Here is a 123222-nt window from a genome sequence, read left to right on the forward strand (position 1 = left end):
CCTAGATAAACCAGCTCCTAACAAAACATCAGTATTAAGGTCAGTTGCAAAATATAGAAAGACTGGTTCTGTTAACAACAAGGAACACAAAAAGATCTATGTCAGTGTTGAATACAGATACAGTCACTGAAATCAAAGACCGGTTACTCGCCTCGCCAAATAAATCGATCAGACGTTTGTCCGCTGAAATTAATTTGTCTAAATCAACTGTTCATCGGGCGACCAAACAATTACAATTACGACCTTATCGCATTCAAACTGTTTAGCAATTTCTTGATCCCGACAAAGAAAAACGGCTACAATATTGTCAACGGTTCCGTCGATTTCTGCGTGACTGAATTAATGTTATGGATTCGTTATTTTTCACAGATAAAGCACGGTTTCATTTAGATGGCTACGTAAACAGCCAAAACAGTAGAATTTGGAGTGCTGAAAATCCCCACGTTTATCACGAAAAACAATTACACCCGCAGAAGTTAGGCGTGTGGTGCGCGATATCACGGAAGAAAATAATCTGTCCTATTTTTTTCGAGTACACCATTAATGCAGAACGATATCAAGATATTTTATTTCAGATCATTGCACTCTTGTAAGAGGAAGACAGACACTTCTGGTTACAACATGACGGTGCGACATCGCACTATGCAGGTTCAACTTCTGATTCCGTTGAGGAATTCTTTGGTTATCGTGTTATCGGTCGAGGCTTGTGGCCACCAAGATCTCCAGATTTGACTGTGGCGGATTTTTTTCTACGGGGTTACCTCAAAGAAAAAGCCTACAGCAACAAACCACGAACACTTGAAAGCCAATATAGAACAAGCTGTATTAAAATATCCAGCCACAAGCTTTGAAAAAAGTTGCAAGAAACGCTGTAAAAAGAATTGAAGCTTGTATTCAAGAAGATGGCGGCCACTTCCAACATTTACTCTATGTAAGGTAATGAATGTTAATAATAAAAATTACATTTACATTTACACATGCCTTTTTATTATTTCAATACCTACCAATATAAAGTTGGTTGCGTTTTATATAGGACAACCTGTAGAAGAAAAAACTATTAAGAAATGTATTACATAAACTCGAACGAACAACATTACAATTTTACAAATTATTTTTCATATAAACTATCTAATTCTTGTTTTAAATTATCAATATCGATCGCTGTATCAAAATGATTGCCTTTCCTTTTAAATTTAAGGATGCGGCGTGTATAATTGAACAATTTTACACTGTTTGGCTCTTTTAATTTTCGATATACGATTTCATAATGGGGATATAGTTTTTTTAATTTAGTATATGTAGATTCTAAAGAATCATATTTAACGCGGATAGCATAATATTTGTATGGATCATTCGGCTTTTTTGATCTATAATTACAAGACAATTAATTATCTTCATTATCATGTGTAAATTAAAACAGCCATAGTTTTAAGTCTCTTTACTATGTTGTTTAATTGACAGTTTTCAAATATATGATTTGAATTTTCATGTACAAGTTGATCGTTTTCTATTCATAATCTTTCCGCGCTATTTTCAATGTTGTTTGTATCTGAGCATTACAATCTTTATATCTGTTAAAATCTTTGATGAAATAATCTTCTATTATAATAACATTTATCGTAAAACTGTTTTTATAATCACGAAGTGGTTATCAAGTAATAATTTCTTATAAACGTACGTTCCGGTAATAATTTCAGTTGTTTCGTCTTTATTGTCATTTTTAACCTCATAAAAAGCCGAGGTGCAAATTCTCCTCTCGGCTTTTTTATTATAAAATTCAATTAATTCTTTTGATTCTTTATTACGATACCATGTTTTAAACTCTTTCCCACCATCTCGACTTAACTTTGTCACGTTTAAAAAAAACAAAAAAAAACAGTATTTATATCGATTAGCTTGAAATCACCGAAAATACCATATGAATTAGCTTTAATCTGTTTATACCAATCGATTAAACTCATTTATAAAACGATAATTTTAAACAACAATAAAACGTTGATTTTACATGTTATCGTTTTATATAGATAATGAGTGATATTTTCGAGAAATTGAATAGTTTAAATTATAGCAATAACATTAAAAAATATTAATGAAATGAAGCACAATTGGAAATATCCAATTGAAAAAACGGAGTTTACAAACACAAAAAATGGTGAATCAATTCAAGGTTTCGGGAAAACATTTTTACCTCAGCGATTTAGTAGTCTTTCACAGTCAGATTTGAATGAAATTAATTAATCTACTGAATTTTATATCATGTATAAAAATGAAAAAAATGTCTAATGGTCATAGTTATCATGATATAAAGTTTGCACGCGGTGTTGATGTTCCTCATCAAAATGAATATTTAGTATGTTATCGCGTTGTTGTTGAAAAATAAAATAAATACTATTTAGTTGTAACGAAACAAAATTAAGAATTCGATCGCGATGTAGAATTTTTTTCTTTTTTTCACCATATATCATCGACTTTTTCATGACCGTACGGGAGTGTATCAATATTGTTCTCAAACACGAGTCTTTATCATCAAATTATCACACGGGGAGAGAGGTTTTTTACATTGATCAATCTAGTAAATTTGATGATTGAAAGACTACGTAATGATTTTGATGTGGAGTATGAAAAATTTCTATTAAACAATCTTTACATAGTTTGTGATCTAACGTAATCAAATTATGATCTTTATCAAATATACGAGAACAGTTTTTAATTCCCTTGGCTGTCTTTTTTTGTTATAAACCATATTCATTTCTTCCCCACAGTAAGGAATGCGTTTTAGCTCTTAACTCGACAAATTCATAGATTAGTTACCCCTTCATTTCATCTTTAAACGACCTGTATTGTATTTTCTCGATGCGTAAACATTTGGATCTTTTTCAATCAAAACTTTCATTCCCAGCATTATTCAAAATGTTCATCTTTGGGTATAATTGAGAATAACGAATCTGTATTTGTCACAGAGTTTTATGTTTTTTGTCCGCACCTAGGTAAAAAATGTTATTAATTTTGCTAAATCTGTTAGTGTTAAACCACATAATATTATGAGGTAAATCTTTTACTTTTGGATTCTTTTTAAATTCACCTTTTTTAAATTCTGATTTGCCATTGATCAAACGCGATTCGTTTACTTACATTTTCAATAGTATTTTCATTAGTTTATAAACTGTTTTTCTATCTCATCTTTTGTACAACACGACGCATGAAAAATTTTCTCACAATCTTTCAACCATGGATATCGATTAAAACAAAATATTTTCAACACCAAACCCTGTTGAAGATACAATTTTAACGTTCTGTAATGTTGAACGTATTTGTATTTATCTTCCAAGTACACGCTACACGTTTTTCATCGTTATGGAAATGAGAAATCATACTACTGAGAATGGATTTTTTATCTGGCACGAGTGGATAATCTCTATGCGTTACGTGCAAGTTTTTAAGATATGCTAAATCAACTTCTAAAATATAACCCATTTAAACATCTTTCGCTTCGTTTAGACGGTTTACGAACAAATATTCAATTTCGTTTTCGTCACACCTCCGTCTACAGATACAGTTCCATCATATATCGCTCGTAAAGAGATCCAAAATCATAATATTTAATTATTTCCGTTAGTTTATTATCATAAATCCGATCGTTTGCCACAGCATAACGATTAAGAATCATCGATACGCCGCCGAGAATACCTTTTTCAAAAAACAAATATATATCAGGATATGTAACGAGTTCTAATTGCACTTTCGAAGCCTTGAGGGCTGCAAACCACGATAAATGTGACGCAGGGAACTTAGTTCCCTGCGTCACATTCATTACGAAAACCAGCTAACAGTATGAAGTCCAAATCGTGGTACTCACAGAGCATGTTAATTTTAAAACGATTCCAAACGTTTTACGCGTGTTGATAATCCGATATAGAGATGCTTTCTCTTTTTAAATAGTTATAAATGGGCGGCAGGCAGTTTGTTTCATCGAAAACACAAGCCGATTTAATAACACATTGGCTGCCGTGAGGATCCCCGGGGATCTCACGTTATTTATAACTGACAAGCCGTGAGATCTACGATGGTTCCTCAGTCCAGATTTTTTTTATACTTGTAATAGCTGAACAAAGTGGATAAAACGTTTCTAAGGTTATATCAGTTTGCTTACAGTGTGTTGAATCGTTATAGTGCTTGCAATTTCGTATGTGTGTTTTATTTTGAACTATAAGTAAGTACTATATAGTACTACTTTTAGAAAATATATAGTATATAGTACATAGACAATCAGCCGGGATCTAGTAGCACTCTGCCTGAAAGAAAACCATCATCAACAAAATGGTTGTTGGCGGTTCTACAAAACAATTCGGATTCACAGAGTGATGTGGAAGATGAAGTTTCTCTATTTTCAGACTCGACAGAATCTTCAGAAGAAACTGACGTTAATTATTCCTCAGTCAGCGATCGTACCACAAATGAGAATGTAAATAATGTTTACATTATTTGAAACACGGCATGAAGTTGATGAAACAAAATCACCATCATGTTTAGTAAAGAAGAATGTTAAATGAATTAAAACTACCCAGACGACAAAAATCAAATTACTGTTTCCGATGTGTACAAGAGATTTTGGACGATGTTTTGAAACAGATTGTTACAGAATTCATGCTAATTTTCAATTGAGAACCAAAACGAGACATTCATATAGTTTCTAAGTGGAATGATACAAATGAAACATTTGTATTTGATTGATTTACATGGGTATAGTAAAGTTAATGATTACTGGAGTACCACATTTTGTTCAGAAATTCCATTGCCTCTATGAGCTGCAACAGGTTTCAGATATCGAGATTCATACATTTTGCAGATCAAGAACTTGCAAATAAAGATGACAGGTTATATAAAATTATAGATATAATTGATTTGATACAAAGTTTTACGCACAATATTGTCCCAGTGAGATGTTAGCTGTTGATGAAACAATGATCCCTTTCTGAAGACGATTATTTTTTCACCAGTATATTCCTAATAAAGTCATAAATATGGAGTCAAATTATTCAAATTGTATAATCCTCTGGTCGGTCTGATGACAAAACGGAGTATTGCTGAAAACATTGTAATGCAGCTGGCAGAAAAGTACCTTCAAGAAAAAATATTTAGTTACCTCTAGACATAATGCTGCAGAAAATAAAAAGGGGCGATATCACATGAAGGAAAACAGCAAAGGTGTCGTTGGGAAATGTAAGGACAAACACGAAGTTCATTTTCTTTCAACGAAACAGAAGTGAGTGAAACTGGACGTTGTAACCGAAAAGGTGAAGTTATAATGAAGCCGTTGGCTATTCAGAGACTATACAACAAAGGGAAACAAGGTGTTGACCTGTCTGACCAAATGTCCAGCTACTGTACTCCTCTATGGAAGACAATCCAGTGGTACCAAACACTTCCACTCGAAACAAATTGAAATCAACAAATTCAGAGAACAATTGGTCCTTGAAATGTTGGCCATCAATAAAGATGGAAATCCTGTGCAACAGCAAGTAAAAATACAACCATTACCTGATCAACATAAATTACTTACCACTACAGTTACAGACAACAATAACAGGAAGATTAGACGACGTAAAATGTGTTACGCAGAAGCATCTGAGAAAGCACAGGCTGTTGCTCAAAAAACTGTTAAACTTATTTTGACAAAGTGCATTGTATGTGACATATATGTATAAATTGTTTTATGTACAAACATAAGAAACAATCATTAAGTTCACCATTGTAATCAAAAGTAAAATATTTGTGAATAGCACCGGTGATCTCACAGGTTTATTAATTATTTAGTATTGTCTAAGGGCCGTGAGGTTCACCAGTCACATTTTTTCAAAAATTCAGGGTTTTTCATTGTATTTACTATTAGCAATGCCAATAGTATATATCTTTCACAGCCCCTGGGGAATGTTTTTTGTTACACAAAGATAATGTTTAATAATGATAATATGTTAGATAATGTTTAATATAATAAAAAATCATGAAATTACTTTGAAACTGTGAATAAGTTGTTAAAGAATATATATGCTATGTGACCGCCTACAGCTCCTATAAATTTACCACAAGTATGAGAATGGTGGTCTCACAGGTTTCTCATTGACAAACACCACATAAAAACATATTTAATCTCTTTTCCTCATCTTCTGGCATCACAGTTAAACAATATGTTTTTGTTGTATAACTAGTGGCCGGTTAGGATTCAGAAAATCATTTGGAATGATAAATGATACCATATTATCACATTACATTACCAAAAATTTACAATCTTAAATTTACAACTCCCCCATTTACAAATTTTTGCTATTAAAATTTTTGATCACTTATTCATATACAGTATTATCACTGTTTTTGATTATTACTCACATTTTGAATGATTCGTAATAATAGTGTTCAGATATCATAGCATAACATATTTATATAATTTTTAATTTTCATATATAAAACAATTTTTTGTAAAATAACGATTTCTACTTTCATCAAATAGATGGGCTAGAATATATTGTAGCATTTTTCTTAATTAAAATCTTACAGTAATTAAAACTTTTGTTTCCACCAATAAATAAGCGGATCAAAATTCTGATACTGAAAGATAAAATCTTAATATTTTATTCATAACTCTACCCGTTTGATCAACCTTTTATTATGCGCTTCTAAATATTGTTCATTCAAGTCTGATTTTTGCATATGTTAGAGCATATAATGATGCTGTGTAAATTAACTTCACAAAAATTACATTTATCTTCTACACATCTCTGTAGCTCATAGACATTATTATTAATATTAAGGCATTATACCTTAACTTTCATAAACATTAAAAATTCATAAATATCTTAAATTGTTACTGCTGACATTCCAAGATTGTTTAAGAATAGATCCACCGAAAGCATATTTTCTACCTGGAATTGCAAAACAAATTAAGAGAGATACTATTTAGTTATACTTTGAAAGGGACTGTCAATAGACAACTACAATTAGAAAAAATATATGTTTATTTTATTTACATATATTTTTTACATAAACATTAAAAATTCATAAATATCTTAAATTGTTACTGCTGACATTCCAAGATTATATATCTTTTCAATATCATCTTGTATGTTATCCAAGAATGTAATTTATATATATATGTATATATAATAATTTTCAATACTATATATAAAGCTAATAATTAACAGCTGATATGTTACAATAAACTGGATTTAATGTATACTGCAAAACATTTAAATACCAAAATCATTGTTTTTAATGTAACTTTCTAGAACTTTTCCCATTTACCTAAAACCCCCTTTTTACTATGCATTTTTCAATAAATATGCTCTTTCACCTTGAAAATTTAACTGAAAACCCACCCTATTCAAGTGAAAACATTCCTCAGGTTCAAAAGCAAAAAAAAGACAAATAACCAACAATCATAATAGCTATTGAACCTGAGGTTTCTGTACTGCTGCCATGATCTAAACATCCAACAAGTGGGATTGGAAGGGCATTATGAGCTGCTACAACCAGAGAAATACATCCACCTGTTACCAGGTCCAGGCTATATGGTAGATAAATTTGAAACGATTTCAACACCTTTTACAACAGGTTTCAGTATGTTAAAATTCTTCATAGTGGACATGGTTTTGCAATGTGAACTGTCTTCACAAGACATTCACTGTATTGGGCATATACAGAGTTTTTAAGATGGTGGGCTGGCTATACTTTCAGATTCTACTTAGTTTTGAAATTAGAAAAAAAATCAGGAATTTAAATACCTTCACAAATACCAATTGACAGTAAAATATTAGGGGCCTTTTAATCAAAAGGTTAATTCTAAATAAAACAATTTTTTCACTTTAATTTTACACAGCAACTATTTACTGTTGATCATGTTAATGTAAAAATGAAGCTTTTACAACCAGCATATCTGGAGCAACAAGAATCCACATGGTATCTTGAAGGTAATCCACTTAAAATATTTTCTGAGTCCTGTCATTCTACCAGAACTTTCCATGAAAAATGAATAGGCTGCTGAGGGCCAGGGGACAGACATGAAAACAAAGTGGACAAAAGTGAAGGACATGAAAAAAGACAAACTTACAACATCAAAACAGATTGAAATATGGCCACCATTTTGTAATTTGCTTAGGTTTTATTCAATTCTAGAACTTTTTCTAAGGTTTATTCTAATTTAAAAACTGTGATTCGTCTATCTAAAATGGTGGGCTGGTTATAAGACTATAAACTAAAAAATTAAAATAAAAATAAATCAATGTCAATGTACAGTTCATACATGTATAAAACCTCTAATTTGCCACTTTCTCTAGCTTAGCAGCTAATGTTTGGGTATAACCCACCAGGGGATGTTTGATTAGAAACTTTATAAAATAAATAAACCAACAATTTTTCTAAAAGTATATTTTAAAAATGTAAATGCAGATTAGAGATGTATAGAGTTTAGACTAAGTATAAGTTTTGTATTGTGCAAGGTAAGTTGAAAGTGTTTAATATTTCCAATTTTTATTATCTTCATTTCGATGATCCAGCACAAGAAAAAATGGGCATTTTTTTCGATTTTATATCCATAACAAGAGCCTCAATAACCTGCTGTTTGTGTCTAGACTCTCCACGCAATCTACTTATTTCAGTCAACAGCTTTTCACATTGCCCTTCTAAAGCTCTTAATTCTTTTCTCTGTATTGTTGCACGATCATGTATAACTTTGTGCATATCTTGCTTTTGCGCCTCTAACTCTTGGTTTGCTTGGTATGACAACTGTAAAAAAAGAAAAAATATATATATCTAAAAATATTAAAATGCCAATGGGTATTAAGCTTATACACACACTAACATTCCACTACAAAAGGTATTAAACTGTTAGTACAATTTATTTTTTTGAAATTCCATTTTTACTTTTAATTTTCTATACATAGTCTTCTAAATGTAAGACAAAACCACTGTCTCAAAACAAATCAAACAAAACACTGTCAAAGGAAAGGATCCAATCCTGCATAAACTTTTATTTGAATCATACAAAAGTCATTTAAGTATTCCTTCATTCCCAACACAAATTCATAACTTCTAAAATTTATTTTCAAAGGTTTTAACTAGCCTGGAGTAAAAATATTCTTGACTCTCAGAAATCCGAACATATACAACATTTTATTGTTAACTTATATACAGTTAAGATTTCTACTCAACTAGAAAAGTTGAATAGAAGTTGATCAACTAGAAGTTGGATCCTATTCAACTTCCAGACTTTAGACTCTCAACTAGAAGTTTGAATATGTGAAAACAGGATTAACAAATTCATTATTTAAAATAAAAAGAATTTTGAATTTATTAAAAATTCAAATTGTCAGAACAAGTGATAAAAAATTGCATAGTGATAATGCTCAATTACAATTTTTTTCCTGCTATTAAATCTTGCAATAAATTAACAAAATTCAAGACTATGAGCATCTGATAATAAAGAAGCATCTCTTAATAAAGAAAAGTGGCAGTTGTGCTCAAGAACAATTGCTTCGTGCGTCATATATCCTAAAATTGTTCCTGATTAACAATTCAAGCGAAAATGAAGCGTATTTTCCACTGCTTGTTTCTTTCAACCAAATGCACTACAAGGAGCCCACTGATATGCAGTGACCTCCCTTATTTCATTGAAATCTCACTGCACCTATAAAATGATATGACAGCTAGCTAGGAACTGTATGAAATTTCAACTCAGTACAAACTACAGTACTCCTCAGTTCCAAGAACATTGATAAATTATAATTCGGGTATGGCAGGAGAAGTGTTTATGCAAATGTCTTTTGATGGTTGTTTTTGGTTTTCTTTAAAAATCAAAAAGGGATTTTTAAATATGGGAGCTTTTTTGGATAGTTAACAAGTTTTGGGCAAGTAACAAATTATGCAATAACCAATTGTGTCTACAAAGTAACGCTATCTTACTGGCATTTGTATACATCAATATAAATAATGCCTTAACATAAATTGTTAAAATGTTAAATAATTTTTTTGGAGTTTTCATCATTCTCATGGGACACATTTTTCATGGGAATGAAGAAAATAACTTTTCTGGCGGTTAGTTTCTTAAAACAATATAATTATTTTCTACTTTCTCAGCTGTAAAATTTTTTTCACTTGCACTAACTTCACTTATCCAAAGATTGCAAACAACTTACAAATAATTATAAACATTTAGTTATTTGGATGAATTTTAAATTCTTTATTTGGAATTTTTACAGTAATCTGCATGCAACTAAAACAGTTCATGATACAACAAAACCTTATGATACAACAAAACAAATTTAATACACCTTATACTATTGCTAATTATATGCCTGTAAGACATTCTGTAAATTGTAACTTAAATATAATTATGTATAGTTATTTCTAATGTAGTGATTTGCATATTTTTACCTTCTTAATAGAAAGTACATATACTGCCTTCTTTTATATTACGGTAGTGATAAATAAATTGAATTTTAGGTAAAAGAAACAGTTGGTTTTTCTGCAAGTATCAATGTTCATTACATTCTGTCTGAAGATTTTTTTGATCATCTTGTATTTGATGATGAGTTATAACAGTTTTGGGGCAGCTTCATCCTGTAGCCAGGCAAGGATGTGTTAAGAACCAAATAAAATGTTATTTTGTTATAAATTCACTTTTCAAGTGAATTTCAAACTTGAATTTAATGGGCTTGATACGCTTATGTACCAAAAGTACATTGGCGCAGTGGAAAAACATTTTTTTCACTTATTTTCTCAGTACACCTATTTATAGAAGATTGGGATTTAGTTATGAAAATTGGAACAGCTATTCCAAAGTTTCAGGGGCACTAATTACAAACAATCAACTAAAAAAACATAGAAAAATACGCTATTTCATTCAAAAATTATTTTTCATTTTTAATTAAAAAGAGAATTATAATTCTATTACCAAAGTTATTTTTCATTTTCCTTATTTCATTCTTTTTCATATTAATGATCAATATACAAAATTTAAAAAACAAGCATTAATAGGGAAGAAATTAAGAAATTTTTATTTTACATCTGATTCAAGACAAGAGAAAATATTTTAAGTGTAAGATAACCTACCTTCTTTCTGCTTACAGCATCATTAAAAGTATCGCTCAACATTTTCATTTGATCACTTGATGATCCAGCCATTTCAGAATCACGATTTGCAACTTCTTTTTGAATGTCCTTTAAAGCTTGTATAATTGTCATCACCCTGTTCCATTCTATTCTTGCCAACTAAAAATGTTATTGTAAGAAATAAGCATTGTAAAGTTGTACATAAATTTAGTGTAGTATGTGTGTGAATAACTATTTATTTTATAGTAACTTTGCAAAAACAACCATAGCAACCGTACAATATAAAAAATATTACTTTATATTACTTAAAAATAGTTTAATACTTTAATGTATAAACTACTACTACTACTACTACTACTACTACTACTACTAAAACTACTGTATACCTTTATATTACTTAAACATGTAGCTCATAGTATCCATTATGTAATTTTGGAAGAAAAAATTACAGAATCAATTATCAATTGATTATTATCAATTATTATTAATGATGGGTTATTTATAACCCTACTATAAAAAGCTATAAATACTGAGGGTATAAATACAAGTAGAAGTTTAATTACAGAGGGAGGACGATACAGGGGATGATAACTAGATGAAATTCCTAAACTAAGAAACTTAATTTTAGTGACTAATAAAACTAATTTAGTGATGGGTTGATGCTTCTTGTTAAAGTTAACTAACTCTTAACTGCAGGATACAGGAGTAACCAAAACCACAAAAACCTCTGGAGGATAATTTTAGCTAAATTAATTTTTTGATTAGCACATTCTTATTTTTGGTTTTTGAAAAATTCTTTTAGGAATGTTTTTATATTTATGATTTTAACTTTAGCTTTACCCAGTGTACTGATATTAGAGCCTTTTACCAGCACTTTGGCAAAGTACTATGTTACTCTATAGGCATAATATAAATTTCTACATAATGACTTGTTTTACTCCAAGTCCTCGTTTGGAAAGAATAAAAAGAATGAAATGTAGGTAGTGATGAGATAGAATTCTCAAGACATTATGGAGAGCCATAATTGGTAAACACACTGGTTTCTTTTACTATAGTTTTCATGCACAAATTGTGGTAAATTTATATTCTACCAGTATTTAACAAATGTGCTGATTTATAAATCAGCTTTTGAAAGCTTCGATTTGAGCTTTTGAAAGCAACAACAGTACGCCTACTCTTTTTTATTGAAAAAAGAAGTCTGTATGTTTTCCTTTTTTTTTTATTAAGTTACTCATACCTTATAATCATGAAGACCACGTTCCACTTCTGCCTGATAACCTTTATAAAGTTGTTCAACCACCTTTGTATGACGAGCACGTAATCTTTTCTCCGTTCCAGTTTTGGCTTTTGCAACTAGTTCTGCAAGCCTGTAAAATTAAATTGAACAGAAGTATATATATAAAGCAGATTACTTTAATTAGGAATTTTTATTATTAAAAAATTCAACCAGATTATTTCAATATTTTGAGAAAAATTTTTTCCCATAACAGCCCTGTTTACAACAGTGAGTTGTGTGCCCATGTGTTTTGGTAAGTAGTATTTTCATAAATATACTTATAAGAATTTTGAGATTGTGTGTGTGTGTGTGTGTGTGTGTGTGTGTGTGTGTGTGTGTGTGTGTATGATTAAGTGTGATCTGGGAAAGGAAAGATCATCTTTCTATGTTTGACCGATTCAAAAGTGTAATACAAAGTAAAATAAATATTACTAATGTTTGTAAATAATAAGAATGTTTTTACTGTTTTTGCCCTGATATTGATAGCAAATATAGAAATAATGGCATAAAAATTCATTGGAGATTAAATGTTTTGCAGATTTATTTTACTTTCTTAATACTTCATTTTCCAAACAATTTTTAAAACATTTAGAAAATCAATTATTTAAATCAACTTAAAAGCCAATGGCTTTTAAAAACTAAAATCACTAAAAAACATCACTGGTGAAGATTTACAAAGGTTTTTTACACAGAAGTAAGAAAGGTTCATTTTTTGAGATAAAAAAAATCAATTTATATAGTAATTATACAGAAATTTCATTTTATGATAAAAAAATTAAAATTATGCTTACATTTTCACCAGATCAACAGGATACATTTCAGATAATATTCTACAATTCAATGGACTTATATTAAGAGATTTAACTTCCACAAGATTAGAATCAGAACGTGACTCTGGCAGCTTATGTATATAATCAAACGGAACTCCTCCTTCTCCATCATCAACATCAGCTTTTGTCCAGTGGTAGCTCTCAACCTAGACATAAAATTTATTATTTATTTCAGTGCCTCATATTCTTCCATCAGAATAAACATCACACAACTAAATCTAACTTAAGTTTAAAAACAAATCCAGTATACATTGATAAAAGGAAAGTTGATAGTTATACTTAATTCAGATAGTATAATAATAATAGAATAATAATAATAATAGTATAATTATCATTTTTATTATTAAAATACTATTGTTGCTGCTATGAGATTCATATACTACTATTAATATCCTTTGTTCCCACAACTTGTAGCTTAACCAACCAAAAATAAATGAGCAATTGTGTTGATATCTTGAATGATTTAATTTATAGCTATTATTTTCATCGCAAAATAAAACAACTGCACAAAATCAACTTTAACAAAACAGTTCAGTCAAGCATACGAGGTCTGTAAAGTAATGAGACTGGTTCAGTAAAACTTTATTTACAATCCAATTATACATGGACTATCACCTTCAAAATAGTTCCCTTGGAAAGCCACACAACGCTTCAAATAGTCTTCCCACTCTTCATAGCAGTGTTGGAACTCAGAAACCGAAATATCTGTCAGATGGTAAGTTTTTTTTTTGTTTTCTACTGTCCCAAAATGGTGTCCTTGAGGTGTAAAGTCAGGAATATGAAAAAGTAACAGAGACTCTAAATCAGGTGAATAAGGTGGTCGAAGAACTACAGGAATGGTTTTTTTTTACCAAAAACTCAGAGCAGTGTGAGAAGGTGCAGTGCCGTGATGCAGCATCCAGTTGTTTTTGATGGACTGTGATATGTGGTTCAAATTCAATCATTCTGACAGTTAATTGCCAATCTTACTGTATATCAAGTCTCTGATTCACTCCGCATTGTCACTTTTTTAATGTAAACAATCTTCCACAGCGTGGATCATCGCAACTGATTCCCGGCCATGAGAAAATGCTTCAAACCATCTAAAAACTTGGGCTCATCTCCATATGCACTTTTCAATTTTGAAAAATTTTCAATATTATTCTCAAGAGTTTAACACAAAACTTGATTGTGCAATGTTGCTCATAATAAGAACCATTAATTTTTTAACAAACAACTAGTTTCTTGAAAAGTTTGGTTACAAAGTTGTAAAGTTTTTTTATGGAAAAAACTACACTTTTCTTGGGCATCAATAATTTTATTTGATTTTTATGTCTGCATTTACCTATTTATTTTACCTCTGCATTTGTTATGGAGTAGGTAAATTTGTAAAAATTAAATATGAAAATTTGCATATAATCCATTGATTCCCATAAAATGTGCGTTGACATGATTTTTACTATTTATTCAAGTTGTATATACAAGGTCTGTAAATAAAATTAATGAGACTAAATTTTTGACAGCCAAAGCGGCAACACTTATTAGAAAACATATGGTTATATGAACAGCTGATTATATTAGGTATTAATCTTTTTAGTCCATTGTTGCCATGTTAGACGTAAAACTTTTCGTGTAACTAGTTTTTGTTGTGCGTTACTATTCTGAGTTACTATGTTGAGCGATTCTAATTATGAGCAATATTGAGCAATCACGTTTTGTGCTAAACTTTGAGAATGCTACTGAAACTTTTTCAATTAACTTAATTTATATCCTCAATTTTTGAGTTTTTCTTTCAAACTATTTTGAAAGTTAATAAAAATTTCAGGAATTTAATGAAGAAAAAGCAAACCAAGTTGATTTTGATGAACAGGAAACTACTAAAAATCTTTTTTTAAATGATAAAATGAAAAACAATTAAATTAAGCAAAGTCATAATTCATTATATTAGTTTGTAAAATTAAATTAAAAACAAAATCTCACCATTTTAACCTGCTCTTCAAGTGGAGTTTTAGCAGTGACTGCAGGAATAGTGTCACTACACAAAACATCTGTGAGTGAACTGTAAATAAAAATAAACATACTGAAAATCTAATACATAAAAAAATGACAAATTTTAAATTCTTAAAGCAATTGCTTTTAATGATATTTATGTAAATGATTACTGACAAAATACTCCACCACATGCCAGTTCCAAGCATGACCTCTTTTCAAGAAGAGGGGATGAGGAGTTGATCAACCTTATAAAAAAATTTACATCCATCTGGCTCCAGATGATAGCATCAAGTTAGGGATCCTACCTAGGGATACAAGTGAAAATCAGTCTGTTTTATGGCAGAAGAAACTCACAATTACATCAGGAAGAACCTAAAGGAGTAAACCTCAAAAGGAAAATCCTTACAGGTTTGGAGGCAGAGAGGTGCCAGCCCTAACACCAAACTTATCCACCTTAGTGTTCATAACAAGGCCAGGAGATGATACAGACAGAAACCATGTCACCTTGAAAATACAACAGGTTTAAATAGTAAATGAATGGATTTTAAACAAAAAAGGAATTTAATGCAAAAAATTAAGTTATTTAAAGGACATTCAAGGACAATGAATTAGAACAAATGTACTACAAATGCAGATGTTGCTTTTCATCTCCGAAAAGCAACAAGACATTTAAGGTTGTAGTGATTTTCATTTCAAGAATTTGGAGTGTACAATTAAAAATTATGAATATATTTCAGATATAATATTGTTCTGTTAAATGAATAAATATTTGTTCCTATTTTCTAGGAGTTTTTGTCCAATACAGACACAGAATAATAAATATGCATCTTATTTAAAATATTTATCTGTATCTTGACTACAAAAAATTATACATACACTCTTTCACCCTCCTTATTTATCCATAATCCTTCTCCTCCACCAGTTGAAATTCCAATGTAACCCATAACACCACTGGCATCTGGCAAACGTTTAACTGCTACATATGTGCGTCCATCTTTTAATGTACACTTGTAGTCAGAGACAAGCATTTCTCTATCTGGCCAATCAAATGCCATATCTACTTCTTCCATCTAAGTAAAGGTTTTTAAATATAAAAGATAATTAAACACATTTGCACTAACTATATATTTAAATTCTAATCCAAAAAGCTACAAGATTGTTAAAACTAAATGTAAAAAATGATTACATCACCTAGCATAATATAAATTGTGCAATATCTTATTTAGTAATATACACAATCTGCATAATCTCATTTAGTTTGTGTTTGAGTGCAACATGTTTGTAGCACGATTTGGTTATTTAAGTTGATTTTTGTAATGTGAGATTTTCAGGAGCAACAATGTAAAATTTTGTGTGAAAATGGGGAAAATGTTCACAGAAACATTCAACTTTTGAAACAAGCTTAAAGTTGGTTTTCAGTCAATTGAAGATTACCCTTGACCAGGAAGGCCAGAAAATCAACTATCTGATGCGTGGAAATTGCAAATTGTTAGAAGTTTCAGAAGAGGTTAACAGCATCTCAACTGGATCATGCCATGACATTTTGACTAAAAAATTGAACATGCATAGAGTTGCAGCAGTTTGTTCTTTGTTTGATGACAGAACAGCAGAAAGAACAGAGTGGTTGTTTGTCAGCCAGTTCTTGAACAAGCCAGTTTTGATCAAACATTCATGCAAAGGACCATAACAGGAGACAAAAGCTGGATTTATGGCTATGACATTGAGGCAAAAGTTTAATCACAATGGATTGGCAAATGATCAACCATGGTCCAAGAATTTAATGTCTATCCAATGTCAAAAGTCTCAATTCTCTTCAGTTTCACCTTGTACAGTGCATACTATCAAGGGTTTTTACAATGGTTATGTGAAAAAATCTACAAAGAGTTGTGGCGAGACAACTCACGGTTCTTTCACCATGACTGCCTGCACACTCAGTTTTGTCAGTTCATCTCTTGTGCAGAAAATCAGGTGACTGTCCTCCCTACTCACCCATACCTGGCCCATGCGATTCTTTCTTATTTTTATAATTAAAATCGGTGATGAAAGGATGCCATTTTTAGACTACTGATGGTTTTGAAGAGAATAATTCATCATGGACCCTAAAGACCACTTCAAATGAAGCTATCCAGAACTGCAAAGCAGTTCTGGTAACTGCCGCTGGAAAAAGTGTGTGAATAGGGGAGGGAAGAACTTTGAAGAGGATACAGACAAATCTATAAAATTAATAATAAAGATTAAATTAAATTACATTTGGTTGTTTTCTGAGGAGGTCAAATGATATTTACTCTTGACTAATTATTGATTAGAGAATCATACATAATTATCTTTTCCTAAAAAAAATTAGGCTTTATATCCAGGCAGGAAAAAAATTTAAGATATGCTTTATCAGCAAAAGTGGTCTAAAATATTTGGTTGTTACAAATAAGCTTATGAAAATCACATTTATCATATGATTAGTAGGTCAAACTTTACATAACAGGTACCTCAACCAATAGCTGATCACGTTGTGTAAGGTTGCATTAAGATAAGATTCTCAGATTAATGCAAAAGCAGGCATTGCTTTCTAACAAGTTGTTAAAAAGGACTTCCAATGGTCCTACCTCACTAGCTACTAAGATAGTGGCAGATAGGCCAGTTCCAACAGCTGAAAAATTTCCTATGTGATTTCAAAAAAAGGAGATTTAGATGGAATGATAATATCTTTCTTTTCTGAGTAGTTGAATTAAAATTATCTACATAATATAAATCATAATTTATAAAAACCAGAGAAGTTCTGGTTAACTTCTTTAGCTCTCATGGTAATAGTGATTACATTTACAATTGTATTTTGTCAACTGTAAATAACCTGTATACTCAGTATACACATTAGTGTACTAATTTTCAATATTTTACACTGAAAAAAAAATTTTCAGCACATCTTAAAAATATGTTTAAATCAGTAAATTACCCTCTCCTCTTCACTAATAAGTCCAAATGCTCTAGCTGCATTAGGTAATGGTCCTGATGGAGGAAATGATAAAAATGGACCTTTCACTTGATTGTCCATCATCGCCACCAGCAGCTTGGCCAGAAACATGTTTCGGTTTCTTTTTGCCTCTACGCCAAACATAGGCTCTCCTGCCAATCTTTCCAGCCATCTCTAAAAAATAAAAATAAATTCAATATTACATAAAATTTATATTTTAAATATGTGTCTATTTATGCCAGTAAATAGATTGTACACATGGCCAGTTTGTTATGTATTAACACACACACACACACACACACACACACACACACACAAAAATAAAAATAAATGCCCACTGGGTCTTTTTGGCCCCAGTGGGCATGAATGCCACAAAATAAATTAAATTCTAGGCAGGATTTTTTCTAAATTTGTCTTAAATTTATGGAATAGGTAATAAATTCGGTAAAGCCAAATTATTTGTAACAATTTCAAATTTTCAAACAAGAGTACATTTACAATATGTACTCTACAAAGTATGAATCTACAATTTGTGTTAATTGTAGATTCATACTTTTTAATTACAATATTATTATAATAACATAATATATATAATATAATATATGTAATTATTATAATTATGATATATTATAATATTATATTATAATTATTATTATAACAATATCTTTGTTTTTTTTATTATCCTATTTTCCATGCAGTGCACATCTTTTCCACTTTTCCAAGTACCTTTTCCATTTTTCCAAAATGTGTTATAAAATATTTTAATACAAAATCCATTTGTAATTATGATAAACATTTATTTAGTCATTTCTGAGCCAAAAGGTGTAATCAATAGCTTTTTATCCTACATTAGTTTTCACACCAAATGGGCAGGCAATGCATAAATCCAATCTTCTGGTCTAACATAACATTTTTTATATACAACCATATATATAAGATACATTCAACCACATAGGATATGTACATTTGCCCTTCTTTTTGTTTCAACAAAATATTAAAAGCATCAAAATGGATATTCTCTTTATTAACATATTTTTTATTAAACATTTTGGTTGACAATAACATCCTTCTCGCATGAGGCTCTTGAATGAATGAGTTTTCTTCACATGTAAATTAAATTAGTAAGATTTTCATTTTCTAATATTTACTTATTACTGTATACACATTTCTTTTCTTAGTTTATATTTTGTAATTATTGAAATCACTTTTGTGTAGCTTATTTTTAAATATTAAAATCCACAAACACAAATTCTTTTATAAGAATTATTTTAATTATCTATAGGAAGAAACAAAATGTATTTTGGCGCATACGAATTTTAGGAGTGCAATCAAAGTTTAAATTATAATTATAAATTATATCATAGCAAATATCAGCTTTAATTCTTTTAATTTTGGCCCAGCAATTCTCTGGACCTTCTGTCTTAATCCTTTTTATTATTACAGTGACATTTAAAAAGAATCTTAGTTCCAATAAACATTTTTATTTTCTATAACAAAAAAAAGTTAGATTCCATTTACAATAATATATAAATATCAAAAAAGAGGTTCCAAATGTACACTAGAAGTTAGAAAAAGCAGATTCAAACTGAAAATAAAATAATTATGCACATAAAATAAATAAAAAGTAAAATCCTCACATTTCTTTAAAAAAAAATCCAATACATTACATACCGTACAGTGGTCAAAATCTCTCGGTCTTGTTACGTTACTAATAAAATTATTAGTGAACTGCAAGAAGAATACATGATCCTCATCTAACTTGGACTCTTCTGAGAACTCATACTTTGTTGGCTGATTTCCTTCATCATCATCGTCGTCAGACATCTTGTTACTTTTTGTTTTCTTTTGTTTTTTTTACCTTTTATATATTTTAGAAAGTGTTGTTTATTATGTGTGCACACATGTATATATGTATATGTATGTATGTATGTGGTGTGTAAACGTGGGTGTATGGATGTGTGCACACAAACTATGTTGATGATTGTATGTACTTACTACTAATAATTAAAACATTATTTATTTTATAGCATAGCAACTGTATCCCATAGCAACAAAATATTCATTAATAACAAAAAATGCATATCTAAAAAAAATAAAAATCACACATATTAAATATTTTGGCTTATATTATGTGATGTTAGAATATTTTTTTAATTATTAAATACATTTTTTAAATTAATTATATTGGAAATTATTCACTGTAATTTAAATATAATTTTCAGGAAATACAATAAATATAACAGATTTTAAAAAATAATCAATTTTTAGAACTTTTATAGTTATCCGACTCCTAAAACTACTTTTAGGAAGGAAAAATAATTTTCTGAAGTAAATGTATCAATTTTTGTGTAATAAATACTAATTTCATACGTGTAATATCTTCAAAAATAACTAAACTAAGTAAAACGACCCATTTTAAAAAATTTTATGGATTTTTTAATCTGCTAATTTTTAATCTATATCCTAATTTCTTTTAAATCTGCTTGGTTGCAATTAATTATGCTCTACAAATGAAGCGAGTAACATTTCAATAAAATAGATCTTTTAAAAGATTTATAATATCCAATGTTTAAAAAAAAAATCAATTTTTATCTTATTAAAACAGGAGGCTGGAATAAGCAAGGATAAGTTTAAAACAGAAAAGAAGTCATCTAGTTTTTATAATAGATCTAACAAAAAGAAAGATTTCTTAAAAATATTTGTGTGGAGATTAAAAGGTTATGAATGTAGTGCATGAAATTTAGAAAGGGAAATAGAGATATTTCCCTTTTATTTCACTTCCACTTCTATCTTATCCACAAATTATTAAACTTAGGCTAAACTTACTGAACTTTGCTGAATTAAACTTAGCCTAGATAGCTTAAATTATATTCTTATTTCATAACCTTCAGTTTTAAGGTTACCACTTTCTTAAATGTTCTGTTTTTTTTCTGGAAATAACAGGTTTTAAGGACAAGTTAAGTATTTTATCAAGGTTTTGCTTTCTTATATCTTAAATCTGAACAAAATACGTTCAGATTTAACGTATTCATCAATAATTTGATTCATCAAATTATGAATTAAAATCTTAATTTATTCAATAGAGAATAAATATATATTTTAAAGGAATATATATATATATATATTTTAAAGGATGTTGTTCTATTTTTTTTTATAGTTATTAAAAGAAATAATTCATAATACACTGCAAAATTCTAACAGATCACAATGGATTTGTGCTTGAATTTGAATGAATTTGGAAGTATTTTTTATATCAGTACAAAAGATAACTTTTATTAATGTAAAATAATTATTAATCTGCATTATATTGCTGAAGGTTTTTTCATAATTTGCTTAATTAATTTTAGCAAACATTTCAAGTAAAAAATTACAGGAAATCTGAAAAACATTTTTTTTGGCAGTCATTTTTATAACTAATGAATTCTAATTTATTTTTTTATTGACTAGAAAATGTAGTGAATCATTTTTAGAAAATATTTTTTTATTTTCTCCCAAGCATCATGAGAAATGAACATGAAAAGATACAAAATTCACAAGCACTGGCCAGTATCCATTTAAAGCATAGTATCCATATTTTAATTTCCATATTTTTTAAAGCATAGCAGTATCCATATTTTAATTTCATAATTAAAATATTACTAAAAATGTAAAAGTAATATTTTTTTATAATTCTACTTTTTCAAATTTACAAAAGGTTCCTGCAATATATACTTTCATAACTTTGGCAAATTTATAGGTTTACATATGAGACAGCTATTGTTTATTTATTTTAATAAAAAGAAAAGGGTTTGTAATTTTTACAATGAACCAAGTTGATGATAGAAATTCAAAGCTACAACTTTGCTAATGAAAAGTAGAGATGCTGCAATTTTGTCATGAAGTGGCTGATTCTCAATGTTGAATTTGAGATTCAATCACTCAAATATATAACTAATTTTTGCCTATGACATATAATAGATAATTTTTTATACAGATATGAGAATGACTCACAAAGAATGTACGTAAACATAATAATGACACAGAGAACAAAAATTTATTTATTTTACTAACAATTATATTTTTATTTAATTTTTATAAGCACATTTTTGAAGAGTTTTGAAGTATGGTGTTGTAGAAGAATATTGAAATTTTAATACAGTATGAAATAAGTTGATAGATTAGCTGCTATTAAGATTCGAAGAGAATCGGTACTAATAATATAATCTACAGGTAAAAAAAAACAAAAACATAAAGATTAGTTACACATAAAATGAATAATGGAAAATTTAAAATATAGAAAATGTGGAAAAACTAAACAGTTCTATGAAAAGTGGAATAAAATTGTATGAAAAACCATATAATACTGATCAACTAAATGAAAAATTATCATTCTTTAAAAAATTCTATTGTATTTTTTTATTTAATATATATTTTTTCTTTTATATTATTTTTTTTCTGGCTGAAAATATTATAAATTGTTCAAAAAACATTTTACAATAATGAAGGCATAAATTTTATTTTTAAAACGGTCTACAGAATCTTATCTTTCTCTTTATAAGAAATTATTGGTATGACATTTTTAATATTTTCAAACTTAAAAGACTAGTTAAAAAAGTAACAGAAAAATTATTTCATTTCTAAACATTATTTTCAAAGGAACAATTAATATTTTGTTAATAATAATTAAAAATTAAAAACCTTTGTGAATTAATAAAAATTTATTTAGTTTGCAACAACTAATTCAATAAAAAAACAGAAAATAATATTATATAATAATAAGTTGTTTATTTTGTTAGTAGCAAATAACAAAAAGCACATTCTATTTCTTCATATAATTATTACAATGGTCATCATAATCTCCACTACCACCACCACGTTTTCTTTTCACACCGTTACTTACTCCATTACCGATTTCATTATTTTTTTTTACAATAACATTTCTATTTTCACAAGTATCTTCAATTACATCACTTAGATTGGTGACATAAGTTTTTTCATTTTTGACAGTTTTTGAACATTTGGCAGAGTTATTATCATCGATATCACAACCCTTATTGGTTAATTTGCTTTTCCTTATATATGGATGAATTGGAAGATTCTGACTGCATTCAAATTGTGAAACGCAACAAGATTTACTTGATTTTTCAAATTTCTGTAAAATAAAAATAAAAACTATGAATTTATTAAAATATGTAAGGTTCAATTGGAAATTCATACATTATATTTAAACATTAAAATACATTAAATTAAATTATTAATTATTATTAAATTATTTATACACTAAATTTATACATTATAGTTCTTTGGGCAAATATTTTTCACATGAAAATCAGTCACATAAAGCACAATAATAAAATACTTATAAAAAAGAAATAAAACAATTAAAACTCATTTTTTACAGAAAATCAGTTTTATATTAAAAAACATCAACAAACAAATAACTTTGTTAGTTGATGCTTTATATCATTCAACACCAACAAACAAACCAAGTGCAACAATAAACAAAGACACAAATAACTAATTGAAATTGTTTATCTGTTAAAAATATTGGAAGCTCTAGAAATAAAAGTAAAAGAATTAAATCTTTCAGAAGAAATTTTAAGGTCTCAATAATGTAGGCAAAATATCAACAGTGAAAGTTTTACCTTTGCAACCAAAACAAATAGGCCAATATTTTTTTATAAAAAATTATATAATTGCTACAAACCTCTCTTACAATGTAAACATTTATATAATATTTTTAAAAGTTTTATTTGTTGGCCTAAGAATAAATGTAATATTTCAGTGATAACCTGTGCAGGTATTTTTTTTTGTCTTCGGTCATTTGATGGTTTGATGCAGCTCTCCAAGATTCCCTATCTAGTGCTAGTCATTTCATTTCGGTATACCCCCACATCCTACATCCCTAAAAATTTGTTTTACATACTCCAAACGTTGCCTGCCTGTACAGTTTTTTCCTTCTATCTGTCCCTCCAATATTAAAGCGACTATTCCAGGATGCCTTAATATGTGGCCTATAAATCTGTCTCTTCTTTTAATTATATTTTTCCAAATGCTTCTTTCTTTATCTATTTGCTGCAACACCTCTTCATTTGTCACTTCCACCCATCTGATTTTTAACATTCTCCTATAGCACCACATTTCAAAAGCTTCTAATATTTTCTTCTCAGGTAGTCTGATCGTCCAAGTTTCACTTCCATATAAAGATATGCTCTAAACATATACTTTTATTGCAGGTATTGTATTTCTTAATTATATATTGTAACTGCCTTTTTTATGTCATACTTTGTACAAGGGGAATGAAGTTTATTCATTCATTCAATGTTTTGTGTACGTAAAGTAAAATTTTGAGAAATATTTACCAAGTTATAAGAAACTGAATTTGATAAAAAAAAAATATAATACATAGTTGAATTTTTATTAAGACAGCATTACAGCAAATGAGATTAGATTTCAATTTATTACATTATACTTTTCAGAAAATAAAAAAATCTGGTAAAGTATTGTATGAATTTCCTGGTTATGCCTGACCGGTAGTGAAATCGTGAAAAAGTGAAATCGAAGCATCAAAATTCCCAAATTTCAAATAAGATTTTTTTTTATTTTAGAGCATCCTTACTCTGTGAGGAAAAGTTAGGAAATATACATTTATAAAGAAGTGATCCCTAACACAAAAACTAATTTAAGAGAGAACTGTTTAAAAAGATTGAAAAAACCAATTCCTCATTTTTTGATTAATATTTCTTCTTGCAGTGTAGCACTAGAGCTATGATGTCAGGAAAGTAATAAAGTCTAACTTTTATGAAAATAATGAAAAAAATAGCTTCTCACTTTGGGTCTGGAATATAATATAGGTGCCAAAGCTACTTTAATATATTTTTTTTAAATATTTTTATTTATAGTCGCAACAACAATTAAAATCATTAGCAACTTATCAACATAATGTAACTGTACTGGTAAAAAAGTAGCCTTGAACAAACTTAGGACGACCATTCCTGAAACATGTGATTAATTGAAACCCAATAACCAAATAACACTAGTATCTGCAATCTAGTATTCAAATCTGAATAAAAGCAACTACCTTTATTAGGATTTGAAACTGAGAACTTCAACTTCAAAATCAGCTGATTTATGATAAGTTCACTACTACACCAACCCAGTGGGTTAATTTAATTTCATTAGCCCTTTAAAAATACAATTTTCTTTTAATAGTAGAAATTCAAAGAGTTGAGCCAAAAAACAAAATATATATTCTTTTAGAGGTGGGGAATAAATTTTAAGAAAAGGTTTCTAAACATATTTATATATAGGTTAGGCTAACAAATTTGCTTAAGTAAAATTTTCTCTAAATCTATCAACCTTTTCAACAGAGGCTAAAAAAAGAAAAAAGAAAATTTTCATAAAACGTTTCTGTTATTTAGGTCCAGGATCTATAATTAAAAAAAATTGTAAACATTTCTGTATAGTTCATAATTTAAAAAAATTGTACAAATTTCATGATAGCTCGATATATGAAGTATAAAAATATTTATACTGAAGAGATCAAGCATATGACCAATGCCCGATATATGAGCCAAATTTAAAGTAAATTGGTTCAGTGAATAGAGATATAAGATATAAGGGGAAAAACAGTGCGACACACATACGTACATATGTATGCACATATGTACAAATGTTTTTTTCTAGATGAACTAGTTGGAACTTAAAACATAAAGATCTGCAAAAAATCCCTACACCCTGCTTTAGACATGCCCACCATACTTTCTCCTTTAATATAACTATTTTAGTTATATTCGTCGGGAAAGTTAAAAGGAGAAACATATAAACGCATTTTTCCATGTAAATTAAAAAAAATTAATTAAGTAATATACCATTAAATAATTTAACTTTTTAATAATTTATAAACAAGCCTTTTTTAAAACATAAAATCATGGCAATAAAAATTTATTTATAGCTAAAAATTTACCATGATTATAATTTATTTACAATAATACAGCTGTCGATTGCCAATAAGCATAACATAAAAATAAAGTCCTTTTTTACTTCCTTGTACGAAGTAAAGGAAGTATTGTGATCACATAAAATTTCAGTTTTCAGATTTTAATGGAAATATCCATTTTGATCCCTGCATCCATTTTGACTAGTTTTGCGTGATGTTTGTACGTACGTATGTGTCTCCTTGCATAACTCAAAAACGATTAGCCGTAGAATATTGAAATTTTGGATTTAGAACAGTTATAACATCTAGTTTTGCACTTCCCCTTTTGATTACAATCAACTGGATCAAAAGAATCCAAAAGAAGCTCAAAATCCAAAAAAATTGAATTTTAGACTTTTTCTTAACCGCAGTAATAAGTCCTCATTGAGAGTTTCAATGATATTTCATAACTTGTACTTATTTTCATTGATTCCAGAGTTATAGCCAAATGAAATTTTAATTAATGAAATATTTGGATCTTACATGGGGAAGGCACATTGGTTCCAATCCGACTTCACATACATATATTTTTTATAACCTTTTTTTTAAATTTAAATATATTGATTTATTAATAATTATTAACCTCTGATTATTAAAAAAATTACAATAAACAATAATTAAGTAACAAAAAAAAGAAACAAAAAATCAGAAGTTGTTAGTGAAATTATGTATGTACTTTGCATTTTAATTCAAACATTTTTACAGAGGTAAATCAATATATTTAAATTAAAAAAAAAAAAAAAATGTATATGACATCGGATTCGAACCGATGTGTCCATGGTTACAGATCCGACACATTCTCACTTACACCATAAATAATTACTTGAGTGATGTGAAACAAAATTAATATATTAACTAATATAAAATGCTGATACGGGCACCACAAAAAAATGTGATGCAATGTGATATTCACATCAGATTTTTTTAATAAGTAATTAAAGTGCTGACATTGTCACTGGAATAAAAATGTTTTAAAAGAACATATTTTTGCCTTTAAAAAAATATATGCAGTTAATACTGTAAGCTACATCCTTTAAAAAATAAATTTCCAAAAATGGTTAAAGGATTAATATTTTGAACAAAGAAACACCAATTCAAAATAAATTTAAACTATTAAAAAAAAAAAAATTATAGTGGTATAAATTGCAAATGAATAAATAATAATTTTCTAACTAAAAATGAATGATCAGTCTTATTAAAATTAAAATCAGTTAAACTGAGATGTTAGAAAGAAAAAAAGTACAATAGTACATTTAATTCATTTACAAGTACTTTACCACTAAAACAAAAATATTTATTAAAATTAAAATGATTATAGGTTGGATTATAGGTTGACTCACCTAGGTTAAACTGGGCAGGAACCTTCAAAAATAAAATTCTCAATTGCACAACACAAATATGGTTTGCTGTAACGACTTACACGAGGTAGATTTAATTTGAAAATAAACAATAGTAAATAGATGTAATGTAATATGACAGAAATAAGGATAATAAGGAATTAATATTAAGATAGAGGATCATACTATACAGAAGTTGCATAGCTTATGTTAACAAGGTAGTAAAATTACAAGTGGATGAAGACAGACTGGTACATACAACTTCTCATTTATAGCAGTCTCTTAAACTTTTATGAAAAAAAAATACAATATTATTATTAAACAGAGATCCAAGAACTAACAGATCATCTTTAAAATAGTTCTATAAAATGCAAATTTGATGGTAATGAAACATAGCTATAGGAAAACCAGAAAGGAATAGATAGAGGTTTTAGAAATATTACAGTCATGATATTGAAAATTAAATGATTAATGAAAAATGTAATGAAGAGGTCTTAAAATAAATAAATGAAGAGAGAAATTTATCAGAGTGTTGTTATTTGTCATATAAAAGCCATCTAAGTTTAGTTAAACTAATCATAGAGTGTTATAAAAGTTAAAACCTATAAAGGAAGAAAGATATTAATATACAAAACTAACAATAAATTGAAAAAAATGGGAAAAAATTATTCAATCAATCAGGAGCAGAAACAGGTGTAAAAGAAATAATAAACAAGTCTACTTACATCAGAATGATTATCTGTTTCAGATAATATGGTTTTGGAAGCAACTTCTTCTCTTACATCATCTTGCTTTAAAGCATTCTGATTAACACCACGTCGATCTAATGATTTCAAATAGGCCTTTTCAGTTTGCTCTCTCCAAATCTTATTGAAACCCTAAAAAGAATGAACGAAATAATATTAAAATAAATAAAAAATAAACAAAACAACCCCATTTTAAAATAACAACTGTTTTTGAGCAGTACACACTATACTTGATCAGAAAACTATTTTAATTTTTATAAATTTTACCTTATGATATAAACTTTTTCTTTTAGATGTACAGTTAAAAGATGATATTAACACATCTGCTATGATAGCATGCAACCTATTTAACCCACTGATCGAAATAAGTACATCACTAGTTTGAAAAATGAGGGACTATAATGAATAAAAACCTTTTTTAATTGATTGAAAAAGTGACCATATTGCATTGTTAATGAACATCATGTATTTTCATTAATATGCATAGAAAAGTTAGCGTTCTATTTTACTGTTTTCTTACTAATAATAACTGATTATTAAAGTAATCTAAAACGAATGATAAAATTGAATAGATTAATGAAATAATGGTATTTTAAGACAATCAAATTCTTCTTGAAAAAACTGCTTCTAATTTATACATCAGATGATGGTAAAAAAATATAATCAAAACACAAAATTTAACACACCTATCAAAAAAAAAAAAAATAAAAAAAATGCAATTGTTGACTGAACAAAAGAAATCTTTAAACATAAAACAATACCAAATTATGGTAATGATTCTAAAGTAAGTTATATTATTGACAAATAAGTACAGAAAATAATTATAGAAATAAATAATTGAAAAAAAAAACAGGTGAGAGAGAACAGACTGAGAGAGAGTAATTTATATAAAAGATAAAAATATCATTAAACATTTTAGAAGAACTGAAAAATAAATTCTACCTTTTAATATAAATGTAAAACAGTAAAACAAAATAAAAACTCATTACTTTTTATTTCACAAAACAAAATTAAATATTCTACACAATCCCCATCATTTGAACATATTCATACCTATGGATTTATGAGATCTGGCAAAAATGTGTTAACTCAATAAATAATCTATAAATTCAGACTCGATGTAAGGAAGATACTATATCCTTATCATTTTCATTACTGAGAGAGTAAACAAAAAAACTTATTTAATCCTCCGAGACATACTTTTTACCATTCTGAAAATCCAAATTACATATTCCAATTTTCTAAATATCGTTGATTCTTCTTCTTTGGTTAGCAACCCACAAATTGGTTTGCAGTAGTTCTCTAGTTCTCAATCTAGTAGTAGTCGTCCTTTATGAGTTGTTAACTGCAATAAAAATCTTCAATCATTTGACCAGTATACTCCAGCCAAGGTCTTTCTCTACAATTTGTACCCTAAACACAATCTTCAACAGTATTTAATAACAAGCAATTGTGCCTTAACACATATCCAATCAAGTTATTTCTTCTCATCCTCACTCATTTGATCCATCAAACATTGGGTTCTCAGATTTTTCTCATAACCTCTTTGTTTTTACTTTTCCCGTCCATGATATCCTCAACATTCTTCAGCAGCACTGTAATTCAAAAGCTTCAAAGCCTCCTTCTTTCTGTCTTACAAAGTGTCCAAGACAATTTCCATACAATTTGATATTTATAAATTGTATACTTCATAAATTATATTTATAAATATTTATACTTTGATATTTCATGTGACATTGTTTTATATGATAAATACATTACACTCATTATAGTGCATGTTTTATTTGAAACAAAGGAAAATATCTGTTTTATTTTAAACGATCCAATATGCTACATGAAAGGAATTGATGTAACCTCTATTGTGCAATAGAGCATTGAAGATTGAACAACATACTGCACATCAACGTAATCACAACTGCAAATGCATAACGAGTAATTTAAATTAAATTTACCTATCACTTACTACTTCTAAATATAAAAATATTTCTTATAAATAAAAATGAGAATGATAATAATTTTAACAATTTATAATTGGTCAGATAATTTAAAATACACCTTATTTTAAGAAGGTAATAGTTTAAAAACAACAGTTTACTCGAGATTTATACAATAAATCTAAAAATATAATATAAATCAATAATTGAAAATGAATACAAAACCTTTTGTGCTTCCCTCCATTCTTGTTCTTTTGATTTTAGTCTTTTTAGAATAACAGGCACAGCTACCACTGGATTCCTCTTTAGTCCCTCGATAATATCTGGTGCCATGTCGCCATAAATTCTATAAAAAACAAAAGATTAATGTAAAGATACAAAATCAAAAATAACTCTTTTTTTATAATAAATTACAACCAATACATGTCCTTTTCCCTCTAAATATTTTTTGAAAAACTACAAAATTATTAATGATTTCTTATTTACAATAAAATCTACAGACTGAAGCTTAATTTTTTCTTGATGAGAATCATTTAATAACATTCTTCTTCACAATATACTATTACTATAATAATAATGTATAAGTTACAATATTGTAAAGGGAGTTGTTCACTCGGTGAGTTAGCTTGATTATTCTATTCAGTAGTTCTTTTAGTAATGATACACACCACAGCTTTTTTTACTAATAGGGAATTACGAATACAAGAAACATCCACTTTAGAAAGAAAATATCATTTTCCTTACGTTTGTAATGTAAAATAAACACCTACAACAAAAACAACTACAATGATTTCTGATTTACTTATACGTTATATTAAGTAAGCTTTTATAAAAGCTGAATCTTACGTGTCCAGTAAGATTTAGTTACTTTGGATGTGCAGTACATAATTCACAGTTTTGGCCTATTTTCATTCCTCTTTTTTATTGGGTAAAGGAAAGGTAAACAATTTTTTAAAAAATACCAACCTTTTATTAAAATCATTAAACCTATTAAAAAATCATTAATGCAAGCAACTGTGACAGTCTTTTCAATGTGTGTAGTAAATTTAATAAGCATTTCTCATTGATGATGATAAACTGGTGAAAAATCAGCCAGAGAATAAAGGGTCAATTGACAACAGGAATTTCTCTCATATAATATTTTCCAACTTACAAAACACAGTGATTAAAAGTATGTGAATGAAATTTGTTATTATTAATGTTTGATGTTGATTGCTTAAGTTTACTATTGATAAAAAATAATATCTTAACTTTAATTAAGCAATTACACACACATATTTAAGCTTTATCTTAAGAGTGGTTTAATTACAGGAAGTTCAAAACAACCATGGTATTTCCTCTTTATAAAATAGTAAAAAATATGAACAAATTATAAATTGACCAATTGGCATGTTAGCATTTTAAATAAAATTCTTGAAAAATGTTTGAAATAAAAATGAGTTAATAATACTTAATGGATAATAATACTTTTCTAATAATTAATCTGAGTTGATAAAGGATAAGACTTAATGATATTCTCTTATTAATCTGTACAGAAATCAATGACTTAATTAACAGTAGTGTTTGTATTCTATTGGGTTGCTTGGGTTTACTTCAATATTATGTAGAAAATAAACTAATTGTTTATGTTAAAATACAGAGTATATAAGGTAATTCTGGCTTTTGAGAAACATTTTTGTCAAAGGAAACAGTTTTAATCAAACAGCTGTTAAGTGACCAGCTTGAGATCAATCATGGTATTATACAAGGAAGTATGAGTACATAAGAACCAGTTTTATTTTTCACTAATATTAATAACTTCAGTAGAATTAAACCAAATAATGGGGTTTTTGTTCTTATATGCTTATAATACTGCTTGATTGATTAACAGTAATACATGTAATGAGGTACTATGCTATGGCTGCACAGGAATTATTCTTGTAAATAGTTGGTTGGTCAAAAATAATGGCACTACACCTGATGAATAAAATATGTGACAATCTCACCAAGATCAACCAATTACTAAAAATTTTGAATTCTATGAATCTTGATATGTATTTGGATTAAATTATGAAATGAACCACTAATATGAAACAGATCTTATATAAAAAATTTTACATTTTTAGTTATTCTAAACTGACATCAATAAACCTTTTTTTTTTTAGGTTTATCAATTTTATAATATAAATAATTATCTTGGGGTATATTAAGATTAAACTGAAGCTTTTATTCTCAGTTATTGCATAAAAGTATGCTAAATAAAAACAGACTGTCCCTAGTTCACAAAATGTTCAAATTATTTCATGTTTTTGAACTTTTAACATGTTTCATGTTTTTAAAATTTCCATTTAATGGCTGCTACTCCTGCATTACTGGTTTGTCATTCATATTCACCCCTTTGCATCAGGTTATCATCTTTAAATTTCGGCAGAATTTTCCTATTTCAATTGACTGTGCCGCATGTGAGGATACCTCTTTGTTTCAACTGAACTTGTAAGTCACAGCTGTTAAAAAACTGTCAAAATATAATTTACGATATTTATTTTCAAGTACATTTGAAAGTCTTAAAATTACTGATGGTGCTAGGTTAAGTGTTCTTCCCTTCTCTGATTTACCAGTGTAGATTTCACTCTTCCAAAACTATCCAGATTTATTTGCTAAGACCAGACCTTGTAACCATGTTTTATTGACTTCTTGGGAAGGTATTGTTTCAGCAAACTATGACCTTTAAATTTTATCACCGATAGCTACAATTTCTGAAAGGTGGAAGGAAGACTTCTTGAAATTAGTAGATACTTCGGTCAGGAATGGCCTCAACTTATATATTTTATCATATGAACTATCTGATCTTATGGAATTTGACTGTTGTCATCAAGATGAATATTGCCAAATAACCAACCAAAGCTATTAACAGGCATCAGCTGACTTGTGTATGATTCTTCATGCATCTCTAAATCCGATGACCAATAATCTCTATAACTCAGGAGAGGTTTGATACCCATAAGAATATTCATACCTATAAAAATTGTAATCTAGCTTTTGAAGTCTATTTTAAATTACTGAATTTCCTTTATGCAGAGATTTTTGAAATGCATATAAGTAATTTGATACAATATGTTTGTAATCACTTTTTCAGTAATAAACAAGGAAAATAATTCTATTGGTTCGGGTGTTTCATTTACAGCAGCAATGCTTGGATCTGGTTCAATAAAACTATCAAAAGAAGGCACAGGGTCTGACATCCATGTATTTCCCACCTGGTTAACAATTTGCTTACTTACGGTTTTTTTTACAAAAAGAATCCTGGATGTCAATATTTGCTTGTATAATTGCTATATTCAGTAGGTTGTTGATATCCAGTAAGAGATGGCCCATGTAAAACTGAACTGCATATAGTCAATATAATAGAAGATGTATACTACTGATCATTTGTGGAAGTGTTCACAGTTTACACTTGGAGCAGATATCGGTAAAATATTGTGTAATTCATCCACATCTTCATCTGCAGTTTTTTCCCCCGACTTAAAATCTGATTTGTTGTCGTAATCATCTTTAATGTTACTTATGGAGTTTGTATCTGAAAGTATATCATTGTTCAAATCTTCGTAGATTTGTTCTACAGTTAGTTTTACAACGTAGATAGTAAACTATCTACGTTGTTTACTCATTGCGAAACACCTAACTAAACTTTCACAGCACTATGGTCCAAAATTTGAACTCTCACTTATACAGTTAGAACAAAAAAAGGCAAGTACTTTTCAAGTATCTGATGTACACCAGTAAAATGATAAAAAACTGAACTTTAATATTAATATAATTTCAACTGTAACAGACTAAATAAATTTTACTAAACTATACCAACACATGCAACATTGTTGTAACACAACACAACTGATATACATACATTCTATCAGGTTGTTTACATCGAGCAGACAAGGCAAACAGAGGTGCCAGGCACGGCATGTACATTGGTTTAAAAATATCATATAATGTGCAGTACAAAGTGGTTCATAAACTAAATCAACGTGTCAAAACAGTATTTATGAATAAAAAAGTGGTTTATATTTTAACCACTATGCAAGTTACAGCTGAAAAATGGCGGTCTATTATTTGAACCGCACGCTAGAAAGAGTTAAATGAGTAATAAACAAACGAGTTTTAAACAAAACTTATACAGAATTTGATTCTGAGTATAAGTGTGTGTGTGTAATAAAGTTCACAGAAACTAAATAAAATTCATGAGATGATTTATTGACAGTCAGTTTAATTGAAGGCATGCCAACACTCATTTGAGCAGTCCTATCTTACACAAGAGCAAATCCAATAATCACTAATCGGCATGATATAACATGACTAATATAATTATTATATGTTTTTAAACCAATTTTTACGCTGATTTCAGAAATGTTATCAGTTTTTGTCTACCACGTATAGTTTTTTTCACAATTTGATTATATTTATTTCTAAGGCAACGGCAGTTAAGGGAAATTGTTAGAGGGATATTTTTCTGTAAACAGGTATGTTGGCACCACTTCTGCTCTACTTGTCGTTTGTATACCTCTTAAGGGATTGATGTGATAGCAAAGTGTGGATATTTTTGGAGTTATTGTTCAATTAGCCTATTTTGAGTGGAATTACAGACAGACTGTTCTTCCATTTTTACTGGTGTCTTTTATATTTTAAATAATGTCTACACATAAGTGCAATAACAACTCCTCTTTGCTATTTTTTGTTGCATTTGTGAAAATTAAAAATGTGGTGCTTAAACAAACGACATAATAGACTTTGTGAAAAAAGCTTATTGTGCTTACTTCAAAGTGAAACTTGGGAGACCATGGCAAACCACGGGCACCAAAAAAGGTTTGCCGGTATTGTGTAGAAAGATTGAGGTTATGGACTAAAGGTAAGAAGAAATCATATACGCCATTTGCCATTCCTAAGGTGTGGAGAAAGCCTAAAGACCACCTTCACAACTGTTACTTTTTTTTGTTTAGTTGATGTTATGGGCTGCAATTCACAAAATAAAAAACAAATTGTGTATCCAAACATTCCTTCACCTATTAGGCCGATTGCACATGGAGAAGACCCTTACTCTTTTCCTCCAGCTGATTTAGAGAACAAAGCTGAAGATTATGTTGATAGTAAAATATCCCAGTCGAATCTGATGAATACAAACCTGATGAAGACATTACCCCCAAAAACTATTTTCTCCAGTTGAACTTAACAATCTGATATGAGATTTGAATTTACCTAAGACACTCACAGACTTACTAGGGTCCCAACTTAAAAAATAAGAATCTTTTAGTACCAGGTACACATCTTTCATGGTACAGACACAGAGAAAAAGAACTAATTCCTTTTTTCTTATATAACGGTTTCTTGTTTACTGCAGTGACATTAACAAGTTAATGCTGTTCTATGAAACTGAACATGATCCTGCTCAATGGAGGCCCTTTTTGTTAACTCATTGAAAAGAAGTCTTAAAAGCTTATTACTTCATAATGGAAACACCTATGTATCAGTCCCTGTGACTTACTCAGTTAAAATGAAAGGAACATTTCAAAATATGAAGATACTGCTAGAAAATATTCAATATGAAAAACACAATCGTTTAATCTACGGTGACTTCAAAGTAATAAGAATACTATTAGGTGAACAAGGTGGATACACAAAGATGCCTTGATTTTTAAGCAAATGGGATAGTTGGGCAAAGCAAAGACATTGTAACGTGAGAGATTGGCCAGAGAGAAAGCAATTAGTACCTGGTATCAAGAATATTTTGTATAAACCATTTGTAGATCGCAACAAAGTGTTACTTCCACCATTACACATAAAACTGGGCTTAATGAAGTAGTTTGTAATAGCTCTATAACAAGATGGGACCTGCTTTCAATACCTATCAATGAAATTTCCTTTCATCACACAAGAGAAATTGAAAGTTGGAATTTCTGTTAGACCTCAAATCCGCAAATTGATGAAGGATAAAGATTTTCAGAATATGATGAATGGGAGAGAAAAAGATGCTTAAGATTTCCTTTAGATCTGTTGCTGCGAATTTTCTGAGGAATAAAAAAGAAAGATCCCAATTATAAGGAAATTGTTGATGCTGGAAAACTTCAAGAAACTTGGTTGTAGAATAAGTGTTAAAATTCACTTTATGCACTCACACATTAACTACTTTCCAGAAAATCTTAGGCATTTTAGTGAAGATCAAGGTGAATAGTTTCACCAAGATATAAGGGAGATGGAAAAGCAATATCAATGAAAATGGAATGAAACAATGATGACCACCTATTGCTGGATGTTACATAGGGCCAGTACAGAGAAAGCAGAAGGAAGGAAATCACTTAATAGAAAACTGTAAATTAATGAACCTTTTTTTTGTTTTACTGTTCTCAAAATAATAAGACTTTTTTAATAACATTTATCAATAAACTTTAGTAACAATAGTTGTAAGGAAAATATCTCTATGTATAATAATGTTTAAATGTACTACTTATTTTACCAATTAAAATGATCACAAAAATAATCCTCTAGTTAAATAAAATCCTGACATGATAGGTAAAAATGAATATTATTTTTGAAATTAGCATTAAAAATAGATGTAAGAACACATGTTTTTAAAAAATCATTTCACAAAAAATTTCAAAATGCAGACTGTTGATAATTTAATCTCATTCTTGAACGAAAGTAATTTGATATAAAAATTTATGGCCTACTGAAAAAAATTGCTTTCTGTAAAACTGAACTTTCATTATACTTCAATAGATTAGAAAATATCACAAATAAAAAAAAAAAATACACAATAAAAAATTTTTTATAAATATTAAAAATTTGTGGCGAAGAGTTTGTTGACACTGATTATAAGACAGTAGTGAAAATAATACATCTAGATGTTAGGGAAAGTGTAAAATAATGGCTAAGATAGTTTTTTGTTGTTTAAGTTTTTGGCTCTTTATTTGCACACTTCAAACTAATAATATTTTTCTGATAACAATGTTATTTTTCTTCATTTTCATGAAAAATGTTAAATAGTTTTACTTCACTTATCTCTTTTCTTCTTTTTAATTACTACTACTCTGCTGAACTCCATTGTCAATCTTTCATCTCCAGGTCCTGGGTTCAAATCCCAGACAGGAATAGTATTTTTCATACAAAATTTAAAAAAAGTTTGCACAAAAAAAGAACTATTTTTTATAAATTAAATGAATAAACACAACTACTTTTATAGCTATCTTGAATTACCAGCAATTATACATTCCTAAAATTATAATTATTACAATCACACTAAAAGGAAACCAATTAATAATAAACACTAACCTCCATAAAGCCCTTTGATGAATAGTTGGAGACTGCCCGCCTAGGCAGTTATCCAATCTGTAAGTTGCAGCTTCATTAGGTCGAAGTCTACGTAATCTTTTCTGAATTCCTTCCAAAACTCTAATTGTAGCAGCATTTGCTTCAATTACGATATCCAACTGGAAAACAAAAAAAAAAAATAAAATTATTGACAATTACATTTTTTTATTAATTTAATGCTTTTCTACCAAACAAAACATTTAACAAAATAAACTTAAGTTATTTGAACTTTTTTTTACTGTTTAAAGATTTATCTGTATAAATTTTTCAGATGGAGAAAGGTTTGAAATAGGAAGATAAAAACTAAAATCAATGAAATACACTGAAAAAATTAATGGAACGGAACTGGTATTAATAGTTTTCTGTAAAATTAAAAAATACAAGTTATAATAATATTTGCTATAAAAATGAAGAAAAAACATGGAATTTAAGATAAAACTTAGATCCACCTTTTTTTAGAGAAGGTTTAATCAAATAGGAAGAAAGTTTTGTTAATATATGGCTGGAGGGAAAAACTATGGAGTACATACAAGTAATTCAACTATTATGAAAGTTTGGTGAGTAGGAATGTAAGCTGCATGAAAAATGAGTAGACTATTAGAAACAGAACAGTAAAGGGAGGTTTTGGAAGTGTTAATCTAGAACTAATTGATAGAATTAAATATTTCATTTTTGTGATGTACTGAATTTGTAAAATATGAGTATAAATTTGAAAAAGTAAAAGTCTTAAAAAACAAAACAGAAAAGAAAATGTGAAAAACTGACAGAAACAATGAGAAGATTAAGGTGTTAAGGAAGAAGAGAAAGAGGCGGAACAAAAGAAAAATTAAGGAAGATATTCAAACCAAGAAATACAAATAAGTCATAAACAAACATTTAAAAAGGGGAATAGCTTACTTTGATTGTAATGTACATTCTATAAAAAATGCTAACAAAAAAAAATGCAAATACAATAAATGATATTACTATTGTCAAAGTGAGTATATTTACAATAACGATACTTTATTGTAACATAGTCGTCATACTATTATATTGAAATTATAAGTTAAGTACCTCAAACCGTTCATCTTCAACACGATACATGAATTGTTCATATTGTGCTTTCTTGGCTGTATTAAAAGTTGTATCCTCTGATTTATTAGGGCACAAAACAAACTTATCATTTAAGACTTCTTGGCATAGCGGAGTTCTTCCAAAGCAATGAAGTCGGTAACAATTTTCTGGAAGCTCACAATAACTTACACCAACACGTTTACAAGTAGAATAATCTACATAGAAAGAAAGAAATTAAAAAATTATCAGATTAAAAATATTATTAAAAAACCAAGATAATGTATTTGTGAAATAATATGATATAATGTTCATTTATGAAATAAAATAATTCATTAAACTCACTATTTTTTTTTTAGAAGGAAAACTAAATTATTATATTACAAAAAAAAACAAAAACAAAACAATTTTGAGTGTATTCCATATTCCTCTAAGATAACTAGGTACAGAACATCAGCCGTGCATTACATTTTTCTAAAGGATTGAAAATGACAGCTTACTCATAATAGATGACATAGCAAACTAGAAATCAGGGATATCCCATTTTCTTCTTCTGGCTCTTTTAACGAAATTCAATGGTAGGGCAGTAGTTTAATGTCTTCCATTTTATCCTAACCTTCTTCAAAAACCTATTTATTAATATCACTTAGCCTATTAGATCTTTAATCATTATATTAAACTCCTGCATTCTTGCCCTACTCAAAATCTCTCCTCTCATGCATAAAGGAAATATAACAAGATCTTAACCTTACCCTTAAGGCAATAATAAACATTACCTAAGACAATAATTCCATGTTTTATTGTCTATTTTTTATCTTACTGTTCCTTCTTCACGTGGTTATTCACATTTAAATCCTAAGTGAAGATCGGTATTATGATCGGTACCTTCTTATACTTTTTCAGCCATATTAACATCCAATAATATTCAACTTACACTTTGGTAAACGCCATCTGCACTTTTAATTATCCTTTGTATTTCCTGCTACTACCCCAGATCCAAATACTTTGTGTTTTCATATCATTAACTTACAATTTTACCTTTCTATTACCATCCTTTTCCTCCTTAGTGCTTTAATTTACTCAAAACTTATTACCTGTGCCTCAATTCTTTCATTACACAATCCCTACTCTGTTACATTCTTTCCTCATTCTAAGATCGTATAAACACATCATCAGCAAATATGCCTGCATTAATCTACCTTTACTTCACTTCAGTCCACTTCATCCAGAATCGATGAAGTGGACTGGAAGTGAAGTATGCCTGCACTTTTAAAACTGCACTGCAGTTTTTACCTCATCCCATTCCATTGACCTAACATCCATCCAGTTTCAAGCAGTTTTCACAGTTTCTAAAGAATACATCTATTCTAAAGAAAAGAATCTAACCTTCTAACTTACTTTTTCATTCTGCCAGTCTCCTTCGAAATCTATAGCAGGCTTTTGTTATGTTAATCAATGTTATTACAAAGTCTTTACTGAATTTCCATCTCTTTTCCATTAACTATCTAATGATAAAAAAAAAAACAGTAGATTTTTTTCCCATAAAAACCTTGTTTTCATATCATGCTTGATATCTTTTCCAATTTTGTCTCTAATTCATCCTTCCAATATAATCTCAAAAATTGTTGAAAATGAGCAATGTTCTCTTCAACTCTCACATCTCTATTTTATTCTACTTTTTAAAAAAAATATTGAGATAATTATTTCCTTTCATTTTATTTCCTTTTCCACAATCTTCTGGCATTTTCCTTTCTCTATATAATGTACTTACCATTTTGATGTTAACTTCATTGTTTACAAGTACAGTTAACTACCTAGTAATTGGATGACAGCATGTTATTATATGAAAAAGTAAATTATAATATGTTCTGTGATATTGTGATATTAAGTTCTGTTCTGTGATATAAGAGTATATTATTTTGCACAATTTCATTAATTAAATTTATTTTTTGTTAAGGATTTATGTCTATAATATTATTACTCCTAATAATGAAAATAATTTTGCAATCTGTTTTAATACAATAATGTTGCTCAGTATAAAAATAAATGTTCTGGACAAAAAATGTTTAAATGAAATGCTATAATCAAAATGAGATTTGGATTTTTGAAATCCCATAACAGAAAAATTTTACTGATCTGTTAGTTATCATACTCACATTATTGTAGCTGATTTTGCACGATTACAAATGCAAAATGGCATAGCCATTTTGAAGAATTAGCATTTTATATCATATATATATATATATATATACTAGGAAACAAAAAATTAGCTTCCTAGTCTTTTTTTATAATCAAATCCACAATTACACATCAACAAGCAAACATACCGAAGTATGGCATCTCTAGAAATTAGCAAAAATTATTAATATGTTCACCAGAGATTCAATATACCTAACATAATGACTGGCTGTGTAATGAACATCTTTATTTTCAGTGGAAAAAAATCATAATCCTCTTGTATTTCATATACATTATGTACATCACAGCTAATATGAGAGAAGTTATAAAAAAAATTAATGTACAACTCTGTAATCAAACATGGAGACGTTCACTTAACAATGTTCAGTATATATTATATAAAAGTAATTTTTCATCATCTAAGTTGTAGCAACTTAAAGTAAGATTGATTTTTACCATTAACACAATAAATAAACGATAGTTGTCATTGGATGTAAGCATATAGTTAATCGAGTAAAATAAATAACTTCAAGAAGAAAACTGACCAATATCATGAAATATACAGTCACCAATAGGAAGCTGGAGTCTGGAATTAATATTTTCATTTGTAATGCCACATTTACATTTTTCATTTGATTTTGGTGCTGCTACTCCGACTGCTTCAGAATTACAAGTATGATCACTGATACCTAACATTTTTTTAAAAAATGCAAACAATTCAGGAAATGGTGTCAAAAATGGAGCGATTAATAAAACAAGTTCTTCTTTAGTAACAATCTCCTCATTAAACAGTACAATGCATCTTAAAAAATTTTCATACACCTCTTCATTACCCAGCGCTCTGTAAACCTAGAGAATTATTTTTTTATTAGATACAATTTAAAGATAAATATTTAAAAAATAGACAATACTTGTGAAAAACTGAGTTTAAAACAGAAACCTTCAACAGATCCTAATCAGTAGGGTCAATCAATGGTTCATGTCATCAATGGTTAAAAAAGAACACCCACAGGAAATTATCACATTATGATTTCGGTCAAAACATTAAACATAGCATCAAAAGTCTGATTCTTCTTTCTAACAGCACAATAAGACAATTTTATAGTCCATGTCTCGGAACCTCTTTTCTTTATATCACCAGAAACTTACTTCCATAAAAATCGCAAACTTCTTATTAGTAAAAATCCTGAAATTATAAGAGATTTACTTACATTTATCATTTTAAATTTCCTTTATAATTAAAATAAAATTATCAAAATGAAAAGTTTTTTTTTATAAATATGGTATAAACAGCATTAATGTTGAAAGAACATGTGTTTAAAAAGTTATGATCTCTATTTGCAGATAATTTAGGGGCAGCTAAGTTAATTACAGACATATAATGTCTGTATGTACATTTAGGAATGTAAAAAGTTCCATGATCAATGTAAGTACAGTATGATTTCATATAACAATATAGACACCAGTTGGATTGAGCCATAATAATTATGTTAACAATACAAGTTAAGAAATAAATTGTTATAACTGTTAAAAACCTAATACAATGTAAATAATTTAAATATATAATTTTAATAAATTCCTGGTTGAGTTGTTTTGAAATCAATCAATAACTAACTGGTAATTTTCATTACAAGAGCTTAAACTGAATCGACTATTAATAAATAAATACTACTAAAAATAACTGAAATGGTAATAAATACAATTTAGAGGAAATGGAACTGTGATAGTAAATTTAAAAACAAAATGGTTGAGTTATACTGACATCAGATGTTTAGTGCTGCTATCTAAAGGGTAAAAATAGAGATTAAATATTATTAAAATAGTTATCTGTCATTTGAAAATAAGATTAAGTTCATATTTATTAAAATTTATAAAATCTTTATTGTAAAATTAAAAAAAAAAAATATTTAGAATTAATATACTCATCGAAATCATCATTATTTTTAACTCAACATAAAGTAAATGATTATGGTCCTTGGATGAAGCTGTACATGCAAAGCTATGATTTTTTAATGGTTGAAGTCTATATACAACAAAATATGAGGATCATTTGAGAAGTTCTCAGATTGACACAGAAATGATGCACGAGTATGATCAAATGACTATGATATCTGTCAAATACGATCTCCTAGATGCCTCGCTGTGATGTTTTAAAAAGGTGCGTTTAGTTACTTGTTTGTGGCAATCAAGTAAAACAAACAAGAGTTGGCATTTTCTGAAAATGGATAAAATTAAAGTTCAAGCTGATGTAAAAGTACTTTTTTAAAAAAAAGATTTACCCAGACCAGACATATGAAAAGAGTTATATTCCACTTTAACAAATTCTTACTTTTTGTTTTTGACAGTAAAAATTGGGCTGCTGAATTCAAACTTGGTTGTATATCCATTCAAGATGAAGCTCATAATTCTCAAAACCATTACAATTGCTGAAATCGTCAAAAGATTTCTCATGCATATTAAATGATCGCCAACTGAAAGTACTTGAGCTTGCTGACACTGCAAACATCTCAATAGACAGTGTCCACTACATTTGTTAACAATCAACCAAAAATGGATTTGAAATGTGGCAGTGAGAGAATTTTTATAGAAGGGCAGAGCAAGGCTTGGATTCAAGATCAATGTTATTTGTGATTGACACTTACAAACTTTACAAGCACTTTTCTGTAAACCACTTTTTCTGAACTGGTGGAAGTTCTCAACACCTACCAAATTATCTGACTGGCATGGTTCTGGCTTAAAATGTTCAGAAACATTGTTTACATATTATAGAATACAAAAAAAAACAACAATATTTTTAAGAAAAAAAAGAAAACAAAATTTTAAGTACCCATAATTCAGTCAAACATTAATTTTTTAATTTCATTTTAGTTTAACATGCTGATGTTTATTGATTATAAAACTCAATTTTTTAAATTTCATATAATTCCTTTTGTAATTACCCATTCTACCTTTTACCACTATGTTTAGTGATATTCTAGACTTTGGCCAGCTCTCCTTACCTTTGAATCAATTAAAAAACTTGGTAATCTGTTTTTTACTTAATAAATAAATATGTAATTATTAAGTGATATTTGTGATATACATAAGGATTTTTATTAATCTATTTCTATTTATGATTTTTTTTATTATATTTGTTTTTAACATCACCAATTTTTTAGGCCTACAAGGTGCAAACCCCCTCTTGTAAACCCCCTTAAAAATACCTACATGAAATTCCTAAAACTTTATTGCATACTTGTTTTACAAAATCAATGACAGTATAAGTATATTCATTAAAATAAAATCAATCTGCTAAAAAAAAAAAAAAGGATAATATATTCTATTTTAATTTAATTATTCTGATTATAAAGTATTTAAAAACTGAAATTCATTACCAACCTTATCAAAGAAAGCATATTCTTTAAGAGTACCAAAATCTGCAATAAAAGAATTACTTTTTAAGCTCATTTTATCTTTTCTACCCTTTTTGGTTGCAGCACATGGTAAATGATTCCTGCAAGATGAATATTTAAAATTTCTTTCAACTGATCCATGAGCCCTTTTTAAATCACCATTGACTAAACAAAACAGAAATGTAAAAAAATATCAATCCTGCATAATTTTCAATTTTTTTTAAATATATTATAATATTCTTTTCTAGATTACAGAATTTATTTAACATATCTTAATAAAAATAAAGATATAAATCACACAAGTAAATTATTATTTTTAAAACTATTTTCATGATAAAAAAAAATGTGTAGATTGCTGCTGTATCAGATGAGACTTGTGAAATCCTAAGTCTTGAGGAATAATATGTTGAGTTGTATCTCTAGTTTACAGTTTTTACTGATTCTAGACAACACTGAAATTCTGAATTTAATGTTTTTTTTTTTTTTTTTTTATGGATGTAATATAATCTCAATTTAATGCACGCAGAAAGAGAAAGATAATGAGAAATCACTACAAGAAAACCTATGGTAACTGGTGACCATAAAAACAGAATGATCTGCAAAACAAACTGATAAAGACCGTATGTATTACATTAACTTATAAGTTCTCATATAGTCAGGTTTACATCACAACACCTCTTGCTTTACATGATATGCAAATGATAATTATTTAAAAACTACTTTTTTACTACTTTTTACTGCATAATAATTATTAATATTACCATAATTATGACTTGAATGACAGCAATGATGTGACTGTTGACAAGTTTCCTTTGAATCTGGATCATCAGTAATATTACTGGTGCAATTATCATCTGATTTTAATTCTGCAAGTGATCTACTAGATGTTACAGGATTAGAGATCTAAAAATACAATAAACAAAAAACAACATTAAACAATTGTAGAAATTATTTGGTAAATAATTTTAAAGTATTAACTTTTCAGCCTAGTAACTTTTTCAAACAATTCATTTTCCTGAAGGTACAATACATGAGCAGGATGTTTGTCCCTTGCCAACAGCTGTGTACTAGTCATGGAAATACATGTGTTGTCTGCTCATATTCATTTCTTTTTACTTTCAATGTTTTATATGTCATTAAAAAATGATATAAATTTATTAACGCCACATATTAATTTATATGTATTCTACTTTTTGTCCTTGTTTTTATTTCATTTATTTTACTTTAACTACAAATAAATACTAATAGCATAAAAATATTTATTGTAACTTACTATAATGGAGAGAATGTTTCTATAAAGGTGTTGCTAAATCTTTGTCGCTGAAATCGTCTTTACTTGTATAAAAAACTGTCTTTATTGTAAATTTCTTGTAAATTGATAACAAATACATCGTCAACTACAAAAATGTTCTTTCTCAAAATATTCACCTTCTAGTTTTTTCACATTCTCACATATTGGTGCCATTATCACAAACTCTGTTATATTAGAAATTCTTTCTTTACATAGCAAAATTGCAGCATTTAACTTGAACGTGATGTTTCTCTGGATCACATATCCTTTTACGTTCACCCGTATCATTTCAATGGGATTTAGATGTGGATGGTATGGGGGCAGGCAAATGGCTGTGTGACCATCATCTACCAGAAGGCGATCTAAAATATACGTCTTATGGCTTCATTTCTGGAGCTTAACTAGTTTTTTGTAAAGTCCCAGTCTAAGCATTTTGCTTTTCCTTACCACGGTACCACTTGCGATTTCTTAGATTTTGTGGTAGATGCCTTACTGTATTGATTATTATGGTACGCAGCATTATCTAGCACAAATATCCCTAATATCTAAATCTATTCCCATGATCATGGGGGTAGATTTAAGTAGAGTTTGTTTTCCACCCATTTCATGAAATTTTTGGAGTTCATGTTGTCATGATAATCCCCAAATGCTACGTTTCTACATCAGCAGATCATTACTTATGAATTTCACTGGCACCATCCAGAATTATTGCTCCGTCTCCTTTTGATATAGGACAAAGTATGCCCTGATCAGAACTGTCTGACCATGTTTTGTGTGAGATATGAGAAGATAAAATGTTCGTTTCATCTATATAAACAATGGGACGCTTTTCTTCTCTGTAATATTTAATACATCTGAAAAACATACTCTTTATTCTTGTATTTCATCATTTTCAATTATTTCTATTTTTTTTTGTCCATTGAAATTCTAAGCATTTCAAAATTTTCCTGACACACCATTTCTTTTTTTGGTTTTTTCTGAGCAAAAAAGGCTTTGGTGTTATCATCGCCCAGACATGACATTTGTTGCAATAAACAAACACATATCACATTTTACACCTTAATTAGAACAATAAAACTTAACTGCTGCAGGGCAACTAGCATGAAGAGCCGATACACACCACAATAAAATTAAATATGTGAGTATAAATGAACGACCTTAAGAAATAACAACACCTGGTTTAAAATTTCCTTATTGCTGCCTAGGATTCATCGAATGTTTCTAGGCAATTTATATTAAGTTACAAGGCCGTGCAACTTCTGCAATGTACAAGGATGTGGCCCACAGTCAAGTGGCTGTTGCATCGTATGCATAATGGAGCATTTTCTCATGATATCAACAACTCATAACTCTTGTATGTTCCAACTGCAATTGGCAGAGGACCACTTCCTCTTGGCGAACCTTTCTTCATGAGGAGTCCCATGGCAACACAGTATCTTTGATAAATTGAAGTTTGTTATCAACTGTAGCAGTGCAGTCACCTTGACACTTTGCATGAATAGTGTGTTTTACACAATTAATAAAGTCAGATATATGAGCATTGAAGGACGGTTGACTACATGCGTCTTTAGCAATGGAATCTGCACATTCAATACCCAGAATTCCCACGTGGCTAAAGATCCAGAAGAAACTTACTTGTGACGCATTTTCCACCACTCTGAAAACTAATAACCTCTTTCAGTTTATTACAAATATGTTTAGCTGTAGGAAGCACTTTTTCTTGCAAAGAGAAATTGTAAACAATTCGCCTCACTAAACATTTATTAAAACTGTGTAAATTAATAATTTTTTTCCTGTTTGTGTTATTTTATATTTGAATCAAGCGGTCACATTCTAACATCTCATTCTCTTCTTTTCTAATAGTTTTAACAGTCCTAACCAAAACCCCATATGCAGCAGCAGTTCTACTCTAAACACTTTTTCACAGAAATAATAAATGGTACACTTGGAACCGTCTATTCTTGTAATTGTTTGGCTTCTCTTTCCACAAACTGATTAACATTCCATATAATTTCCTGAGCTAGACTAAGGAGAGTTTTCCCTCTCTTAAGTTTTGACATAAAACCTTCCATAATTGTTCGGAGAACACTAAAAATATGAAAGATAATAAATATTCAATAATATTATACACCGGATAACATACTCAACATATGAAAAGCCAAAACAGAGATCAGTATAAAGAAATTAACTTTATGTGGCATGAACTACTTTGCAACTAAATTGCAACAAGATTCTTAATGTGTTTGTGTTTTATATACATATGTGTTGTGTTACTAATAATCAGATGTTATATGGTTAGATAGTGATTACAAACTCTGCTTGCCCATCCCGTTGACAGTTCAGTTCAGTTCACAAAGACAAGGACAAACCTTCAGCTCACACATTTATGCTAAAAATGTGTTTTTCTACTGACGTGTATTTATTTAATAAATATCTTTAGCAGTTGGCTTAGCTGATGCTACAGTTTAAATAATTATTAACTAACTACTAATATTCTATTACCATTTAAGAAATATTAAACTTGCACAAATAAATTTCAATGGAACAAATAACAAACAATCGTACCTAACCTGAACTAGTGAAGTTATTATAACAAAATATTTATATCACCTAAAATAAAAATCAAAAGTTAAATTTTAATGGTTAAATTAATTATTTACAAAAAAACTTAAAAATACTATTTAATAAGTAAACAAATCAAATCAGCAGAAAGAAAAAAGCAAAGGACATGGTTACTTGAAATAAAATTATAAAAAATTATCTTTTTTTGCAATAACATAATTTTATAAAAGTTGAAAAAATGATGGCATTTACAAAGAGAAATGGCCAGCCAGCACTGAAAAGGAGCACCAAACTATTATAAACTAATAAAAAAGGCTTGAAAATAATCAATAAATTCTGCAAATCAGCGATTTGGAAAAGAGAATGGAAGATGGTATAATGAATTACAATTTCTAATCTAAGATCTCAAAAGAAAAACTATACTTCTGAAGCTTACCAAAATTTATGAGTTATAAACTACTGACAGTTAAATTCATATAAATCAATCCCCAAACTAAAAATAAAAAAAAATTATTTTTCACTTAAAAATTGCATTTGAAAATAAAATAAAGTAATTTCATACTTACAATATTATTAGTTTTATTACAATTAAAGGCAGCAGGTAAAACTTTTATGAATTCATTAATGAGATCATCTTGGTTTTCAAACAATTTTATTATTTCCAAGTACAGATCTGATTCAGCAAGATGTTTAGCTTCAGATTTCTTGAAATGTTTTTGTTGATGTTGAAATTTTTGTAGTAAATCTAAAAATTTTTCATATTTATCTGGCTGACTTTGAAAGCGAACCTGTATTAAAAAAATATATAAGCTATAGAAAGTTATACAAAAAATATATTATGGAATTACGCTTCTTCTTTTGCATGAAGGTTTAAAGTTCAAAATGTAATACTACATAAATAAAATCTGATGTTTTATTTATATAGTCCATCACATATCCTTCTTGTTAAAAAAAAAAAAAATTGGAAACATTTAAACATTATTGTAACTACTAAAAAATGTCTTTTGTGTTAGAGAGTTCCTAAAAAAATAATGTTACTTGCATAATATTTTTCAGAAAAATTATAAAACTAATAAAAGACCCCATCAGTTAAACCTTAAAATATTAGAAAATTCATTAACAAGTGCTCCACCCCCCTGCTGCAACTTACAGTAATAAATACAATAAAAGAAACAGTAAACACTATCATAACATACTTAAACAATAATAGAATAACACCATGTTCACTAATTTATTTACAGAGGACATGAAATTCTTCATCACTAATTTTCACTATTTGCAATACGTTCAAGATGAGCTCCTTGACCATCTATGTACCTTTGTCCAAAATTAATCATGTTCAGATATAACTGACATACTTTCAAAAGTTCTAAGGGCTGAATAAGACGTTGTGATGTTTTTTAAAGACTGTCTAAAAATCTTCATTCTTTAGACAGTTCTTTAGGTGTGTTGTAAATTACGTTTCTTAAATACTGAGAGACAAAAATCACAAAAAATAAAATAGCTTGACAACAGTGGTCACAAATCCTTACAAAGTAGACAAAAATTTTGCTAATATAGATTACTTATTTAATGTAGAGGGTAACAGAGATATCATCAACATCATTCTAACCTTAAGCTTTGTAAAGCACTCCTGGGAGCTTAACTTAAGTTTCATCAGCTCTGTATATCTGATGAGTGATAAAAAACTATCCTGACCAAATAGAAACATCCATACTTCCTGAAACAATGGCTCCGAAGATGCCTTTCAAGGATCTCATACTCAAGAGCGATACGTTTTGCAGTCTTATAGGATCAATTACAAACCTACTTAAGAATATATCCATTGTAGAAAGATGCCTCTAGAATAACCCATATTCAGCAATAAAAAATAGGCTTTTACTTAAGAAGTCACTATTCAATTAGATAAAGGAGTTAAAGAGGAGCCGTATTAAGTATATAGATTTGCACCTTCCCAGACTTGGTCCAGAATATTTATACAGTTATTATTAGTATGTTCATTAACAGCACTTACAGTTCTCTTAACCCAATTGAATTCAACTGCTGTTTGGTTAAATAAAAAGGAACAAGTTAACCAAATTAATATTAGAACTTAGATATTTTTTTAATTAATTATTAAAATTTTTTAATTTTTCTTTTGAATTATACTTTTTTATTTTTTAGTCAATACATTTTCTCATCAAATGTTTGTTTTGTGAAAATATTGAAGAAAGTGTCAAAAATTAATAGAATATTACCATTGAATTTATTTAGGACCTATTAAAATTTAGAATATTATATTTAATTTGATGTGATGCCTTCATCACATCAAATATATCCATCCTCATATATTAAGGAAAAATTTATTTTTTTTGATTAAAAAAAAATAACCTTAAAAAAAATAATTGCCATGATTTTTTTAAAAAAATCATTGTCAATAACAGTTAATGTCTGGAATGGATGAATGTATAATCATGAATGTAGTATGATTCCTCTTATATAAGGCAGTGATATTACACACTGAAATGAACACAAATTGAAATTTTACACATGAAAATTGGAGAAGGGACTTTCTTTAATAGATGTTACGATTAAATACAGCATTGAAAACTTTGTAACCATGCTGCCAGTTTATTTTTAAATAATAACAAAAATATTCTCCTCCAAAAAACAATTTAAACCAAAGAATATAAATACAAATATTAATCAATTTTAATTAAGGAAACTATATATACTTCAGGGTGGACAGGAAGTCCCTTTACTCAAGTTATGACATTTTTAGGATAAGTGCAGCTTCCCTTCTATGGTTTTAAAATGTTTACGTGGATTCCACCATATTCAAAGCACAGCTGTATGTGCCTCAAATGCTGACCAACCAGTGTCTTGGGGCTGCTCATTGTTCACATATCTGCATTTTTGAATTTCTTCTTTTACAAAAACCCAGAGTGTATTGTCATGCTTTGATGAGGCCAGGGCTTCTTGCTGGCCAAGGTAATGGTGCTTATAATTCTTCTGACCCTTGTTTGACCCAGAGATTTGGAAAAATTTCATTGGGGCTTCTGTGGACATTCAAAGAAAAATGCACTGGAGCACCATCTTGCTGAAATGTAATATCAGCGATCCCTTTTGCCGTTATTTCTATAAGCTACCACTCGTCAATTATTCTCGGATAACAGTGCCACCAAAAACATAAGGATCAAGGAGATGTTCAGCTGTCATCCCAGCCCAAATCATAACATGAGGCAAATGGTGTTTTAGTTTTTCAAAATGTGAGGTTGTCTTTTTTCCAGAAAAAAATATTTCAGTTGCAGTTTTGATAAATCGCACATTCATCTGAGAACATGATGCTCTTTTTATCGTTTGCTCTTGGAAAGCGTTCAAGTAATAACTAATATGCATAACATGTTGCCCAAAGTCACTGTCACTCAATTCATTAATTGTAGCTGAACAAAAACATTTAACTTTCAAATCCTTCCGCGTATCATCTCGCATTGTTGATCTTGAAATGCCTAACTCTGCAGAATGTTTGAAAGTTGATTTCACTGGTGATCATTGAATCAATGCTTCCACAGCAGCATCTATCTCTGTGTGGTGCATCAAGAACACTTCCCGTTGCAAAAACCTTCCTCCCCCATTGCAGTAACGTTTGCAGTGATGGTGACAATTTCCCAAAACACATAAAGAAGTCATTCTTAATGCTCTTCAATGTTTTACCAGTGTGTGGATGTTCACACACAAGCTAACAAATGCTCTTCAACAGTGAACGCACTAATATCCACCATTGTTCCATATTTGACTATGACTAAAGTCATCCACCCACAAATGAACACACTGGACGATTCCCACCACGGCTTATCCTCCCCACCTTTTCCAGCAGCAATGAGCAATATCAACAGTGAGAATTGGCAGCAGTAGAGCCCAATTAAGCTACATTTATTACAGTGTAAAGGGACTTCCTGCCCACCCTGTATTACAGTTACTTTTTACTCTATTTCAGTTATTTTATTTATTAATTAAAATTCTTTCTGAATAAATATCCAGAAAGAATTTATTTTCATTTAAATATATTAAATGAAAATAAATGAATTAATACACATACCTTTATTTTATTTACATAATTAACAGCATCACTAAAATCAAAACCATGATTCTGATTAACCACATGTGATTTGGTTGTCGACTTCAAATGAGTTTTTGGATGCATACAAGCTTTAGAATTTGATGAATCTGTCCAACTTTTAGATGGTGAACCATCCAGTTCAGAACTGTTGATTTCTCTTTTACTTTTGTCACAATCGTCAATACTACTACAACACAAATAATATTTATTGCTAGAGAATAGTTTTATAAAAACATATTAAATTAATTATTAAAAGCTTCATAAGAATTAGAATTCCTAGCGCGTAAAATTACTAACAGCTAAGAGAAAATAACTTAGGAAGCAAAATTATTGGCTGTGATAGTATATATTTACACTGACCATAAATTTCAATTTGCTTTTATTAGCAGCTGTTTATTATCAACTCCATTTTAAAATGTATCTTAGCTCTAAAATATCACCTCAAAAAACCCCTATATTACCAACCACACATAAGATTTACAATCATAAATTTGAGCAGAAAAAAAAATTATTTATTTTCACTTAACTGAATATCAAGGTCTTAATATTACATGAACTAGAAGTATTTTTACTTCTACACTTATCTACAAGAACTGTTACATTGATAATTTTTGCTTATTATTATTGTTGTCTTATACTAATGAATAAAAACATGATCTCATAATTTGTCCTAAAGGCTTCATTTTTTTGTAATTGTCATTTGCAAAAAATGAAAATTGTTAAAATGGTTTATTTTCTTTATTAGGACTAAACACTTGCAAAGACATTTTAAGTCTGTTTACAAAATAAAAAAAATAAGATTATTAATAATGAACTTAATGATTGGATTTGTGATCTTCATTAGTTTAAAATGCAGTCAGAGTTATTTGTTTCAAGGTTAAACGGTTGGAACCTCTCCAAAAGTAGCACTAAAACATATTTTTTCTGTGTTAGGCAGCAATAATTTCAGCACCTGTACTCCTTACAAGATAATATAGTTTACTGCAATAATGTAAATTCTTTATTGAATTTATGAGACAGCATCACAATTCTATGAAATAGATTGTTTATAGATTCTTCTAAAATGTGTTTGAAAGTTGCCCTCCGTCACAATGGACACAAGAAACCATCAATTCCTCTTGTTTATGGAACACAATTTGTGCTGCAAGAAGAAGGCTGAGGAATATAAAGAATTGGTGAATGAACTACTTGAAAACTTTAAAATAAACTGAAATGCAATAAAAATATACATGTTACATTTACAGTTTAACTTTTTCCCACTTAATCTTGCCGATGTAAGTAGTGGGCAAAATGAATGCTTTCATCAGGATATATCGGTGATGGAAACATACTAGGGAAAATGGAGCCGGAATGTGCTTGCAGATTACTGCCAGAAAAGAGACTCCAGAGACTGAATTTAGAGAAAAGTAAAAAAAGGCAGATGTTAGTTAAGATAATATAATGCTGCAGGCTATACTACCATTTAAAGAATTATGTTCTCTTTAAATCCATGTAATTAAACAAATTATGCTCTTCATTCAACTTTGGCTTGTTGATTTGAAATCAGTACAAAAGATACTATAAGACACTATACATCATGAAGACAAAAAATATTTTCTGTAGACCAGTGATGTGGGCAATATCTCGTTATACTTAACATAGAATATTTATATGTGCTAATAATGAGTGGAAAAATGTTTATTACAGGTTTATACATTAAATTTTGATGTACTTGGTATTATTGCAACAATGAAATCTTTGTTAAAATTTCAAAAGTTGCTCTTTAAGTTTGTTAACTACATTGAAGTCATGCTGAAGGTTACCTTTACCCTCTTTGTTCAATTTAATGGTTGAAATAGATGTTTGCTTAAAAGAACTTTCCTTTACTTTTAATAAATAATATTAAAACAGTGTAAATGCAAAATAATATAAAACAGTTCAAAATAAAATAATAAAAGTAAAAGTATTTCTAGTATATTTACTTTATAATAAATAAGCCTCCTACTGTTTGTTGTTAATTTAATTTTGATCTACTGTTCTTTCAATAATTTATTAGTTACATTCTAAAAAACACTGTATTAATAATTCAAGAATTAAAAAACAAAAAGTGCAAAAAGTCTTTAAAAAATCAAATAATATAAGAATTAAAGATAGACAGTAAAAATTCATTAACACTTTAATAATATTCTAACATTACTTAGCTTTTTAAAATTTTTACAGTGAAATATATGTATGGTATGAATTAAAACACTCCAGACAATAACCTGGCTTGCTATCGCACTCTTGGCAGAAAGATGTCACCTTACGCACTGTTCTGTTTGCGTCTTTGCTACTCATTGATTGCCAAAGATTCTGATAGCAACCACAACATGTTTTTTTTTTCATCTCAGACCTTCGGGTTTTATAAATGTGTGATGAATTCTCTTGCCTACTCCTTTTTCTATATCAATTGTTTTTGGTTTACTTACCACACTATTTGATAACACCCTCCTAAATTCTGTTATTGTCATTTTTTTTACCTGGTATCATTTTATAAATGATCCAGGCATTAACAATGGCAACTCAAAAAATTAATTCAAATGTAACCTTGCGGTATCATTTTATACTGTTACGCAAAACAGAATGGTAGGACATCTGGTCACTAATGTCTACTCCTTTTTTTGCTTTATTATAATGAATAACATACCTTGGTTTCTTCACTAGTTCACATTTTCTGTTTGTCTTTCCTATGTCAACTAATTTTGCATCATGGGAATACACTGTTGTCAACATTAATACAAGCCATTTGTCGTGCCATTTTATAACTTCAATTTTTTTCTTTTTTGGACTGAAGATTTCCCCACGTTTTATTTTCAATTATTTCTTTGAGAGACTCTTTTTTAATTACTTTGCAAGATACCACAATAAGTAATTTTCATTTTTAATAATTTCTCTCAGAGACATACCAGAGTAAAAATTATTTATTATTTCTATTATTATTGTTGAAGTTGTGATTACTACAATTATTATTTGTTTATTAGTGACATTTATTATTATTATTATTATTAGTGTTTGCTATTGTTATTATACTGATTATTATCGTGAATTGTTTTTTAATTGTCAGTATTATTATTGATTTGTCTTATTTTATTCATGTTCTTAAACTAATAAATTGTAATTATATAAACATTTTCAATTGTCAATATATCGCTATCCTGACTGAGCCATGAACACGCAACAATATTAAACATGTAAAATATTATAAAAATTTATAAAGAAAAAAATAAAACATACACTTCTTTCACACATGCACGCTGATGATCCGACTTATTTTCTGACACAGCAGTAGTAGAAGTTTGTGGATTTAATGGTACCACTTCAACATCATAACCCTAGACCATTTCAGTACAAAAAAAAAATTTCATTATAACAGACCACAATTACATTAGTAACATACATTGTTTACAAATACTTCTAAACGTATATGATAAATTTGTAGTAATTTAAATGGTTTTATTAATTCAGAGATCATGTTCAATTTTTGTTTGTTCATTACTAAGATTTTCATTTCTAAGTGAATTTTTTTGAGAATGAGGAAATTAAATGTCATTATTGATTTCTTAATTAACAAGTTTTCTAGGCGAGAAAATATGAGTTTACTTTTCAAAATATTATCACCATAATTAAATTTTTGTTTACTACATTTATATGTTGTAATTCTTTGCAGTATTCAATGGAGATGTAGTAAAGATAAAGCAGTAAGTGAAACAATTTTTTATAGATTTCAGTAAATTAATGCATTCTGCTGCTAGGATGTAATCTGTGAACTGTTTATTAATTTTTTATATAATTTCTAAATGATAATATAGGATGTATAAATTTCCCAGAAAACAAATGAAAAACTGAGTGCTTATTATATAATATTTTGTTATTCCTGTAATTTTTTTTATATTTCTTTTTATTGTGGTATTATATTTTTTTATTCTTTAAATAAATTGCAACTCAAAACTAATGAAGAATTTAACAAGTTTTAATAAGTTACATACATCTATTTTTTCACAAAGTGGTAACATAAGAGTATCTTAAAAGGCAAGCTTTTCTTTCATTTAGTATAATATAATCTAAAAAAAGACATTACACTTGTTTCTTAAAATTTTATAAGTTAACCATAAGCCCCGTAGTACAGTTAATATTTAAAAAATATTATCTGTAGTAAATAAATTATTTTTATATTTTATCATTTCTGGTGGAGGAATTTTCTAACCTAAAAATGGTTTGAAGCTTCATAAAACTAAATTTTGAAATTAAACTTTTTTTTAACGGAATATATCTAAATCCAGTTATAAAATATAAATGAATTTAATATCTTATTAATGAAAATTAAAATTTGTAAATGTGCAAGGTCTAATCAAAAACTTCCCATATATTTAACTGCGCCAAGTTGAATTCTTATCATTGACTGGTAAATTATATATACCAAAGTAGCATCCCTCAAGACTAATCTACATCAATTGCACCAACCTAGTAAAGTTATTTAAAACATTTTCATGTTTCATGCATTTTCATGTTTCACAGTCTGCTTCGCAATATTCAACATGTCTGATATCCATGAGCAAAAATCAATATTAAATTTTGTTTAAAAAACAGAAAAATATTTATGGAAAATTATGAAGTTTAAAGTGGTCATTCTATAGATTACACCCATTAATTATAAATGGCTTAAACAATTTAAAGATAATCAGTCAATAGATGACTTGCATTTGAGATGTTCTTCAACATTACATGACATCACTCACATTGGATATCTAAGTTAAATTGTATGTTCTGACTGTCTTAAAAAGTTGAGAAATAACAGGGTAGGGAAGCAAGCACCTGCTCAACTATTATTCTTGTTTAAGACATTTGGTTGAAATTAAGATAACTGTGTTTCCTTATCTATCCTAAACTAAAATCAATTTGCAAAATGATAACACTGATAAACATAATTTTTGTTTCCTAACATGCAATACATGATTTTAATCTACTTTTTGATCCTGAAAACAAATATGACCTGAGAATCTTTATATCACTCACCATTTTTGAAAAATGTTTAAATTTTAATTAAAGGATTTTTTTTTTTTTCAACGTATAGTTTAAAATTTTAAGCTCCTATATTGTATTTTGTTAGCTCATTTTTAATTTTTTAACTTTGTTAAGATAATATGTAAGCTACAAATAAACAATACTAGACAAAGAATTACATCAAACCATAGTCGCATATTATGACATCATATTTAATACTGAAGAGTGAGCCTTCATGGACAAGATTAATCATGTCTGTGCAGGTCAAAACATGTAGATAAAAACACAGCTGTGTTGTTTGTATTAAACACTATATTTAGGAATGAATGCAATCTTCATTGCAATATGCAGTCAGGCCTGTACCTCACAGTGAAATTATTCCAGTTCCTAAGCCAACTGTTAATGTATGTTTCGAAAGCAGCAATGAAGAAGATAACAATGATTTTGATTTTGAATTATTTTCCAATACGCCACATCTTATATCACAAGGTGAATTAAATAACTTGGTTACGGATTTAAATTTATCAAAAAATCAAGCTAAACTGTTAGGATCAAGACTGCAAGGTTGGAATTTACTTCAAAAAAATTTTTAATTTTGGGCTTTCAAAGAGACAAAAAGAACTTTCTCAGTAGTATATTGGTAAGACTAATTTGGTTTATTGTACAAATATTGATGAGCTTATGTTGCACTTAGAACAAGTTCATAAACCTGAGGACTGGCGCCTTTTCATAGATTCGTCCAAGTATAGTTTAAAAGTGGATCTACTACACAACAGTAAAAACATCCTTCAATACCAATCGCTCATGGTATTAATTTGAAAGAGACATATGATGTGAAGAGACATTCTTGAAAAAATAAATTATAAAAACATAGCTGGAACATATGTGGTGATTTGAAAGTTATATTTTGTGTTATACACAAAATATAACTTTGTGTGTAACAAATGCTGTAAATTAACAAATATACAGCATCTTACCATAAGCTATTTTATTTAATTCAAATCATCATATACCAGATCTCATTATAGATAGATTAATATCAATTATTTATTATTACTACAAATTATTTGATACTCATTTCGTAAAAATTAGTTCATTTCTGAAGTTATATAGACAATAAACATAGATATTACAATTACACTGCCCTCTGGCAGAGCAAGGTAAAAATAAAATATAATGTTTAAACAGTAGATTAGTGATGTTGATAGTAGAGTAAATGCATAAAAAAACCTCTGATGAGTTTAAATATCTTTCAGGTTACAGAAAAAGTTATCAGTTTTAAAATCATTACCACTGGTATCATAAACATTATTATTGTTGTATTATTATTATGAAACTTACCACATAAACTTATATTTCTGTTTATATCAATACATACCTCAACATTTCGTAAAATTTTAATTCTGCACCACGGATGTAAAAATGTATTAAAACCAAAAATCAGATCAGGGTGCTCTTTGAACAAATCAGCAACTCGTTTAACAACACCAGTTGTATCAATACTGCAAAAAGAAAAACAGAAACTAATAAAAATTGAATTACTTAAAAAGTACAGTATGAGCTATAAAATATTTTTTAAAACAATTAAAACTATGTTAAATAGAACATCTCAATTCTTAAACTTCAATTTTTGAAATCTGCACCAAATTAGATCAACTAACAACTCAATATTGGTATTACTTTCAAATAATTAACATTAATATAAATTTGAAATCGTATTATTTTTTCAAGTTTTATTTGAAATGGTTTTATGTGCTATTATTTTATTGTATATTTTTATTTTTAAAAATGTGGATGGGCCTACAAAAATCAATGTTGCTTCTATAAAAAAAAGATCCTTGAAACAAATTAAAAAACAAGAAACCTTCGTCTTAAAGAAAAAAAAAGTAAAATAAATATAAAGAGAAAAAACATTAACAGACTACTACTGAGGTTGAGTTAAGGCTCTCTTAAATTACCAAGTATGAATAATTTTCTTGATTTTTACTTTCCTGTCTAGCACTATAGCTTTAGAAGGAAAAGTATTGTAATCATTTCATTTTGAGCATATGTGGTATTCAGTGGATCTTTACATTTTGACACCTAAGGAAGCCAAAAAACTGGATGGAAATTTTTCAGATGTTCTTATGTATGCATGTGTGTTGCACCCTAAATCACCTTGTATTTCCAAAACTACTTGACCGATTTCAACCAGACTTTGTAAGATTACTTTTATGTATGGGGCATTGTTACCATTAAATTTTCAACTTAAAAGATCATGGAGGTGAGGCTGTAGAGCAAGGTCACCCTTAGTATCTCAAGATTTCGCCCAATTAAGTAAGGTCTTTTTATTTAAGCACATTTTTCAACAATTAAAAAAAATAATATTTCCAAAAAAACATTTGCAAAATCGCACCCCAGCCCAAAAAAAATGCTCTAAATAAACTAGCGGCTAAGTGGGTACATTCTCATTAGTATCCCCTCTCACCACAAGAAATGCTAGTGTAGCACCAATATACAGCTGCTGTAGTATGTTGTTACGTCAAAGGTGACTGGTAGACATCCCACATGAACGAAATTAGCACACGCTTTAGTTAGAATCATTGAATTAGATAAACAAAAAATATTATATTTAAAAAAAATGATAAATATTTTAAATTAAGTTGCATGTTTGTTTAAGTCATGGCATCAGAAAAAACCACATGAAGGGAAAGTCCTATAACTGTGTTGTCAGCATTTGTTTTTACATGAATATAAAAATAACATCAGGCTTTGTATTATTATGCTACAACAACAATCTAATCTTGTTGACTAAGCAATAACAATATAATAAGCTCCTCTTATTATTCAAGTCAATTAAAAACTAAAAATTATCACATACACAAAAAAATAGAGTAGTAAAATTATATATATACAAGAAATTTGCCCCAGATTTTTCCCACACATTTGATCAGCAAATTCAATACTAAATTAAATTTCTTTAATATTATATTATTAGTCTTATCAGTATTGCATTAGCAGTAATTGTACTAATAATTATAGCATATGTTTACAATTTAAAATTTAATGAACACATAAAAAAAGGATCCAATTCAGCACTATTACAGGCTATCTCCCATAACACTGAATTTTTTTAATACTTTCTATTAAAACAGTTCATGCAAGAAAAGATACCTAGCAGTAAATTTATAAGAAAATTTAATTTCAATTAAATAATTCATATTTCATTAAAAAAACAACCTAACTATTAAAAAGTGTGATTTTTATCTATTGGATTGTTAAACAGGTGCCGGACTATAGTCCAAATTCCAATATACTTTCTTTTTTTAAATTAATCTATAGATGAAGCAGTTATCTGATGAAAATCCATCATTTTTTTTATTATTGGTTCACAAGATACTAACATTATGATAATTGATTCCATTTTAAGAAGATAAGTATATACATGTACATATATACTTATTTTCTTATATACATTCCAAATTACAAACTAAAACTTTTTTAATAACTATTTTCTTTGCAATTTTTTCCCTAATACAGGAATATAAAAAGGAAGCTATATGTATAACAAGTAACCATTTCATAATTAATTCAGCAATCCTTACTTTCAAAGTAAGGATTTGTGTATATAAAAATATAACAAGATTAATATTAAAGATAAACCACAAAAAAAGTTAACTAAAACTAAACGATTAGATAACATCAATCCTGAAAACTTTTACAGATTCTTCATAATTTAATCAATACTATTTTCTATATGTATAACAAGTAACCATTTCATAATTAATTCAGCAATCCTTACTTTCAAAGTAAGGATTTATGTATATAAAAATATACTAAAAAACATATATAACAAGATTAATATTAAAGATAACCCACAAAAAAAGTTAACTATAACTAAAAGATTAGATAACATCAATCCTGAAAACTTTTACAGATTCTTCATAATTTAATCAATACTATTTTCTCTACCAGGCAATCCAGCTAAAGATTTAGAGGACAGTCCTCATTTTGCACTATAGAAACGGATTGATTATAGTTAATTATATTAACCACAGTAAGAGGTTAGGGATAGGAAAAAATTAGGCTAAATTACTGAACAGAAATATGTGAAAGGCTGGTATACCTCATTCAGTTTTGCGTAACTAGTGAAAATAATGTTTTTGTGATTTAAAATACACATAAATTTAATTTCCTCAAATGATTTTTGCGGAATTGTAGATAAAACAATAGAAACGGGTAAAACTGCTGTTACTTTAAGTATCAGTATGAGTACCCGCTGTGGTTACTTCACATAAAGAAAGAGAAAATTTGTACAACCAAATTTTTTTATATTTCAGTACATTTTAAGTATAATAATTATTACTTTTAAATATATCATTTTCTCAGCAACTTATTCGATGCTATTCTATCATGAAATCATGCTTAGAATGCAAAAAAAAAGTTTTTATGGCTCAGAGAAAAGTAGCCCACTTAGATATTTATTTATTAATCTTTGATTTTATATCTGCTCTAATCAGAGTTTACTTACAGTTTCCCTTGATTCTTCAAGGCAAATTCTGGGGCATTATTTTCTTCATCATACTGTTGCATGCATACACCTCCATTTAATGTACAATTTCTTACTGATCTAAATAAATGAACTATTTATTTAATTTATTAAATATAGTAAAGATAAAGTTTTATTGTAGGAAAATAATTTGATTATAAAATATAATAATTAAAAAAAATACTAGATTTAAGGTGGAAGTGGTTTTGTGGTTTCACAGTTAGTGATGAATGCGTTTAATATAAATTGCATGTTACTATATTTTTTAATATACATTTATTTTAAATTTAGAAGTACACAGTGGATTTATCACAATCATTGAAACCAAAAAAACTACTTCCATCTTAAATCTAATTTTTTATTTTTACTATATGTTTATTTAAAATTAGCCCACCGGGCTGGTCTAGTGGTTAACTCTTGTCACAAATCAGTTGTTTAACAGCTGATTTTCGAGGAAGGTTCTGAGGTTCAAAACCTAATAAAAGTTAATGGCTTTTATATGGATTTGAATACTAGACAGTGGAAACCAGTGTACTTTGGTGGGTGGGGTTCAATTAACCGCATATCTCAGAAATGGTCAGCCTGAGTCTGTACAAGCCTATACTTCATTTACATGTCATATATTTCATCCTCATCTCATCGGGCCATGGGAAGATTGCTTATTGCTCACTAGGAGAACAGATTGTTCTCCTTGATTGCAAGTAGACAAGGAAAATAAAATAAAAATTTTTTTATTTTAATTAATTTATTATTTTTTATTTGTTAATGTATGTTTTTTTGTTATTTTATGTTACCATTTTGAAAATGGTAATTGAATAATTTTATATTTCTTGAGAATTTTAATATATTAAATTAGTAATAAATTAAAATAATACAGAACATATTGGACTGTCCATTTGCAAAAATATACATAAAATTACAGAATAATTTCAATCCTTATCATTAAAATGAAAAGAGCTGCTTTATAATTAAAAAATTAAAATAAATTTAATATAAACAAAAACCGATTTTATAATTAAAATTCCAGTGAAAGAAAATCATGCTATAATTAAACATTATAAATTCTAACAAACACAATTAACCATTTAATTAAATATAATTTGTATTCCAATATGTTAGTAATATAAAATTACATTTTGAGAAATTTTAAGCTATAAACATCGATAAACATTAACAACTATTAGTTTTACTTTTTAAATACGCAATACTTTTTTCCTAATATTAATATCAGAATAAAAAAAAGAAAATTCTAAGTTCAAGCCAAATTATTATCAAATCATAAAATTAAGGACAACAATTAAGTAATATTTTAGGCTAAGCCTATAATATTACTTAACACTGTTTTAATTGGATTCTGTACAATTTACATAACTGTACAGGTTTGGGAGTCTTATGAAAGCAAAATTTACAAAGTCAAAAACACAAATAAAATAAATAAAATATGTAATTTGATTTTTACAAAATCATGACAACTATTTTGACATGCAGTAACTGACAGGCACTTGTAAAATAAAATATTACAGGTACACAGTACCTGTATTCTGTTCGTTACATCTGAGATAGGTACTGTGTGCTGAAATAGCTGTCATGGTTTTTTAAATAAATTTTGTGAAAATCAAATTACATATTTAGTTTATTTTCTTTTTGTTATGATGAATTTTCTTCAAGTAATGGCTTCATCCATCGATTAAATTACAATATATACTTTTTAATAGAGTACAAAGATTCAGTAACAATTTCTAAATTTAGATTAATTTTATTTAACATGGGCCGTTGGTACATAAATTATATAAAAAATTATAAATATAAATTTATAAATCTGTTTACCAACAAATATGTGTTATAATATCTGTTGGTAAGTGGATTTATAATTTTTTATATAATCTCTGAATTGTTACTAATAATGACACTGATGTATGGTTTTCAAATTAGATATGATATATAAAAATGATTGTACTCTGGTATGATCTTAAAATTCTTATACTGGCATTTTATTTATTTTGAAAAGCAAAATGTCCCTTTTATAATAAATATTTTTAATTTTCATGTTTACTTTATTAGTATTGGTTTCTTAATAGAAATATTTTTTTTTATATCAAAAGTGAAATATTTTTTATTACCAAATTAATATTATTATAAGCTACTTTACTTTCTCACGAACTTATTTTTAGGAAACAGAAATCACTTTATAAAGTTCTTGTTCAGAGAATTTCCAAAGAAACAACAACAAGAAGTAATGTAGACTCAACAAAAAACAAAACAGTTAAAAATAATACAAAATACTACTTGAAGTAGCAACATATTTTTTATATACAATTTACAATTCAAACATACTTTCATTACAGTAAAACAATGTTTAATTTTAAAATATTTCTTACAAATATAAATTATATGAAATATTCAATTTTAGAAACTTGTAGGTACACTTTTTATGCTGTAAGAGAAAATAGTATCAACACATAGGACTACAATTATAACTAGATACATGTATTAATACTACTGAAATATTTATAAAAAAAGTAATCTTGGCAGCAAGAGTATATGTAGCAACTGCAGTAACACAACAAATTTTTACGTAGAGGCAAACAACAGCAGACATGATGATTGTCATGCAAACTGGTATGAAAATTCTATAAAAATAAATATAGCAATTATAAAATTTATAATAAAAAGTAATTAAACATTTTCTGTGAACTTTATGTAATAATATTATTATTAATAAAAGTGTGAAAATTAAAGTTTATAAAAAATTTATATATATATATATATGAATTGTGTCATATTAGAAGTAGAAATGAAGATGATTGGAATAAATTATGAGTACTAAAATAGTAGAGCAAGTTACCACGCAATAAATAATATCTCAAAATGAAAATAAATTAATTGTATAAGTACTGGCAGAGTCAATCACGCCAGAAAAAAAAACATGGAAAACTCTAATGTATGCTAGCGTAGTGATGTTAGAGATTATGTTAATAGATTATTGTAAATACTACTGTAGATGTTATCATTCACAAGTAAGTCATGATCTTCAACTAAAAATACTCATTTTAAAGTTTTATTTAAAATTGTAATTTTTTATTTATTTATTTTAATTGTTAATTTCTTAATTAATATTTTATATTTTATACATTGCTTTTTTTACTGATTACTGTTTGTTCAACTACATAATTTAATAATTTATTTCAATATCTGTTTACCTTTCTTTAAGTGTATTACTCAATGCATGTAATTAGAATTATCATTAAATGTTTAAGAACAATAATTAGTGGCAGTTACTTAAATTATGTGTTAGTCAAATTGTAATGTAAACCTATTAATATATTTATTTAATAGTAATATTTCATATTTGTTGTACATTGATTATGTAATATGATATTTCTAAAACTGTTTATGTTCAGTACATTGAAAGAAAATCTAATAAATAAATACTATTGGGCACCAACTGTCAATTGTATTAGTAGAAGCATATATTTTTTCAACCACAACAAATATTTTCTTAAAAAATAGATATATTATACATACAAGTTTCATCTAAATTTGAATACACAAGAACAAATTTCAGCACAGTAAAAATATGTATAAACTGTTAGGAAGTTAACATGTTATTTAATATGAAAAGTAGAATGGAATGTATATATAATGTTTGTATAATTTTAAACAGTGAAAACATGTCCAATTAAATAAAAATATAAAGTTTGTCTTCATTTCTAGATTCTCATATCAATGGGTCAATTCATTTAAAAAAAATTACAGCATTAATTATAAAAAAATAACACTAAACAATATTTCTATTCAAGTTACCTCAATAATTACACTTAACTTCCTGTATTCTGAATCAGTTATTTAATAATTTTAAAGTAATAATTGATGGTAAAAGAATAACAATATTTGTTGTAAGTAATAAATTCATACAACTAATAAATTATTTTATTAACACTGAAAACAACCTTAATATTCTACATAAATACGAAAAGGACCACCTTAATATGTTTGAATATTATGAAGTATATTAACATGAAACAACTATATACTAGATGAACAGATGTAATTGAAATCTACATCAGTTTTTTCTTACATTTTAAATACATCAGCAAAATGAAAAATTTTCAGCTATAACATTAGTTTACACTAATGTGGTAATAGTATACCAAATAGATATGAGGAACTGAAAATGTTTCACAGTAAGCAATCAAAAATATTATTTTATTTATAAAATTTGATTTAGGCTGTTATTTCATGTCTCTATTTAAAATAAATTGTATATCTTCATCAGAAAAAATAAATTATTATATGATAACAACCTACACTACAAGCATTATAGTTTTGTATGACTGTTTTGTTTGATTAATTTAATCAGTTAATGAATGTTGGTTTAAACAGTATAATACAAATTATCAAATAATATGAAAACCTGATTACTTACAGATGTGATTTAAATGCTTTCATAGTATCTAAGAAATTATCATATACTTCTGGATCATTGACAAACTTTGATTTCACTGAATCTAAGTAAGCAAGTGCATCTTCAACATTTAATTTCTTGAACTGCTGCTGCTGTTGAGAAGGCATAGTTACCGTCTCTACATCAGATAAGGATGTGTCAGGTAGTTCAGATTGTTTCTATAAATAAAAAATGAAAAAAAGTTAGATATTACAGATTACTAATCTCAAACTATTTCAACAGTTAAAAATTATAGAAAACAAGAATCTACAACTAATGGGGCATGAAATGTAATGAAGTTAACAACTTGATTGCCACAATAATTTTTGATACTGGTAGGTTCCTTTAAAAATAGGCAAGTTATGTATCCTAAAATTGTAAACTTAAAAAAAATTGTTGATGATAAAAATTTTTAATTATGAGTAATAACTCAACAAGACTATAAGCCACATACACGGGTGACTGAAGATTCGACTGATCTGACGCTGTTAGACAAGGTATAGACGACACCAAAATAGTCTACAAAACTAAACTTTAAGGTGTAAATATCCAATCATTTTCCCAGATAAAAAAATATGAATAATCAATTAATGAATGCTTTAATAAAGATAAAAATGTAAACTAGAAAATTATTATATTTCTATCAGATCAACAAGGAAGCGCCAGTTGGTCTTTTTACGGGCGAAGCAGTAAATGTAACAAAAGGCGAGGTAAAAAACTTTAAATAAAAGCCTCTTCCGGTAAATTGCATCAAAATGACGCAACCTCGACATAATGTCAACAACAACATAACCTCAAATGCATAAGCGTTGCACGTTAAAATCTATGAAAATTATATGGGAAATTACATAAAAAATGGATTATACTAAACACAATCATTCAATACATTAAAAAGGCTTTGTTTAGTAACAACTGGCACACAATAAACTATGGCTGAATCATATTATTTTTCAAAAATGTTATTAAAAATTAAAAAAATATTCAAGAAAAGTAATACAGTAACTGAGAAACTAACCAAAAGGTAAATAATAAAAATATCTAATAACATCATTAGAATACGTACATTATTCATTGCTAATACCGATAAACAGATCATACAATCAAACGCTTATCATTACAACTGATTCCAACGAACACGAACGTTAATTTTGACGTAGATCGCAGCACAAGTTTATGTTGCGGTAGGAAAAAAAAGGCGCGAACCCTTGAAATTTCTCTCCTCAAAATACGATTTTAGTTATTAAATTGTTTTTTAACTGTTTTAATCAAATTTTCTCATTAAATTCTATGATTTACATTACGAAATTTGACTAAAATTTTATAAAAAATTAAAAATAAATAGAATTACTCACTTCCTAAATAATGTATAATTTTTTCTGTTTATTAATTTTATTATTTCTGTAGTCATTTATTAGCATTTTTGTTTTTTTCTATTTATTACTTTTCTCCTACAGGTGTTTTAATATGACAATATATACAAGTATAATTTTGCAGCATACTTTAATTATCTGTAACTAATTATAGCTTATATACTTCATGTTTAGATTTAAGTCAGATTAATCCTGGATTACTAGTTTAGGAATACAGTATGTGTTACTGTTGTATATTTTGGCATGCGTTCATGAATGTAGTGGATTATTCCATTATTATCTTTTTCGGATTTAAATTTGAGTTTTCTTCATCATTTTCAATTACTCTGCATTAAAAAAGCGAAAAGTAGAATGCAACAAGTGTAGATGTGCGTGTGTGTGTGTGTTTTAAATTTTATTAATATATACTACCTAGTATAGAATATTGAGATAAGACATATGTTATCTTAATTTTATCATGAAAGTACTTTCATGGGATCTCGCATCCTCAGGCATGATATTGTCATATTCCGTACTAAATGGTTTATATTAATAGAACTTAAAATATAATTTAACAGTACAGAAAAATAACATGAATCTTAAAAGGATTAATTTCAGTAAAATAATATATATATATATATATATATAAATTTAAAGAATTTGATCAACCTAAATACATGTGAACAATTATTGACTTGAACAATTTAAGAAAAAAAAAAATCAATTACAACTGAGGATGTGAGAAATTCGCAAAAATGTTTTTGTATGTATGATAAAATAAGGTGTCATCCTACTTTATTTGTTGTTCTGTAATTAGTTTGATCAAATTCTTTAAATTTATATACTAGCACAAAGGAATATGATTCTTAAACAAACTGACTTTAGAAAAATATATATTAACAAACAACTCCAATATCCTGGAAAAAATATAACAATTCTATTTTATGAAGACTAATAATCATAAAATTGACCTAAAATTTCAGTATACAATAATTGAAACAGATAATATCAAAATACAATAATATTTAGAAACAACATTTAGAATTTAAAAAAATGTATAATTACAATGAGTATAAGAGATAATTGTGACCTACTTAACACTTATTTTTATTACAATAACGTGAGGTAATTTCTGGAAACTAAGTTGATGACCACTTGTAATAATCTGCACAGTATAATTGTTTTCCTTTAAGTGTTCTATTTTCCTAGTATATTTTAATTTATGCACAATAGAAAACACCAGTCCAAAAATTGAAAGTACAGTGTGTATTGGTGTCAGCTAAATAATCAGTTTTACAATGTAAAAAAACTGGAAAAATAGTTGTCAAAATAAATGTATAGTAAAGCAATGAACATACAGTAATTAAATGTATGGCCAGTATCTAATCCAGTGATATTATGAAATTAGCTACTTATTTATTTGTAATATATCTAGTTAATTGTACATGTACATATACAGACTTAAAAATAGTCTATTAAAACTAGTTTATTAGAACTAACTTATTACATGTGCATGAACAGCTTTCTTTCTTTCTTTCTTTCTTTTTCCTGTTTAGCCTCCGGTAACTACCGTTTAGATAATTCTTCAGAGGATGAATGAGGATGATATGTATGAGTGTAAATGAAGTGTAGTCTTGTACATTCTCAGTTCGACCATTCCTGAGATGTGTGATTAATTGAAACCCAACCACCAAAGAACACCGGTATCCACGATCTAGTATTCAAATCCGTGTAAAAATAACTGGCTTTACTAGGATGTGCATGAACAGCTAGAGAGGATTAACATCACCTTACTTTTAATTTAAATGTGAAAGGGTTGATTACAAATTTTAAATACCATCAATATCTTGGGTAAAAGTAAAATCTTATATTCTTTGTACCACTATAAATAGATCTTACCTGATAATTAATAATATTTAATTTATTTTAAATAATTAAATACGAGAGTGGTCCAGAAAGTAACTTGTATTTGTGCCTAGCATGGTGGGTAGGGATAGAGCTGCTATCTTAGCGTCAAAAGGTTTCTACACTCAGTACACATCAAGCTGTCGTAGCATCTGGACTGTGATTTTTCTACTTTGTTTGTTGTGAATTATTGAAATGTACGCTTCAATAGAAAATCCCACAAGTTGTGAGGTGCGTTCAGTAATTAGGTTTTTACTGGCAATAAACTTCAAACAATTGAAATTCATTGGCAACTTTGTGAGGTGTATAGAGATGGAGTAATGAGTGACCACAGTGGTCTGCCTAGCCTTGTGACTGATGAACTGACAATGAAAATCAACGATAAAATTAGTGAAAATTGCTGCATATGATTACAGAACTATCGCTTCATTTCCTCCAAATTTCATGAAGTTTACAGCATGAAAGTATATTAGAGAAGCTTGGTTCTTCACAAGTTTTGTGCAAGATGGGTGCCAAAAATCTAAGGCAGCAGATTTCTACAGTGAAGGAATTGAAAAGTTTGTTCATCGTTATGATAAGTGCCTCAATTTAAATGGCGACTATGTAGAAAAATAATTTAAGATTATTCCTTTCAAATGTATATAATAAAATTTATTTTTTTATTTTGGTTAGTGTTTTTATTTCAAAACGTAAGTTACTTTCTGGACAGTCCTCGTAATATAAAAAGAAAAAGAAGATATTTTTAATGGGTCCAGGATCTCCCTTGTATATTGCATGTTTAATGTATATATACATATGAATAACAGTTTTCATTGGCAAAACATTTCTTTCAAATAATAAATTTTGTTTACTTATTTTAAATGGACTACTGGAATAAAAACTCCATGTTCTGTAAATATGAGGTCTTTACCGATATTCATAAAATTGTAATGGTTAATGTAAACCATTTAAACAAAGAAAGTGATTTATTTAATAATTTTATGAAAATTATTTGCATGTATTAAAAATATACTTAAAATGTACCTTATTTTCTTTAGCTGCTTCCTTGTTCCAGGGATTTGTGCCATTAACAGTACATCTGGGTTGAGCCAGCAGTAGTACATCTATGTGTGCTCTGAAGAAGAAAGTTCTTTTCTTTAAACAATTTTTAAAGATCACATCTTCTACCTACTTTTCCTTGACTGAATCCATCCATTATTTCTGTGGTTATCCTTTTGTTCTAACTTCAGTTTCCTTCTGTTCTAGTCTTTTCTGCAGTATTGTTCCTTTTCGACAGTGTTCAAACCATCTTAAATTGGTAAAGAAAAGTTTACTACTCTATGCAAAAATAAACAGTCAATTTTTACAAAATCTTGTGTACTTTATTTTAAAAATTCAGTTTGTTATCTATATTAATTTTTTTTAACATGTTGGTTGCAGCATTTTTCTAATGTATATAAATTTTGTGTGTTACAAGTCTCCATTATCTGGTATTCGTGTTTCCACTGGTGTATTACAGGGCATCTGAGTTTATAGGCTTTTAACTGTTCTAACAATAACTCAACCTATTTTCAGTAACTCGATGGAAATTAATTGTAGTTGTTAAAAATACTGTAAAAATTTAATATTCAAATAAAAATAATCGTATTACAATTTTATCAATATTTTATGAACCATTTTTGAGAACTGCTTTAAGATTTTGTAAAATAATGGTTATGGTCTATCAAAAAGTAATTTTCCATTAATCTTAAATTGATTGTTGCATTGGTATTAAAACAAACAAGTAACAAAAGAGAATCAAATTTGTTTATATGTATTTATATTAAAAAGTAAATACAACTACCTAATTTATCTAAAAAGGTTTTGCGCTCACTAATACAAAAATATATTAAAAAAAAAAAATATTTGAAGTTATGAAAATAAAATTATCAGTTGAGAAAATACTTTAAAAAGTATTAGTGGAAATAATTTAAGCACTCATTACTTGTATATATTAAATGACAATTCTAAGGTATAGAAAAAACCATTTCGTGTATAATAGGCCCTTTTGGAATAACTGTGCCTAATTTCAGATTTAAAGATATGTGGGAAACAGGGGGATTAGTGATGAGAGAATTGTAAAGGCATTCACACTTAAATATTAAAATTATTATTATTTTATAAAAACCATATTTATTTTTGATTCGTTAGAGTATTTTAATTACAAGATAGTAAGACTAAAATGAAGATAAAATTCCTGTTTTATTTTAATTTAATTAATATAGTATTTATAAACATCACAGAATAATATTGGTTCTGTAAAACTATTTATTTTTTTAAATAAATTGGTTTTATTAATAAAATTAGTTTTATTTTACGATTTTCTTACTGCCGAGTGACATGTAAAAGTTACTGAAGAAGATGCCAAATGGCAACAAGCTGTTTTGAAAAATCAATGGAAATAGTGCCAAAAATTTTAAGATGATATAAGAAGTTTATATAATCATATTGCAATTATAAACTGATTGTAATTACAAAATTGCAATAGAAAACTATGTTGTGATTACAGTTTTCATGTTATAGCAATACATGAAAACTGGTACTGTGATTCAGACAAAATGAGTTAAATATCTATTTGATGTCCAATGGATGTTCTATTGAGGAAAAATTTCACAGATTGACTATGTACTACTAATATCCTAACTGGTCCCTCTGATGTCTTCAGGATATCCTAGAATTGTAATTGTCATATTTAAGAATATCCCATAGTATGTCCATTATATTCTCTCTAGTTACAGTTTTGGCATATTACTAGAACCTGACAATTTTTGTTTTCTTGACATGTCCTTATATTATCATAAGACTTATCAGGGGTTAATCCCTAGATATTCTGCATATAGGACATCCATCAGTTGTCCTGCAAGTGTTCTTACAAATTTCATATTTCTTTATTACTTTTATACGAGGTGTGTGAGAAAAGTAATGAGATTGGTAACACTGCGAGCGATCTGGCAACGCTGTGTCTACTGGTCTGTGCTAGACCGGTTTGTTCATCCCTTCCACATGCTCAGTACGAGTTTCAACTCCGTTCTGCCAACACGTTATTTTTGACAGCGCCACCAGTGAAGTTGTTTTTTTGTGTGTTATGAAAATGGAACATCAGAATTTAGAGCAACGTTGTGCAATCATGTTTTGTGTTAAACTTGGGGAATCCGCGAGTGTGACCTTCGAAAAGTTGAAACAGGTCTATGGGGAACATTGCTTATCAAGAGCACAATTTTTCCATTGGCACAAATCATTTTCGGAAGGCCGAGAACACGTTGAAGATCAACCACGCTCAGGAGACCTTCAACTTCAAAATCTGACGAAAACGTTAAGTGTTTGAGGGTTCATGTGAGATCAGACCGTTGTTTAACAATAAGGTTGATGAGTGAACAGATAAATTTAAACACTTTCACTGTACATCAAATTTTGACAGATGATTTGGACATACGAAAGGTTTGTGCGAAATTGGTGCCGAAAAACCTCACAACGGAACAGAAGGACAATCGAACAGAAGGACGTCATTTTGGAACTCTAGAGAACATTCAAAAGACTGTGACCGACCAGTTGAAAGCCCTACCAGTTGAAGCCTTCCAGCGCTGCTACCAGGAGTGGGAACAATTATTCTGCTGGTGTATAGTTGCCCAAGGGAACTACTTTGAAGGGGATAATATTTTTGTTTGAAAAAAATAAAAACTTTGGTAAATAAAAAGTCAGTCTCATTACTTTTCCACACACCTCGTATATGTAATGACTTTTTTCTATACCTTAGAAAACTTCTCTTGTTTGGGTAATTATTCCCAAATAGCAATGGATATGGAATATCAGATATTATCTAAATCATAATATATTGCTCTCAACAATTTATCATCACTAACTCTATATATCAGAAATATCATCAAAAAATTTCAAATTTTTTTTTTGGAAAATTTAATTTAAATTGTTATTCCAAAAGAAGTAACCATCAGTCATTATATCTAAAAGTTTTATAAGTAAAGATTTTCTACTGTATTATTATCTATTATAACATAATGTACTTTTAAAGGTTATAAAGTAGAATTTAGTTTCATTTGTCACTAAATTATACCGTATGTATATTGAATAGCTATATATATTTCTATGTAAGAACTATAATTTAATTCATATTATGAAAAAAAAAATCAAGCAATGAAAACATACTCTAGGAAAGAGTTCATGTGATACCAAAGCTTTATGACAGTAATTTTTGAGAACCCTTAAAAGGATTGTACAATTTCAGTATTAAACTGCTAAAAGAAGATTTGTTTGATAAATTTACCATTAACCATTCTTACCAAAAGCAAACTAACACCACATGTTCAACTGATTTACAAGTGTTGCATATGCATTCCAAAGTAAGGTTACACTTGGCATCTGTTAAATAATATTCTATATTTTTTTCGCTCTAATTTACTCTCTAATGGCATGGTTTTCTTTTCATTACAACCTTAAAATGTAACACATATTAGATGATTTTCTTAATCTAAGTTATTAAACCAAGCATTATTTGAAATGAAGCAATAAACATATTGCTTCGTAATAAGCTGAACTCAATCACACGAATAAAATAGTTTCAATGTTTGTAACATGAAAGGGATATTTAAACAAGTATTTTAAGTAGTGCAGGAGCATAACAGCTTGAGTGATAGTTCTGTTTACTTATTATTTAATTTCATGGCATAAAATTATATACTTTGCCAATCTATAAAACACAAATTCAGTATACCAGAAGAAATCAACTTTATTATTGAAATTTAAAAACCGAAATTATTTCGGTAGTCAACTCTAACAAATGAATAGACACAACATCAAATGATCACCAGATTAATTTTGATGTAACACTAAATGAATGGAGTTATTGAACTGTATAAGGAAAGTATAAATAAAACCTAGGATTTTTCTTCACTTTTAAAATATATCAGGTTTGCTATGCCGTTGCTAAACATATTTAAACACATAAATTATGTTGACCCAATTTTTCAACTATTTTCAGCCACTTCATGTAACAATCACTGTTATAATTTCTTAGCTAAAAGTGTCAAATAATGTTGTTCAATGAGTTATTCTATGTCTCTCAAACAAAGGGATCAAGCTCCATAAATTTTTAGTGGACCTCAGGAATAGAATAAAAATGAATTTTTACCAAAAGAAAGAGAGTACAATTGAAAAAAAAATATCAGAGCTACATTTGAAATGATCTGAATATCTTTCCAGTTCACTGAATAACCCTAATATTGTTAAGTAAACTTGTTTAAGATCGCCTTATAAGTCAACAAGGAAAAGGTTTTCAGAGCTAAATATTTCTCCTTTAACACTTCAGAAAATAATGGAAAAAATTCTTGGGTTTAAAGTCTGTTTTGTTAATGAGCTTAATGACTAGTATATGACTTTAAAGGAAATTTATAGTAAAAGTCTTGTAAGATGTTTTTCCAGTGTTCATTCATGGAAACCAGTTTTCTTTTTTGACAAGTGTGCCATTTCCCTGAGTAGAAAATGTTGGAATGAATTTTTGGTGTTAAGAGAATCTCCACTTTTATAAGGAAATCATAGACCCCCCCCCCTCACTATAAAGATGTGAGTAGCAATATCTGAAAGCAACCTCGATAGAACCACTTCTGTTTGGTTCCTGGCAAAGACTGTTATTGTCTGGATGCTTGGGAAAGTTGGCAATGATTTCTTTAATAATACAATATCATGGACAGGTCAAAACCAAAAAAATTGAAATAATTGATATTTTGTTAAATTCCAATGGAGGTATTCATTGAACCATTTAAAAAACAAATGATTTTCAAAAATATAGGTTGGAATTTAGGAATAAATGCTTCATCTACTTGCACTTACAGCTGTACATTTAGATGAACAGATCGACAAATCACTCAAGTGCTATAGTATATTACTTAAAATTCATTTTATTGTTGTTTTAGATAAAGAAAAGAATCTGGTGGGAACTTCCCAGTTTTCTTGGAATTTGTTTGAGAATGTCAGTATTTAATGGGATATCCTGATTATCTCAGATTATTCAAGATATCCTCGATATATCCTATAATATTTTGGCAGAATGTCCTGCATATTTCAGAACATATTTCAGACATGAGGTAAGTTTTAGGTGCCCCAATGGCACGTACTAAGTAGGAATAATACAAGTAATTAATCTACAATTACGATCCAAAAAATGGAACAAATAAGTATATGGATGTTCTTAGAATTACATTATTTGATTATACGCGTAAATTATCTTATATAGAGCTAAAATTGCCAGTTAGATATAATTATACTTTACACTCTGTTCTGAGTTAACCTACACTGTACTTTGAGTCAAGAGGTTATATTATTAAAAGAAAATCTTGAATTGCTTGATTTTAGGAAAAACAAATGAATATATTAATAAAATGTTACAAAATTTTATTTATAAAAAGAAAGAAAAATAATACAAATACTTAATGTAAATATATACTGAATGTCTTATCCATAACATTAATAACAGTAATAATGATGGAGACTTATCAATCTCATTTATTTTATAGTAGTAGAATTGTCTGGAGTTGTGGTTAATTTAGTTAGCAGTTGTGGTGGTGTGGGAGGTTCTTGTGAAGGTTTCTGCTCATTTGTTCCAACTTGTGATGTAGGTAGGTTACCAAGAGCTGCAAGTATAGCAGGAGCAATATGTGCTCCTGATGGTTTAAAACCATTTTCATCTGCTGTATAATCCACCTGGTAAGTTTTACCATCTTCAGTATATGAATATGAACCTTTTGCCACAATAGTTTTTTCTGATCCGGTGCCATTTTCATTTGGCAAATCTCTCAGAACACCTTCTTCATTTGCCTTCTTACCATCACTTGTCTCATAACTAAAAGAAAAAAAAAATGTGTTAGAATAATTTTGCCTTTTATAAATCGATTTATGTGTTAATCTTTTTAAACCAAAATTAAAAATTTTATCTGAAAAAAGAGTTATGCACTTCAGTTTAAAAATTGAATACAAAAATAAAAATACAATTAATCTACCTAGAATATCATTAATTAAAATGTGTTATTATATCTTCTAATTTGATCCAAGTAGGTGTTTGTAGATACACCTCTGAACACTTAACACCACTTAATTATTAGATACTTCTAATTAAGACACACTGATTGATTTATTTATATGATCAATATTATATGATCATATAATCTACATATTTATATTATCTATTTAGGTAATTATGATACACCTCTAAACACTTAACACTTCCTAATTAAGTTTTAGATACATCTCTTAGTTGACATACACTGATTAATTTATTTATTAAAAAAAAGCAGCTATAGTAATATAACAGAATAATCTTTAGTTACTTATTTCAATCGGAACAATAGACAACAACACAACTATCTTCATGCACATTGTAATTAAAGATACAAATCTTACTATGATTCAGTTTCTATTTTTAATAAGTTACCTGATGAATTAAAAGATTGTGTTTGTAAGATTTATTTAAAATTAAGTTTAAAGATTTCCTTTAACATGAGTAATACTACTTTAATAATAAATTTTAAACAATACTAATAGATAAATCTTAATTATTAATTTCATGCTCAAAAAATGGGTATTTAAATTCATTCTTATTTCTCTATTTAGCTACCAATGCTTTACAAATTTTAATTTATTTGGGGTAACTATTTAATGATTATATTAATAAAGTTGCATCAGTAATATTTCATATGATAATTATTATTATTATTATTGTATTTATTTACATTATAATCACTTTATTTTACTGAATTTAATCCTTTAAAGAATCAGATTATTTCTTTGTACTGCTAAATTACATTTAAATGATGGTTAATTTAACTATAACCACTATAACTTATCATTCATTAACTTTTTACATTGTATATTACTCTAATCCAAGGGTTTCCATTAATTCTTTCTGATAAATCCTGAAACAGTTCTTTTTGTTGTTTGTGGAATAATTCACCAGCCATTTGTGATGTAACTTATAATTAATGTTATTATATGTTGGTTACCTACCCTGGGGCTGTTCCCTTATTCCACATTTGTTTACATTCTCCTTTATTTCCAATAGAGGTTATGTAGATCCTGATATTTACCATTTCTTTTTAGATTATATATAATTTTTATTTTGATCCTGTCATCTCATTAGTATGTACTAAAGTTTCTATCTTTAGTAAAAATAAATGTCCAATAATTGATTATTTAACTAAAATTTCTTTGCTACTAGGATGAAAATTCTAGTATACTGCTAGAATAAATGTGCACTACCTATTTTAGGAAATTACATAAAAAGAAAACAAAACAAAATTGTTGTATTACTGATTAAATTGTTTTAAAAATATAGAAATATGTTTTTCTTATTAAGTTGAATAATAATAAAAGTACAAATATGAGGGTAATGACTATTTCTTACCTGTATGAGTAACTTCCATCAGGGTTAATTTGATAACTTTCTGATACAATAGTTGCAAGGTTGGCTTGTGGTGCTCCCTTAATGGTAATTATTATTGTTGAATAAATGATTGAGCCAATTAAAAATAATGACATCTGTTAAAAATAATAATTACAATATTATTACTGTTAAATATTGTTAATAACAATATTTTTTTTTTTATAATAATGATAATTAGTAAGGAACATTATTTAAATTATAAACTTTAAAAATGAAAAAACTAAACCGAATATTAAAAAAAAAATTTTTTAATTAGCTTCTTCAAAAGTTTTGCTATTGATTTGAAATCAACTTCAGCAATTTCAACAAATTACATTATCACAGAAGATTGTAGAGTAACTAAAAATTCTTGGAAGTAAATTATAAAAAAAATTATGTGTTTGTAAACATTTTTAGTTTATTTTTCAGATTTTTTCAATTTTAAATAATAATAGTTTTTTTAAGGATTCCCTCCTCATATAGGCATCCCACATTCTTCCAAGAAGATAACCAAGGAAAGCATCAACTGAGGGAAGCGAGACGACCTATCCAATATTTTGAAGAAGGTACAAAACAGAACAGAAGACCCTTAAGTCTAGCCTGAAACAGGAAAGGAAATAATCTAAAACAAACTAAATTAAACCATTATTGAATTATATCCTAAACTAATTCAACACCAAGTGCTCCATATAATAACATTATTTATTTTTTCTATCGCTTCTTTCTTTTATTATTTCTTTTTAAACACTTTAATTGTTTATGTGAAATATAATTAAAAAAATATCCTTTTAAAGAAATTCATTGAAACTAAATCCAATCAATGTAATTAAAAACAATTTCTTACTGGCACCTAACTTCCTAACTTTAGGTCAATTTTTTAAAATGTCAAGTCTTTGCTCAAAAAATATCTATATAATTGCTTTAGCTGACCTTGTTTAGACTGACTATACATCTTGCAATAGGTGACAATGTCAATATTGTAAATGTCAAGTCAATAGGCCTTTCATTTACAAATAGCTTGTGCCACCAAATATTTACATAAGGCCCTCTAAATCCCACTTTAGAAACATCATAAGTCCATGCAGTGCCTTGTAAATAAACATTACATCATGCTGGCGCTCCTCTCTCTTAAAAGACTTTAAACCAAGCAATTAGCATTGTTCTTCGTATCTTTAACCTTGGTTACATAAATCATGGAGGCGCAAGTAAAATAGACATTTTTTTGAACTGTTTCTACCTGTTTAATGGTATTCACTTTATTGTAATTCCAGACCAATGAAGGATATTCTAAAACTAGTCTTACCATGGTCTGGTACAACATCAAGATGGTGTCAATTTGATGAAAGTGCCAGCTCACACAAAGAAGCAGTCCAAGATTCTGTCTTGCTTTAGATGTTATCTCCTCTTCATGGCTATTCAAGAGCAGCTTGGTATCCAAAATAACTCCCAGGTGATGAACTTTCTCCACATGATGAATTACCATATCATTAATTAAATAGTGGTACTTCACGATTAAAGTCTTTCTGGAGTAGGTGATCACAACTGTCTTGTCCAAACCCCTATGGGGTTGGGATGTCTGGAGGTGGTTAGGGATGGAGAGATGGTGTGGCAACTGGAATCGTCACAAGGTGGGCATCTTACCCTACAAGGGTTGGGATGTCCAGGGGTATTCCCGTTAAAGCCCATAAGGGCTAGGAATGGGTGGAGGGGCAACTGGAAGCATCCAAAAGGTGGGTGTCTTCCCCTATGGGGTTGGAATGTCCATTCAATTCAGAGGGGTTGGTGTGGCAACCAGAAATGTCAAGGTGGGTGTTCTTCTCTCTCAGGGGAGAATTGAGGTGTCCATTCAATCCAAGTCAGGGGTATGAACTAAAGTTGAGTTCACTAAGGGAACTAAGAATAAATTTTGTTGTTGCAAACAACACTTTTGGTAGAATGTTATTTATTCGATTGCCTTCAATATTATGAGACATTTACACGCAAATTGGCTCCATAAAATATAGAACTAGGTGCGGGGTTTGTGCTTCCATGAACCTGGTTAGCTATTTCAGAAGGCAACGAAGTAGTACAGTCAATATTGTTTGAAAGAAGCCTACAGTAAAGGTGGAGTCATTAACTCACTGATGCAAATATCTACCAAGGCATCCTAATATACATTGGTGGCATCCCAATGAGGCCTGGCTTATTACTGTGAGATGTAAAACGTTAGAGGGCAAAAGATGACTCCCGTTAAAGCCCATCAGGGCTAGGAACGGAGGTGTGGTGTGGCGTCAAAGGTGAGTGTCTTCCCCTACGGGGTTGGGATATCCATTCAATCCATCACGAACAACAGTTCCTTTCTAACCAAGTCTCAGCTCTTTGTTCTGTTTTAATTGACTGACTGGCTACAGCTTATGTATTTTCTTTTTATATTTAATAGTTAACATGATACGAGAAGTTTACTGTCTAGGTGGTAATTTTGTTAATTACTAAAAGTAGACAATACCTCACTAGAAATTTTCTCCATCAGAGAATCAAACTTTTCCTTCAGTTGGTTATTTTTTCTCACCAATTCACTAATCAGTGTATTAGAACTCAGAATTTGGTCCATCATTGAGTCCATTCTTCTTCCAACTTCAACATTGTTTGGAAAAGTCTAGAAACAAGATCATCACACCAGGACTTGGACAAAATTTAATCTAAATTATTGTCAGCCTGTAAATCTTCACTGTGAGATCTGTCAATTTTTTCTTTTATACCCGTGCAGGAAACAGCCGAAATTGACATTCCATCATCCTTAGGTATTTGGGAACAGATCAAACATAAATATTTACTCATTTTGTTGAATATTGTAAAGGCCAAATCATCATTTTTTACACCTACACAATCAGGGTGATAGAAAGCACTACATAAGGCTTAACAGAGCAGTCTCTTTTGCTTATCATAAAAAGGCTTATTGCATTTTTCACACTTGATACTGGCTGGAAAGGACCATCATGTCAAGAGTATAATTATGAGAATAATAGAAATAACAAATTAAATAACAATTAAAATATATAAAAAATAAAAAACTAAAAACCAAATTAAAAATTAAACTGAGTCAGAAAATAATAATTTCATGCACCATATGTTTTACCTTTGTACGTTACAGTCATGGGTGAAAACATCATAAACAAACTCATGCATGAGAAAAATATCAACTAGCGTATGTTATTTTAACGTACAACTTGTGTAACGAAAATGATGAATTATAATGGCCAACATGTTATAAACCATAGCTCCCAAAAGAATAACATAATATCAAATATATAATAAAGTAGAATAAAGATTTAGCTACAAAAGAATAACAAAATATTAAAATAAAAATGATTGACACCCTATGTCAAAATACAAAGTGATAATAATGAGTGAAAAAAAAAGAAACTATGTCATTCAACAGGAAACATAAATAATTACATAAGCAAAATAATATTATTGTTGTTAGGAGGTTGAAGCAGAACAAGAAACCCCTCATTCTTATATCACACATACATAACAGCTCCAGAAGTCCTCTTCACATTAGTCCCATTAGTAAGGTCACAGTTCAGCCAGCACCATAGAGAAAACCCAGAAGCAGCACAGACAGGCTCTCAGTTGAGTAGTGATGCTACTCAGTCCACACCAGGACTGCCAACACTATCCCGAGCCTAACAGAAAAGAAATCTCGGATTTGAATCTTGAGACCGGCTGGAAGAAATCAAACCTCTGAGAAAATTCATTTGCAAGATCAGTACATCGCATAATAGGAGAGCAAACTCGTGGCCCTCGAGTATGCCTCCAAAGGCAGTCTTGTTGGAAATCAGTCCAATACTGTCACTCTTTAGCATGTATGGAAGCTCTGCAATCCTACCATCCAGAGACAAGGACAGTCTCTTTAGTCAGTACCTTTTCAACCTCAGATATCACGACTGAAGAAAATGGAAGCTCAGCAGTGTTAGAAAGAGCAGAAGAATTTGGATTAGAAAGGAGAAGAGGATTAGAAAGTATTAGGCACAGAAGATTTCACTGGTGTGTTGTGATCAATTATAAGTTTTTTTTAGACAGACAGTTAGAACATTTAAAAGAAGATTTGAGATTAAAATGATACTCATGATTAGATAACTTTAAATGGAAACAAATGTAACATTAACTGAAACGAAGAAAAATCTATCCCCAAAGAAAGATTTTTCACATAAAGGACACTTGTCAGAACTGGGAATCATGGGAAAACACTATCATGAAATAATTAAAAATAATTAAACTATAATCCAATAAGATTTAGTCATATGCAAAAATAAATAAGAATAATAACAAATATATAAATAAAACAAAAATGTGTGATACAAAAAGGACAAATTAGTCGAGTATTTGTGTAATATAAATCAGCTAAAAATGTACTCACCGGTTGGCCTACAAAGAGGAAATACAGACTGATTGGAATTCAACCTGCCAGAAGATCCTACAAGAGAAATACCTCATGACTTATTGATGTTAAAAAAAAGAAAATGGCAATGGACGCACCTTAATCTAATCTACATGGTGCTTGCATGTCTTTTAACCACCTTGCCAAAAAACCGGATGGCAAGTACTTTACTCCAACCAAACAAATTGGGATTTGTATTGTACATCATCAAACAACACATGTGGTAAACCACTCCTGTTCAGAGAAGAAAACAACTGAAAGTTAAATGAACCAAAAAAAAAAGTATACAAAATATACGAAAGTGGTTGGAATGGTACAATTAGCAGTTAGATGCAGAACAGGATTATTGGGCAAGGGGTGAGAAGTGATCTATAATAAAAATTAGAAACTGAAATAATAATAATAAAAATAATTATTATAATGAAACAAATTTCAAAAGTATTACATACACAAACATTTATTTGATGACACAGTTTTAGTATTGCATACTAAAACATTAAAACTGATGACACTCACCTAGATAGTATGTTTTTGTTTCAGACAATTTCTCTGTCTTAATTTAAAAACAACACATCTTAGAAAAAATTTTTATAACTCTGTCAAATATACTCGTACTTGAAAAAACCATGATCATAGTAAAATTTATGACCATAATTAAATGAGTCAGGATTATTCTTAATGAGTTTTATTTCATTTTAATGTGTTCTTTCTCAGTTATTTGAAGATATGTAAAAAATGAAAGTGATATTTAGGTTAGGTCATAACTTTTTTTAACTTCTGCTTGTTTGTTTAATTAAATGAAATTTATTATTTCATTATGTATTGACAAAGATATTTCTGATACATTACAGACAACTGAGTGTTTTTTAATGATTAATTCACAAAATACAGCCTGAAAAGAATGAGAATTATGAACATAGTGCATATAACTTGAAGCTTATGAAAGATGCTAAACTTGACCAGGATTTCAACAGAACCTTCTAGATGAAAAGCAGAGAAAAATGCTATTACTGTACGAAAAGTTATAAAATGGCTATCTTTAATAGATAAAAATCATTTAAAAAAAAATCACTATGACAAATTTCTCTGTTACTACATGTTTTTAATTTAAAGATAAAATCTATAAATTTTGTACCTTAATTTGAATACAAACGTTTTGTTTTATGTTAACGTTTACAAAGATAGATTTATATTATTTCTTAATACAATAATGGAAATAAGAGATTTTATAATAGTAAAATATTCTAGTTACTGGTTACTAAGATAACTTTACTATTTAATTTGAAAATAGAAAATCTAATTTAATACTATTTGTTAAAGACTGATAATAAATTCTTGAATGATTTTTTTTTCTAGCAATTATCAACCAGTTACACTGTAATTAATGACATTTTTAAAATAAAGTAATTATTTTTTTACTATTGTTACAAATTGAACATGTTTATGTACATATTGCAATTAGAAATTAAGTGAATGAAATAATAGTAAAGAATAATAAAAAATGCTACAACCTTGCCATAAATTGAATTAGAGACCAGCAGATTTAGAACCGAACATGAACCAACCTATAATCCATAATCCAACCCATAATCCAACCTATTGGATTACTAATCCAATAGGTTAGCCTAGAAAATTGTTATCTAATTATTAATTGTAAATTGACATTTGTCAAAGTTTTTATACACCTTAGCTTCAGATAAAAACATACAAAATTATTAGTAAACTTTCCTTATTACACTACAACCAAATTCATTAATCAATTCCTGAATATATCTTATCTACAATTTACAATTGTACAATTTTCAGCTTTTTCAGAGGATGCATGGGGAAAGTGATATTACATAAAAATTGTTTAAATTTTAATTTAATATTAATGTAATTATATCTTAATGTTTCATTAAAAAAACCTCATTTCACTAGGGAGAAGCAAATGCCTTTGCGAATATCATTATTTGAAAATTCATCTAAGCATCTTTTAGTGTTACAGATCTTTATCATGGTGATACATTTTTCTAAATGTAATACACATTATCTTGTCATACAAAAAAATCATACCTTTATATAAAAAACTGTGGGAAAATAGTCTGTAATTTTTTGACATTTTTTACTTTTATTAGTAGCTGTATAATGTAAGACTGTAAATTCATATTTTGTTATTAAGAGTGATTAATTTTTTTTTGTTGAATGATTACTTATTTTTTTTTTTGTAAATTAAATTTTATAATATTACATTTCAAACACATTTTGTTTATAATATATACATATTAATCACTAATGTCGATAAAAATTTATTATTATTAATATATTTAAAAAGATGCACAACATACTGTAAGGAAATATTATCATAGCATGATAATTATAGAAAATTGGCCTATTACAACCAATTACCTTACAATAAGTTAGCATAATTTTTCCTGTATTGTAATTATCATAACATTTTATTATATTAGATATGGAATTAATTATGAGTTAAAACAACACTTGAATTAATGTTAAATATTGATAATTTTTATCATGTTATGTTTTTATAAACAATTTTATGTATGGCATGAGTAGAAGATATAATTTAATACCTTGATAAATAATAACCATTAATTTTATTTATTGTTAAATAAATGATAAACATTAAGACTAAAATGATTAATTACATTTTTTTTCTTCAAAATAAAAAAAATAATTTTTCTGACTAGTAATCATCAGATTCATGTAAATTTTGCCTATATGTTAATGTTTTACTTATCTTCATGTTTTTTATTTCATCTATAATATTTAAATTACATTTATTTTTTGATTTTAGAAGAAAAAGGTAAATGGAAAAAACAGAACCAATTATAGATCAATTTTGAATAAAATTACAGTATACTTTTTGTATATTTATAAAATTTTAATGTTTATAAAGTAATATTACTTAGAAGTAGTAGTAATATTACAAGTGGCCAAAATAATGTAAATAAAAAAAAAAAAAAAAAACAGACTGTTACATGTGAAAAGAAATTTAATATGAAAATTATAATAAATATTTTTATGTTATGATATTCAGGTCATGTTTGCAAATAAATTTTTTAAACACCATTTTTTTTTTTGTGATTGCTAATAGAGTATAGATTAGTCAGTGATTCATTTTGGGGTCTCAAATGAAATATACCATGTTATGTTGGTATATTTTGGAACATATCCATCATGAGACATGTCATAATTATTGAATTATGGATGTTCACAAATTTATAATAAAAACATTAAAATAAATTAACACACATTTTTTTATGAGTACTTTTATTTGAAACATATAGTAATGATGTTTCATTAAAAGACACAAGATTTTTAAAACAAGTTATGTGAAGCTTTTTTTTTACTGAGATTCAAAAAATTCTGTTACTTAATAGTAACAGAATTTTTAGAATAAGATTTTTTGACTTAAGATTTAGAAAGAAATTTTTAAAATATTTGTGTTACATTTTATGGTATCAAAATATTGACCATAGGGAAACTAGAAACATGTTACTCAAATTAACATTTGCTATAAACATTATACAAACTACATTTATTGATAAATTTCAAAATGACATGAAAAAAAGACATTGTAACAGATCTGATAAAAAGAATAGCAACATTTTTTAAAATAAAGGGTGTATTTTAGGGGGCAATAAATATCAGTGATGTTTTTGATTATATGAACATGGCTTTCAGGCATTGTAACACATCTGGACATCTTCAAGAAATAAAAAATTGAAATATTTTGATATTTAAACCATTATTTTTAAAACGTGGTGTACTACCGAAGTCAATAAAATATTAAATATTTTATTAGAGTTCATTCTCCTTAGTCCTAATAGATATTCTATACTCCAACAATTTTTTTAATAAACAAGAATTGAAATTTTGCAATGTTCAAAATAGCTCTTTCTTCAAGGACAAAAAAAAATCATTTGTGTTAAAAGGTTCAGCAGAACTTCTTGGTTTTCAAGTACTTTTACATCTTTATATTTATAAAAGTGAAATATGATATACAAACTATTCTTTTTTAAAAAATTGTTCTGAATTTGATGGTCAGTAAAAAATTGATGGTACTGACGAAGTTAGGAGATTGAGCCTTTCAGCCAGCCAATCCAGGGACCCTTTGCCTCCTTGCCTCTTTTGTTAACAAAAACTGGTATACTGTGACGTTTGAACCATTGTTTTTCAAACTATATTGTACCTTCAAACGCAATGGTAAAAAAATCTGGAAACTAGCCCCTTTAATTAATAATAACTGGAATATTGTGCTTTAATTGTACTTTACAAGATAAAGTTTTCTTTTACATGTAAGTAAAATTCATAGGGTCCTTGATTTTATCCTTATTCAGTCTTCCTTTGAACATAATTAAAATAAAATTAAAAGTCAATATACTGAAATCTATTTATAAAATTGAAGTTTTATTTACTTATTTTCTATACTGATATTTTCATGTTTACCCTTCAATAAAAGACTGTAAATTAGCCTGTTTTCTCATTTGTATTAGTTACTCATGTGGTCATCACCATAAAACACTGGGACCAATTTATAAGGAATTAATCAAAACCGTTACAAAATATATTTGGCCTAATGTATTTATATATATTTATAATGTAAACTAATATTGCATAACTTTTGTTATTCTGAATGAATTAAAACTTTTTTTTTGTTGTTGACAAAATTAATCTACAATCTTACGATCTACAATTAAACCAATTAATCTACAATTAGAACTATGTACAGATACGTTGAATGACTTGTAGGAAAGAAATTCCAATAGGAATTAAATCTTTTATATTTTTTCTAGTTCTGGTTGGCACCCTGTAACAGCTGTAGATAGATAATGAAGTAACTTTTTTGTACTTTGTGAAAAAATTCCAAGAATTTAAATAAAATAAAAATTGAAATTGAAAAAAACAACAAAAAATTGAAGTAACAATTGTAAAATGTTCTTTGAAACTTCAAGTCTTCTTTGGTTTGGCAAAAATTTGGTTGCAAAATAATGTCATGATTTAGTTCATAAAATTTAGGTGATAAATATTAACAATTTTTATTCTTAGAATACAATAATAATATGAATACAATATTGCCCACTAATATATTGTTCATTACCACCAGTTAATTTATGCATCTATAGGAAAAAAACTGGCAAATTTTACTCTTTACTTTTGACACGATTCACCTTCTTAGTTTGGCTCCTTCTAGGCTTTACATAGCATTTAAAAAAATTAATATTTGTATTAACCTTTTACTACTTAAATATTATTTACTTACATGATACATTTTGATGTAATTTTGTTAATGAAAGAAGATAAATCCTGAAGTTTAACTAATATTACAAAAAAAATGATTGAAATTTAAAATTAAATCCAAATTCACTGTCACTATCACTAATTTAATATAAGTAATATGAAACACAACTGTTTGTGTTATGTGACAGGTACTCCTGAAAATTGATTTCTAACTGACTGGTAAAGAATCTATCAGTGGTTTTTATATACCTATTTTCAGATGTCATAAATTTAATTGAAAAGACTTGGAAATAATAAATATCATTGTTATTATGCAAATATATGAGTGTTATTCACAGTCACTGTTATACAATTGTTTTATATATGATTACCTAATAGATCAATTTATATTTAAAAATAATAATAATATAAATAAATAAATATTATAAATGAAACGAGTAATTAAAAATTTTTTGAATGTTCATGGTGCACGGATTCAACCGATTTTAACAATTATGTTGAAATATTCTGTTGCATATGTATAAGATTACTAACTTAAGATTACTGCTAATTTGAATGTTAAATCATGTATCTACAAAAGAAAACGTCATGTAATGTATTTTAAACGGAATTTCTTTTCTGTCATTTCCGAAGTTCTATCTGAGTTCCAAATCTCACCATGCTTGGTGTGATTTTTTTAATTTAATGAAGGCTGCTGATTCTCAGATAACCAGCGCCCCCCACCCCCCCAAAAAAAGAAACATTTGCTGCAATAAACTGCCTTTTTCAGAAATAGTGATCTATTTAAACCATATCTAAATTTAATCGTCCGTTTTTAAACAAAAAGCCAAAATAAAATTTAGAAGTTTCCTAAATTTGTCTCGCTTTCATTAGATAGTTAACTCCTGTAGAAGACGGTTTAGCTAAAATTTTATGTTAGAATTAAACGTTAAATAAATAAAAATTAAATACAATATAGTAAATATCTAAAAATCTGTTTTTGAGAGATTAAATAAGATTTAAACCAACCAAAAATAGTTCAATTTCACTGATAAACGGCGGAAATATATCAAATGAAATTTATGGAAAGATTTTTTGGTACTGTATATACAATACGAAAACATGTATAGCAATGTACTGTATATAGTAGGGTGGTATGTGCTGCGTACAGTGTTGATGAAGTGAACTTCATAATTGTTTTCACGAACAATTTTTTTTTTACTTTCCTGACATCATAGCTCTAGAACTATGCTGCAAAACGAAAAAGTATGGTAATTATTAAAAAAATTAGGTATGGTTTTTTGCAATTCTCGACGTTTCATAACGCAGGGGTCACAAAAAACAAAAAGTTGCGGTCATGTTCGTGCGTATGTATGTACGTGTTGGCATGTTTGAATTTTAATAACTTTTGTCTGGATAAACCGATTTTAATGAAATTTGACACAGAGACTTGTGTATTGAGGGAAATTAGTTGGTAAACGTTTGGGGGTCAATATCTCCAGAGGGTAAGGTAGGTAACGTCTTTGGTATCAATTTTCTAAAAATTAAAAAAAAAAAATAACCCCACTTTATATTAAGCTCAGTATATTCGTGCATACTTATTTCACCAGTTAAAAAAAGATTTGCCTCCAAATTCTGTCCCTTTCTTAAAAATCTAAAAAAGTTATCTTTTTATTTATCCTATATATTTTTAACGGAATTTTTTTAAATGTTTTTCTAAGCATAGTAGTTGAGGAAGTGGCACAAAAAATACTTTCGAGTAATGTTGTAGATGGGGAAGTCGATCAAATTTAAAAAATATTCATTTGTTAAAATCTTTTTTTAGCCTTGTTTGGTTTTGCTTTGTCTTAGCTACTAAAGATCATCATCTCATCATAACATAATACTGGATTTAAAAAAAAGAATTTCTTAACAATGAAAGAAAATATAACAACTTTCTTGTCAGTTTTTTTTTGTTATAATTATCTGAATAAAGTATTTATTCTTTCATCTGTATTTAGTTTGTAACGTTCTTAGTAGTTAAATTAACAAATAATATAAAAATCTTCTTTTACATTAAAAAATAACTATTTGAAAATGAAACTTCTCGCTATCTATTTTTTAAAATCTGTTGGCTGTGGAGAGATCGTAAACGTAATGCGATTGTGCTGAAGTGAATTTAATCATTTGAAGTTGAATATAGTTTGTATAATTTATTTGCATGGGTTCACTAATAATTCCCGAAATATTTTTCTGAAAAAGGAACAGATTTAGAGAATTCTCTTAGTCAAGAGAAATAAATTTAGGCTTGTATAAATAAAATAAACGTTAAAAGATTAAAAAAAAATGTACTAAAAAATAAAGAAGGCTCACCGAGCTAGTCTAGTGGCTAATTCGTCGTCGCAAATCAGTTGTTTAACAGCTGATTTTCGAAGTCGAGGTTTTTGAGGTTCAAATCTTAGTAAAAATTTGTTGCTTTTGTACGGATATGAATATTATACATTGGATACCAGTGTACTTTGGTGGTTGGGGTTCAATTAACCACACATCTCAGGAATGGTCGGCCCGAGTATGTACAAGACTACACCTCATCATATATATCATCCTCATCTCACTGGGCCGAGGAGGAGGGGTTGCTTATTGTTCATTAATTGAACAGATTGCAACGTAAACATTAAAAAACAAATTTTCAATTCTTAAAATTTTTACTCATAGACGTCGATACAAGTTAAACAAAAAGTAAAATCAAAATATTTAAGTATGAAAATCAAGATATTAATTAATAGTTTGGTATCTGGTTAAAAAAACTTATCTAAGAGAAAAAGTAGTTATATTTTTTGGGCTAGTAAAGGGCAATTACTTTTATACGGTTTTGAATACTAGATCATGGATACCGGTGTTTTTGGTGGTTTGGTTTCAATTAACCACAGCTTTCAGGAATGGTCGACCTGAGACTGTACAAGACTACACTTCATTCACATTCATACATATCATCCTGAAGTAATACCTTACGGTGGTTCCGGTGGCTAAACAGAAAAAGAGTATTTGTACCTCATTCTTGATCCGTTCATTGTCGCCGAACTGGACGCCACGCAAAACCTCTTGAGTATTCTCTTAGAAACGTTTTCTCTTTTTTTGGTATCATAGCTCTAGAGCTATGTTGCAAGAAAAAAGTATGATAATCAGTCAAAAAATGATGTATATGATTTTTGCATTTCTCTACGTTTCATGAGCCAGGGATACCAAAAAACAAAAAAAAAATTGGGGTGAGAGTAATGTTCATACATATGTACGTTAGCTTGCGTGTTTGAAGTTTAATAATATTTGAATCGATGACAGATTTTTATGAAATTCTTACAAAGTCTCATGTATGTTAGGTAATTTGTTGGTTAAATATTTGGGTCAATACCTCTAGGGGCTGGGGTAGGTAGTCTTATCGTGTCAATTTTCTCAAAATTTTGCAAATATAACCCCACTTTATATTAAGCTCAGTATATGCGTGCGTGTTTTTCTTACCGTTTTTTAAAAAAACCTTTGCCCTAAAATTCCCCCTTCCACAAAATACGAACAGGGCTAACTGTCTTTTTATTTATCGCATATTTTTAACTGGATTTTTTTTAATGTCGTCCTTGGAATAATAGTAGTAGTAGCGATCCAAAAAAAAAAATAATTTTGAGGGTAATATTGGGGGTGGAATTGCCGATCAATTTATTAAAATATCGATTTTTTAACATTTTTGAACATTTTTTGGTTTATTTAAAATTTTAAATAATTTTTTTATTATAATATTAGCCTAAAATTTCATGTCAATTCATTTCCAACCCTAAAAATCGGATGTGGACACCACATGACTTCCTTGTACGTCTATTAAATTACATATATGCTTTTTTAAAAATACATAATACATATTTTTTTATTGTTATTATTAATTATTAATAAATCAATATATTTAAATTAAAAAAAAAAAAAGTTATAAAAAAGGAGATGAAGTCTGATTCGAACCGATGTGCCTTCTCCTTGTAAAATCGAAATATTTCATTAATTAAAATTTTATTTGAATATAACTCTGGAACCAATGAAAATAAGATACACTTGATATATCGTTGAAAACCTCTCAATGAGGGCTTATTACTACAGTTAAGAAAAAGTTCAAAATCCAAATGTTTTGAAGTTTTGGGTTTTTTTTGGACACTTTTGGTCCAGTTGATTGCAATCAAAAGGGGAGGTGCACAACTAGATATTACATCGGTACTAAATCCAAAATTTCAACTTTCTACTGCTAATCGTTTTTGAGTTATGCGAGATACATACGTACGTACACACGTCACGCCGAAACTAGTCAAATTGGAGTTAGGGATGGTCAAAATGGATATTTCCGTTGAAATCTGAAAACCGAAATTTTTCACGATCACAATAATTCCTTTACATCATACTGGGAAGTAAAAAAGAAATCTTAGGTAATTTTATATTGGTTTTATATTTTTTAGAGTAAATTTATATATATATATATAAATTTAGGCTGAGGTGGTGTATCGAGAAATAGAGTCTGTTACTGATACTATGCAGAAAAAAAGAATCTCTTTCTTTGGTCATCTCGTAAGGACACCGGAAACAAGACTGTCAGGAAATATCATTGAAAAGCTCTGGTTCTAAAAACTAGAAGTAGGATGGATAAAAGAAATTAGAGAAGATATGAAAGAATTGGGAATTTCCCTGATCGACCTACAGAATAAAACTGGAAAAATTACAAAGCTAAAAGACAAAAACATTAGATTTAAACAAAAGATTCAACGAACAAAATTCAACGAAGAGGGTGTTTACGGATGAAGAAAAGAAAGCAATATCTGAACAGATGAAGAAATACTGGGCAGCTCGGAAGAGTAAAATAACATGCTTTTCTCAGAAAAGATCTAACTAAAATTGACTTAAGTGGTCCCATGTTGGCCGTAAAAGCATAATAATAATAATACACACACGCTACAAATCATTCATCTCATCCTCTGATGCAATACCTAATTGTGGACCCGGAATCAAGAAAAAAAAATTAATATTTGGCAAAGCAGAAAAAGAAAAAATACCGATTTTTTTTGTTGTATTTTTATATCTTTTTTAGTTACATATAATGATAATTTTACAATAAAACTTCATTATAAATTATCTCCCAAGCCAAAAAATAAATCTTAGGTAACTTTTTTCATGAATAGTTTTTCCACTATAAAAGAATACTAAATAACCAATGTCATGAAAGTATTACAACTTTATTGTCAGCTTTCTGATTAAACTTCTACAGGAAATAAATATTTTTAATTAGATCTTTTTTTAATTTTTACATTTATAAAAATGTAATAAATTATATTAAGAATTTTTGTTAATATTCATTTTTAAATTATGTATGTTTGGAACACAGTTAATAAAAAAAAAAAAAACAGAAAAACTTATTTTTTTATACTGGTAGAAAATGTGTGAACAAAAGAGGCCTGTACTTCTTTTTAGTAACGTTATTGCGGTAAAAAAAAATTATTTGTACTGTAACTCGTTAAAAGACATACAAATTTATTTTTGTTACAAAACTTAGAAAAAATGTAATTATATATTATTAGACTTCATAAGATTACCAATAAATTTTACCTGAGAAACAGAATAAAATAACAAACATAACCTTTCACGACAGATAGTACTATCAGCCGATTTAACGCAAGTTAGTTGACCTTATTACAACATAATATGCATGATCATTTTTTCTTAATAAGATTATAAAGACGACATTTAAAAATTTTTTTTGAATATATCTATTCCGTATTATAAAACATGATTACCTTTTACTCGAATTTTATTTTTAATATTTAGACGTTATAGCTATTGAGTGTACCATTTTTTAATATTTTAATATTCAATTTTGAGGTTAAACTTTTCACAATAAAGCCCTATTACAATAAGAAATTCGATTTATAGTGATTTATGCTGCTGTATTGAAAAGAGCTTAATTGAAACCCAATTATAAAACTAATCTGATAATATAAGTGGGAGAATTAAATATAATTAAATGAATCTGTAAGAATGTAAATAAAGTATAGCCTTGTACAGTCTCAGTTCGGTCATTTCTGAGATGTGTGGTTAATTTAAACCCAACCACCAAAGAACACCGGTATCCTCGATCTAGTATTCAAATCCGTATAAAAGTAACTATTTTTACTAGGATTTAAAAGAACTCTTGAATTCGAAATCAGCTGATTTGCGATGACGTGACCAATAAACCAATCCGGTAGGTTATTTAAGTCTAACGATTAAGTTCTCATGAGGTTTTACATCGATAACAGAATTTTGTTTTTAAATAAAAATATTTAAATGCAGTCGGGGTAGCTTTTTAATGTGGAATAATTACTATTCACAGAACTTTAATATAGTACAATTACTATTCAGAGCTTCCCGATTGCATTTAAATATTTTCCTTGAAAGACAAAATTTTCTTATCGATATAAGACCTGGTGAGAACTTAACCATTAGACAGTCTTAAATGCCTGCTATTTCTACAACATGAAAAATATATTTAAATAAATTAAAACTGTCTGCATGTTGATTGGTGGGTGACCCATTATTTTATTTTATTAAATACTGCATAACGATGTTTAGTCTTTTATTTCTATACCTTGTTTTCTTTTCTTTTTTTTTTAATTCTATTTATTGTCGGGTTTTTAGTTCAATTTTTCTCATTTTTTATTATAGTAGTAAATTTTAAAAATGAATTGAATTTTAAAAATCAAAAAATTGTTTGCGAAGTTAAAAAGCATTTCCAAATCATCCGTGAATTCTTAAGATTTATTTTTTATTAATTTATTTATTTTTTTGTTCATCTGTTAGATCGAGAGTGTGCTTGATGCATGAAAAAGTTAGCCTTCAACCTACTTTTTTCTTTTTCTGTTTAGCCTTCGGAACCACCGTAATGAATTACTTTAGAGGGTGACATATATGGATGTAAATGAAGTGTAGTCTTGTGTAGTCTCAGGTCAACCATTTCTGAGATGTGTGGTTAATTGAAACCCAACCACTAAAGAACACCAGTATCCACAATCTGGTATTCAAATTCGCATAAAAGTAACTGCCTTTACTAGGATTTGAACCTTAGAACTCTTGACTTCTAAATCAGCTGATTTGCGATGACGAGTTAATCACTAAACCAGCCCGGTAGGCTTACCCTTCAACCTACTAACAAATGCCTCGTTTGAATTTTGCAAATCGGACGATTGTTTGCAAGGATATTATAAGAGAAACCTATTGCATTTCCCAAAACAGCGTCCCATGGGCACCCCCAGACCAGATGTTGGTGATGATTGGTCTAGCCTCGCATAAGATGCTCGCATCACCTCACCACTCTAACATCACACGCAGTCACCACGATAATCCCATTATTATAAAAAACAGAAATTATTTAAATTTATTTAATATTATTTTATTTAACGTAAATTTAATTCTATTACTTTTGTAATACTATTCATTCGATTTATATAAATCATTCAGTCAAACCCAGGTAACACAATGATAGAGGATTACAGTTCACGGTTCATTAATTCAATTCATTAAAGTTTGTGCTTCAACCGACAAATTTTCATTATTGCATATAAATATATAGAGCTTATGACGCTCCCGGTAACGTAAGGATTCCCTCACGGGGTCATACATCTAAATCGGTTCGACCGTTGAGCTGTTGCGCTGGAACAATCATACATATTCTAAATACATTATCAAGTTTACATGTATTTATCATACATTCATATGTAAACTCTAAATACATTACACTCCTTTTTGGATAGTCGTGTAATAATAAAAAACAAAGAATTTCAACAACAAAAATTATTATTGATTATTTTAATCCAGTTATTGAAAAAAGTAAAAAGAGGCAGAAAATTGTCAGATTGCCTAATTTTCGCCAACATTTTTGTAATTTTAGTTATTTCTCAGCTGTTTATTTACCAATTTGAACAAATAAAGTATCGTTTTGTTCATAATAAAAAAAAATATATTTTATTTGAAAAAATATTACTTGATAAAAGTAATATTTTCAGATATATTAATAATAAAAAATTTTATCGGCATCTATTTTAGAATCTTCAAAGGTAACATTTTAAAATCTTTATTTAGTAGAAGATATTGTTGGGTTTTGTACCCAACAATATAATCCATACTGACTTCCGTAGGAAAATACACCCTCCTTGAGACGATCTCGGTCGTCACCCCACCTCCTCCGACTATAGCCCTGATGGGGTTTACCGGAGGTCGTATTTTAGACCCTCTAATCTGGATAATACGATACAGTCATCAGCTTCACCTCTGATGTCATCAGAGGTCAATTGTCTGCCTCGGCAGACAATTCCATCAATGTGTTTATTCTCGCTCACTTACTTTAACTTCTAGCCTTCTCAACAAACTAATCAACCTTTTCGTGGAAGCGCGATCCCCGCTCCTATTTTTCTAATATCGAAAGACACATAACAACCATTTCCATATTTCCCATAAATAAATTTCAAACTAGACTGTACTATCAAACATTTATTCATTTGAGTGTACTAGAAATATCATCTTTTTATATTTATTAATTTTTTTTTTTGTTTAACCTCCGGGTCCACAGCTAAGCATTTTTTTTCCGCAGAGGATGAGATTGATGTTTTGTAGTATGGGTGAAAAATGCCATACATGACCAGGATTTGAAGCCAGGACCTCCGGGTGAAAGGTTGAGATCCTATCACTTGCTCCACGGAGGCCGGCTACTAAAAATATCTAAATTTTATTTTCATACCCCTAAAACAAATGTTGATCGCAACAAAGACAATTTTCTCCTGTAGATACCCAAATTCATCTCTTGATTTGTCAAAGCCAATCAAGAAGTTCAATAAAATTCTAACAAAAAGCATACGGTAACTTTTTCTGATCTGGTCCGCTTTGGAGAGCGAGGCAATGTCTTCCACTTCCCACACCGCATCTCCATCACGGAATCCCTAACACAATCTTCCTCCATTCAAAAAAGAAAACAAAAAACCAAAAAGAAGAACGATTTATCAATTAACCGAGGCTCGAAGCAAAAATGCCCATCTTTATGAACTAAGCGCCCAAGCGGGTTCCTAGCCACCCGGATTGCTTATTCTATCTACTTGAGTATCAAACCCTTTCAGCCACCCACTTGCAGAGCCAGAAACCTAAGGAAGCCAAGAAGCTATATTCCACTATGTCGATATTACCTCAATATATCAACGGATCTTTGTAGCGGAGCGGTAGCGGAGCGGTAGCGTCTCTCGGCCTTTCATCCGGAGGTCTCGAGTTCGAATCCCGGTCAGGCATGGCATTCTTCATACACCATAAGTTTTCATTTTCATTCTCCTATGTACATGCTTCTTTGAAAATTTCTGTGGTGAATTAATTCATCAGAAAAAAATAAATATCTCAATCCGTTCTTACGAAATAAATTTTCTTAAAAAATCACAAAATGGTGGACCAAGGGAAAATGAAACGAGTTAGAGCATTTGTTCCCATGAACTTCTTGAGTGGTGATTTATTTTTACGTTATAAATCAGTTCCTTAAGTCTAGTAAATATTTCCTAGGGCATTCTATTTATTGTTAGGATATGTTAAAATATTTTTAGTATATGTTATTATCACAATAACTGGGGTAACAACTTTTATCTATAAATTTCCTCTTAATTAAATAGAAGAAAATAAGTACATTAAATGAAAAAAGTTATTGTTTCGTGTAATTTTTTTTTAAACAATTATACTGAAAAAAATTGATGAAGGGATGTTCCGTCCTAACTTCACTTTTTTATATTTTGTCTGTTTGCAAATTATTGATACAGTTACGGATAAACATATTTTCCAATTCTTATAAAATTTTTCGGTATTTCTTGCTAGTAGGCAGAAAAACGGTTAAAAAGTTTTTCAAAAACTTTGCAGCTTCACTGAGTTAGCAGTTACTATTTTTCTTAAAGAGAATAATGGAGAGATGTGACCACGGGAAAGTTCCCATTGCTAACTTACCATCGTTTTTTTTATATCTTTTTTTAAGCGCCCTCGGAGTAACCGGACCCGCCATTAAGTTCAACATCGGTCGCTCCAAGGTGCCGTGGCAGTTGACTGCCCCCCATAATTTTGCTAATACTGGCATTTTCCCTTCGAGGACAGCCGGGAAGCTCCTCGACGGAAAGGCTACTCGTTCCAGCCCTATCTAACAGCTCCAGGTGCGCCTTGCGCGCACTCTTCACTTCGTGCCCACTAACCCCACCCCTGAGGGTCCTGCACACCTTCATCGGCCGCCCCGGACTCACCCAAACTTACGAGTAGGGGAGCCAGAAGAGCCTGGGTATGAGAGCTACCTCCTGGTCATCAGGAAGCCTCCTAGCATCATTGAAAGTGTCACTTTCAATGATGCTATTACTAGCGCTAATATTGGTTGTATATGTTACTACTATCATGTATTGTTATCAGTTATCTCTATATAATGTTATGCTCTTTATATAACTGGATAGAGAATTCCACGTATTGGAATTGATAAAAACTAGCGCCACCAAATAAATGGCTAGAACTAAATAAAATGAAACGGCGCATGTGCAGAAGTAAGGGTAAGAGTAGGGAAAAACCACGCTTTAAACCTATGCACTAGAAGTGTTCTGATTTTGTATTTTGAACACTGATCTCTAAATTAATTTTCTACAATTGTCCGTAAATTTCTACTTGTGTTGCAAAAATGACTTTGGTTATCTTCTTTTTCTTTTTCCTGTTTATTCTCCGGGAATTACCGTTCAGATATTACTTCAGAGAATGGATGAGGATGATATGTATGAGTGTAAATGAAGTGTAGTCTTGTAAAGTCTCAGTTCGACTATTCCTGAGATGTATGGTTAATTGAAACCCAACCACTAAAGAACACCGGTATCCACGATCTAGCATTCAAATCCGGATAAAAGTAATAGCCTTTACTAGGACTTGAACGCTGGAACTCTCGACTTCCAAATTTGCTGATTTGGGAAGACGCGTTCACCACTAGATTAACCCGGTTGGTTTATTTTGGTTATCTTGAGTAAAATAAACACCCTACCATCATGATTATAGTCACGCAAGCGTACAATGGTTTTATTTAGTTCCCAGCCAGTCACTCTGCGGCGCTGAAATATGCTTCAATACTGAAAAATTAATCGTATTTTACTCCATAAGGATCCTCTATCCAGTTATATAAAGATATGTATCAGTTATAAAGTGTTCATATTTTACTGCCGTGTAGTTTCGTTTTTTGCAGTTGTGTTTTAGTAAAATGCCTTATTCCATCGAGAAAAGCTTTTTTTTGTTTTTGTTTTTTTTAACCTCCGAGACCACCATTAGGTATTGCTTCAGAGGATCAGATGAATGAGTTGTAGCCTGTGAAAATGCCATGCCTGACCGGGATTCGAACCCGGGATCTCCGGAAGAAAGGCCAAAATGCTATCGAAGAAAGCACGAAAGCCACGAAGGCCGTCATCGAAGAAAGGATTAATATAGTAAAAGCTTACATGCGTTCCTTATTCTTTCAATAAACTCATTAAATATTCGGGGAAAAATTTCCGAACGTCAGTATCCCAAAAAAAAGCATACATGATTTAGTTAAAAAATACAACGGAGGTCGGTTTCAAACACAAAACAAAATAGTCAACCTTCCGTTAGGAATCCAAAGGCCATACCTAATAATTAAAAATAAATTTCTACCAATTCAAAAAAAATAAATACGTAAGTTATCACAATAAAAATGATATAAAATTCACATCTTAACGTAAGATTTTTCACGATTGAAATTTGGAACTGTATTGTGTGTAACAACTTAAGAGAACAAGGAAACCGAAACGTCTTAATTATTGCGATTGGATTTCTCAAAACATTGTTGATGGAAAGGTAGATCCGATGTTGGATTTACGTCAGAAGATAATTTCATTTATCTTGGCATGTTAATTCGTACAACTCCAGATATTTGATGACTGAAAATCCTTATTAGATGTTTGAGCTTCCATTTCACGGTGAGAAAATCATTGTATGGTGAGCTGTTTCTGATAATCGTATAGCGGGATCAAAACGTTTAATCAGACTGTCAGTACAGAAATGTACGGATAATTTTCGTAAAATTCTACCCTCAGTTAACAGATCTTGAAAAAAGTTTAGCTTCTTTTAACAAGATGGAGCAACATTTTACACATCAAACGATTCACTAGCAGGTTCATGAGGCTTTTACAGAAAAAGGAACTGTTAGCAGAAGTCGGTAACCTCCGTGTTTCCAAGATTTGTCTAGTCGTAAAGTTTTCCTTTAAGGCTATTTAAAGGATAGAATTTTAATCAAACTCCCGTGCCATCGGTAAACTGAAGATAAACATTCAACAACAAATCGATGGTATTTTTGACAACGTATTACGTCAAATGATTTTCAATACATCAATCGAACACAAAATGCGTCGCTGGGCAGGCTCTCACTTCGAAATCCTTTGTAAAGATTTGGTAAATACGCAAATACAGAATTTAATTTAATTCAGGTTTTTATTTTTTCATGTAATTAATAAAATATTACAAGTCGCAATTTTGTTTAGTCTGTAGCGGTTGGGTTTTAATTTTCTCACCCAATAGTAGTATATTTTCTTTGTTTATAATACATAACCTTGAATTTTTATAGGTTGTCCACTAAGTAAAACCTATATTTATACAGTTTTTTTAAAATATTTTGTTCTAACCCACTTTCCTTAAGGATCCAAATGATCATTATTTAAAAAATCCCATGTTTTATTTTAATGTTTCAAATATAGATTCGTAAGTATTTATTTTTTGATCTCTTAGCTAATTCTTTCTAAGTGTAAACTCAGGGAAAAATTTCTAGGAGCTTCAAAAATTGTGATCGAAATCACCAAACCTGTTAATGGGTAGCACTGGATGAAAGGTTTATTAGTATACATAAATATTTTACGACGATTGATCTTATCTATACTTAACTGCAGAAAAGATAAGTTTCCACTAGAGTAAATCATGAATTGAACCAAAAATAATTCTCCTATATAAGATAAAACTGTTTACTTTTATCCACTTAATGTAACTAAAAAGATTAATAGAAAAGGGATGATGCCACAAAACGGGCAAGTCCCTTGTAGACACCTAATCTTTCTTCTTTTACAAATCATATAAATTAAGAATAATTAAGTTAAGTAATATTATAATTAGTATTAGGATTACTCCATTAATTATTAATTTTGTAAAAGTGAAAGAAATAAAAGAATTTGTTTTGAACTGAATTTTAGACTTTTTTTTTTTAATAAAAAAATCTGTTATCAAATATTAAAACAACCCTACACTCACTAAATATACGAAATCTCAATAACATACCTCTGGACGTAATCGATGACTAAAATAATTATTTTTTTTTTACTTCGTTGTACGAAGTATGATAATCGCAAAAAATGTGGGTTTTCATATTTCAACAGACTTATCCATTTTGACTAGTTTCGGAGAAGAATGTTGAAATTTTGAATTTAGGACTGTTTTAACATCTAGTTATGCACCTCCCCTTTTGATTTCAATCGACTTGACCAAAAAATGTCCAAAAAAGCCCAAAATTAAAATTTTTTTATTTATTTTTGATTTTTCCCTAACTGCAGTAATAAGCCCTCATTGAGTACTTTTCAACGATATTATAAGTGGTACTTATTTTCATTGATTCCAGAGTTATGGCCAAATAAAATTTTAATTAATGAAATATTTGGATCTTACAAGAAGGCAAGTAGGTTCGAATCAGATTTCATCTCTTTCTTTTTAATTTTGTTTTTAATTTAAATACATTGATTTATTAATAATTATTGTGTTTATAACCTGTGATTGTAAAAAAAAGTACGATAAATAATAATTCAATAATAACAATAAAAAAAAAAAATGAAAAAATATCAGAATTTACTAATGAAATAAAATTTTACAAACTTTTTCATTTAAAAAAAAAAAATTGTATATGTGATTTAATAGGCGTACAAGGAAGTCATGTGGTGTCCACATCAGATTTTTTAATTTTGGTCCTTCCGTAGTAATGGGTTATCAAAATATTCCATTATCGTGATGTCATCTTTTATAATCTTAAAATAAAAAGCGATTCAGGAAGAATATAACAAATTTTCAGAACATGTTCTACTGGTGAAAATAATCTATCATATTTGATGTTTTTTTTTTTGTTTTAATAAAACTTAAAATTCATACTTTTGTATTTAGTTTCTGACGACTTTATTCATAAAATTTTTACTCAGAATTAACTTTTCTACAAGTTTTATTTCAAATTTTTATGTGTTTATTACATATTAAATAGTTATTTTACGCCAAACATAAAATAATGTTTTGTTTTCGATACCAATCTGTTGTCTTTTACCCCATATTTCTATAAAACTGCTAAAAATACAGTTCTGGGACGAGTTTTTTTCCTATTTTTCAAAATTTTATATATATCACTAAATTTATCCCTTAATTTGAGTCACAAGAATTACAATATAACTTAATTTTACCGAAGGTGCAGAAATCAGGGCGAATTTTTTCGCCAGCTGACATTCGCTAACGAGAAGTTTCCAAACCTGTGTTTTACATAAAATTTGTTCTTTATTTTTACCAATAGAATATGTCCTGAAGGTTTGTTACGTTCTTTGTTGAATATCCAGTATATTTTACCCCTTTTTGCGTACTGGTAGGCTTTTCTTATTTTGATTTCGGTATGAGTGTTTTATTTAATTTCTTTTTGTAATATTAATCTATTTCAACATAGAATTGGAAAGGATTTGTCACATTGTATACGTGATCGAAAAATATTAAAAACACCAATTTCTTACAACTTACTTACTTTCTAAATGAAATTTTTAATTATCATATTGACTGATGAAATTTAATTTATAATAATAAATAAATTATTCAGTAGTTTTTCGTAATAAATATGCGTGTGTTGTGATTATGTAACTGTAAATATCCTTGGAAAACGTTTTGCAAATTCATCTACGTTTAGATCCAACTGTATAAGTTGTACAATACTAGGTATAAAGAATACATACATATATAAATACATAACGAAACTACGTTTAATAGTTAAGGCGTGTTATTCTTGTGACGCCATAAACTGAAAATATACCTTTATGCATTTGCAATTTTATTTATTTTTTCACAAATTATTCAACCAAGGACTTTGCATTAATTTTATTATACATTATTTTATTAACAACGTTTTTTTTTTCTTTTTATTATTATAATGTTAGAAAATAACTATCATAAAATATAATATTAATCATGTTTACTATTCATAAATAGATTTTATTATTTGTCATCACTTTGTAACGGAAAAAATTATTTGTTTTAAATATTAAGACAAAATGAATAAAACAAAATCTTTCTTTTAATTTTAAATATAATTTGTAAGGAGAATTTATTCAGTTTTTGTTTTGGATGTAGATGGTAAAAAAAAAATTAAATGGTATAAAAATTATACAACTTCAATGAAAGTGTTTATTATTTTTTTTAAACTTTTGAATTAAATAAATATAAAATTATAAAATTCATGACGAAATTATATACAAATTACAAGAATACAAATTATTTCACAACCTCGTATGAATTTTATAATTACAATTTATGTTAATAATGTGAAAATTTTATTTGAAAAATGTTTGTAATATAAATATTTTTTTACTAAAAAAAATTATTTTGTTAATTATTACACGACTGTCCAAAAAGGATGGTAATTTATTTACGGTGTATGTATGTATGTTTGTTCCACCACAGCTTCTCAACGGCTGAACCGATTTTAATGTGTGACCCCGCACTGGTAACGTTACGCTATCGGGAATGTCATAGGATATGCAAATATATGTTTAAATAAATTTTACAAAATTTGAAAAAAAAATTATACTATATACGAAATTGTCACTCGCACGCTGTTTAATTATCCTATATTAACAATGTTTGTCAGCAATGTTTTTTAATTTGGTATCCCAGCCCCGTAGGGGGAAGACACCTACCTACCTTGTGACATTACCGGTCGCCACACCATCTCCGTTTCAAGCCCTGAGGGGCTTTACCGGAGATCGTCTTTAGACCCTCTAACTGATTACATCTCACAGTCATCAGCCAAGCCTCGGTCAGGATGCCACCGATATAAATGCCTCGGCAGATATTTGCATCAGTAAAATACATATCAAATTTCGCCTTTACATAGGCCTTAAACGGACATCTTCACATCCAACTTAGCATGATTCGCTCAAACTGATTTTTTATTTTGGCAGTCGTGGTTTTTAATTTCTAATATTTATCTCTTTTTGTATAACTGCATAAATAAATTCATATACAGAAAGATTCAAAATTGCGCGGCATCTCTTAAAAGATGATTTTATAGCTAAAAATATGAAAAAACGTTCATATACGTTCACAAGTTGGAAAACGACTTGTTAGCGAGTTTCGGCTCGCAAAACATTTCAAACATTACAAATCAAGGGGTGAATTTGATGCTTCCTTATGGTTTTTTATCTAATAAATTCAATAAAAGGGGTCCTAGACTTCTACATCCCACTTCGGTTTTAACAAAAACCGGGTAAAACACAAAAAAACGTTTTTGGAAAATATATTTCTTTAGGTTTGGAATTAAATAATTTTGTTAATTTACTAATAAAAAAATTAAAAATTTATAGTTAAATTTGTAGAGATTCTAATTCTTAAAAAAATTATGTAAATAATGTTTATTAAAATTAAATAAAAATTTGAGAAGTTTCCTTTCCAAACCTCAAAATGTTTTCGATCCGGTGGTACTCTTTAATCTGGATAATTTTTCCGGTATTCACTCACAGCAACCGATCAATTTTTATTTACTTTACCATAAATTAAAAACATGTTCGTCAACTCTCCAAATGAAAACAAATTTGTTTTGGGTGAATGACTGACCGAACAAGAAACACCGCTCAAATGAATTTTCAAATGCCAACCTATGAAAAAATAAAAATTGTTTTAAAAGGATGTCTTTCAGATATATTTAAAAATTTTTATTATTTATAAGTTTATTGTGTTTAAAAATTTATCACTTTTCCAATCAAGTTTGTGTGTTTTATTTTAATTAAAATTGAATATCTCAAATTTGTGTTTAATTTTAATAAACGTTATTTATATCAGTTTTCTCAGAATTAAATTCTCTACAAAATTTTCTGTAAAGTCAACTAAAAATTTTTATTTGTTAATTGGCATATTAACAAATTTATTTTATTTCAAACTTAAAAAAGTATATTTTCTGAGAAAACTTTATTGTGTTTTACCCAATCTTTCTTAAAATTTAAGAAAGAGAGGTCTGGGACCAATTCAATTTCTTACGTAAAACCCCATAAGAAAGCACTAAATTTACTCTTCGATTTGTACCCCAAGAATTTCAGTACGATAAAATTTCACAGAAAGAGCAGAAAACAGGGGGAAATGTTTCGCGAGTCAAAACTCGCTAACGAAAAGTTTTATGACCTACGTTTATATGAAATTTTTATTTTATTTTACACTATAGAATCATCTCGAGAGAGATTGCCGTGTGCAATTTGGAATCACTATATATATACATATATATATATATATATTTGTATTCTAGTATACATTTTCTGTTTATTAATCTAGTTACAATAAACAAGTAAATAAATATTTGATTCTGGTTCATTATTTTATTTTGATTCTGATCTTTGATAATAAAACAATATTTAGGGCACGTCAGTAACGGGTTAGGGCACGTCAGTAACGTAGATATGTAACGTATTCCTGACGAATTTCTGGTCAATATCCATTCGTAACTAATTTCCTTGGTGTAGGCAAATCCGAGTTAGCATTTAAGGATCATAGAATATAACTAAGCAATATCGGAAACTGCTGAACTAATAAGTTATTGTATCTATTATTTTTAGCAGATATAGTTAGTTGACAACATATTTTTACACTTATTCATCGGACAATCTAACAAACGTTAGTACTTTTCTAATTTGGCTAGTTTCCAAGATGTCGCTATCAGTTAATTCTGGATCTATTGCTATATTCTAGTTAACAGCCAAGAACTCAATTCAAGAAGTTAACTCATTTAATACAAGTTGTCATTTACTTATATTTCCAACAATAAAGTATTCGCATACATTCACAGTTAAGTACTATTATTAGAGATGAATAAACCACAAATGTGATAATTTGCTTTGAAATGTCTCATTAAAATGCTAAGCTTGTCATTATTATTAAATATTTATTATATTTATATATAATCCCGTTTATAGAATCATCTATTGAATCACTCAATTGTCAGGACAAGATTTCAAAATATTAACTCATTGATAAAACATATGTATGGACGGATAAAAGGAAACCAGGGATAATTGATCTTAACATCACAAAATGGGAAATTAGAAAATAAAAAATGTAATGTGTACACCACATGACTACCTTGTACGCCTATTAAATTACATATACACATTTTTTTAAATTAAAAGTACATAAATTTTATTTCATTAATAACTTCTGATATTTCTTCATATCTTTTTTTTTTATTATTGAATAATTATTTATCGAAATTTTATTTTACATCAGAGGTTAATAATTATTAATAAATCAATATATTTAAATTAAAAAAAAAAGTTAAAAAAGGAGAAAGTCTTATTCGAATTGATGAGCCTTCCCCTTCTAAAATCCAAGTATTTTATTAATTAAAATGTTATTTGTCTATAACTCTGGAACCATTGCAAATAAGTACCACTTATAATATATCGTTGAAACTCTCTCAATAAGGGCTTATTAGTGCAGTTAGGAAAAAGTCCAAAATCCAATTTCTAATGGATTTTGGACTAACCGTTTTTTAGTTATGCGAGATACGTACGTACGTTCGTACATACGTCACGCCGAAACTAGTCAAAATGGATTCAGGGATGGTCAAAATTAATATTTCTGTTGAAATTTGAAAACCGAAATTTTTCGTGATCACAATACTTTATTTCGTACAAGGAAGTAAAGGTAGAACAAAGTAATCACATTGAAATATGTACCCGTAAAATAGTATTAACGTGAATATGAACAGTATAATTACAAAATACAGAAGTATAAATACAAATACAAAGTACCACTCCCTTACGCAATGGTGTTGGAACTGATATAAAGGAATAATATGTTATTCATACAATATTTACACAACACATTCACACTATATTTACAATTCAATATATATATATATATACTATATATATGGATTCTTCTTAACCCCGTATCGTTATGCCGACCTCATACGGCAGGAACGCGTCCCGCGGGAGCCATTAGTGACGGCAATGCTAAGACAACCCCCCCACCCTTCCCTGATGGCTAGCGCCCGTCGCCGCTCTCAACCGACATCTTCACCGCTCTCCTTACGTTCCTCCTCCAAGAGATTCTGGTGGAACACTCTTCTAAACCACTGGGTGCACGTGGGCCATTATTCACCAGACGAGAGCATCAACTTCATGACTCCCTCCGATGAGTCCAGACCATCACGTGGCATCTCTTCCTTCCACCTGGGATACACGTAAAAGGTGTGCTCTACCGTATCCGTTTCTTCGCAATATTGACATCGATCCGTGCGTCTCATTCCAATCCTGTTGAGGTAGACCCCAAACGACCCATGACCAGAAAGCCACTGAGCGGTCCAGAAGTCCACCTCCCCATGTTGTATATTGACCCACGAAGCTATCTCCGGGATCAAAATATAGGTCCAATGTCCTTCCACCTCTCCTGCCAGTCTGTAAACATGTTGCTCCTCGCCTCTTTTTTGCCTTCTGTGGCTCAGTTCTTTCTTTATTTGGCCACAAGGTCCAACGGTAACATTCCTGCCACCACTAGTGAAGGATCCAGGGAGACTGTTCTGTATAGAAGTTCTTATAGAAATGTCTTTATAGAAGTAATCTGAAGTGATTTGATCAAAATCGGTTTAGCAGTTCTGGAGATATAAGGTGATTTAGAGGCAGGAAACACACACCTACATACGAACATTAACATCCGTAAAATTTCTAACCGGTTTTTTGGGTTCCTTAGGTGCCAAAATATCAAGATCCGGTGAAAACCACATACGTCCAAATTGGACCGATTACAATACTTTCTCTTCTATAGCTGTAGATCCGCTATAGCACTACCTAGACAGAAAAGTAAACACGAAAACGAAGCCTTTTTCATAAGCTGAAATATTTTTTTTAATACGAAAGCAATTCTGTAATCTGGGTTGTTGGACATAGGTATTATTAATTTTTTTGAAAAATAAATGACTATTTCTTTCAGTAAAGATTGGGTACTCATAAGTTAACAATTTTAGTTTAGTAAATATTGGTCCACATAATTTTTTTTTATGGGGGCTAAACAATAATCTGAGAGTTAATTATTTATTATATTGAAGCTTGTTTGAGTCTTGATCAGGATATTGAGAGATTGATAATTAAAAATGTTTATATAATTACAATTTATTGGTTTAAAAACGTAACTAAAACAAGAGAAATCAATAATAATAATAATAATATCTTTGTCAGTTTTGTAGCAATCCAGTTTTATAGAACCAGTTGTATGTTTCAAATGACGTTTATTATATCAGAATATAGCCTTCTTAGTTCAAAAACAAAATTCTTCCTTGGTTGGAAAAAATCTATTTTATGTATTTGTTTACCGCAGTAAAAGTGCATCTCTCTGTCGGTGAAATAAATTGCGTAGAGTTTACAAGAGGGCAAAACTTTCTAATATTGCGTCCGGATATACATAGCTGTATTTAATTTTTCATAGGATTACACCCATGTAATTCTTTATGAAAAAACAGTAAATCAAGGTATTCTCTTCGACATACAAGAGATGGTAAATTATAAAGTGACTTAAAAGACTTAAAAGTTTGTCAAGATATTGAAGCTTAAATTGGTGAGAAAGCCAAAACAGAAGTTGTTCTGAATGGATTCAATTTTTTTCGAAGAAAGTTTGTCCGAAAATTCCAAGTTGAGGTGGAATATTCAAGTTGGCTTCGAACAAGTGATTTGAAAAATAAGATAAGTGCGAGGATCAACAAAAGGTCTCGCAATCCATTTCAACAGACCAAGATTTCGTTTCGCTCTGTTCACAATCCTCTCTGCATGTTCAGAAAGGTACAGCTTACCAGAAGAATGCCTAGATCGGTGACGGAGTTTGCAGTAGTAATCGGGAGAGAATTTATTGTAAATCTAAAGCAAGCAATATTACTCTTAAGAGAGAACGGAATATGTTTTATCTTTGAAAAATTTAGCGGCATATGATTTCTTATTGCCCACTGATTAACAGAGTTAATATTATTTTGTAACAGTAGGTGATCATGTTTGCTTTTAATCCGGAGAAAAATTTTAAGGTCATCGGCATATTACTCAGACCAAAGGAAACGGAATCAGTAATGTCATTGACAAAAAATAGAAACAACAAAGAGCCAAGGTCGGAATTCTTTGGAACTCCAGAGATTTCGGATAATAATAATAATAAACAGTGATTACGTACAAAACAGAATTTAAAGTAATCGTTGGGATTTATTTACAGGTAGATAAATATGAAAAGCAGAATTCAACCCATTGACAAAAGACACGAGCATGACAACCAGTCTTAAGACTTTTAACCACTGGTCATGTATTAACAACAATAGTATAATAGATAAGACAAGTATAAAGTTCTTTCACAGCAAATACTTTGCTGCTCCCAAAAAAACTACCCTAACAATTTATGAATGAAATTTAGTACTTTATCTCTTTCACTTATAGTCTTACAATAACTCACCGAACCATTTTTTGTTTCCGTGTACTGGAATTACTTGTGACGTCACCTTAATCGCAACGAACTCTCACAATTACTCCTCTATCGTAGCACTCTCGCAGATTCACATCTTCCAGACTCTCATCTCGTAGACTGACGACATAACGTCTCGCTTAGACTGATTTAAACTGGTCTTCTCCGGAGTATTTATACTCATAATCCTCATTATCTGCAGGACCGGACCCCAATTGAGAGTGAGAAAGATCAACGAACCCTTTCGTTCCCATGCATTCCTAACCTGGGTCCAATAACTCTTCTCACGGAACATCATCTATTTAGGTGAGTCAGTGGGCAGTATTACAAAAGACGATTGTTAAACAGACCTAATACCTTTACTGAAAGTGTTTCTTTTAACCACTTTCTTGATTCCTTCCATTAATATATTTTCTACTACTATCTTCTTAATTAGTAGGAATCCGTTCCTCAGGTCGGTTACACAGGTCTTGTTACAATATTTTGAAAGTTGATTTTTAAGGGCGCTTCGCTTCAAGAGATGTTTCTTTAAATGGGGTTATACATAGTTATAATAAATGTTTAGTAATGAAGATTTAAAAAGATATTTCAAAGCAAATAATCACATTAGTGATTTATTCATTTCTAATAATAGTACGTAACTGTGAATATACGGAATACATTACCGTTGGATATATAAGCAAATAACTACTACTTGTATTAAATGAGTTAACTTCTTAAAGTGAGTTCTTCGCTGTTAACGAGAATGTAACTACAGATCTATTATTAACTGATAGCAACATCTTGGAAACAAGCCAAGTTAAGAAAAGAATTAATTTTTGTAAGGTTGGTCGATAAAGAAATATGTTGTTAATAAGCTATATCTACTAAAAGTACTGAATAGAAAAAATTATCAGTTCAACAGTTTCCAATATTGCTTAATTGAATTTTATGATACTTAAATGCAGTGGCGACTGGCGTAGAGGCACTGTGGAACTGCAGAACCCCCTATTTCCACTTGATATTATCGATAACATTTAATATAATGAGTTCTTTTTTCTTAAATTCTTTTTTTATACTTGTACAATATATATCCTTCGGCTTAATGTCAGTAGCCATCTCCCAGTTTATGAAAAAGATACAAATATTGTATGGAACAGTGCGCTTCACAGTTCCTTCGGAGTGGTGTTTGGCCGTTGTGCGCATGCGCACATAGGAAGCTGCAGGCGAGGCGCGAGGGAGAGAGAGCACTGTTGCTTCCGCAGTGCCGACCCTGAAATGCTGGTAATTTTTTTTTATTCCGCGTGTGCATGGAACGTTCCTTGTTCGTTCCCTTTTCTAGTTAAGTCAGTGAAAGAAATATGAAAGTAGTTTGGTCGTTTTTTCAGTAGTGATTAGAAGATGGTGAAGAGCAAGGACTCTTTGATTCCCAAATCTGTCAAAAAACAGACTGTAAAGGAAAAAGAGAAGGTAATTACTTAAAGGAAAAAGAGAAGGTATAGTATAACCTGATTATGTATTTGTTTCAGTTATATACATATGTAAAATAAGCACCATTAACTAATAGTGTTTTTAACCGGACATTTTATTAAGTTATTATCTAATAATACTAAAAAATATTATCAAATTGATATTTTATTATTTATTCGTTTAAATCGAATACGGTTTTTAAGCTCAATATGCTTGGCGTCTACCATTTTCTTAAATGTGATAAAGTGTAAAATTAGATTATTATCCTGCTTCCAGCTCTTCTATTTGATTCATTTTTTTTCGATTCTTTTATTTTACAGAAAACTTTAACCATGACCTTGAAAAAACCAGAAAAAAATTTTCTGAAGCAGCACCTCCACTAATTTTAGATACGAGCCGCCACTGCTTAAATGCTAACTTGGATATGTTTAATCAAGGAAATTAATCAAAACAGCTGATAAAAAAATGAAATAAAATAATAAATGTGTAAAAAAGAAAACGGAAAATGTTTTTTAAAGGAAAAACTAATTTTGTAGTCAAGATTCTGTAATTAAACTTGAAGGATAAATATATCTATGTAAAATAGATATGTATTATAATTAAAATATTTTCTTAAAAAGTTCAATTAATATATATATATATCTTTTCCTTCTCTTTTTTTGTGATTTTGTGATGGCATGTCAAGAGTAGAACTATTTTTCTGCAAACTTATAGAACTCAAAGCAATAGGACTCGTATTATTTGCTATCTTAAATGATTTTATAAACGAAGCAAACATAGAGTGGAAAAAATGCGTCGGAATATGCACCAATGGTATTTTTTCAATGTCTGGATGATTCTGAAGTATACAAGACTTGTGAAACAAAAATCTCCACAGTGTGTCTGGGCACTTTATGATCCACAGAGAAGCTCTGGCTTCCACAGAAATGAGTCCTTTTCTGAATATTGTGCTAACAACGGTTGTAACCGTAGTAGTATTATATAAAAATGAAACCCTTACAATCAAGAATATTTTCTGCACTTTGTAAAGACATGGGTGCAGTATATACCTTTCTTTTTCTGTTTAGCCTCCGGAACCAACATAAGGCATTACTTCAGAAAATGAATGAGGATGATGTATGTGTATGAATGTAAATGAAGTGTGGTCTTGTACAGTCCCAGGTCGACCCTTCCTGAGAAGTGTGGTTAATTGAAACTGCTGATTTGCGATGACGAGTTCACCACTAGACCAACCCGATGGGTTATGGCTGCAGTACATTCAGCATTACTATTTTATTGCGAGGCAAGATGGTTAACACGTGGGAAATTTTTGCAACGTGTTTATAAATTAAGAGATGAATCGCTATAATTCTAGAAGAGGTAAACCGACCGGAAAACGAGAAGTTTGGAGATGTTTTTTTTTGTTATGGAATTGAGCTTTTTTGGTCAACATATTCGAGAAATTAAATACCTTGAATCTTCAACTTCAAGGAACAAATACACGTATGTTGAATACGAATGATAAAGTTAATGCTTTTAACTTTAGTTAAAAGAAAAGTGGAATTGTGGTGCAGAAATTTAAAGCAAAAAAATACCTAGAAATATTTGCAAATATGGATGAATGTGTTAAAACTTATAAGACTGAAGAACAACATGTGAAAGTTGATTTTGTAAATGTTTTGTTGATTTTGCCATGCTGGCAAAGTAATTTCTTGCTGACGCCAACTTGGTAGCAAGTTACGAGTGGGTTAGGGATCCATTTCAAAATACTATCGAAGGGTTCTCAACTGCGTAAAAGAAATCTTAAGAGACTACATGGTAAGTAGCGAAATCAAAAAAACATTTTAGTAATAAATTACTTTTTGCATTTTGAGCAGGGGTGAATGATGAATTTTCTCTGCACTAAAAATAAGAGCATTTCGTATACTATTACCATTTTCAACATTATACCTTTGAAAAACCGAATTTTCTGCGGTGGCTGCTTTGATGACAAAATATAGATCTAAGCTAAATATAAAAAAAGTACTCAGCTGTCTATTTCTAATATTAAACCATCCTTAGAAAAACGTTTTTTTCATAACCAAGGGCCAAGGAAGTCATTAGTATTATTAAACTTCTTTTTAATTTAGTACTGATAAGTTAATTATTAAATACATTGTGCACTACTCATACAATCCTACTTAAAGTGAATTATTTGTACATCAATATAAATGTGTATTTTATTATCTATTACGTCAGAATATATTTTATTTTGCTTTCCTTTGAGTAAATTAATAATTTTTTTTTTAATAATATTTTCTTTTCGATATGCTGGCACCCCCCATTTAATTTTATCACGCCTCCCTAGGGGGAAACGTCTCACGGTTGAAAAACACTGGTCTAACCTGAAAACTCCTGATTTATTCCTTAATTGAGGAATTTTCTGAAGTTACTACTCATAGAAAAATCACTTTGAAGATCTGACAATGCTTGATGAGAATCTGCAGGCCATTCCAAGCAGAATAAAAAAAAAATCAGCCGAATTCGTCCTGTAGAACGTTTGGACGGACTGGAAATAGATTCTGAACACACATTTTACAGGTAGTAATAAAGGAAAGAGAGAAAAAAGGCGGTTGAAGGTGAGGTGTATCGCAAATTAAACAGGTTTTAAACTGATTTTTTTAGATAAATGGTAATATTACTTTGTAATAATAAAGATGGGAGCAGCACAGGTCCACTAAGATTTTAGCGGTTTTTTAAATATATAACATTACTTGGTAATAATAATGGTGCTGAGCAGCAAGGGACTATTATTATATTTTAATGTACACTTGTATTTTATTATATTTTTAACAATATGCACTCTTTTTTAGTGTTACATAAACTAGCATTTTATTAATTTCAGATATTTCAGATATCAGATATTTTCTACTGATGATAATCATCAAAACAGTGATAATAATAATAATAATGAAGGTACTTAAGTTCTACAGATATGTCCTTTTTATTACATTTAATTAATTTTATTCATAAAGTAAATAATATTAAAAAAAAATCTGGTGTGGACACAACATGACTTCCTTGTACGCCTATTAAATTATTTAAACCCATTTTTTTTAATGAATAGTACATAAAATGTTATTTCATTAATAACTTTTGATATCTTTTTTTATTGTTATTATTGAATTATTATTTATCATAATTTTTTTTTTACAATCAGAGATTAATAATTATTAATAAATCAAATATTTAAACTAAAAAAAAAAGTCAAAAAAAGGAGATGAAGTCTGATTCGAACCGATGTGCCTTCCTCTCATGAGATTTAAATATTTCATTAATTAAATTTTCATTTGTCTATAACTCTGGAACCAAAAAAAAATACCTCTTATGATATACCACTGAAAAATTTCACAGTGAGGACTTATTACTGCAGTTAAGAAAAAGTCCAAAATCCAAATTGTTTTGGATTTTGGGCTCTTTTGGACACTTTTGGTTCAGTCGATTGCAATCGAAATGGGAGGTGCACAATGAGATGTTACAACAGTCCTAAACCCAAAATTTTAACATCATACGGCTAATCGTTTTTGAGTTATACGAGATACATACACACATACGTACGTACGTACAGACGTCACGCCGAAACTAGTCAAAATCGATTCAGGGAAGGTCAAAATGGTTATTTCCTTGAAAACTGAAAACCGAAATCTTTCGTGATTACAATACTTCCTTTACTTCGTACAAGGAAGTAAAAAAGAAAACTAATAATAATTAAATCAAAATTTAAAAATTATTTAGTAAAAAAGAAAATTAATAATAGTTAAATCAAAATTTAAAAATTATTCTTTCATGTTTTATTAATAAAAATAATTTTTTTAATAACTTAACGGACGTCAAAAAATTTGTTTGAAATATTGTTTAATTTTATTGTAACTGTTTTTATACTAAAATAAATTATTGTTAATAATAAACAGGAATTAGGTGTACTAATTCATTACGAGAACTCCTTCAGTTCTAATTCAATAAAACTAAAAAAAAAAAAAAATTAAAAACATTTCTTGGAGGTGTTTGAATTTGTGGCCCCCCAAATATTCTACTTAGTTTCAGCCTCGATTTAATATAAGATTTATTTCATAACTACCAGAGAATGATGAGAAAATTTATCACGATTCCTTTTAGACTTGCATATCCGTTAACCTTTCATTATGACAATAATAAAAATGTTTCTAAAAATAAAACTAGAAAATTTTAAGTATTTCTTTCTTATCGACGTTTTTTATTATTACTATTATTTTCTATTTTTATCTATATTCTTTAAACATTCATGTTGGATGATGCAATATAAATAAATAAGAGAAAGAGTTAACAAATTCCACCTCAAGGATTACAACTTAAGGCAGATTCATACAGAAAGTTAAGTTAAGCTACGCAATACTATGTTTTGTCAGATTGATTTCCAATTATTGCTAAAGTAAGATTTCTTTTTTCCTTTGTTCTGGTTGATTTTAGGAATATCGTATGACTAGTTACTTTGTAACAGTACTTTATGAGACCTAAATGGAGGAATAGAAATTTAAAAAAGATTAATAAATATATTCTTTATATTTTAAATAGAATTCCATTTAAAACATTAGACGAATCTAAAATTGACATTAAATATGAGTATTAATTAAGAAACCTAATAGAAGAAAATTTAAAAGTTAAAATGTTTTAGGGAAATATCAGAATCTTTCAAAATTTAAACCGAATTATTGTTTTTATACTAATGTTAATTTATGGTTGGGTGAAATCTACTTTTTATTAACCATTCACAATTGACTGGTTAACTGTGGGTTGTTGACGAAGGCAGGAATGTACAAAATAAATTCGGCCGACTATTATTATTATTGGTGATAATTGATGATTAATGAATTATTTGAAGGAAACAATGATACACAAAGATAATTTTTCTATAGAACTGATTAGGAGTGTGCCCTAATATTTCTAAGATCTTCGCGAGAAACAACAGATTGCTATCTTGAGGATCATTTCAGGAATAAATATGTCAGGACATGATGTTTTGTCCGGTTAGTAAAAAATTATTATTATTTTTATAATGACATGAAATTAAAATTTATTTAACGTAGATATGAGTTATTTCAAATCGCTCTAAATTTAAAAATTCTATTAGATTATATTAATTCGTTTTAGAAATTTATATTTTTTAATTTCACTTCAAATAATGAAGTCAAAGCAGATAAAAACCGGTTATTTTTCAGAGTTGGACAGATTGGATTATCCTGATGGTATTAAAAGGTTGGTTTAAATATATTAAGTACAAAGAGTCAATATTGAAAATAAAATAAAAAAATCTCTGAAAAATATTTTGTTTTCTTTATTGGCTAAGAACTTTCGTAGAAGAGAGTGGAGTATATAAAGCAAGGAACCTGACTCACGACAGATATTATGTTATTTCATCGGAACTATCTTCTAACGCAATTAGACTAGATTTATCTTCTCTCGTTTTATATTATACCGGATAATTAAAAAAACGACTTTACAACTTTAAAAACATATAAAAGTTTATTGTGATAACTTCGGTTAAGGTCTCATTTTATAGAAAAACACATCAAGTTTGTCTTCCTATATTCACATTGGTTCGATATTACTTCCATTTTTAATGTGATATATATACAACCTGAAGTCGATTTCATTCCAGACTGTAACGAGCAAGTAGGTGCGTTACCTCTGAAGCGGCGGATTAATTCGAAATCTTAGCTCAACAAGATTTGCAGGCAAAGGTGCTACACATTGAACCACCACAAAAAATTACATTGTCTAAAAATGTATCGTTGATGCAATTCTATCCATTACTTCCACAAAAAACTGCATCAGATCAACTTTGTTGTCATCTGTAATGTGTTAAACCACGGTTAGTTTGTACGGCTTCAAATGTAATCGTTTACATAATACGCGCGAAATAATCTTTTTTTTTCTTTTTTCTGTTTAGCCTCCGGGAATTACCGTTTAGATAATACTTCAGAGAATGAATGAGGATGATATGTATGAGTGTAAATGAAGTGTAGTCTTGCACAGTCTCATTTCGACCATTCCTGAGAAGTGTGGTTAATTGAAACCCAATCACCAAAGAACACCGGTATCTACGATCTAGTATTCAAATCCTTATAAAAATAACTGTCATTACTAGGACTTGAACGCTGGAACTTTCAACTTCCAAATCAGATGATTTGAGAAGATGCGTTCACCACTAGATCAACACTTGGGAAATGGTCGTTTATAGAATGTCAGTCTCACGTGACGCACATCGAGTTGATTTCTTCGGATTAATGCAAAGCTTGCTCCGAGTTATTTTACAGCAGCTTCACGGACGGGTGGGTGTCCTGGTGATTTTGTATGTTTAACAGAACAATCTGTCTCTACGAAAATTACGTTAAACTGCAATTACTGACTGTTAATCGTGAAACCTAAATTCACAGCGAGAACGTTCCCCACCAGTAAATGTATCCATTTTTAACAACTCTGGTGGCCGAATTCGGTACTGATGAACTACGTAGTCAAAAGTTGATGTGTTTTCATATGAAATGAGAGATCAACCGAATCTGTAAGGTATCTAAATATATATCAAATCAATTTGCGAATTATCTCGAATTTTTCGATTATCTCGAATCTCAAATAGATTTTTGTAGGTTTTAAATGAGTGAAGTCTTTTTTTAATCACCCGGTGTATTCAGTCATACATTGAATATATAATAAAACCGAGTACAATATCGCTAATAATAATGTAGTATATTTTTCTTCCTCTAAAATATAAGTTTAAGGAGAATTTAAAATCGATGAACTAAATTGATATGAAATTATCCAAAATGTTTAAATTGAATAATATTACAGAAATATTAACAATTATGGTTAAATTAATTGCTACTACCTTCTATTTTCCTTGTTAATGATTTTTATTATTATTTTTTTTTTTACATGGCATACATGAACATGAAAAAGAGATAATCACGTTTTATATTATGTAATTTTGGAAATATTCATATTATCGACAGATTTATGCTGTTGTGTTTAATGTACTCGATTACAAAGGTTATTTGATGTGATTATACTTTGATGTATTCTTTAATCTTTTTTCTTTTTCTTCTTATTTTTATAACTCTTATATCTTCTTTTTTCTCTTACAGCTAAAAGATTCTTATAAACGATGGATATAAAAACTAGAAAATATAATTTTACGAAAGTTTTCATGAATAAAAAAGGTGATATTTAGAGAACGTCCTTGAATATATATGCGTCTTTCTTTTGGGATTTGACCCTTTACCAATGGATCAATTTTACAACAAATTACGAGTGTAATAATAATTTTATACATTATTGCGAAGATTATCGCTATACAGTATATTCTTTAAATTCTTAATAAGTTTTACCATAAGTCTTACCGTGTACTATATGAGGCACCCCAGTTGGTGGCCAACTGACATAGTTTTGTAATTTATACTCAACAAAGAAGCAACTATCATCTTCAAGAATAAATGATCATTTTATATCAGTGGTGTTAAGAATATACCAATTAATTAATATTTACAAGGAATTAGTGAAATGAAACAATTAATTAAAATAAAATCTTAAATAGAATACGTTTGAAAACCGTTTACAAAAAAATGTTTAAAAATGGATGTCCATTTTCATTATAATACAATCATTTGTAGCTACCAGTGAATTAAAAATAATATTTTTTTTTTTTTAGGAACTACAAGATACTGTCCAATTACAGTTAATAATGGAAAGATTAATTTTAAAGCGTTGGAAAAATTTCAAGCGTAACCGCATTCGAACCAAGAATCTTCCTCATGAAAGATAGAGACGTTATCATTCTACCATAGTGATCTGCATTATAAATATAAAACAAGATTTACAATAAATTCTTGTTATTTCTAATGTGTACGTTGCAATCTTTTTGACTAATAAAAAGTAAGCAACCTGCCACGGCCAGTGAAATGATGAAGATATGTGTGACGTATAAATGAGTCTTATATAGACTCAGGCCGACTACTCTTGAGATGTATGGTTAATTGAACCCAAAACACCATAGTTCACCGGTATCCATTGTCTAGTAGTCAAATCTGTATAAAAGTACTAATTTTTACTAGGATTTGAACCTTAAAAACTTTGACTTCGAGAATCAGCTGTTAAAGTGATTTGTGTCAATGAGTTTACCGCTAGACCAGCCCGTATAGTAGGAAAACTTACGATAAATGAGGGAAAAATAGAAAAGAATTATTTACAATGCAAAACAATTTACGAGCCACATCAAGAAGATTATAATCTATTTTTATAAAACCAAAAAATAAAAAATAATATAATTAAAAACTATTGAGTAAATAAATATTTACAATTACTTTATATCATCAAGTCGTATGTAGAAAGTTAACTTAAAAACAGTATAAATAACTTAAACTAGTCACTCGGATTGACATCTAGATTTACATTTTTATTTTTATTTTCTACTTTTTGTAAAAACCGGTATCCGGAAATTTTTTATTTAGAATATATTATTTCAATACTTTCCAGGATACAATAAAATATTTTTATTTAATGTAATAAAATTTAGGCAATTCGTGATTAATAAATATTTGAATAAGTTTAAAAAACTGAAGAAAGGTTTTTATGGATATTAATTTTTTGAATAAATGCAAGAGAGAAAAAGCCTTTTCCAACATTTATGATACATAAATAGTTTATTTCTGAAAATTTGATTTTAAATATAAAATTTGTTAAATTTGGAGATAAAATCACTTTTCACTCTGAAATAATTATACTCAAAATAATTTAACTCAAAACTTTAAAAAAAGCATACATGCATTTTAAAGTATATTACATTTGATGATCTCTTTATCAAATCAAATTTTTATTTGATTTGATAGCGTTATAACTTATTTATTTAGTATACTTATAAATAAAATAGTAAAATACTTCCCAGCCAAGCTCTCTCAATTTTCAACGGGGTCACCAATGTTATATGGGGTTTTCTTTTTCGTGGTGGAAAATAACAATTCTATTGATCAATTTTGGTCGCTTTATCTCAATTGCTTGACGTAATCTTTTCAGTTAGAGAGAGAGGGAATATCTCGTCACAATGATTAACGATTACCTACATGATAGGTGTCTGGTGTTGGACACGGAAGACGGATGTGAGGAGTGAAGTACATGAAGGGGTTCCACAAGTCCCTGTATTGGATCAGCTCCTGTGGAATCTCTCATTCGAAGACCTCCTACGCAAGAACTTTCAGGATGATGTCCAACTAAGCGCCTACGCTGATGATCTGACGGTGCTGGTCGCCGGAAGAACGGAGGACGAGGTTCAGGCGCTGGCAAATGCTGTTATAGAGCGGATAAGTAATTGGTCATTCGAGAGAGGTATGATTCTTGCTCCTGATAAGACCGCTTCCTTAGCAATGGTCGGAAGACGAAGGATTTGTGATATCTGTATCACTGTGGATGGAGTTAGAGTGGCCACGTCGGGGTGCATCAAACACCTCGGCGTATGGCTGGAGAAAAACGGCTCTTTTAATTTACGTATAAAAAAGTAACCGAGAGAGGGGAAGCCATGATGCTCAACCTGAAAAAGATCTTGAGTAAGAAAACAGGGCCAAGTATAGGAAGAAAAAGATGATACTCTTCCTCTTTATACTGTCAACGCTTCTTTATGCGGTCGCCGCAAGGAGAGATGCCATTAAGTGGAAGAAGCATTTGAGGACGCTTGCCGCCTTACAGCGTAGGGCGGCAATCAAAATTATTCTTGTGTACCGAACGATATCCGGTATGGCTGCGGATGTTATTGCTGATATCACTCCTATTCATCTTAGAGTTGCTCATTTCATATGCTACAGACGGGAAAGGGTCAGGCAGCGTTACAATTTGAAAGCGGTGACCCCAGAAAATTACACGGAGCATATGTTTAAGAGCAAACTTCAATGGGATGCTACAGTAGGTTTCGCGTCTGCGATCATCAGAACAAAGGAAGTAGACATCAGGCTCTAGGGCAAACTGTAGTCTGAGACAGGAAACGGATCGTTCAGAAAGATTAGAAAGCGTGAATTAAGACCTGTTCTCAGGTGAAGATACGAATCGGAGAGCGAGGGGGTGAAGGACAGCCTCCTGAGGAGCCGTCCTTTGTCCGTGTTTGTAGGATGGGCGGCGGTGTTGATTCACGGGGACTCTGGATTCCCTGAGCTGGAAGGCACCTCCCGGGGCTGCGTAATGTTCAATTGCGGGTCCGGCCCCGGGAGGGGAGGATCAGTGAAATAGGAGTCGGTAGGGCGCAGGTACATATACGCACTTTTAACGACAGCCTGAGGAACCTGTTAGTGAGCTCGACACTCTGCCCGTAATTGGGGTTCCTCCGGCTCATCAAAAAAAAAAAAAAAGTAGAGAGGTTAGAATCAATAGTTTGATCGGGTGGGAGCAGCTCGAAGTGAACAATTCTTTTCCAATCCCTACACACACACACACGCGTGCGCACGCAAAGCTTCACTTTTCTTGGAGTCAAACCTGGCTTTGTCATCGTTTGTAAAGTTTCATCTTGCTTTGACCATATTATTTTCAGTACATTATTGTGGTACGTGATTCATTTTTTCATGTCTTGTAATGAGCTCTTTAAAAAATTATTCGATTTCGTTCCGTTTTAGCAGCAAACCGAAATTTTTCGCTATTACAATACTTCCTTTACTTTGTACAAACTTACTTACTTTGGAAGTAAAACGAGAAACTGAAACCGGGGTGGGGGGGTACAGTTTAGGATGAGTAGACCATACAACACAAAGTAATAGTTTATTTAAGGATAACACCGTGTTATGAGCAAAATAGTTTTGATAGAAATAATGTTATTTCTATCAAAACTTTACGAATTTTAAGTAAGCAAAGGAACAACTTAATAGATATTGCATTCATATAATTTAACACCTTGCAATTTTTCATTCTTTTGAAACAAAAAGGACCGAATATTTCCTTTAAATACAAATGACCTGACCAATCTCAAGTTGTTAAATATTTGAACTGTATTTATAAATCAGGATGAAATTTTATTAAAATAAATATGTACTTCTTCGGTTAATTGCTGCATGAATATATAAGAACATAAGGATAACACACTGGGAAGACTGTAAATACCACTGGGTGGTCTTTGGTGGTTGGGTTTCAATTAACCACCCGTCTCAGGAATGAGACGCCTGAGTCTGTTCAAAACTACACATTTACACGCCAGACTGCGCACAGATGCCTTGGCATCTCTGTAGAGTACTGTCGACATCATGTCACTGTGCTGTTATTCTATAACCTGGAATAAATAAATAAATAAACAGAATTTTAATCCACTTTGTATATTATAAGATATTCACCTCAGAATTGTTTCATACTAACAAGACATATTATTTACATGCTTAATAACGCATTTCAGTCAGGTTTCTATGTTGCTTGCATGCACTGCCTGTAATTTCAAGTAAAAAATGTTACATCACATCTAATATTATATTCCGTATTCCTGATGCTGAGTATATATTCAAATTTTTTTCTAAAACTTCATTGAATGACCAAAAATCACATTTTTTAAAACAATTTTTTCAATTCAAGTGTAATTGAAAACATACTTTTTCAGTTTTTCCTTAATTTAACGAATATTACTAACATTGGTTGTAATTGTCATTTTGTTTCATAAGATATCTCGATCATTGATATTGATATTCTTACCATTATTTTATTGTCTCTAACAGTGTTTGTGTGTGTGTGTGTGTGTGTGTGTGTGCGCGCGCGTAGTATATATATATATATATATAATAATATTTGATGTAATATTGTACAGCAAATATGATTATGCATTCTTATGAATGATTAGGTTCCATAAAAGTTGTAGATTACCTGACATGCGTCAAGTTACTTCTAAAAATGGCAGAGACATCATTATGAATAACAAGCATTCCATGCCACATTTATTAAGAAAATTGAGATCTAAAATGTTTCCTATTTCCTTCTTCATTGAGTCTAACATACCAGCATGCCAAGTCCACTGAAAAAATCAACTAATATTGGCTGACAATGGACTTTCCACTATGTTCAATACAGGTTTGGCTGAATAGTTAAAATCACTGCTCTCAGAAAAGGCTACTATAACCGGTATCTCTTGCGCCTTGTTATCTTTACGTGCATTACAGTTGTAAAAAGAGACTGGGCATGTAGCATAACGCTACATGTAAACGTGACTCTTTCTATATTGAAATAATGAATTATATACACTCCAACTCAATAGGGAATTTTCATGTGTTCACTTATTGCATAATATTAACTCTTTTTTATTACATAAGAATTAAATAAAAAATCTAACAAAGCAATAAAATTACAAATTTTCTTTAACAATGTTTACTGCAATATAGTAACGTCATATTATTTTAAAATTCACTTCTATTTGAATATCGGATAGCAGTACGTCAATTAAACTTCGTTTAAGAATTAAAAACTTATAAGAGTTCTGCTAACAAGGCCTACAAGTTTACAGGTTACTAAAAAAGAAGAAAAGAGCTTTTGTAATTAAATAAAGGAAACAAAAGCCACATAGAAAGAAAAGACCTACTTAGACAATTTAAATATCAAAGTCTAGTTTACAGGAAATCGACAAAGGTGTAATCGGTT

General features: G+C 29.1%; 3 protein-coding genes across 7 annotated transcripts; all 3 read right to left on the reverse strand.

The window, feature by feature from the left end:
• Positions 1–8441: 8441 nt before the first annotated feature.
• Positions 8442–20025, reverse strand: LOC142331532 (uncharacterized). The gene is made up of 8 exons (XM_075377516.1): positions 19814–20025; positions 18125–18316; positions 16054–16247; positions 15166–15244; positions 13168–13352; positions 12338–12467; positions 11101–11259; positions 8442–8775 (listed from the first exon to the last, which is right to left on the reverse strand). Exons 1-8 carry the CDS (start codon positions 19964–19966, stop codon positions 8530–8532), a joined length of 1338 nt encoding a protein of 445 aa, XP_075233631.1. The 5' UTR covers positions 19967–20025; the 3' UTR covers positions 8442–8529.
• A 2801-nt stretch (positions 20026–22826) lies between these two features.
• Positions 22827–67152, reverse strand: LOC142331378 (paired amphipathic helix protein Sin3a-like). Of its 5 annotated transcripts, none has more exons than XM_075377254.1 (15): positions 67081–67152; positions 66000–66196; positions 61556–61654; positions 58424–58547; positions 55279–55376; positions 52006–52213; positions 48494–48715; positions 44836–44977; positions 44061–44239; positions 41228–41531; positions 38508–38722; positions 37416–37573; positions 30342–30462; positions 28162–28314; positions 22827–23273 (listed from the first exon to the last, which is right to left on the reverse strand). In XM_075377254.1, exons 1-15 carry the CDS (start codon positions 67111–67113, stop codon positions 22941–22943), a joined length of 2586 nt encoding a protein of 861 aa, XP_075233369.1. In that variant the 5' UTR covers positions 67114–67152; the 3' UTR covers positions 22827–22940. The 5 variants fall into 5 exon arrangements, with proteins under 5 accessions (XP_075233369.1, XP_075233367.1, XP_075233366.1 ...); XM_075377252.1 differs by having other exon boundaries at positions 52006–52210; positions 67033–67148; XM_075377251.1 differs by having other exon boundaries at positions 67033–67148.
• Positions 67153–75674: 8522 nt separating this feature from the next.
• LOC142331347 (larval cuticle protein 65Ag1-like) lies at positions 75675–87576 on the reverse strand. Its single transcript, XM_075377182.1, has 3 exons — positions 87401–87576; positions 77697–77830; positions 75675–76139 (listed from the first exon to the last, which is right to left on the reverse strand). The coding sequence occupies exons 1-3, from the start codon at positions 87407–87409 to the stop codon at positions 75803–75805; spliced, it is 480 nt and encodes a 159-aa protein (XP_075233297.1). The 5' UTR covers positions 87410–87576; the 3' UTR covers positions 75675–75802.
• Between the last annotated feature and the right edge of the window lie 35646 nt (positions 87577–123222).

This window comes from Lycorma delicatula, chromosome 10 (assembly GCF_047948215.1).
Source record: "Lycorma delicatula isolate Av1 chromosome 10, ASM4794821v1, whole genome shotgun sequence".
Lineage (NCBI taxonomy): Eukaryota > Metazoa > Arthropoda > Insecta > Hemiptera > Fulgoridae > Lycorma > Lycorma delicatula.

Excerpts from the sequence above, each read along its gene's own strand:
- LOC142331532 (XM_075377516.1), bottom strand. The coding sequence starts at position 19,966 with ATGTCTGACGACGATGATGATGAAGGAAATCAGCCAACAAAGTATGAG. Across the intron at positions 18,317-19,813 it reads GAGATTTTGACCACTGTACG|AGATGGCTGGAAAGATTGGC; the intron begins GTATGTAATGTA and ends TTTATTTTTTAG. Across the intron at positions 16,248-18,124 it reads TTATTAGTGAAGAGGAGAGG|ATGGAAGAAGTAGATATGGC; the intron begins GTAATTTACTGA and ends ACCTTTACTTAG.
- LOC142331347 (XM_075377182.1), bottom strand. Across the intron at positions 76,140-77,696 it reads GATGGAAGTTACTCATACAG|TTATGAGACAAGTGATGGTA; the intron begins GTAAGAAATAGT and ends TTTTTCTTTTAG.
- LOC142331378 (XM_075377251.1), bottom strand. The coding sequence starts at position 67,113 with ATGATCTGTTTATCGGTATTAGCAATGAATAATGTACGTATTCTAATG. Across the intron at positions 44,240-44,835 it reads TCATTCAAGTCATAATTATG|TCAATGGTGATTTAAAAAGG; the intron begins GTAATATTAATA and ends TGTTTTGTTTAG. Across the intron at positions 28,315-30,341 it reads AATGGAGGGAAGCACAAAAG|GGTTTCAATAAGATTTGGAG; the intron begins GTTTTGTATTCA and ends CATTCTTTTTAG.